The sequence below is a fragment of the Momordica charantia genome (genome assembly GCF_013281855.1).
Source record: "Momordica charantia cultivar OHB3-1 chromosome 8 unlocalized genomic scaffold, Mcharantia_2.0 BLBB01000008.1, whole genome shotgun sequence".
NCBI lineage: Eukaryota > Viridiplantae > Streptophyta > Magnoliopsida > Cucurbitales > Cucurbitaceae > Momordica > Momordica charantia.
Window position 1 is genome coordinate 5480946 of NW_028275166.1, and position 111025 is coordinate 5591970.

The following is a 111025-nucleotide window of genomic DNA, read 5'->3' on the forward strand; positions in this document are numbered from 1 at the left end:
GTGAATAGAGTATTAAACACCTTTTTTTTTTTCGTTTCTAGAGACTACTAGGGTTTCTTTCTTTTGGTCTCATTATTATTATTATTTTTTTTTTACAGTTTTAAAAAATGTCTACTTTAGTCGATGAATGACTTTTTAAACTATTTTGGAACTTCCCCATGTTATTTAGCCACCAAATATACCTTTATCTAATACATTTCTCCAACATTGTGACCATAAATACAGGTTCGTGTTTGCACATACATGAAACTAGTTATGGATTTGTTAAAATTAGCATAATAAATGCAAAGGCCAAGAGATGGTCTTTTTCTTTGTTTTTATTTTTTCAAATTCAGCAACTAAAATTATACTTACAAGTTAAACGATCAAAATAAAATAATTTTGAAAGTTCAATAACAAATATAAGATCTAAATTTAATTTTATTTTTTTTAAAATTCTGATCTCAATTTTATATATAAGAAAAAAATCATTATAATCGTGAGTTTTTTTGTAATGGAAACCTGACCAGGCAAGTCTTTTGTTAGTTTGCCTCTCATAAGTAATTATTTAGAGTCCATGCAATAAGGTCAAGTTAATCTTTAATGGTTTAAAATGGATTTAGATCTTCTGTTGGATGATTAATGGGAAAATCATAGACAATAATTATAGCAATTTTCTTTTATCAGTCAAAATGAACATTATTCTTTATCTTGAGGTGGGGGATTTAAATTCTTAAAGACCCCATATTTATTGTACCACGAGTCCAAAGAAACAGTTATACAACATTCAGAAGAAGTTAGGAAAGAAAGCAAGTATTAAAATAGGATGAAGCATATTGTACATACAAAAATTTTAAAAATTTTGATGCAAAGGGTACCGTTTGAATATGGGACCGCTATTGATTCCAACAAATGAATTAGACAACAGAGGAAAAGAGTTTGAGAGTATATTGTGGAGCTTGGTTTTTAGTGATATACATATTGGGATTGTGTTGTTCTTTCGTATCATTTGTAGCTTTTGAGAGAATTTGTTCTATCCTACATCACAACATTTTGAAACTTCCAATAAAAAACAATATATATTTCTTAAATGATAAATATTTTCAAACGAGCATGGAGATTCAAATCCACTGCTATTAAGACATATTTAGAGATGATTTTGACACATCCAAAACTCATTGTCATTTTCAAAAATCATTCGTATCACTGCCAAACATTACTGTTTAAGAATGAGAGTGCGTGATTCTAACCAATTTCCAAAATATACCCTAATGTTTGACAATGATAAATAAGTAATTTCAAAATTGATTTCAGATGGGTCAAAATCATTTTCAAAACATACCGTTTAAATAGTAATAACATTATTAATCTTTGATTATCTCATACAGTGATACTTATTTTTCCTTTGAAAAAAAACAACTAGTTCCACCAAACAATGACCATGACTTACATTTCAAAAAAAAAAAATACTAAATCTTAATCGAATTCTACACCCTTTTAATTACTTACAAATATTCCATTGTCAACCGGCCTCCAAAGCTTGTATGACAAAGACCATTTTAGTATTCACGTTAAGTGAGGGTGGGAGATTCGAACTCATAACCTCTCTATACACTTATGTAATTGGCTTTAGTACCGGTGTTGTAATTGTAATTATTAATGAGTTAAAGAAGTACATGACTTAGTTATAAATTAGAATACCTATAGGTATTTGGGTTAAAATAGTACCCAAAAAAACAAAAAAACAGAGGTCTGTATCATAACATAAGACTATAAGAGGGGTTGTTAATTTTTTTGAAAAAGGAAGGTTAAAAAAAGAGTTTAATGAAGGAAAGATTAGGGTTTGGGTTGTGTTGGTTTAAGGGGAAAGGAAAGAGGGGGGGAATATGAAAGCAAAGTTACGTCGCATCAAAAGGGGGTATTGAGTAGTACAGCCATTGTCATGGACCATGGTCAAGTGCGTAGAGAGAGAGAGAGAGAAGAAAAAGAGCAATAATGAAGGGGGTGGGTTCTGGGTCCCATTCTGGCAGGGCGTGGGAGAGGGATGAACATGACGTTGTCGGTTGTTTTCTCTATGCCCCCTCCCCCTTCCCAAAATACCCCCCATTGCCCACTCAATTTTCGACAACTATATACTTACTTATTTTCTACTTAATTACTTCCAGTATTTTCCTATTTCAATTAACAATTGCTCACCCATCCCTAACTATTGTTATGTTTGTGTCTACTTAATTGGTATTTTTCTATTTCTATTAATAATAATGCTTAGTTGCTCACCGGTGAATTAAATCTAATCTCTTGCTAACTATTGTTATGTCTCGAACAAGTATGCGGTCAGGTGAATCTAATCCTTGCCAATTATTGTTATATCTCGGACAAGTAAGAGAGGAAGGCATAAAAGAATAGCCAAGTATTATTTTATGAGAAAAAAATTACGTCCTTACCACAATTAAATGTTTGACAACTAAGAGACATAAATGTTAAAATAGATACATTTTATAAAAATTAATAAATTGTCAAATTTTTAACGGTAGTGAGGACACGATTTAGTTTAGAGCCAATTATTTTCCTCTATCTTTTATTAGTGTACTGATAATGTATTTAATAAATAAGTAGATCTCACCAGTCACTACAACAATACTTAAATGCTTACCCATGGTACTCATCTACACGACAATTGCCAAAAAAAAATTTAATAGCTTTATTTTATAAAAAGAATTAGAAAAAACATATAATCTTTCCTGCCTTCGTCTCTCCTCTTTGTCAAAAATTTAATTGTTGTAAAGAATCAAGTATTATTGGATTAAAAATTTTCTAATCAACTAAAATACGCCAAAAGTCAAGATGCAAATATTTTCCTACTCCCCCCTTTCTTTCTCTCTCTATCTCAACTTCGTTATTTCACTGTTTTTATCTTTCCCTGGCTTCTCCATAAGCAACCAAGCTGTCTCTTGTTGGATATGTAGCTGGCCTGTTGGATCCCCTGAAGCAAAAAAAAAAAAAAAAACCCCCTCTCTCTCTATCTCTCAACCCACTTCACAAACCCTAATCTCTCTCTAGAAATTTTATTCATGGTGCTGAAAGCGGGTTTCTGATTCTGACTTGGGGTTTTTTTGTTTAATGGAAAACCCTAGATTGGTCCCATTTTCCCTTTCATATTCCTTGTTTTTGTAGTTTCAGTAATCCCCCCGCTCTCTCTCTCTCTCTCTCTCTCTCTCACTCCTTTTTCATGGGGATTGTGGGAAATAGAGCAAAATTTTAGAAGAGAGCATGCAGAGGAATTTAATTTAATTAGGCGTACCTGTAGAGCGCGTAGCGTGTGCGGAATCTTCGTTTTGAAGATCTGCCGTTCGAGATCTGAAATAGTTTCATCCATCTCTAGTGGTTGCCTTTTTCGAAATTTTAGCCTTATGGATGTAAGAGACCAAGATAAGGAAGTAATAATCCCTGGTGCTTCCGGCGGCGGCGGTGGTTACGGTCATATTTTTGGGGAAACTTCGTCGGAGCGGAGAATCGAGTCGGCGGCGGTTCATAACGGTTCTCATCACCATATCCAAACGGACCACCTCGACGGCGGGGCTACGGGGGAGAATCTTGGCGGCGGCGGCGGTAGATCCAAGGCGCGGGCGGCGGCTACTGGAGTTAGGTATCGCGAATGTTTGAAGAATCACGCGGCGAGCGTTGGGGGGAACATTTACGACGGATGCGGCGAGTTTATGCCGAGCGGGGAAGACGGAACCCTAGAGGCTCTGAAATGCGCGGCCTGCGAATGTCACCGGAACTTCCACCGGAAAGAAATCGACGGCGAGAGCCAATTGAATATCAGTCCTAATTACAGAAGAGGCCTAATGCTGAACCATCTCCAGCTTCCTCCGCCATTGCCCTCTCCTTCCGCCCTCCACGGCCACCACAAATTCTCCATGGCATTGAACCTACATTCCAGCCCTACCGCGCCGATCATAGCTCCGATGAACGTCGCCTTCGCCGGCGGCGGCGGAGGCGGAACCGAATCCTCCAGCGAAGATTTGAACGTCTTCCAGTCCAATGCCGATCAGGTGACGATGCCGCCGTCTTCGTTCTCACTGTCGAAGAAGCGATTCCGGACGAAGTTCACTCAGGAGCAGAAGGATCGGATGCTGGAGTTCGCCGAGAAAGTCGGATGGAGGATTCAGAAGCAAGACGAAGAAGAAGTCGAAAGATTCTGCTCCGAAATCGGAGTGCGACGGCAGGTTCTCAAAGTCTGGATGCACAATAACAAAAACACCATGAAAAAGCACAGCGAAAACCACCAATCTGAACTCGCCGGCGCCGCCCCCGCCCCCGCCCCCGCCGTTACCAATGATTCCTAACCGGAGACGACGACGCCATCATCGCCATCGCCAAGAGGAACAGGTAAGAATCACGTACGTCAAATTAAGGGAATATTGGGACGATTTTATGTCAGAGACCTTCTTGTGATTCTTCATCTTAATTATTAATTTTTAATTAAGCCCTCAATTATTATTTCTGCCTTTTTTTTTTCTATCACCAATCCCGACTTTCACCGTTTTAGTTCCCTTCAATTTCTCCAATTTTTGACTCGTAATTAATGCCTATTCTGTTGGATTGTATGGTGAGAAAAATTTCATGTTCAATAATTCATTTTCTTTGACTATTTAGAAAGAAATGTTTGCAAAAAGTTGTTTTTTATTCTCTTGTATATATTTGTTTTGAAAGAATATAATAAATCTAAGTTAATTATACTATACTAAGATGGTTATGTATAGAAAGAGGAAATAAAACACACGTAACAATAATATTTCTAACAACAGTTTCCAAAACCAAAACTTTTCCATATAAGTTTATGCATCAAATTATTGTTTCTTAGTCTATATTTAACTCAGTCCATTTCTTCCTACTCGCCTCTCTAATGCTTCATAATTAATTAACTAGCTAGGGGGTCATATTTTAGCTCTTAAATTCTGAAAGTTTTTTTACTATGTTTTTTTTTATTTGACTCTGATAAGTCTAGCTATACTGCAATTACTAGTCTTTAAATATTGCTGTAATACTTTAGTTTAACATTGTTGACTCATTTATCTGATATTTAATATTATTCATCAGGTTAAACGTTTGTTAATCAAACTTGAGATATATGCATGTATTATTTATAAAAAACATTGAACAAAACTTTGTCTTTTGACAAGGAAAAATAAAATACATGACTGTGATGTGTGATAAAGAGTGCGAATATATATATATATATATAGAGAGAGAGAGAGAGAGAGAGAGAGAGAGAGAGAGAGTTGAAGGAGAGCTGTTTGGAAAAACTTATAAAATAATAAGATTACTTTCTACTCCATAATTTAGGGAGGAAGAACATTGTGTCATTTCATAGAAGTGAAATGTAAGAGGAGTATTGAGTAGGTTGAATAATAATAAAGACTAAAATGATTACCAAAAAAAAAAAAAGTATAAATAACAAAACATTTCAAATTAGGACGAAAAATATAGAACAAATTATCAAAAGTCTTAATTTTAAAAAGAGCTTGTTAAGTACATTTTGGTTAAAATTATTATTGAAGAAAATGAATATATTTTTCCACGTAAGGGTCCCAAAGGAGAGCTTTGGATTTGGAGCCATGTGTAAGATTGAGTGTGATATATAAAGCTGATTTGACTTGAAGCTTTATTTATTTATGGTTGAAAATAAAGAATGGGTACATGAAAGATAGGGCTATGCTACACAGAGAGAGACAGGAGGGACATGTCCCCCATTTTTAAGAATTTTTAATTTCACTATTAGAAATATAATTGTGTGATCTAAAATATATTTATTTTATGATGTAATATTTTTAAATAAAGTAAAGAAAATGGAAATGTGGATGAACAGAGACTCCATTCTGAGTTTGGTCTAATTGGGAAGTGTGAATGACTTTGCAGATTTTCTTGTTAACTAAAATAGGAATTTGAACAAGACATGAATATGACTAATTTATTTGGGGTATTGGACATGGACTGTGTGGGTCCTTGCGTTGGGTTTATTTCAATAACTCTTTTTAATATAAGGATTTTTCAAATAAGACATATTTGGGACTATGAAGATTAGGAAAGTTAAAAGGGGTTGTTTGTTAATGTTACCATTTTAAAACTTTTTGTTTTTTATTTTTAAATAAAAAATATATAATTATATTTGGTAACTATTTTTTGTTTTTTTCGGTTGGAAAAGAAGGAAACTTTGAAAACCGAACCAGAAACAAGAAATTTGTCCAAAATATTTATACAATTCTTGGAAATGTTTCTTAAAAATGAAAAACAATAAATATAATTAATTTTCAAATGTTTAAGTTTCTCAATTAAACTAGAAACAAAAACAAGAAACCAAAACGTTACTAAACGGCTTTAGTTGTATTTCCATTTTTTCCCTCATTTTCAATTTTAAAAAAACATAAGCATTTGGTAACTATTATTTATTCTTATTTAACCTAATTTGTGAGCCAATTATGTCCTCATAAACCCTTTGTATTAAATGACAATTTTGATTCCTTTGCTTAGTCAAAATTTAACCTGGGTGGTCCATATACTTATTTTATTTTGTCTTTAGAGTGGTCCATATATTTATTACTACACTTATTATTATATATATTTTTTTAAGTTCAACAAAAAAAAAGTGGGAATATTCAAACTTCCGACTTTTGAAAAGATAAATAATGTAACTATCTAACTTATGTTATGCTTGTTATTTTACTTAATATTATATCTTATAAAAATATCAATACAGTATGTGATATTAAGTATCACTTATTTTTCTACAAGACAATTTGGAGTGGAAGGAGGGGTGAGATTCAAATATTTAATTGGTATTATACCAACTAGAGATATAACTAAATTTGATATGATGTCATTTTTCGACTTTTTAATTCGTTATTAAAACTATATAATAGACAAAGGTGTCACATCAACTTTAGTGTTACAACTTTCTTGTGGATAATTATACCAAAGACTATTAATATTTAGAAGAAAAGAAAAGGGGTAAGATAATAATTGAGGCTTTATGGCCTTAAGATTTGAAGCAAAAATTAACATAAATATTTATATGTCTACTGTTAACTTGAAAGAAATTACAAGTTTATCATCTTTTCAATCTTTATCTCTTTTTTTAGTACAACATGTAGGGTGAGTTATTCAATTAGCAACTTCTTAATTAAATATATGTTTCAATTATCGCTGAGGTATGCTCGTTTTGACGTTCTCTTTTTTTTTCTCTCACTATTACAATAAGATAAATAAAACTTGAGAAATTAAACCAAATATTATATGATTGAGTTTAATTCTTAAAAAGAAAAAAATTATATGATTGAGTAACTTTATTTACTTTCTTTTATTCTATTATATTTATTAACTTTCAAAATATCTATTTTAATTTTTAATTTTAAAAAATTAATTATTTTGATTCTCACCTATCATTTACCATTCATTCATTTGACGGTGACATAGTTTGAAAAAAATTATTTGAGCTATATAGGTCGACTAAAGTGGGTATTAAGTAGACTAATAATAAATGATAAAAATATTTTTTTTTCTTCATCGACCAAAATTGATATTTTAAAAATTTATGGATTAAAATAATTCATTTTCAAAATTTTAAGGTAAACTATAACAAACATAAAAGTTTTTTTTATCTACAAAAAGTTTTTGTACAGAATTAAATTTGATCACTACAAAATCAACTATTAAATAACTTCGTCCAAATTTAAAAAAAAGCATGCTCTATCGACTTTTTAAATCCATAATTTTCACATATAATATATTGTTTAATACTTTATCAAGTTTTCAAACCGAAAGCCTATTAAAGATTAAAAATTATAATATTTTTTAAAGTTTAGAATAAATATTAAGATATTTATCTAAATTTAGGGTATAATTTAACGAAATAGAAAATTTATAATAGGCATTGATATATACCCCAATTTCCCTAAAATCTGCGGCCCAACGATGCTAAAAAAGAGTTAAACCTATTAAGTACAAACTTAAAAGAAAATGAAAAGAAAAAATATAAAGAAAATAAAGAATGAGTAAAAACATATGTGAAGTGTTCCCCTGAATTTGATTGAACAGAACATTGCATGGGGTGCGAAAAACAAACTTAATTAAGAAAAATTATAATATATTTAAGTTTAGTTATCGAGATAATCATTAGAGGAATGATGAACTCAACTAACTCCATTCTAGATTTGTTCACCCAACTCATCATTTTATGGCACTAATCTCCAAGATTTTTTTTCTTGAAGATCTCCTTTCGTTTGTATTTAATGAAGAAAAAAAACTATATATATATTCTTTTTTTTTTGAGAAACGAAGAAAATATATATTTAATTCACTAGGTATATAATATTCATATTTTGATTTTAACTTTTAAATCCGGCTTAAATTTGCATAGTTTTAATTTGGTTCATTAATTTAGTATTTATCGTTGTTTTGATTTTAAATATTTCGACTTGGTTCCTATAAATTGATTAAATCTAAAAAGTCATCTGTAAATTGTCTTTTACTTCCCTAAAAAAGTCACAATTTTTTTACTCAGATCCTAAATCCATAGTTATCTAATTAGAAGAGACCAACTAATTGCCACATAAACAAAATGCATCAATATATGGATATGTAATTTATGATATTTGCCTAATCTACGGAGACTTTTTTTTTCTCCAATAACTGTGAGTGTCCCTGACACCTTAAGCGTACCTCAATTAATCTCACGTACAATCGCCTACGCTTACTACATTTGATTACCAAGAAAATTCATTGAATATTAAATCTTAGGTAAGTGACCCACCATTGTTTTAACCAACGGGCCAATCCATAATAATAAAGTGAAAGTGAACCTACACTATCTGAATTAAATTACAAATTTTAGTTTAACATTAAACCAAAATGAGAGGAAAACCAAAATTTTAGTTTAACATTAAACTTTTTGGTATTAAAAAATTTCAATTCAATCTTTAATAATATTGTTAAAAGAAAAAAAAAACGATGATCGAGTCATTTAAAAATGGTATTGTTTATCTAAGATAGTCTATGCATAGCAGCATAATTTCAACGGACTATTTAAGATCCAATAAATTATTATGAGATTAGTAGATATTAAAATTTTTGTATATATTTACAACAAATGTGGTGGGAATTTAAGTTTTGACCTCAAGGTATGTAATTGATATCTTATCTCTTGAACTATGTTTAGATCACTTAAATTTATTGGGTGAAATTTTACAAATTATTAAACTAAATATGGGGTATGTATAATCATGTAAATATTTTAAAACCAACCTCAAATATTAAATCTTCACAATTTAAGCTTGTTTAATTATTAATTATTTTGTGCCAAAACGAACCTAATTCAATGATAATTGATATATATCTACGATCAAGTAGGTATGAATTTGATCCCCACCCTACATGTTTACTTACTGAGAAAATATATATATATATATATATATATATATTAATTATTTTGTCGAAACGAAAGCAAAAACATATAACTCATTCCTTTAAGACTATAACTCCCTCAAGCTTCAAATCTCCTCAACTGCACTAAAAAAATAACTATTTTTATTTAATTTTGACATTCTAGAAGTATTTAAAAATTTTAGCCAAATTTAAGAAAGAAAAAGAAAAACTTATCTTCCTATATTTTTTTTTTACGTTAAATAAGAGAATGAAGTTAGGATTAATTTATCTAAAAAAAAAGAAAGTAAGAATTACTCTTTTTTTTTCTTACTATTGCTATTTGTTTTTAGTTAAGTACGATATAAGGATTAATTTATCTAAAAAAAAAGTAAGAATTACTCTTTTTTTCTTACTATTACTATTTGTTTTTAGTTAAGTACGAGATATATATATTAGAAGCATATAAAAAGAAAATAATAATACAGTTTTTTTAAATATGACATAATATAATTAATATTACCAAAATTAATTACAAAAAAAATTCCAATCAGCTTTTCATTTAACTAACGAAAGGGTACTAAAAAAAATTAAAACTAATGCTAATAAAATTAGTAAAGTTTGTTAATTTTAATAAACAATTTGGGGATGTAGCTCAGATGGTAGAGCGCTCGCTTAGCATGCGAGAGGTATGGGGATCGATACCCCATATCTCCAATATTTTAATTTTTACGTAATCAACGGCTAAGATCTGAGCGTTACATTTACTTCCTCGATCAACGGCCAGAATGTCAAGATTGCTGCCCAACCTATCAAGAAAGGGGGATCCATCCCACCATATTGGCGCCTCCCAGTTCGTAATTTCCCGCCGATTCAATGCGAGCCTGGTTTTTTTATAACTGTTCACATTGAAATTTCTGTTGATTGAGCATTTTATCAACTTGTTATTGTTCGTTTTTCGAATCAGTTCTAAAATTTTCGGTCAGTAATCTGAATCTGATCTCCGTCATAAGGATTTACATGCGGCAACCTCGTCTCTGTATTCGCTGCTCGATAGGTCAGTAAACTCAGTTCCCTGCCTGGTTTGATCATCTTTCACCTTGAAATTTAGTGTTCTTCGACCTTCTTCCTTGGATTTTAATGTTTATTTTTCAACTAATTCGAATTTTAAAGTGTTTTGACGGTCATCCGATTCCACTGATTTTACTAAAGAAGTTACTAATTCTGTGCCTCAAATTCTAATTGACAATTTTGCCGTCGGTATTTTCCTTTCTTCTCCTGTTATTCTGGCGCTGTATACTCTGTTGACCACTTAGTTGATGAAATGCCAGAGTGAAATAATTGAATTTGTCCTTCTGACTTTATACTGATTAGACATTACATTGGCTCGCCTTTAGAATAGGAATATCATTTGTAGCAGTAACCAATAAAGGTAAACATATATATTACATATTATTCTTTCCTTTTTCTTTTTCTTTTTTTAATGATTGGAAAGCGAACGGAACAGTAATCATAAAAGTACACTTAAAAGCAGAATAATCGAGTACAAGAACAAACAGGTTACGTTACAACTTACAATAGTTTAGTTTTACATGCTAGAAAGGACAAACAGGGGTGGGAAAATAGAGAAACACTGACACCAAGCCATATTCTTGTAATCATCGAGAACAGCGCTTCTGCAGCTCTTATTTAGACCATGATCTGTAGTACCTTGCCTTATTGGAGCTTTAGATTCTTCATGAGCCTGCAATTGTCAAGAAGAACAATAAAAAGATTAGTCAGATGTTTCTGAGTGAATATATGGACAATTAGTTCTGCAAGTTTGCAGTGGGATACTTCACGGCGAGTTCTCGGGTCTAGTTGATGTTTAATTAACGCAACCCATGTTAGCTTAACAGTTTTCTTAATTAGTTTTGTGGCCATGTACTGAAGTAGATCCCAATGTTAATGAAGGGATTTATAAATACGTACGTAGATGTCTGAACTCAGAAATACAGGACCATGTGCTCGTAATTTAAAGCATGGGAGATTAGATTTCACGTGGCCTTTGCCTTAAAAAGTAGAAGTGGGAACGCATGAAAATAGAAACATGAGTTTCCGGGGTTTAGTAATTTATGTTCAAAGTCGACAATATTATACCAAGAAATATGCGAGATTCATTGTCCAAGCAAAGATGAATATCTAGCCCTAATTTATGTGGTCTTGATGCAAGAAACATGTTATATGAAGGTCTTGTTCCCCTATGAACTAAATATCAAGTGATCTTGATGACTTTTTGAGAATGAAAGTATTGGGGTTGCAAAGGGGTGCAAACAAACTTTCACATTTGTTAAGGAAAAGAGTGATCCATAGTATATATACGAAGATTAAGAACAATTATCTCTATTACTACGAGATCTTTTAGGTGAATTAAAAAGCAAAGTCAAAAAGATTATGTTCAAAGTGGACAATATCATACAATTGTAGAGGTAATTGGGGTACGAGGATACCGTGAATCGTTATCCTTAATAAAAAGAAAAAAAGACAAAGACAGAGACGTTACCTCTGCTCATGATCACCATTGGATACAGCGGGCTTGTAGTTGGGAAGAGGGACCTTTCCAGATTCTATATGCATGAGATCTTGCACCAATATATCATAATGACATTTTACTTCCTCAGCCGTTTTTCCACCTACAGCCCTGGCCACCTTTTGCCACCGCTCTGGCGTGTCCTCGTGGTATAAAGCCAGAGCATCCTCAAATTTTTTGTTTTGCTTATGCGTCCATGAGGAGCTAGAACTTGTTGCCATTATATTAAGGAAGTTTGGAGAGAATAAGTAGGTGATGATATTGCCAAAAAGCCAAAAAAGCCAAAAAAGCGGAACAGAAAGTATAGCAAGACAAAGACCAGAGAGAGGACTAATTTAAGTCAAGGGTATGGTGTGAATGTGGGCACAAAGTGCTTCTTATATACTCAAGGTGTGGTAGTGGGATTAAGCAAGTTGAAGAATTCTTTATAGGGTGATTCCCTTTGCCTGAGAAAGTGAGTGACCGACCATCGGGTCGTAAAATCTTTTCAGAACACTGTTCTTGTCACTTATAACATCATCACTTCACCAACAATTGGGGGAATTCTTGAGAATTTATTGTGGTGGGGGATTAGATCCAATTCTTAGCCTACGCAATAACACACTTTAAGCCGCTTTTCCATATAAATCTCCACCTTTCCTCTGTCATTTTTTTAAGCTTCCACTCAACTTTCTTAAACTATCACTCAACTTAAAAAGATCGGAGTACTTAAATTAAGATAAATTTGATATTTAATTTTATATTACAGGAATTCAAACATAGAATCTTCCACTATCGTAATTCAACCCAAAAACACAATTAAGGTGGTTTAATAATTTTTTTTATCAATACTTTAATTAGCTACTAGCAATAAGTTAATTGGCTGTTTGCAATAAATTTATCCAAGAATAGTAGGATCATCGCTCTCATTACCTTTTTAGTAGGAAGAAACGGTCAGCACTGGCTGAAGGGATTTTTGCAACATTAACTTGGACGTTGAAATAAGCTTTTAAGATAGCCTATGATATGCCCGCATCGGAACCTTTAGGCTTTAGGAATGGGAACTTTTTAGGGATGTGAAGTTGAGAAATAAAGTATATAAGAATCAGTGTTTGAAATGAGGAAATAGGATGACTAGAATACTGTCGAATTGAACGTGAGATTGTGAGAGGACACATTTGGACATGTTAATAAAACACTAACTTTATGATAAAAGCAACTTTTTGAGTAAATTGTCAAAATAAATGTAACTCAACAGGTATTTTACTGTAACTCAGATGTCGAAAGCTTGATCCTTACTTTATGTACAATAAAGAAAGAAAAACTTTTTACCAGACATGATTAAGAATATTATAATTTAAAGTTAAAATTGAGAATAATATTAAATTATTTAAAAGACGAGAGACTATTTTGTATATCTAGAGTTACCAAACTTCTTAAACTTTTCAGTCCAAATATTAGAGTTTATAAACTAAAATTAGGTTTAAGCTTTTATAAATAATTAGCATGATTATTAAGAAAAATTTCGGACACTGTTCAGTCAAAAAGTCTCTAGATTTCATAATCTTTATATCCTAAAAGATTCTATAAAAATTGGACGCAAAAATATTTAAGTTTAGATGGCAAATTATTTAATTACTCACGCACTCCAAATATTGGGTGGACACTTGATTTAGAACATTAGATTTTGTATAACATTTAAACACAAATTATAGGATTCAATAGCTTATTAGACACAAATCCTAAAAGTTAAGGGGCTCGAATATAGTTTAATATCTTTAGATACCAAAAATTATAACGTCTTATAATGTCTCCTATGTATGTATTAAGGGTGCAGGGTGTACCTGGATGATTTCTCTGGATTGGATATAAGTTATTGATTAGGAACTGTTGTATTGAGTTAAGATTGTGAATTAATACATATATTATATTTTTGACAACTTGCTAGGGGATCTCAGTTTACTCCGACAGGAAGGACCAAGCAATAGAGGGCAATATTCAGGTAAATGTTGTAGCTTTCTCTAAAGATTCTTCCAAATCTATATATCCTTTCCATTTAGAATCCTTATCATCACTAGTAGGCCACACAATCACATTGAATGGCCTCTGGGTGGCTTCCTTCTCAATCCCAAGTGGAAAGGAGTTCCTGATCATCATTCTTTTTTCTTTCCGTGCTTGTGAAACAACGTAATTGTCTGTCTCTTTTGTAAGTTTAGGGGGAAAAAACTTTTGAATTATATATTTGACGTGTTAAATCCCCGTTAAGTTGGATTTTAAAGCTCATTTTTTTTAGTTCGACAACACGTGGAGTTAGGATTTGAATCTTTAACGCTTTAATCGATGATGTTATGTTTTAACCAATTGAGTCCATATCAATACTCTTTTTTAAATGTGGGCTTGAATATTGGTATTATGACTAACATATAAATTATTAATACCAAACGAGAAGGAATCATAGGTAAGACTTCTGAATAACTCATTATTAAATTTAAGGTTTGGTTTGGGTATAGTTTCAATTGGTCTCAATAGTTTTAAAAGCAATTCCAATTTAATCCTTATAGTTTAGGTTTAGTTTCAATTTTATTCTTATCATTTTCAAAAATTTTGATTTGGTTACTATAGTTCAGTGAAATCTCACAATGATAAATACACCCACAGTTTTTATTATGCAATTTTCTTTTTTTGGTTGTCGTCAATTTGGTATGACGCAGAGATGATTATAGGGGTCAAATTGGAACTGAATCGGAATTAAAATTTTAATAGTTAAAAACTTTAAACAGGCAATGTCTTCTTTAACCATTCCTCAAAAGTTTTTTACTGCCACAGCAAAATAGCTACACAAATGACATATGTTGCTTTCGTTGAATTTAGATGGGTACCACATCTATGAGGAACTTAGCATCTGATATCTCTCTCTTTGAATAAGTGGAATCCTTCTTGGCACAATTATAATTTTTGAATCTATATTTTGAAAGAAGAAAATCTTTATGGTGCTCGAATGTTCCAAAGAGGAATAAAAGGCTAATATGATTTTTTAAAACTACCAACCAATGTAAATGGTGAAATTTTTGGCGAGGAATATACACTTTTAAGCATGTTGGGCAATAATTCAATCCATATTGCTCTAATATAATTAATTAATGCAATTTGGTTGCATTTTCTTTGATTTTATTCTGATTAAGTATATATGTTTTATTGTTTTTAACTGGCTACAGTTGGAATATTTGTATGGTTATCCGTGTATGTGCCCTTTTGGTTGATTTGTAAAATATTCTAGCCCATTTTTCTTTCAACATTATTATTACTCTGCCCTTTGTGATCACAGAGAGTTATTTTCCAGAAATTGTGTTTGATAAATATTTCTATTCTTGAAAGCTTACAAAATTCTTATCTAATTTTCTATTTAATTTTCAATGCCCTGCCAGTGCCAGCAAAGGTAGTTGATAGTTTTGTGGCCCTTGCTTCCATCATAGTATTGCTCGTCCATTTTCATAAGCTAACATTTCTTCATGTCAAGGAGTTCTTACGGCCATAATTGTTTGTGTTCTAATGCTTTCTATTTTAATTACCTTTTTTTTCTTTTGGCTTAAGAATTATTTCCACTTTTATTCTGCAGTACTTTCAAAACGTCTATTTTTATCTTTATATTTTCAACTTGATCTATTTATTTTCTTTTTTATCTCATTTAGCATAACATTGAACTCATTACATTTTTTAAGACATATAACTATAATTTTGTATTAAAGATTTTATGTTGTTTATATAGTTTATGTTAAAATTTTACCGAAGGGGACCAAAATTGGTGTTTTGAAAGTAGAAAAATTAAAATGAATAAAAGTAGAAAGTACAAGAATCAAAATATTAAATGTTTTTTTAGTTAAATTATTAGGGAGATATGACACCGAATAATAGTCTTTTGAAGTATAAGTTCTTGTAAGCAACAACAAATAGAAAGTAGGAAAACTTTGTTGAGTGAGCTTCAGGTTACATAGCCTCAAGTTGCAGGGCTGTGGCATGAGAATCTTGGAGCTGCGGTATGAAAATATTACAGCTTAGGTGAATGGTTAAAAGTATGAGGTATTTATCACAAAATGAATATGTATTTTCAAATATATGGTAGATAAATTTTTATAAAACTGGCATAATTCAAATCAAATTCAAATAGTCAAATGTAATATAGAACACATTAGAAAAAATCATACTTATGCTATATTAAAGAGAGAGGGAGAGAAAAGTTGTGGATTATTTTTTAGTATAAAAGATGACCTTGTTGAAAGCTGTGACATTTTGTAGAATAAAGTTAAATTTATATTATGGGGTGGAATTTGTTTAATATTTTTATGTGGTAACAAATTTTTGTTTAAATGTAATTTAATATATATTGAAAGAACTTGTAGCTTGTTGGCTTGGTAAAATAGACCCAAGTTCGAGTCTCGAATCGATACAAATACAAAAAAAAAAAAAATTAATATATACTTTTAAATTTGAAGGGTTTGTTTATGCTTCAATTAAGAAAGAACATTTTTAATTAAAAGAACCAAAACATCATTATTATTTAATTTTAATGAAAATAATGGAATATTTGAAACATAAGTTATGATAGGATTATTGGAAGGTTTAGAAATTTAAAATTGCGAGGATGAATTTGTTTTAAAATAAAGGATTTTAATAATTAAATAAAGTAAATCGTCACCTGTCATATCCTGCTGGAATAGCTCAGTTGGTTAGAGCGTGTGGCTGTTAACCACAAGGTCGGAGGTTCAAGCCCTCCTTCTAGCGATTTTTTTGTTATTCCTTTTTTCCCTCCTTTTTAGTATTAGCGTAATTTTCAACCAATGATGTCCTTTTTGTGTGTCCTTTTTACCCCTTTCCTTTTTCCTCCTCTCTTTCTTTCCACGATTCATATATTTTTCTTAATTTTTTTTCTCCCTAACTTCGTTTATCTCCCATTTTTTCACTTTCCAACCTTTTCGTTTCCTCACTTTTTTTCATCTTTTTTCTAAAACTTGTGTAAATAATTTAAAATTTTTAATCGTGTTTGGAGCATGTTGGTGGCCAAATTACAACATGACACGTAACCATATAAACTCGCTCGAGACAATCGGAAGTGAAAATTTAAGCCAACCATACATACCGACCTGAATGATCGTCGAGTAGATTTCAAATCAAAATGGGAGGTTGGAGAAAAGCTCCGGCTAAGCACCCATGGGACTCGAACTGGAGAGCGGTATCCTCATTTGCCACAAATCCTCGATGCCACAACTGTTGGTGGTAATAACATTGTTAACTTCATGTGAGAATGAAATCATTTAATTTAATTTAATCTAATAAGATCAAATCAAATAAACTTAATAAATTTAAACTTTCTAATAAAATTTAGAAAAACTTGTACATGTCTCCATTTAAATACTTTTTTAAAAAAATTAAATTCAATTATTTTAAATCTAAACAAAATAATAAATATGTTTATTATAACTAAAAAGAACTTATTAATCTCTGAACTAAAAATTTTCCCATCATTTCCCTGTTTGTTTTCTTTCTTATTATACTATCACAATCCCCTGCCACCTTAATTTTTTTTAAGAAAACAGGTTCTCATCATAGAAGAAAAAACCTCCATTAAAATGAACGAAAGTAAACAAATAGCATATTAAAAGAAACACAAGAATTAAAGGTAACTTGCAAAAAGATTAAAAAATACTTTCACTAAAAAATCAAAAGAGAGATTATAAATGTATCTATCAATTTTTTTTCTTTTTTGAACCTTGTTATTAAATTTGAAATAAAAGGAAAATACAACTTATAAGTAATACACTAAGCAAAAATAGAAAATCAACTTGAATTTATCCAAAAATATGTTTATAAAAGACAAATAAAAGTTTATCAACGTGTTAAATATTGTATGAGTGTAAGATGGAGTAGGATGAAATTAGAATTATGTATGTTTTAATTTTAAATCTTTATGCATGTGACGTATTTGGGATTAAAATTTTTTTAACTCAAAAACCTTTTTTCTTTCAAACCAAACACGGAAAGTGATTTTAAAATGATTTCTTAATTCAAGTTCCAAATAAAGGGTTATTTTAACATTTTTTTTATACCAATAAGAATTGTTTCACTCTATTTAACTTATTCTAACAATTATCTCTAAACTTGTCTTGTCTTTTCCTTTTTTTTTTTATAATATTTATTACATCAACTCATACGAGTTGTATACTTTTTCTTTATTTGAAGAAAATTTATTAATTGTAAAAATAAATGAAAAAAGAATAAAATTATAAAACAATTGAGAAAAATATTTTTATTTTTGCCCACACAAACTTAGTTAAGACTAAAAACTCAAAACATATTAGTACTTCTGGTTAAATCTCTCATTCTCATATTTATTATATTATACGAGAGAAATGTGATTATTTTGAGAGTGATTCTCAAACTATGAAGTAAGTTCTACGGATTAAAATTTTATTCAAGAGAAAAATTTGTCCTACATTTTAATAAATACCATTTAAAAAAATAATTTTCATTGCCTTGGACTAAACGAGGCTGAGTTAATTTGATGGATATTTGGAAAAAGAAAGAAAGAAAGAAAAAACTCCTTGGAAGATGAAAAACGAGAGGAAATAGATAATATAGGAAAAACAATATTTAAAATAATTGGGAATATTTTTATTTTTGGTCCAAACGAGGGCGAAGCACATAATTTTGGAGAGGGCGCTTAGAAAATTGAAGCCACCCCACGAATTCAGTCTTCATTGATCGTTGCTTGCCATATACGGCCTCTCTCTTCTCATCCATATACTCTTCTTCCACTTCCTTTTCGGATTTTCGAGGTTTGGTTTCTGTTTCTGCTACCTTCTCAATTCGTTTTCCGAACCCTAGTTCTCCGATTTCTTGATTTTCTTTTACTGAACTCTTGCTATGTTCGTTAGAAGGGATTGATTGATTTCGTTCTGTAAATTCCATTTTTATCGATTTGATTGCGGAGTTTGATTGTTATATGTTTTGGATTTTTTTGAAATCGGTTTGGAATCCGAACTGCCATTTGGTTGCTGGATGTGAAAACGAAGGAAATGAAATGCGAACGGTGGGAAGCAGCAGGAGATCTACAATTCATTTGACTTTCCTTGTTCTTGGCAATAGATTCGATCGACGCGCTTGTTTTGCTCCTGGCCGTACTTAATTGATTGACCTAAAGTCATTCTTTACGATTAGCAGGATATCTAGGGGATAATTTTTTATGGAAGGAGTTGGGGACGACGCGGCCTCAGCAGTAGCACCTCTGGCCAAGTGGAGAAACGATTTTGCCAGAGCATTTCAGTATTACTTGGATCGATCCACTCCTCACCCAGTCCAGAGGTGGTTGGGAACCCTTCTTGTTGCAGCAATTTATGTGTTGCGTGTTTTCTACGTTCAAGGGTTTTATGTTGTTTCATATGGCTTGGGAATCTATATCTTGAATCTCTTGATTGGGTTTCTGTCGCCGAAGGTTGATCCTGAGCTCGATGTTTTAGACGGAGCTTCCTTGCCTACTAAAGGTTCTGATGAGTTTAGGCCCTTCATACGCCGCCTTCCGGAGTTCAAGTTTTGGTATTCCTCTTTGCTTTAGCTAGTTTAGTAATTTTGCTTTCTGCATTTCATTGCGTTTAATTTTGGAAATGGTTTTTGGCTAACTATCATGTAAGTTATGTTCTGGTTTTTTCTAGCAATAATTAAAAGAAGAGTTTATTGCTGAAAACTATTATGCGGTGCTGCATTTGATATTCCTTTCTCGCTCTTGATTTTGAAATGTTGTAAAAGTTATATATATAACTTGCACTCTGAAAAAGATTAATGTGTACTTCTGTAAGGTTCTTCTTGCCAAGTGTAAACATATTGCAAAAACTTGTCATTGCATGGAGATGGGGTGAGTTTGATGTCGGTGGTGAACTCGTTTTCTCTTGTCAAGTGTCAACTTATTTCAGACACTTGCCATTTCATGATCAGGATCGACATTCACTGAATTGTGAAGTATTAGATACTATTAGTGAATTGTGCAGCATTACATACTTTTGGCTTTGATGATTCCGGTGGACTCTTTCACTTTCAATTGTCCAACTTAATGCAAATGATTGTCATTGCTCGAGGTTGGAGTGAAATGTGCAGCATCTGCCACTGGTATCATTTAGTTGAATTCATGACTTAGTGGACTCTTGAGCCTTTTTTTCCTTTCTTTTTTTCCAGGTACGCCATCACCAAAGCTTTTTGTATTGCCTTCTTCATGACCTTCTTCTCACTCTTTGATGTTCCTGTCTTCTGGCCCATTCTTCTTTGCTATTGGATTGTTCTATTTGTCCTGACAATGAAGCGCCAGATCATGCACATGATCAAATACAAATATATTCCTTTCAGCATTGGGAAACAGGTTAGGCAACAAGAGCTTGGTAAATAGTCATGTAACACCCCTCCTGCTCCCAGAGCCAAAAAAAAAACAGAGAGAGACACGCCGCACCTTCAGAGAGAGAACTTGGCCAATAATCATGTAACACCCCTCCTGCTCCCCAGGGCAAAAAATAGAGATTGAAAGTAGCCAAGCCATGTACTCCCACCGCAGGAAAAAGAGAGAGAGAGAGAGAGAGAGAGAGAGTAGGCATGTACTTCTACCCCAGGGTCAAAAAACAGAAAGAGACACCCCACCCAGAAAGAGAACTTGGCCAATATTCATGTTAACGCCCCTCTGCTCCCCATGGCAAAAAAAAGAGATAGAGAGAGAGAGAGAGAGAGAGACTAGCCATGTATCTCTACCCCAGGGCCAAAAAACAGAAAGAGACACCCTCCCCAAAGAGAGAACTTGGCCAATAATTGCCTAAGGGGCTGCCGAATCGGTAAGGGCTTGAGATCTCTTGGTCACAGGTCTCAAGTTCGAACCTTTTGGTGTGCTTAATATCAAAAGTCCTTGATGTCTTCTAGGTTCGGGCCTTGGGTGGGTGCGGGTGCTCCTAGATGTAACTCCCAGTAATAAAAAAAAACTTGGCCAATAATCATGTTAACACCCCTCTTGCTCCCCATGGCAAAAAAAAAAACAGAGAGAGAGAGAAGCCAGTAGCCATGTACTCCCACCGGGGGCAAGAGAAAGAGAGGGGGGGCCGTGTTCGTTCTGTAAAATATTGTAACTTAAACTTTTTTGTTTGCTTTTGTGACAGAGATATACAGGAAAGAGGCCTTCTGCAAGTAGCAGCGGCATTTCAAGAGACTAAGTTCCATCACTCACTCACTCACTCACGCCCCTCTGGTTAGTAGTAGTAGACAGAAGAAGTGTGCAGCATTCCAACTCTTTCTTCAGTTTCCCTAAACGAGCGCAATCCAAACACCGCTTGAAGAACCCAGCTTTTGGTAATATGTGATGTTGTAATAGGTTCTCTCTTTCCCGTCCCGTGTCGATCACAAATTATATTCTATACTTAGTTTTTCTTCTTGTGTTTGTACTGTCTAATCTCTAGGCTCTAATACAATAGAAGGAAGCTGGCTTATAATTTTTTCTACTTTTTTTTTGTATCTTTATTATTATTTTTTATTAATATTCGTTGGCTTCTGATTTTCATTTAACTTTCTTTCTACTCGAAATTGCACCACAAGCTTCTCTGAAATGGCAAGTGGGACTTTACTGAGGTTTCTTTAAGATGATGAAGATTAGAACAGAAGACATGGACATGGCCATGGCCTTTAGGATGCTTATTGTCTGATTTGTTTTTTTTTTTTCGTGGTTAATACAAAGGTGCAGGTGGAATGCCAGATTTTTACAATTTTAATAGAATCCCTAGGATTAAATTAAAATTTTGGATTTCAAGTCTCTATTTCATTTTTAAATTTTTAAAAAAGTTACAATTAAGTCTGACAAATGGATTGCTCAGTTTGGATTATAGACTAATAGTTATATCTTAGTCTTAATTTAAATTTGTTTTACTTGACTGTCCATAGAGCCAGACACAAAATCCCTTTTTAAAGATTGTGTGTGCATGGGAACGTGATTTTGAAAAAAGAGATTTGAGTAAAATTGATTTTCTAAAATTACTATAGCTGTGTGATATCTTAAAAATCAGCTTAAAGTGATTTTAAGATTTTCTAAAATCAATTTTTTAATTTACCAAATATGATTAAAAATCAGTTTAAAGTGATTTTAAGGTTTTCTAAAATCAATTTTTTTAATTTGCCAAAAAATCTTAAAATCAATTTTTTAATTTATCAAATATGATTAATGAAGTGATTTTGACATGAACACTCCTATATACATGTTTGAGAATGATTCTTAAGTAATTTTGAAAAAAAAATAAAAAAATCAGTGATTGAGAATCACTTATGTTTGGGAGTGATGGTAGAATAAGGATTTTGGAAAAAGAGATTTATAATTGATTTATCAAAATCACTATTTAATTGATTTTTAAAAATTAATTTAGAATTATTTTAAACTTCTCAAAAAGATTTTTCAATCGTTAATCAATGGAAAAAAAAATTGATTTTGATAATGGCAAAAAAGTGATTTTGGCATGCCAAACATATTCTAAGATTATATATTGGTTCATTTTTTTCTTCTTTTTTTAGTACAACATAAGGGGTGAAGACTCGAACTCTCAACCCACTAAGCTATACTCTGATTGGCTCGCTCTTTCTTGCAGGATTAGTTATTAAGAAATTATTTTGACTTTCATAAAATAGAGGCAGCTAAGACAAGGAGGGATTGCCCACTGCCTATAATGTCTTAGTTTCTAGTATAATTAATTTTATATTATTTCGTAAGCAACATTTATTTCGTATCTTTTAATTTTCTAGTGTTTTAACGAAAGAATTTTGTGAATAGGTAAGCACTCCCTCAATGGTTCAAGGTTCATTTTATATAATTCTAAATATGATATATCAAATTTGATATTAAATTAGAAATATATAAATAAAAGAACATAGGAGCAATAGTAATATACAAATTTGTTTGGAATTACAACAAAAATATTATAATGTTCAAACATGATATTTTTCGTCATGTTAAACTGTTGATAGTCGTGGAATTAAAATGAGAAAAAAAAACACTAATTTTGTATTAGTGATGGGTTTAAAATAATAAATATCATATATATGAATAATGATGGAGTTGAATCTCTCAACTTCTACCACTTGTACCTAAAACCTCCAAAAACAACCTTCCCAGCCAGTAGTTGTCAACTACTTGACTTCTCTCATAAAAAATAATAATAATAATAATAATAATAATAATAATTAATAATAAATGGTTAAAATAAACATGGCCAGCTAATAGAAGGGGGGATTTCCATTGCCACTACCGACTCCAAAATTCCCTTTGCATTTTGGTTTCTGAAGCAAAAAGATTATTCCTTTAAGGTAAACCAACGGCTGTCTGCTGTGTTCTCCCAACAACAAATGACCCCTCGAGCTTATGTCTTAATCTTCTTCTTCTGGTCTTTCCTCACCATCCTCACTCCCGCCCTCGTCCTTCTCTCCGAAAATTCAAAATCACCGCCCCCGTCTTTCGATTCTCCCGGTAAGGACCCATTTGATTCTATATTTTGTTTCCCATATTTGATATTTTAAGTTTTGACAGTCGTTTCTGATTCTTTTATTCTCTCAAATTTTTACAGTGAAATAATTAATTTTTTTTAATAAACCATATGGCGAGTGTAGATTTGAACCGAAGAGTTGCCTGAAATAATCAAAATTAGTATGTTATATTTAGTTTTTTAAATATTTATTATGTATTTTATAGGTAAAAGAAATGATATAATAATAATTTTATTTATGTTTTAGGAAAAAAAAACTGGAAATGAGACCGAAATCAGATTCTGTTGTTTCTGAATTTTGAATACAATTTCTTCAATAAATGGGAGATGATGTTTGTAGTTTCTAGTGCTTTGTTTCTGATTTTTCTCTGATTATTTTCTGTTTGGCAGATGGGAAAAATGGAGGGATTAATATGAGTAGGAAAGTTGTGGGGTTGACGAGAAAATATGAGATGTTGAAAGTTTTGGCCGAAGAACAGAAAGCGCCGACGGCGATTCCAATCCCGGTCACGGTACCGGTGCCGTCGCCGTCGCCGGCTCCGGCTCCGGACGCTGATTTTCCGGTTCGGAGGTTCATGGCTGGTGCTGGAAAAGTCATCTTGACAACATTAAAGGTCTTGAAAGAAGCGTAAGTTATTTTTAAAATATAAATAAATTACATAATGTTTTTGGAGAAAAAAATATGAATTATTGTGACCCTCCTGGAAAATAAAAGTGTAAGAGGGAAGTTATTTGTAAATATTTGACATTTTTCTTAGTTACAAAATAAGAAAAGAAAAATAATCCTGTTTGGAATTTTTTTTTTAATTTAGTCTGTTATATTCATAAATATGAATTTTAGTGGTCAATGTTATAATGGATTATTTATTAGTGATGGCTCAATTAATAAAATTTAAAATTTTTATTGCTTTGCTAATGCTCAACAATGATTTAATATTTCCTTTTAATTACTCAAGAATTCTACTATTCTTGAACTCAAAAAAAAAAAAAAAAGTTCTACTATTTTATTTATTTATTGGTCAACTACGATTAAAATTTCCTATATATGACAGACATAAAAGATTTGAAAAATCATAGATAGTTCTATCGAAAAGGGAAAAAATATTTAATTATAACTGGTTATTTTATTTGGACTTGAATTATTGTGTCTAAATTTTGGACTTTTCTGAAATACTTATATTGTAAATTTATCAAACTCAAATGGTTTAAATTAGATATTATAAAAAGGTTTAAATTAGGCTATAAATCCAACAGGGTTCAAGTAATTATACATATATTACATATATATATTTTTAGTACTAACATGGGGATGAGAATTCGAATTCTCAACCTTTTGATTTGAGATATATGCCAATTAACACTGAGTTATGTTTACTTTGACCCAACTGGATTTAAATTGTGGAGTAAAGATTCAAATTTTCGATTGAGTAAAGTATTACAATTTCAAACCTTAAAGCTTAGTTATAGTCTACTATGTACTATAGAATTTATTTAGTTTTGATGGTTCAAATCATTAATCTTTAAATGGTTTAAGAAAAAGATGGTAAAAAAATAGTATTTTGAGAATCTATTGACCAATTTTTACATATTTGATTAAAAATAGGAGTTTAAATCATCAATTTCATATTTTACTTTATCAAAATACTACTAAGAACTTCAAGGCAATTATTTTCTAATAATTATTATAGAAAAAAAATAATGTTTCTTATTAATAAATTTCAATTGACTCAATTTAATCCAAATTAATTTTTTTAGTATAACGTGTAGGAGTGGAAAATCGAACTCACAGCGTTTTTATCGAAAATAAATACTTTAACCAATTGAGTTAGGTTCATGTTGACAATTAATTTGATAACTTACAAACTTAATTCACATGTATTCAATTTATTTCACAAAACCAATTCAATACGACCTAACCCAATTCAAAAAATTAAGGTTAAATGTAACTAAAACAAAGTAAATCAAACATTAAAATATATTTTTTTTAGTTAGAACAGTCTTTACCATTTGATCCAATAGCGTTCATTAGGTAGGAAGGATTAAGCTATACTTAGGTTGGAACCTCGATAGTTATTTTTTTTAAATGACGTGATCGACTTGATTGGTCATCAGAGAAGAGGTTCGCTATAAAAATTTCAATTTTGTTAGAAAGAGGTCAGACACGACAAAGGAATTAATTAATTATTTTCTAAGCGAGTACTTAAATTATTCAGTTCCTTCCTTAAAAAAAAAGTTTATTCTGTTCCATACCAACCAGAACTGAACTTGATGATTGTGCGTTTTAAATTAAAAATAATAAAAAAGACAACAAATTTGAAATAGAAAAGGAAGCAATTTGTGTTATTTTAAAAGAACAAACGCCAGTTGTGAAAGAGACTTGTTTTTGCATTTTAAGAATTCAGCCTATTTACAATTAAAAAGAAAAGCTTATAATAATTAATAATATAAAGGCGTTAACAAAAGCAGCAAAAAAAAAAAAAAAAAAGAAATGTGTAAAACGGAAATCACTTTTTTATTTTACAAAAATATCAAAATCTTGAAGCCCAACTCATGGAGAAAAAAACAAAAGTCTAATACAATCTTAATGAACCAAACAAAGGGTAAAGTCTGAATAACAAAAAGATCAAAATTTAAATTTAAATACTTTATCATATTTACAAAATCATAAGATTGTTCCTATATTTACAAATATGATAAATATTTTTTTACTAAACATTACAAATTCTCAATAATATAACTGGGTTTTTAATCTTCACAGCTTAGGCAAAATTGAAAATGATATTTAAATCTTGAAATCTTTTCTTTACTTTAGGTTTAAATGACCCTAGTATTTTTCATTTTTGTTTATTTCCAAGTATGCATTTTTAGCTTTTGTCTAATTTTATCGTTCTACTTTCGAAACATTCACTTCTATATATTTAATGACTATTTTGGTCCGTTTAAGAAAGAAAAATTAATTTTTCATCCGAATCTTTTCTAAGAAGCATTGATGAATCAGAATTTTTATTCAGGAATTTGTTTTGCTAACTATTATATTCAAAATAATCTCAAATTTATATGCTCCTGCTCCGGTGTGCCTAACATAAGATTTTGTTTAAATTAGCTTATTATTTAGTATATAATACAAAATGTTGCAAAGTTAAGAGAGTCCCGACCCCATTCATGTTAAGAAGTCTGATAATAATTTTGTGAAAACTTATCATATAATAAAAAAAAAATTAAATCATAAAAGACAAAAATGAAACGTTTAAAAACAAGTAACACATGTTTAGGTTGGATTAGTAATATAGACAATTTGACAAAATAGAATAACACGTCTATAAAATAGATTTGATCAATAAGTTTCTGTTTAATAAGTTGCTCTAAACAGAAGTCATATTCACATTGCTAAGACATTTGTCTATTCAAAACATTTCGCATCATCTTTAGAGACTAAGCTACGATTTAAAATTTTTTGAAAGTTTTAGAAAAAATTAAAGACTTAAAAGTAGTCTAGAACAAGTTATAAAAAACACAACACAGATGTGGGCACAAAGTCATAATATATGGAATGACAAGATCAGGCAGAAACCAAAGACAAAGAGCAGCCCATGACACTGTCTGCAGCAACGAAAAAGCCATCCAGAAATTTATTACTACACCCCCCACAAAGCAAAGCACAGGAAATTAAAAACACCCCAAATTTTATTTTGCTTCAAACAAATCGAGAGAGATATTGATCAACAGTGGTGTATTTGACATCCGGGTACAGCGCCGAGGCCTCCACCCCGAAGGATGCCTCAATCTCGAAGTTGGTTTGATCTCCCTTCACAAACACAGAGTGGTTCAGACCCAAAATCACATTGATTGGAAGTGGAGCCTCTGCGCCAAAAAATTAGCCAAGTATGTTATTCAAAGGCAAGTCTTCTGTTTGTAGATCAGCCGAGATATTTACTGGATTTGTTTGGACAACTTAAAATAAATCCTTAAACTTTCGATCATAATCCATTTTAGTTTGAATAGAGAGAGAGAGTGACCTTGGATGTCCTTGAGGAGCTGCTCCTCTGGAACGTAAAGCTTTTGTATGGATTTGCCGATTTTGTTCTCCCACAGAGCGACGAGGTCGTTGAAGGAGTAGGTGTTGTTGGGCGGCCTGATGTACACAATCTTGTTCTCAGTTTTTGGGTCGTCCACAGCTTTTATGGTGTAACTCCCGATGTCTTCCTCCAAGTTGAAACTTGCTGTGTGTTTGTGGGATAATCAAATAAACCACTTACAAATGGGAAATTTTCCTCTACAATTGTGTGGCTTAATCAACCTCGTGTTACTTATTCCTTCTCATTTTCTCAAGAGTTGAATGAAGTCTAAAATTTATGCCGGTGACCAATGAATGACGTACTAGTTTTTAATAAGCATACACATCAAATCTAAAGGATTATTAAAAAATATTTATGTTAAAATACTATTTTGACTCGTGTATATCTAGTTTGGTTTCATCCTTTTGGTTCTTGTATGGTCAAGATGTTCATTTTTAGTCTTTCTACTTTTAACTTTTATTTGTCTATCTTGATTTTGGTCTCACTTTTATTTGTCTATCTTGATTTTGGTCTTACTTCCAAAAGATGAGAGTTAGAAAGCATACTCACTTCCTTCTGGAAAAACTGGTGGCCTAATTTCAATTTTTCTACTCTTAAAAAGTTTCCACTTTGGTCCATTTATTTTTAACATGATATTATACTTAATATATTTTTTGACATGATTGGTAGAATTTATGTTAAAATTTTAGTAATTAAGAACAAAAATGATCCCTTTTTAAAATAAAAAGACTAGAAAGAATATTTCAAAAGTATAAAAAAAACATGAATCAAAATAAAAATTTTGAAAGTATACAGAGTAACATGAAGAAAAAGTATAGAGATAAAAATAGTATTTTAACTAAATATGTATCACAAAATAATAATAATAAAATAAGTTATATTTTAATAAAAAATAATATTAGCATACATTTTAGTTAATATATTTATAATTAGTTACAAATAAGGAAAAAATATTTGGCTAATTGTTATATATAAATCGGCAATTCCTTAGTAAAGATGGTTTATTTGGATTGGATTAGAAATTTCAAACCTTTGGGTCGTCCATCGCCAGGAATGATGACTTGGTCTGTGGGAGGAGAGGTGAGCCCCGGCTGCATGAGTGTGGGGAGGAAGTACCCATTGAAACAATTGGAGGACACGTAGGTGTAGGGTATCCCTGCCCTCTCCACTGCCCTCCGGATTTGGGCCTTTATTTCCAATGCTGACTTTGCGGGCTCAACTGCGTGGACTCGATCCACATCCATCCCAAACTCTGAAGGCAAGAATCTCTGTTGTATTACCAAAAGCCCACCAAGCCCATTAAGCCGGTAGATTGGATACGACTTGATTTGTTGAACGAAAAAAGTACTTGATTACATATTTTAATTCTTTCTGTATAATTAATCACTCACTAGATGATCTCATTTGAATCGGTTGGATACAATTTAAGAAGCCAAATTGAAAATCTGGAAATCTTCCTACTTCTTAATTTCTAAGCAAAATTCATGAATAGTAGAAAGAGAGACTGAGAGTAGTACCTTGACATTGCCGGCTTCTTTGATTGCAGCGATGATCTTGACCTGATCCGCCAGTTGAAATTGGCCAACCGTCGAAATCACGACATCCACCTGCTTAATCGCCTTCACCAAACTTTCATGATCATAAAGATCTCCCTGCAACATCGATTCTCCACCGTTAAAAACCAGAGTACTCTCTCGATCGTGATCTCGGAAACAGAACGAACTGAATTGCGAAGATAAGACATCGATTCGAGAGAGATCAATTCAATTAAAACATACAGTAATCAAGTGGACTCCGGAATTCTTGAAATTCTCGACGAGTTTTGCTTTTGCAGGATCCGCGACAGTGCTCTCCCTGATCAGAGCAAAAGTAGGATGGCCGGCCTTGGCGCTCGCTTCCACCACAAACTTTCCGATGTAACCGGTGCCTCCTATGATCAGAACTTTGCTTTTCTCCGCCATTGATATCGATCAATGATGTTCTTTCGCTTCAAAATTACTCCTCGACTAGCTAGATAGGGCGGGAAATTGAAAAGGATTTTTGACTCCGATATCGGCTTTCTATCGAGTAGACGAAGAACCAATATATGGTATTTATTAGCAAAATTTGAACGGATCGAAATTACGTTTGTAGCCTCGGATTTGTTTTTTGAAGAGATGAAAACAAACATTGAAGCTTGCATGGAAAATGCGAAAAGACGAAATTAGCCCCGCATGTTGGTTGTTGGCTCTGGCTCGGAGACTTACTTTGACGGCAAACGGTTGCTTAAGCGGTCATTTTGAATGAAATTTCTATCCGACTTTTCAACAAACTCGACAAACTTTTTTTTCTTTCTTTCTTTTTATTATTTATTTTAATATCTAAGTATAATGTTCGAGAAATTTTTTAATTAAAAGTGTCGATTTATTTTTAATATTTTTAATTATACCTCTTTTAAGTCGGCGAATATTAGATTTGACTAAAATTATCCAGTGAATTGACAAAAAAAAAAAAAAAAAAGAGATGTGTTATTACTAATTAGACTACTTCTGCCAAAATTTTTTCCAACTTCTCATTATAAATCTTAAAAGAGTAATAATAATTTTTTTTAACATTAAATAGTTTAATTCTTCATCTCCATTTATGTCCACTCACTAAGTATCATCTTGCCTTATTTATCAGGCGAGACTAATTGACAATTTTTTAGTACAACATGTATGGGGAGAGTCGAACTCATGACATCTTGATCGCAGATTAGTTCCTAAACTCGATGAGTTATGAGCAAGTTGGAGACATTAATTTACCTTTATTAACTAACTAAAATTAGTTTAATATTGATTTAATGAGTTGGACATGTCTACAGTATTAATTTGGAAATATATGTGTATATGTGTAATGTTTAAGAGGTGGGAGGTTAAACCTCCTACCCACATGTTGAAATTAAAAAAAAAAAAAAAAAAAAAAAACTTACTAGATCTAAAATAACTAGTTGTATCGGAGAAGATTGGCCAATTTAAAATATTATTTTGCTAATTGATAAATAAATGGGAGTAAAATAAAATATATATAGATCCTTTCTTTTTCTAGTTTACTAACATGAAAGAAGAGAATAATGAAACTTTAAAATGAAGGATGACTCAATTAAAATGAATGACGAGTAAAAATATATCATTTTCTTTTACATTCACTCTATAATTTTGAACAACTTATTAGATTAAATTTGCAAACCCTAAATACGCTTTAATTAGAGATGAGATAACAAAACTTTTAAACGAATAGATATTAAATTAAAATGAACGACTAAAAAAATAATTTAGCTTAATTAAAAAAAACTGCAATAAGTTGTTTTCCCACTTGATTTCCTTTTTTTTTTTTTTTTTTTTACTTCCTTTCTTTTAACTAATCTCCAATATAATTAATAAAAGTAAGACAGAAAATAATAGGAGAAAATAAAGCAAGTTCAATAAGTAGCCTAGCATCATTCCTTCTGTTTTTTTCCTTAAATGAAGAAAATTAAATATTGCTTAACGATAAAGAAAACAATTATTGTGAAGTAAAGAATAAGATAGCATGACCATGCCCAATAATCAATTTCCTTTTAGTAGGAGAGAAAAGGGATTGAAAAATGAAAATAATTATGAAAGAAAGTTTTCTTTTGGTATTCTGTCCTTTTTCGTATAATTTTTCAATAAGTAATAAATACATAAATTTTTCTTTTATATTTTACTTTCATTCTTAAAATTCATTTTTTCAGGGGCAGATTAATTCATTTTTTTAGGGGATACATATGCTTTAACTTGCTAAGCTATACTCTGTGACGTTTTTCTAATCCATCATTTAAGGAGAGGAGAGTAGTCAAATTTTTAAAATTCTCTCTAATTTTTGTGCTCTTTTTATTTTCTAAACTTTTAAATATTTTATTTTAGTGTTTGAAATTTGAAAAGATTAACCATTTTAATGTATGCGCATGACAAATTAATATTTAAGTAAAACACCTCATCAATAAATGTGTCTATATGAGGTGTTTGAAATCAAAGGGCAGTAGGTTAAATGTCAAATTTCCTTAGCTAGATTTTGTTAAATAATTAATGAAATGTAATACTCAATGCTTCAAGTACAGGTTATCACATGTAGCAAATCGATAAACCAATATATCAGAAGAACCAATTCCCAATGAGCCAACAATGAAGTAAAAATAACGGATAGAAGAGAGAAAGAAGAACACAGTGATTTGTAGTGGTTCGATCATAAAATTGATCTACATCCACTTTAGTCACTTCACTAAATCAGAATTAATTACTGAGAAAACATTACTGAACTCACCCTCAGCTTTACCAGCACAAAAACACAATGAAAGCTCTTCAATATTCTTCTCTCGGCCTCAGTATGCCTTACCCATACCTAAATAGCACACTCCCAACAAGATTTCTCACTCAACTTTGCTCTCTCTCAAGCTGTAACTTCCTGCTATTTTTTAGGAAGAATGCTTGAAGAAGAAGAGGAATCTACAAATTAAATTTTAGAGTCTTTCTTTTTCTAACCAACTAATCCAAACCATTCAGCTGGTTGACTGGGTTTAGCAAATAAGAGAATGAGGTAGTCAACGAATTACATGAAAAATTAATAATTTTTTATACAAAATTTAAAGAGTAAAAAATAATATTCAAAAGTGTTCGTGAAGAATTTATGAGAAGAGAAATTTGAATCTAATTAACTTGATTTGTATTTATACATGTGTATTACAATCTCTAATATATAAATTTCTCATGGTTTTCTTAAAACAAAATAATAATAAAGAAAAAACAAATCTTCTCATGTTTTTCCCAACTTTTAACTTATTGAAAGATCTTTTATATTTTTAACAGATTTGAGTTTGTTGAAGATCTTTTGAGATCTTTGGCTTGATAGCTTGATGAAGTGTTCAACTTAATTATTGCTTCATGAAATTTAAGCAAAATTTTCGGCTAATAGCTTGTTGAAGTCGGATTGTTATTTGTGAAATTTCTTCAGGTTTTTTTTTTAAGGACCTCAACTCTAAAGAGAGTCTTCAATCTCTTTAAACAATCCTTTATCCTCTGATTTCTTGATGACTTTAACGGATGAGAGACGACATCCTCGAATCTTTTATATCTGATATGAATCTTCTTCTCAAAATTACATGGGTTTGGGTCATATCTTCACGTGAGTTGATTTAATTGGCTAAGTCATGACACAGTTGTGAGAAAGATACAATCAATTTTAAAATTAATTTGAAGACATAAATAAATTTATGATCGGTCTCGATTATAATTTATTAAAAATAATGATAAAAACAAATTGTGCCGGTAGTCTGGTTTGTCCCTTATAAATTATTTATAAACAGACAGCTTTTTATAAAATTAGTTTAGAATATAGGTTTTATTTCGAAATATTAGTTCTTGATTTGTTTTATAATTATAATCAGTTTGTTTTTTAGTAATAATTACTTTATTTAAAAAATAGCTGATTTTAAATATTAATTAAAATATCACTATAACATAATATTTTAGGACAATTGATGATAATAGAGAAGAAAAATATTTTTTAGTATTGGGATTCAAAGTCATGACCTCTTATTAAATATAAATGTCAATTACTACTCAGTTAAGTTCATATTGATTGGAGAAAAATATTAAAAGAAAAAAGAATATAAAAATAATAGAGATATGAAAATTTAGAGAAATAAATTTAGCGAGAGGAAAATATTTTAAGAGGCAAAAGTTAGAGAAAGATTAATTTGTTAGAAAAACAAATGCAAAAAAAAAAATAGATTTTGAAAAATAGAAATGTGTTTAAAAAATTACTTTTAAAAAGAAGTTTACTCACCATTTAAAAGAGAAAAAAGGTTTTTCAAAAGTTGAAAACTCTCAAACAACTCTTAATTTTCCAAATTAAAAATTAAAAACTAAAAATAGAAGAACGAAGGTGGATATGATTTGATATAATTTGAATTATTGGTTTCTTTTGTATCATGTCTGATTAAGATTTGGATATAATTTAGGATATGAATTAGATTTCTAATTCCTTGGTTTAAGTATCTAAATTTATTTGATTAAGATATTAGTTGCTTTAGTTTTCTTCATCCTATTATAAATAAATGGATATGATGGTATGAATTTGAATTTATAAAATTGTATGGATTATTTTACCTATTTTATCTACTACAAAATTTAGCAAATTTATCATATCAGTCTGTGAAAGCACAATAATCACATTATTTTGAGTTCACTGATTTAGAAAAATTATGTTTTTTTGTTTCTGATTTTTTTTTATATTTTTTCTTTACGTTTCTTAAAAATGCATCTAACTTTTTGGCTAAATTTAAAAACTATTATTTTTTATTCACAAATTTTACTTTAGATTATGACAATATATTTAAGAAGTAACACCAAAAAAAGAAAAAAAAATTAATAGAAATGGTGTTTATAAGCCTTTCTTTTAACTCATGAGGAAAAAAAAAACAATAGTTAAGCTGACTAAAATGGGTATAAAAAAACCACCTAAAAACTTCAAGGTTTCATGTTAGTCCACTTAAAAATATAGTCATATCGATTTTTGTCATTAAATTTTAGAAACATGTAATACATTGACCGATAAAAAAATGGTTTTTCAAAAGTTTATAGCCTAAAATATACCTTTTTGGGAGTGATAACGCTTTTTTTATTTTGTTTCTTTTTTCTTATGCAATTTTTTAGAATCACGGGATTTTTTTTATAATGTTATTTTCGGAAATAATTACGAAAATATGCCACTCACCAAACTATTTCAAAAAATAATGTTTTGTGGCGCAGTGATAAGAGACCATTTGGTAAGTTTAATATTACCAACACAGGAAAAAAAAACACCAACATTATCATTCGACCTTGTGACTTTTTACTTACGAGGCAGTCTATTATCCATTGCACAACAACATACATTTTGTTTTAAAACGTTGAGTTATATATATATAATAGGTTTTTTGTTTTTGCCTTAATCAAGCAGGATTTTCGAAATCCCGCCAAACATGTGCCTTATTTTTTAAAAAAAATTTAAAGCGCCACGTTAGCTAGAGACGACCAGCGTTTGCCACTTCAGGTCGTCTCTTGAGGAAGAGACCTGCTATTTCTAAAACATTATTTTTTAAAATAGTTTGGGAAGTGGCATATTTTCGTAATTACTTTCGAAAATAGCATTATTAAAAAAAAACCTTTTAAGTGTTTGCTACTATTCCTATTTTTCATGGTTGTGTAGAAATTCAACATGTTTCATGTTTTCAATTTTTTCAAAATACAAATAAAAATATTATTTTATTAAAAAAATAAATATAATGTAACATTCGCGAATCTTCTTTGAAAAATAAAATGAAAAAATAAATAGAGGAGAAACTAAGGTTGACAAGACCATGACCACGACTAAAATAGGCACTAGTGAGTGGGCCTAGCCGTTCAAAGCTGGGCCCACCAGGCCCATTTACAATTTTCTAAAGCGTGGGTTTACTTTACATGTTTAAATAAAGTCCAACAAATAGACCCCACCTTTACCCCATCCGTTTCCAATTGTGCATCATTACATCTCAGATGCATAAATATATCAAAATAGTCTTTAATCTTTTTATTTATTTAATTACTTTTTACAATATAGTCATTAATATTTTAAAATTTTTAATTTTATCTTTAGTATACTTTTTTATTTTAGTACTATCTTTAATATACTTTAAAGTTTTAATTAAGTTTTCCATAAAAAAATGGGTTAAAATTTGTTAATGGAAAGATAATAGAATTATTAAATTATTATTTTGTTAATATATTTGTGGTCATGCAACTTCAAGAAAAAAAGGGACTTTCTTGATAAGTACCGAGAGTTTGTTTTATATGTCTATCATTCCAGTGGCGTATTCATATGTTTAAATATATCAATAAAACAATAATTTAATGATACATTAACTTTTTGTTAACAAATCTTATTTAACGATTGGGTAGGAAAGACCTAATTCGGAATCTTTTATACATTTGGCTAAATTTGAGAAATTTAAAAATATCAAAAACCAAGTTGATATTACTTAAAGATTAAAAATCAATAGGTATATTTAACCTAAAAAACTACTAATTAAATTTGTAAAGAAACTAAATATAATTGAATAGCATGCCACTAAATGTAATGGTTATAATATTACGGTTATAATATTGCAAGAAAATAAAAAGAGTTGACTTGTAACTTGTAAGAACAATCACAAAAATCTCCGGATACTTTGAGATAAAATTGACATGGTAAATTCTACTCCAGTAAACTGAACTTTATGTGCTTTTTTTTTTTAATATAATATGAAAGGATGAGGATCGAACTCACAATCTCTTGATTGGAGATATATGTCAATTACCACTAAACTATGTTCGTTTTGGTTATGTATGCGCTTTATCATAAGAATACAAATAAAGAGTATGAAAGTTACTTAAGCATGACATAATTGGTCAAAATACATTGCTGTATCTCAAGGTGAGAAATTTGAATCTCTCCGCTCATTATTGAATTAACCAAAAAAAAAAGGAATATGAGAAGGTATAAGCTCAAAATTTTAGTTTCAAAAAGAGACGAGCTCTTCGAGACAAACGCATGTAAGCTAAAAGAAAGAGAGATGATCTCTCTTTAACCAAATAATACTAGAATGTACTAAAAATATTTAATTACAAATTCTCTAAGCTTTATAGATATCTCTATTCTCTAATAAATTTTTGAATTTTAAAATGAGTGTCTAATAGGTTTCTATTAGATTTTACTTATGTATCTATTGAAAATTAAAAGTGTTGATGGTAAATTTTAGAACAAGGCGACGTGGCGATCTAGGTTAGCTGAACTACCTGGTCGAACCAAACTAAAATGAAGTGATTATCTCCTTCCCTGGAATCACTGAAGCGTCAAAACTTAACACTTGTGTGGTGCTTTGCCAAATATATTTTGAATCTTAATTTAGGATTCAGGTCGGAAGAGCAAAGTTGGAGAGTAAGAGATTGGGTGCAACAATTTGCATACCTTTGAGAAGACTTTGACTCCATCATATATAGGAGAGTGATCTGCGGGTACACTTAATTTGGCGAATTCAATCAAATAATCTTTTATATAATTATAAATAATGTGTTGGACACCAAAATTGAAATTAAAATTTTAATAATTAGATGAATATATGCCATCATTGTATTAGCAAAAGAATACATATTTATTTAAAATTGTAATTGAAAGTACTTATTCAATAATAAAACTAGACCATTAAAGGTAAATGGCTCATTGAATGTCATTTATTTTTTCCATCATTAAAGACTTAATCTTCACACGTTTATATCAATGTAAAATTGGAAGATAAATCATATCTAACAAAAGTTCATTTAAAAAAAAAGTGCATAGATCTAGTATAATGAGATAAAATATTCAAGGAAGAGACTCAAATGAGCTCATTACAAATACAAAACACGTAAATAAATTATCAGTCGGTAAATAATAACTAGATTAATTAATAATATTATTATAATTATTTTTTTAGTACAACATGTAGGGGTGGAGATCGAACACACAATTTACTGGTTGGAGATATATGACAATTACTGCTGAGCTATGCTCGTTTTCACATTTATGATTATTATTAATCAATATCTAAATCGATTATATAAATTAATGATGCATAAAGTAAAAACATATTGACTATTATCATTAAATTCAATCAATGATGAACAAAATTCATCTCATATTTATAATTATCTTTTAAAAAATATTATATTCATAATTAAAATTTATTAAAAAAAACCTAGTTAGAAACCTTTCTTTTTTTTGAAATGGACTAATATCATTCCAACTCTCCCTTAATTACCCAAAATTGACAATGGATCGTATTGCTTTGCCATTTACAATTGTCAAGGAAACAAACCAATAAATACCACTCTTCAGTTCACATGCAAAAAAATAAAAATTAAAAAAATCTAAAATCTCAAGCTAATTAATAGAAAAGATATTAATTATCATGGTAAAATAAATAGTATTTTTATCTAAGAATAATAATAATAATAAAATAGTTTCTAGAATGTAATGAAAATACACATTTAAAAATTTGAGACACTTTAATTACCACATAAAAAAAAAGTATATTTATCACATAAAAATAAATGATATGATTATATTGATATACATCGTTACACCATAAAAATTAGTGCAAAAGAAAGAAAGAAATCCCAAAAGTCATACAGCGATTATGGTCCAATTTTTATCCATTTATTTATTTTACTATTATTATCACGGCTTTCAAATTACCACCTCCATATTTAAATTACAATAATAAAAGAAACCACCAAAATGTGACAAAAATTATATTGTCGTGGAGAAGCATGAATCTCAAGAGAGAGAGAGATTATTGTTACAGTTGGGAAAAGAAAAGAAAAGAAAGGAATACGGCGAGAGAGATAATACCAAATATTATAGAACTCCGAGAAGAAGATCAAATTACAAAGAGCCACTACACGTCTGGATTCTGACCATAATTCAGAGCTTCACATCCTAAATTACACACCAAACTGAAATGAAATCAAAATCTTACAATAATTATAATATTATATTTATAATATATGTATGTATGTAATTTAATTTTACATTAATTACTAGTATTTAATTTAACTTCTCTTCTCTCTTTCGTGAGTGCAATCAAAGGTGTGTCAAGCACCGATTCCGTTACTGTGATTCAACTTGAACGAGGCCGCGTAAGCTTTGGCAGCGCCGTCGAGGACCGGCGGTTCATTCAGAAAAGCCGAGTTGCTCCTCGTCCACCTGCACAAAAAACAGAAATTAAACCGCACATGACCTCTGGTTTAATTATTATTATTAATTTCGTTCCTGAATTTCAAACACTAAAATCGACGATCGAGTGGTACACGACTTAAATTTACCAGTCATTTGGCTTCAATTTCTCTAGGTTTTTCCTCTCGAAATCGCTCCGATTCACAAATACTTCTTCCGCCGTGCCGTTCGCAGGCGGAAACGAACTCGATCTTTTGTAATCTATTCCGACCACATCGCGATCAACATGAGGATCCACCGGCATAGAAATCGCTCTGAGATGCTCTTCCTCCAACTTCCTCTTCGATCTCCAGTAAGCTTCGATTTCCTCTTTGGTAAGCGATCGATTCCTCTTGAACTTGACTGAAAATTCGCGGTAATTACACACACGATCAACATCCATCGCGATAAGCAAACAACAATGCGATGAATAGTTCATGAATCGGTTAAAATACGAACAGAAATTCATTTCAAATACCTGATTTAGGATCTTGGACGGGAGAGTTCCATCCGGCCATTAGAGAACCCATCTCTGCTACTGAAGTTTCAGCGCTTCTCAGAAAAGGAGCGAAGGAAGGCTTTTACGTGAAGTTCCTTTCGAACATTAGGCCCTCCTTATATAGCCTTACAAAATGCGTGCTGCGTGTGGGGCCCTTTATCTTTTATTTTATTTATTTTACATTGTTCTTATCTTTTAATATTTATTTATTATATTTTATGGAAATGAGAGTCGGTCTTCTGTCAATTTAATCCAAGAAAGGAAGAGAATAGGTTAAATTTTTGCCACAATTATAAATCATATTCCTTTATGGTCCCTGTTCATTAAATAAAGAGGGATTTACAAATAGAAATTTTTTTAAAAAGTTGTAACCATTTGAATTTCTTTTTTCTCTTTCTTTTTGTTCCTTTTTTTTAATATAAAGTGAAAATTTTAACACTAACTAACACATTACAACTTTTCAAATGATAATAGCATAATTTAAACCTACTTTAAAATTTGAGTAAAATAATTATTAAAACTTCTCCTAAAGTCTATGAATATTTTGTATGATTCAACCTTTTATATATATGAAAAGATTTGTAATTTTAAATTTCCAATTTGTCATTAAAAAAAACCCTCTAGCAGTAATTTCATAATAACTATTTCCATTAAATTTGCTAAGACACAGTTCTATTTCCCTTTTTTTCTATTTAAACCAAATAACATTAAATTAATTGTTTCAAAAGAAAATAAATTAAATTGAGATTATCGTTAAGGGTAAATGTGTAATATAAATTGATTTAAAAGATAAAATTGTACGGCGATGAATTCCTCACTACTCGATAGTACGTGTGGAGAAAATCGGTTGTGTGGTGATTGCCACGTGTACAGAACGTAGGTCCCGTCGAGATTGATGATGCGGCGGGCGTGATTAGGTGGTGTGAGATTCTCTTTTGTTGCGCATCAAAGTTTCGGCGGCAGCCGCTGCTCTTTATTACATTCCAATTTTTTCCAGCCTGTCACCTTCAAAGGGAGGGACAAACTTTTATTTTTTATTTTTTTAAGCATAAATATTTCAATATAGACTCGAACTCCCATCTTTTTTATTAGAAATATATATCTTAATTAATTGAATTATGGATAGATAATTAATGAGAGAGGAGAGTTGAAAGTATAGGATCTAAAAAATTAACAATTATTATAAATGATTGCGTAGGGAAATATTATTCTTGAATTTCTTCTGTTGGGACAGGTAGTCGATATGTCCATATGTCCATATTACTTGTTGCTCAAATTACTTGTTAATTAAGATCATTAGATCTTTGTACGATGCTTGATGGCCAAGCTCACTTACTCTATAAAAGTCCATGCGCGTGGTGACAATCAATGAGAGAAAAACAAGAAAGTCATGCATTTTTTCTCCTATAATCACTTTTCGTATATTATTGTTCCAATAAATTTCACAACAATAATATAATAATTGAACCTACAATAAATAGTATATAATTAGAGATAGATCTTGAATTGTGTCAAACGATTATTAGTGGATAGTCGCATTGTGACTACTTGTGACGACTACCATTAAATAATTTTGTCCGAGAGAGCATCGAAAAGGAAAAATGTTGTAGAGAGAGAATAAAAGTTATCCAAAAACTATGACATAAAATTAAGAACTTATTATTTCAAAGTCAATTATGATTCTCCTTTCTGCCATTGTTAAAGAACTACACTGATGGAAAGTAGAAATTTCTACCCATCCACATTGATAGAATGGGGGAGGGCATCATAGAGGAAGAGTGGGGAGAGTTTTTTTTTTTCTTTTTTTTCCCCAAAAAAGTACCCACCTGCCCAATTAGTAGGGAACTTTATATTATCCTCAAGTTAATCAATCTTGTCACAAAGTTTGAAATTAGTTCCATTAAATTTCTTAGTTTGTAACAAATCTAAACATAATAATTTAGATAGAAAAAGTATATTGATCAATTTATAAATGTTTAAGATCGTAATTGATATAATTACTAGTTTAGGATTCTACAAAGTTTGGATATTTAAAAATATATATATCTATAAATTTTGCAGGTATACACTGATTTAAAAAAAACTATATATATATATATATCCATCCATCCATCGTGTGTGTCTATATATATTTAATTAGTAGGGAAATATTATCCTAAAATTAATAAATCTTTGTCTTTTGTTTGAAATTTGGCTACATCAGAACTGTTAAAGTTAAATAAATGGTGTATATTGATCCACTTATAAAAGTGGTTTTAATTGATTTAATTATTAGATTAGAATTTCATTTTAGTTTTTTTTTTAATTTAGAATTTTAATTGATTAGTCTAAAAAGTTCAAAGGGTATAAATAGATTCTATTCAGGTATATATCAAACACACTACAAAACCATTCTGGTTATTATATATGATCATCCCTCTTGATTATCAATTTGAACAATTAAGTCTATAAAGGTTTTTTTTAGTACAATATATCAAGGAGGAGATTCGAACTCACAATCTCTTGTTGGAAGTATATGTCAATTATCGTTGAACTATACTCGGTTTAACATCCCATAAAGATTATAAAATCATCATAATTAAATTCTATCATTACAAGTAGTTAGCTTTATAAATTTGAAGATATAAATGTAACACTCTCATGGTATGGTTAAGGTTTAGAATGTAGAATTTAAATGGTAATTAGAACTGACATCTTAGCTTGCAATTTAGGCATGATTTTTGCACACTTGTAACTTGAAATTAACAAAATTATAAGAAGATTTATTTGCAATGATTTTATAAGTTTATCGAGGGAAAATAATAGTGAAATTAAAAATTCAAATATGCAATTATAATAACGGCTCATTTTTTATTTTTTATTAGATATCCTATATATGATTAAATTTATATCCTAATCTATTTGGTTCATTGGTAATTTAATTATATTTAAAATGGTAACATATCAACTTATGTTTTTTTGATTTATTGATGATTTAATCATATTACGTCACAACATACTCCTCGCACGATTAAAAATGACATTCAATAATGTATTTGTTCACGATTATTTTGAAAAGGGTTTTTCATGCAAAGGATTCTTCAGGAAGAAAAAAAGTTAATTTTTTTAATCTATTTGAAGTCTAAAACAATATATGTATTTTTTTTTTTTGCTCAAATTTGAAACTGTAAAAGGGAAAAAAAGAACTTGTTGACGTACAAGAAAAGACGTGTGAAAGAGTGAATAGTTCACCAAATTGAAATCCAAAAAGTATGCTTGGTTTATTATCAACATCTCGTGGACCTAAATAGGACAATGTTGACAAATTTGCTTGCCTAGAAATCACTTGTCTTCTCTCCATGTCCCTAAATTTGAAAGTAAACTAAATAAATATACAAACTCGTATACATGCATACTTATCGGATCTATTTATGCAATCCTGTTCTTTTACAAGACATAGGTAGAACGGAAAATTTTCAACCCTAGATACGAATATTAGATAAAACGTTATGATTTAAATTATTATCATCATAAATTTTCAACAAATTAAATCTTTATAATAATAATCACACATCATATCACTAAAAATGTCCTATCATACATATGTTAAATTGATTCCAAACGCTTGATCGTAATTCAAACTCTACTATTCCCACCCATGAAAAATCTCAAGCAGCACATGAGGGCTGAAAAAGACAACAATTACAAAATACCATATTCAAATATCTCCACCCACTAGCTAACCCATATTGCATGCATGGCACTATGAGCAAAATTGGGTGTAGACCAATATAAAAAAATTTCTTGGATATCATTATATACCCTTTCAAGAATTCTAAATTCCAATCATCTGGTTGCATTATACCCAGACAACAACCACACCTAAAATAACTAGATCAAAATGTCCAACCAAAACAGCCCAATTACAAAGAACCCAATATTTGAGGGTTGTTCAAATCTTCTTATTTTCAATGGTTAGTTCTGCAGAGAACTAGAGCAATAAAAGATAGACAAGGAGAACTGTTTCAACCAAAGTCTAATATTGACTAAATAATGAGAAGACTTACAGGTATATAAGTGAGGGACAATATATTCATTGGTCATGAGTACAATATCTTTACATCAATATTAATAAGGTTTCATCTCAAAATCAATTGGCAATGAGAGCAGTAGCTTATGTCTATTATAAATCATTGTTTGTTAGGTCCCTTTTCTTTTCAATGTGGGATGCTTAACACTTTGGAGTGAAATCAAAAGTAAAATTCGAAAAATATCATAGAGTTATATAGAGTACTTAGGATATTGTTGACTTTGACAAGAACTAGAGCCAATAAGGTAGGAAAGAATGATGTAATATTTATTGATTTATTAAGTTTACGTTGGAGTATTGAGATTGAATTGTGAATATATGTATGTAAAAAAAGGGGGGGAATTTAATTTGTTTTAAATTATTTTTGGTTAAGGTTTGGAAGAGAAGGCTCTCTTGAAAGTGGTTGGGAGCGGCCGGAGCCAATCGGCGGCGCCGATGAAGCTCTTGTTGAAGAATGGTGCAGCTTCTTGGCTGGTCATGTTGGTTAATGACCATGGTACCCTTCTGGACGGATTGGCTCCTTTCCCATAACATCTGTATTGCCCATAGTACACCGTGCTGCCCAATTTCACAAGTTTAATTAGTTGATGAATTAACTTTTAATTTTAATTATTTACAAAACTAAAAAAGGAACCTGTGTTTGGATGGGTCTTGCCAGTCATCCCAGCCCTGGGGCAGAATAAGATCAGACATATACGTGTATCCAAACACGACCCTAGAGTAGGCCCCCCACGGCCTTCCCAAAACGGCGGAGTTTATGCCCGTAATCTTGCACCCCATGAAACTGAACCCCGTAGTCTCCGACGGGGACTCCCTCCGTTGGGCCGTGATGGTCCCCACCGCGTCCGACACCGAATGCAGATGGCAATTCTGTAGAAGCCCAAAACAAAAAGAAAGCCCAATAACGTTAAAACTCCATCCCAGCCCAATAGGCCCAACAAGGAGATGAAACGAAATGAACCTCGAAGAGGGAAGCTGCGTTTCCGCAAATGAAATCGGTGGCTCCTTCGATGTAACAGCTCTTGTAGTAATGGCGGCCGATGTCGTCCAGAAGGGTGTCCTGATGCCCCAAAAACCTGCACGCATTGAACGACACCCTGTCTCCGGATACCCGTAGCGCCACCGCTTGCGCACCCGGCCCGAACCCGTTCTTCAATAACCCGACAAACAAAGTCAATCAAATTATTCTTTATATCAATAAATAAATAAATAACATTATCTTTAAATAGAGACTTTTTTAGTGAATTTTCTTAATTTATAAAAAAAAATGAAAATGAATGCATTTTTTTAAAATTTTGTTTATGTAATAACAATACATATGTTATTTCTAAAAAAAAAAACAATACATATGTTATATTCTTATTAATGAGTAAAGTCTAATTTTGACCTAGCAAATTGAAGTGAATAAAAATTTAGGACTATTGGAATTATTTTTCTTTTTTACCTTTAGCTTATCATTTTTTGGTATTAGGCTTATGAAGAAATACTTTTTTTTTCCATTTGTAGTATATTTTAAAAACTAAAAATAATAACTTTCGTTACATGTTCTCAATTTTTGGAATTTTGTTAAGGCGTGAAAGGAGTTTTCAAAAAGTGAAAAATGCCCGGGACAAAGAGGCTGTTAGGAACAAACTTTGTTTTTTAAAATTTAAAATTAAAAATTAAATCATTATAAAATAAGACAAAAACCAAACGATGATAAATAATGTTTTTCGCCTTTGTTTTCTATTTTGAAAATTCTTGCTTTTTACTAAACAAATATGAGAGAAAAAATTAAATCTCCAACCTCTGACAAATATGTTTTAATCAGCTGACGAGGGCTGAAAAATCTTACTCATACGATGACATTTTCTTTTGCCTTGTAATACTTAAAAAGAAGGAACGTTTTAAAAATATTCGTTAAATTAAAGAAAATATATTTATATATTATTTTAATAATTTTTTTTTTGTTATTTTTTGTTTTTATACCTAGAAAGCATCTATTTTAATTTCTATACTTTTAATGAAATGATCAATTTAGTTAAAATTATAAGATCAAAATGAATTTTTTAGATTTAGATTACTAAAATAGAATCTAAACTAAGAAGGTTATAAAAATATAAGATAGAAAATGAACCACTGTAAAAATAGAACAAATTTTTTTTAGAGAGAGAGAGAAAGGGTTGATAAAGAAGATAAATACCGAAAATAAAGTTTAGTAAATGAAGCCATAGAAATCAAAATGTAAGAATTCAAAGAGCCAAAATATTTGAACTAAAAATGTTAGAATTTAAAGAGTCAAAAACAAAACAGAGAAGAAATCCATATTTAAACCTAAAATATACACACACATATATATAACTTAAAAAAAAAAATTCCCGTCTAAAGTAAGAACCTGAATTGTGAGGTATCGTCCGACGAAATCGGAAGCCAAAACGGCGAGAGTTGCAGAATTATAAGTGATTCTGCTATCGTTCCAAGTCACGATCGTATCAACTGCTCTTCTTCCGCTGATCGTGATAAACGGTTTGTTCGCCGGAACGATCACCTTCTCTCTGTAAATCCCCGGCTTCACGGCGATAAACACCTGTTCTACGTTATTAACCGGCACCGCGTCGATTGCGTCTTGAATCTTCGTAAAATTTCCTCTACCGGATTGATCGACGGTGATCAGAATCGCCGCGGTCGCCGCCGCCTTCGTAATCTCCGCCACGAAGACCGCCACGAAAACGCTGATCAGCGCGATCGTCGTAATCCGCGGGAAATCGCTCCGACGAGACATTTCCGAAGGCTCGGTCGAAGAGGAATCGGACGGAGAGGATGCTGATTTGAACGGATTCCGATGCTGCGGTTGAGACGAATTCAGATTAACTGCAGATTTTGATTTCTACGGAAGCTGAAGATTATTGACTGTGACGATGATGAGTTGGAGCGGTTTTATAAGAGATTTTTTGGATGGTAAACGCGTGGAAAATTGACGGAGGTGGAAGGGAGTTGCCGTTGATGGAAGCAGCGGCGCCGGCGGAGTGCGATTTTGAACTTCGCGGCGACGCAATTGGAAGTGGAAGTAAGTGGTTTGAAAAACAGAGAGGGAAGAGTGAGTTCGGGGTATTCAGGAGGAAATTCGTATAATATTTAAGGGTAAAATGGTCAACTGCGTGATTATAGAGAGGTTGAAATTTCACGTGTGACGTACACGATTCCGAGATGATATGAGCCAAGGCAGTGCCATTCCATACCTGGTTTGTTATTCTTTTAACATTATTCGTTTAATTTAATTAAAATTGTAATATTTAAAAATATTTAAACATAGCACAATTTTTTAAAAATGAGAAATGAAAAACAAGGAGCAAATCAATGAAGCACGTAAGAAAATATGGATTGTTTATCTTTTTTAATTATTTTGTTAAGGGGATACACAATAAATCTATTTAATTCCTAAATAGATAATGAGTCTTACACTTGACTCTTGAGACCTATGAGTCAATCCATGATAGTTAGAGTTCATAGATTATTTATTAAAAAAGAATACTTATGTGCATTTATCTTCTACCGATCACCATTAAATTTGTGACAAATATTAGAGAGTGATAAAAATATAGATACTAACACATATAACATAAATACTTTTCTTATTTATATACAAATGGCTAATGGCGGCCACATGAACGGGCAACATGGAGTTAGCTTATATAAAAATTAAGATACTCCTAAACTTTGTTATTTCTAAAAAAAAAAAGCATTTTCAAATTTCCAATGTTATCCTTTAATTAAACATAAAAAAAAAAAAAGTTAACGTGACAACATCTGAAACAATGTAGCAATTGATATGGAAGACTTGTTTGAATTGAGTTTAAAGAGAGAAGCTATCATTTTTTAAAGAAAATTAGGGTAGATTTTAGTAGACAATGAAGAAGCAAGCTCTCTTGAAATTAGAGATAAAATACTTTTTAGAGCAAAAATGGATGGTTAATTATCACGTGGTTTTAGATTCTATCGCATTAACTTTTTATTAAAAATATTAAAAGATGTTTGTTTAGAATATATATTTGAAATATTTATAGATTATTAATAATAGTATTGAAACTTTTGGAAATGAATGGGATATTTTCCAAAGGAAGGAAAATGTTGAAAAGTATTTTTTATAATTTAGTCATAATTTTATTTCCAAATCTTAAATTTCTCCTCATATGGCTAAAAGGACACATGCGTCCTTTCACTTACATGTTTTTCATCTAACATAAGTGGGTAGTATAAATCTACAACATTGCAGAAGTTAAGTATACTTCCCTAAATATTTAGCATGACAAATATTTATAAATTTATTTTCTTACACGTAATTTATTTTATGGCAGTGGCTATATTGAACAGAACTCAACCAATTAATCCTATCTCTTTTTTTATTTATTAAAAAAAAAATCTTCTACATTGCACATTTAGTACGGTAATATAGTTAAATAATTTTGAAGCCTTAGACTTTATAACTTGTAGGTTTATGAAAAGTTTTACTAATGCGTAAAATCATTTATGGATGAATTTGGTTAAAGAAAAACATTTAAAAGTGTATTTTAAATTTTGTGTTTTATTTAATGGATAGAATTAATCCATTAATATGTCTTATAAGAATAGGTGAAAATGAGTTATGCAAGTAGAGATGGTATCTCTTTAACAAGAAAAAAAAAATTGCTATATTTTTCTAATCTCCCATTAAGAAAATGTAAGCATGTTTTTTTAAAATATGGTAATTATCTTTTAACAAAAGAAAAACTCCTTTCCACTTTTAAAAATATATCTTTGAGTGAGATTGGATTCGTTTCTATTTTTAAAATAAGTATTTAAATTAAATTCAACGATTTATTATTTTGTAATAAAATGAACTAGAGCGAGTCATATTTTTTCGAAGTTTAATTTCAAAGTTTGAAATTTTAATTCTAATTAAGTACAACGAGTACATATTCAAACTTTTGATCTTTTGGTTAGAGATACATGTCTTAACTGATCGAGTTAGTCTCATATTTTTTTAGTTTTACTTCCCAACTCAAAAATGACAATTTAATTAAGATATAACAAGAAGGAATTAGTAAAAAATCTAATAAGATTTGAAAACAAAAATTATAGAACCCTTTGGTAATTTTTTGTTTCTTATCTCTCTGTTTTCATTTTTCATTTATTGTTTTTTTTCTCCTTTAATACTTTCTAATAAATAGAACCGGAATTACGTTTGATAGTTTTTTTTTTTTTGATAAACATGATCTATTATTATTTGTGGTTCTCTCAAATTTTAAATTAAAAAAATTAATTTATATATGAAAATTAATTCTTTTTATTAAATATTAAAATCTTTTATACTATATTTATTTTTAAAATATTTTATACTATATTTATTTTTAAAATATTTTATTAAGCATTTATAAGTCGAAAATGATAAAATGATGTCTTATTTATATTTTAGAAAAATTAGAAAATAATCAACATAGGATCTCTTTTTTGACCAAAATGTTGTAAATTCGAATCTCCATCCTCTATATTGTACTAAAAAACAAAATCTTCCAAATTTTCTACACCCACTTTCAAGTACAAAATTAAAACTCAATGGTAGCGTAATTTTGTTGAATTGAACCATAAAATATTTATTAAAAAATATTCTTTGTGGTTAAACTAACTAGAGGACCAGAGGTAACGTAAATTTCTTGAATTGAAACATAAAATATTTATAAAATTAAAAAAAAAAAAAAGTCTCTGTGGTTAAACTAACTAGAGCTAGAGGTGAATGGATTGGATTAAACAAAGAGAGAGAACTGAAAACTAATCGAAATTGATTTGACATTTTATATTTGAGTCAAACAGCAGCAACACCCTGACTTTATGTTTTAATTTAATGATTTTATGTTTCTAATTCTCTTCTTCTTCCTTCTTTTTAAATTATTTTTTGTTTTTGTTTTTCAATGTTGATTTGGTAATCCTTTAATTTCGAGTTTTCTGCCGGCGCCGTTTGCTTGCAATGCTAATTTGGGCCCTTACACTTTGGACTCATTTATGTTGGGCCTGATCCAACCCAATTTATGGCCCAGTAATCTTAAGAACTTGTTTCACGTTTTACGTTTTTTCTTTTTTAAATTAAGTAAAAATGGACTAACGTTTCGTAACAATTTTCTTGTTCTTTCTTCTTTATTGGAAAAAAAAATAAAAATAAATTTAATAACATTTTTTATTTTTCATTCTCTGAATTTTTTAATTAAAAAAATATATTATATTTTCATATTAAATATTCAAAATTTATTTATTCTACATTTTATAAGTAAAACAATAACATTATAAAATATGCCTTAGTTACTATATCCTATCTAAAATGAAAAACGAAAACAATAACGTTATCAAATAAGTCTTAGTTACTATATCCTATCTAAGGTCCAAGGTTCAATCCTCTCACATTTATAACGGTTTCGTTTTTCACTTCTTTTTAAAAATTATGATTGTTTCCCTTCTTCGTAATTTTTTTAATATATTTTTACCTAAACTAAAAAAAAAAGCATTTAATAAGAATAACAAATCCTATTTGCTAAACTTTTTCTTTTTTAATTTTAACATCTATCAGACAGAAATTTGAAAATCAAAAACTTGATTAGACATTTTTTTTTCCTTTCAATTCTGTGTGTAGCCTCCATTTTCCTCAACCAAATTGCTTTGATAATTTGAAATTCATAGACGAACAGTCGCCAGTTGATCAAACATTTTGGAAAGTTTGAAGGTGCTTTTTCATGGAAAATCTGGATTATCACAACCAATCAAAGCTCACATAATTTTTATATATCGCACGCAGGTTTCAAATTCTTCACACACACTCGCACACCGTAAGAAAAAAATTCTTCACACACACATTCTAAAATTTCTTCTCTGTGTTGAATTGAATCATAATTCAATTCTTAGTTCTCGCCATTGTTCTGCAACTTCCGTCACATAATTTCGCCGTCTTTTCCTTTGCAATTACTGTAGCGGCAGCCATGGCGTCGGGGCTTTTCTGGATTTTCGGGCTCAGAATCACTCGATTCCATGAACAGTCCCCTCAGGCATCTTCGTCTTACCGTCGGTTTGTAGGTGAGCCTCTCGGCAGGTTTCGCTATATACTTAGCCTTCTGAGTACTGAGAGACTCTGAAATCTCTTCGGATTTTGTTGGTTCTCGAAAGAATTTCAACCTAGCTCCAGGATTTCTCTCGGTAAATGAGCTATTAGACAGGATTGAGTTATTGATACCTTGTGTATTGTTGTTTATGTATAATCTCAGGGGTGGATCCTCTACTGTTCTTGAATCTTCGGTCGTTTTGTGATTGAAATTTCCTTCGATTTCTGTGGAACTTTTAGGGCTCTGATCTGGATTGCTCTGGTACTCACGGCGGATGTGGATTGAGCTTTCTCTGTTGCCTTTACCGGAGAGTAAGTTCATTGACGTCCCTTTGTTATCGCCGATGAGTGTTATGAAACTCTTTGGATTTTCTTCACCTGAATAGTTTATCTTCAGCTTCGGAAAAGCTTTTGAAATGTCTCCCTCACCCATGAGTTCTTTCTTCTGCGAATCTCTATCCTCTGGTTCTTCATACGGCGACGAGCTTTCAGAAGATGAGATTAATGTGCTTGTAGCAGATGCATTGGTTGCCTTTTCCTTAGTTTCCTCATCTTCTTTTGATTCTGCCTGTGATTCTAGAGAGGGATCTTGGCCATTTTCAATGCTTTGATCGGATCGTGTCGGGTTTTCGGAAGAGTTCTGGTTTGACTGGGGATTGGAAGTGTTCTTAGATGTGAGCTCTTCCTTGATTTGAGGCTGATTTTTTGATGCTTTGGATTTTGGAGACTGCTTTGATTTGGTCTGTGACTGACTTTCCCTGCCTTTTGGTCTTGCTTGTGACGATTTATTTGCGGAATGAGATGTAACTCCATTTGTTGTTTGATCTTCAGTGGCTGCAGAAAATGCAGTATGCTGTAGTGATGTTGATTGGGCAGTAGTCTTTTTCGATGGTTGTTGCTTGGAATTTGCTTGAGATGGCGACCGTGCCGTGGAAGAAGCTTGAGGTCGAAACGCTGACCGTGAAGATGACGAAGGTTGAGAATCAGCTTTTAGTTTTGATTGTTTTGATGTTGGTTTTGGATTTAGATGGTTTCGACTGGATGTTTGAGATGGAGAGGGTGGCACTGAAGAAATTCTGGGTCGAGGAGCTGCAACTGCGGGTGATGAAGGCTTTGAAGCATCCTTAGATGGAGAGGCTTTGCCTGATGCTGGTGACGATGGAGACTTGTTGGAAGCAACTGTAGGGCTCGCTTTCAACAGTGATGGAGACTTCGAAGCGATTCGGGGTTGGTTTTTGGCTCGGGAATATGATGGTGAATGAGAATGAACTTGAGATTCCTTCTTAGACTGAGAAGGTGGCATAGTTTCACAGCTGCTACTAGAGGAGTATTCTGATTTTATCTTAGGAGACTGGACTGGTTGATGCCGAATAGTTGACACAGTATCAGCTGCTGAAGCAGAAGTTTGGGCTTCTTCCTTGTTCTCGGGTGTGCTTCATCTTGTATATATGCCCGCTTTGTAATTGAATCAGCCTTTTATTGGGTGTCTGAGACCAGAGTCGAACTTAATCGTTGAGTCTAAAGGTCGTGTATCTATCCCATTGGATAGAACAAATGGTCGTAGTTAAGCATACAAAGAAAAGAGATTGCTAAGAAAATCAAAAGCGAAATTGTGTGTACGACATATAAGTAAGAAAAAGATAATGCCGGGTTTGTCATGGAAGTTATCCTGTCCTAAAGAATATATAACTTGGTATTTGATACTTTGGAAACATGCTCAACTTTTGGACTAGCTTTTGCCTAAGAGTTCCATCTTCAGCTTTCTTTGCCTTTCTGTTGGACAAAGAATATGGGATGTTCTTGCCTTCTGAAGTAAGATATTTCCTTCTTTATTGAACAACAGCATCGTCCATCCTAGAGTTTCCTTTACTTTTGATTTTCAACTGCATAGAGATGGCATCGAGACAAGGCAAACCTGAACACATTCCCAATTAAACCAAAGACTTCCCATTCTGTTCATGACGGGTATTGCCCGAAAACCTTGCCATTGCCACCCCTAGAGCTCTTTCTTTCTTTGCCTCCCCTCCCAAGAAAAGAAGGAATATCTTTAAAGTGAAATGTAGAAGGAATTTGTTAGGAAGCCTTTGTGCTCAAAAGAAAAGAGAATTTTATTGACATTGGGAAGCTCTGATGGAAGTTTTGAGAATGCAACAGAAAAAATAACTCTTATATCACTTTAGATGGCACAAGAATATATTCCATATTAGATGATATCGATTTGAGAAATGACAATTTTAAGGAGTGGAAATCTTACCAAAAATCTTAACAAATTCAATCTTAACATGAATTGGATCGCTTTTTTTAGTACAACATGTAGAGTGGGGATTGAGATAGGTGTCTTATACTCGTTGGCGGTTGGATCACTTTTAGATGAATAAATGGAAATTAAATAATTTAACACTAATTGTTTTTTTAATAGTTTATTTGCTAATAATTTAACTGTTTTGAAAATAAAACTTTCTTCTTGTTGTTTCAAATTTGCCCCAAGATTCCGAAATATTTTTTTAACTAATGAACCATAAATGCAACCATGCACATTAGGTTTAGTATGAAAAAGTCATATGAGAAATCAATTTGAATCGGCTCAATTGGTTGATATTAGCACTACCCACACTAAGTTATTAAATTCAATCCCCAAACTTCGAACATTTTTTTGTCTATTAGTCCCTTAATATTGTTAAGTTTCTATCTTGAAATTTAAATAATGTTTATATTTAATCCTTTATTAGGGAATGCTAAATATCTATTCAACCGTGCCACGACATCTAAATTCAACTTAAATTTATTTTAATCTATTCTAGCATGAAAATTGAATATCTTATGGTCTACTATTTAGACGAGTGATTCGAAATGACTGTGGAACCTGCAAAAAGGAAAAATCATGCTATAACATTCAAGTCAATAGTAGTCAAACTACGTTCGAGGTCATGGAGATCTTTTATCTCATCCGTTTTCTTCTGACATTTCCTCTCTCGCCACGTGGAGGGATGAGACAGGCAGAACTTAAAAATATAATAAAAATTTAAAACTTTTTCGATTAAATATATTTGATACTAAAAATCAAGAATAAATAAATAAATGAACCTGCTATATTGATTAGTTGGGAAACATAAAGGAAAGGGCTGCATCGTCCCTAAATGGAATCTGGTAACCATGTGAATGCAATGAGATTGGAATAACCAAACGAACTCAACATCAACCATCAAGAACAACTGACAAGGATTTCCCTTCCTTAATTTGATCATTGAAGGAAAGCATGTTCAGTAATCATAATTATAATAACTTAATCAGTTTCGTGACGAGATGAATCACGAATGATGATTTCAATTCAAGACATTCTTGTTAAGCAAAGAAGAAAAGTTAAAGTTGGTTTGGTAATGAGATGAATGATGATTGCAAGTTATTCTTGTTTATTCAACTTCAAATCAGAATGGATTATAGAAGGACGGCGTACCTTGATGTTCATCATCAACGGATCGGAGCTTCCCATCACAGTCCAAGTACAATCCAAGGTCCGTTTCTGCGAATTGAAATTCTTCATACGCTTGTTATTGCAACAGAAGCGATCGAACGAAACGAGATGAAGAATGAATTAATTAACCTTTCGATGAACAGATACAAAATGCAGGGGATGGTGAGAGCAGCACGATGGTGGCGGGAGGCGGTGAAGACGGCGATCTGGCAGAGGACGTGCCGGAGAGAAACGAATGGAACGGAGAAGGTTATTGTGGAAGGAGGTTGGAAAGGTTTGGAGAATATTAGCGTCGCGGAGATCATAGTTTCGAGAAAGCGAGGGGGAGACGAAAGTATTGGCTCCTGGTTGTGGTGCCGAGAGGACGATGCCGCCATTGATGCTGTGCAAAATGTAGCGAGATCAGTTTCGTTGGTTAGGGTTTCAGATTTGGAAAGATGAGGATTTTGATTGTTTGTTTGTTTGTTTGTTGCAGATGGCTAGAAACAACAGTGGATCGTTGGTGGTTATGAAGCCTGAAGGCCAACACATTGCTGGAATCGTCACAGAACGAGGTAATTCAATTCAAACTTCATGATCGCGGATTAAACATCAACATCAATTACTCATTCAAATCTGATCAACTATAAACCCAAACCCAATGTAATTTTGAAATTATTTTAAATAATTTCAATTACACTCCTATCAAACATGAATACAAAGTTGTAAAATAGTAGTAGACTGACTTCCGAAAATAATAAAAAAACCGATAACAACTAGACAATGGACCAAAGCGAACATAACTCAACGATAATTGTAGTAGGGTCAAACGATTGACCCGTGAATAGTCGAGTTGCACACAAGCAGACCCGGACACACGAATATAAAAAAAAAATCATTTATTTTTAGCATAAAATTCATCGAGAACATATTTGAATCAATTTTAAAGGGCAATATTAGAGGTGAACTTTTAAACCATCCAGATATAAAAATTTGGTTGGAGCATTTTGAATAATTTAGCCCCAAAAAATTACATTACAGAACTCATTGTCACACCAAAGAATAACTTGCCATGTCAGGATAAACATCCTAATTACAAAAATTTTAAATATAGGAAACTAATTACTGAAACGGTTAAAAGCAAATGGACTAAAAATGAAATTCAACCAAAAATTTAATGAGCAAATATATATGGAGAAAGGGAGTTGTTTCTCATTTGTGCTCCAATCCATACATATTGTCTTGGTAATGGCTGTTTTCTGATGGATCCTAAGCAGACTACCTGAAGAAAATAATAGCAGATGGGAGATCTCCCATGTACACAAAAGTTGGGGAAATAATGACTCGTGAGGTAATTTTTCTGTCTTCTTTCAGCTACAAAACCAGATTACAAATCGACAGTTTCTCACTCATACATTTTTATTTTTCATGAACAGGACAAACTAGTAACTGTAACGTCTGACACAAACATCCTTAAAGCAATGCAGCTTATGACGGGTAAATACTAAATACACTGTCATTTATATTCTTAAATTACCATAAAAATGGGAGTCAGCTCCTTCTCCAGCTGCATCACACAGCCATCTAAGAGGAGAATAAACCAGTTGAAGCTCTTGGCATTTGCAGAGAATCGCATAAGACATGTTCCTGTGATAGATGGCAAAATAGTTGGCGTGATTTCTATAGTAGATGTTGTCAGAGCTGTGGTAGAGCAGCAAAATGGGGAACTCAAGCGACTAAACGAGTATATAAAGGGAGAATACTATTAAAAATCAAACTAAAGAGGACACGTGATGATTCAGCATTACTGTAACAGAAAGCATGATGCTCTATTCAGAGGCAGATAACAAAACAATGGAGATACCATGTAAAGCAAATAAGAAATGAAATGAAATGAACTTCTTGTCATTAGAGCATATTGCAAAAATCCTGATATTTGCATATATATCTTATGAACAACATGAAAATAGGAAAATGATAGTTTGTTATGCTCAGGCATAGATGACATTGAACATAAAATAGATGAATGTAACAATAGAATACATGACATGTTAGGGGCAGAAACATATAGGAGAAGAAAAACGAAGGTAAATCCAAATAAAACATTAATCTACCTTCTAAATTAAAACACAAAAAAAATATAGTGTGGTTAAAGATGGATGGATAAATAGAGCCAGGGATGGGATGAACCTATATTCGAGTGGGGGAAGAAAACAACAGTCTCACAAAGAAATGCTGAGATGCCGAAGATTCCATCGAACAAAATCTTTCCAGCCACTAGCTTTGTCATCGATTCCTAGTTGATGATAAATATTCACATTTTTGGCAGCATCAATGGGTTGTCGATTCATTTAGGACTGGTGAAGAAATCATCTCAAGGCAGTCTTCTGCCACGAAGAGCTTGAGATGTCCTTAGAGCCATCTGAAGTGGTTCGGATGCAGTAAAACCCTGGGCCTCCATAAGACCCTGCACTCTTTTAGCATCCTGCACAAAGCCACCTGCTATAAGCCCGTTTATGATCCTCCCATAATCACCATGTCCCAACTGCTCCTTTCTAGCTTCCAATACCCCCAGAGCTTGCAGCGCCTTTTTCTCTATCCCAGCCCTTGAGTACATATCACAGAGGCTAATATGAACCTTAAAAGGTAGAGCCTCACCCTGCGCGCCAATCTTGCCTAATATCTGCTCAGCTTCATCAACCAGCTGCAACTTGCCCAACCAATCTATAAGAACCGCATAGGTCGAACCCCCAGGTTCAAACCCATCCTTTTCAAGCTGTAGTAAAAGATTCAAAGCCTTGTCCAACAGATTCTTCTTTTCATAGGCTGCAACCATACTTGCAGTGCACCTGTCATCAGGCCTGTGCCCGATTTTTATCATGTAGTCAAAATTGTTCCTTGCCTGATCAGGATCACCAGCTTGCCCATATGTCTCAACGAGCAATGTACAAGACTCCAAACTTGGTGGGAAGCCAGCAAATTGCATAGTAGCGGAAATTCTTCCAGCGCCACTAATATCACCACGTTGAGAAAATGATCTAAGTATTGCCATGTAAATATCCTTGCTGGGTTTAATGTCCCTTGCTTCCATCTCTCTCATCAGTGATTCGCCCAACTTTGGTTGTCCAGAATTTACAGACACCATTATCATGGAATTGTAAACCTTCTCATCTGGTTGGAAGCCGTGACTCCTCAAGGTCTCAAATGCTTCCTTTGCACGATCAAGATTGCCCACCTTGCTATACATATGAACCAAAACTGTGGCTGTCAAAATGTCTGGTGTGATGCCCTTCTCATTCATCTTCTTAAGGATCCTCTCAGCATCCTCAAGGCGGTTCTCTTTAGCATGGGCATCAACAAGCTTAGAGTAGTCACGGATATTGGTCTGAAAAGACTCTTCACTCAAAACAAGTTCTGCTACCTTCATTCATCATAAGCAACCAATTTTAGTTAGTGACTCACTAATCGCAAATTTATATGTAACAAAAGCTATTAAAAAGTTCAAGAGAATAAAAAGATCTAGATCAACAGCATTACATATATAATAATTTGTTTAAAAAAACATACAATGAAACATTTTGTCGTTCTAACAAGGAGTAGAAAGGTTTCACTGATAAACACCATAATGTATTGTGCCAGCAATCTAAAGAGCAGAAGACGACTTAAAATTTTTTTTCTTTTTATTTGTGAGTGTTTGGACTAGGCTACTAGCTTGCATGCATCACAACCAATCACACGGGACAATCACAGAGAACAACTTATTGCCCATAGAGAACTCAAAACCAAGGAAACCATACATATGGCATTAAAAACAAAAGCAACCATGAAATGAAAAGCAAACAGCTCTTCTAACTATGAATATGTTTGGAGATATTAATAATGTGGGAAACAAATTTCTTTCAGGACATACAAACTTATACAGTTTCACACCATGCAAAGTTCAGTAAGCAATAACAATTAAGAAAAATAACAAGAGGTAAGGCAAAAAATACATCGTAGTTGATAAATGAAAATTTTTTTCCCCTGTTTATATACTAATCTTCCAAGGAAAACAGTGACTTCTAGTAAAACAATTTGGCTATCCCACTGTGACAATGTATTCCAGAGCTTCAAATAAGCACGTATACTTCATCATTACACAAGTACCAGTTATCTGTTTCTGTAATTAAGGATACCGACCTGCAACATAGCTTGATAGGATTGTACATGATTTGCATTGACAACAATGTCTATTTAATGTGTTCCACCGAGCAACAAGGAAAATAGGGTAACTGATAGAAATGTGAAACTGACAAAGTAAAATTGTACAAGACACATGGTAAGAAGGGAAGAGAAGAGAGATGTTTTTACCTTTAAGTATAAGAATCTATTCTTCTCGTTCAATTTATCAAGTAAGGTGATCCAGTCAATCCTAGTGGGTTGAAGAAGCTCCGTCCATTCAGCCAATAATGGAGATGGGTCATCGTTCTCATTTAATGAAAGAATTCTCTCCGTGACCAGTTTGCATTTCCCAGAAATTGGCTTTGGTTCCTGTGGCCATAGTACTTCCTCTGCCTCGTGGATTTTATCTGCAACTTTAGTCCACTTGGGATCAGATAAATCAAGACCATAAATCTTGTACTTTATCTTCCCTCGCCTCTTGGGAAGAGAAACAACCTCGGATTTCTCCTCGGATCCAGCCTCTGCACCACTCGGAGAATCCTTGTTATTACCCTCTACATCATTTTCTTGGGCCTCTTTTTTGAGCTGTTCCAAACTCTCATAAAATTCGCTTTCCTCCATTTTCTCACGGGCCCATTTGAACCTAAATTCTCTCAGCATATCCCCTCGAATACCAACTTCCCCAGCAAACCTACACATTTCCTGAACTTCCTCAGACAGCAGAAAACCCTTCATTTTCTCCTTCTTTGTAGCCTTCTTCATATCCTCCAAGACCATGTTGCTAACTTCGCTTACAGTCTTCCACAAATCCTCACTTAGGTCCCAATCCTCACTATCTGCTGAAGCCCCCAACGTCTGCCCAATGTTCCCCTTTTCCATTTCAGAGACCACTCTCTCCACAATCATCAATAGCATTGCATCAACTGTTTGCTTATCATAGTCCGGAAAAGCTTCAGAGATCTTCCCACGCATTATCCAGACAAACCTGGATAAGAACTCGTTCATTGATCCGTCATCATCCTCAGCATCCGCAGACTCGAGTTTCGGCTCAATTGCTGTGTCGCTCAACTTAGTTACAGTGAAGTGAATGCACCTACTAAAAATTAAACTCGATTTGCAGAGCTCGAGATTTTGGGCATGGATTGAAGAAGAACGACCGTAGTGAGGATCAAGCAAATAAAATGAAGGTGTTGTGGTGAATGTGCGAGTAGCATTGATTCGGATAGCCGACTGGCGATGTAGTAAGCTGCCACTGATTCCTGAAAATTTCTTGAGCGTTTGACGAAGGAGCAGACGCTTTAGGCTCATCGTCGATCCCTTGGGAATAACCGATAGTATACTTTCTCTGTTTCAGTTCTCCGTCGGACTAAGTTTCTCTCCTCTTCTGCATCAAGTGAAACAGAGAATGACGGAAGGGAGAAGAAATGTTAGAAAATTTTTGCCTCTTCGCCGCTAAGACTGAGAGATCGATTAGCGGCCGCCGCCGCCGCTGCCGCTGCCGCTGCGGTTGGAAAATTCCGGTGGGTCGGTCCCCTTCACGTGAAGGAAGACGAGAAAGGAGAGTTAATTGGTTGGCTTGGCTGCAGTTTCAGGGTCCTCCATTTTTACTTCATCAGATCGGTTTTAGGGTTTTAGAAAATTATGGGCTTGGGCTTGGGCTTCTTTAACGGCCTTTTATCTTTTTAATTCAGAAATTAACAAAAAAAAAGGCTATTAAATAAATTTTTGGGTGGAGCTACTATTTTCAAAATATTTGTAAATATGTAATTTTATGAAATAGAGTAAAAATGGTAAAAACTACATTGAAATGAAACATGAATGGTTGCAATTTTACCAAATAATACTAAAAAAACTTTTTAATTAAATTACATCGGACGGATATTCATACATAACGACAATACACCTCTATCTTTTCTAAAAGAAAAAAATAAAAATAACCTACCTTATTACCCTACATTATTAAGATTATGTAACGTAGCTATTCTTAGCTCATACCATGTTTTGAATCTCCTATGTATGTGATCATTACTTGAGCACAATTTAAAAAAAAAATTATCTAAGGATTAATAAGATTCCCAACATAACTAGAGTTGATAAATCACTCTCACTTTCTCTTATTACCTGCCTTGGTAGAAACATGCAATTGTTGGATGAATAAAAAGAGTATGGTAGTGGAATAAGCTATATAAATTTCTAAATAATTAGAAGATGTATCATCTCCTACTTTAAGATATTGTGCAAATAGCTCACAAATGCAATCGTAAAATTTGTCTTGGAGAAGGATTTTGAAACTATTTAGGTAGAATAGTGTCCTTAAAAAGTTCATGACATTTATGGAGCTAGTCTTCTTTTATGAATTATTAGAACTCCGATCAACTCAAATATTTGTTTGAATCCAACTTAAGTTTGGTATTTTTGTTTTACTTGGTTGTATTATCTATTTAGGAAAATGCACAAAACTATATGGTACTGAAAAATGACATATTCTTAATTTACTTGTTTATTTTTTACCCTTGCACTAGGGAAAAAATATGAGCAGTTTTGATATCTTTTAAGTAAATTGCTCAAATTAAAAGTCAATGAGTGTGCATGACAACGCTAAAATTTAAGAAAATTAGAATTATCCAGACTTTAAGAGGCACGATCAAGTATAAATAAATTGGATTCCTCCATAAGCACATAACTAGAAACTAAAAGTTGATGTCACTTGGTTGGATGAGCTACAAAAGAGCATTTTAAGATGGGTGATATCTCATTCCTAATAATTCATTAGAATCAATCACGTGTGACTTATTAGTCTAAATAAGCTATAATTAATTAAGAGAGAATGAGTTCAACTCCCATGATGATACCAAATATTGTAGGAAATAACTTTTGTCGAAGTATTCATTTTTTTTACACTTCGAAATTTTAGAGTCATAACCACTCCTCAACCACCATCGGAAGCTCAACACCTATAAATGAAGTCGCTTGCCTCACTTTTTAGGTATGCGAAACTATATTCTCTCTCAAGTATAGATCATATAAGACTTGAACGTTGTAATGCTAACTCTGTTTTACAAATCCAATATCTGGAGTTCGATATTCGCGATTGAAACTTGATCAAACATATTCCATTACAAATACGAAAAGAATATATAAATTAACTGTGTTTTTTTAAACTTGATATTATTTTTCAAAAAATTATATTAGTCGAAGAGTCATCTAATGTGAACATATTTATATGCCATCATGCAAGGAGATATGTTATATTATTTTATTTTTAATTCATTTTTTGGAATTCAACGACATGAGGTACGTTTAAGTTGACATATTCTATATTTTATTGTTTAAAAAGTGCGAGGAAGGATTTTAACATGAAACTCATAAACAGAGGTTTTTACTCCTTGCTACTCATTCATTTTAGAAGGATTTAGCGTTCATTATTTATTAATCAAGTTTATTATTTATTAATCAATATATTTTACTCGTGGAACAAAATTTTAAAATAAATGTTAACTTGAGCAGAATTCAAATTATCCGGCAAATCATAGGTTTGAGTTTTTTTTCTTTTTTTTTGATTTGCAATTGCAGCACCTGAGGCAAATAAAACGCACCGTTTTGTTAGGTTTATTCCCAATTTGGCCTTCAGTTAGTGGCCGGATATTCTACCCTACTGCGGCAATCCCATTTCCTCGTAGCTCTGCTCTGCCTTCTTCGTTCCATTTCACGCAGACGCAAGAAGAAGCTCAAAAGCTCCCAGTGATTTTGGTTGGCTCCGTTGAGCGCGAGATCGGAGAGGAGGAACAAGAAGAAGAAGATGGGGACTCTGGGGAAAGCCATTTACACCGTTGGATTTTGGATCCGTGAGACGGGACAGGCAATCGATCGCCTTGGCTGTCGCCTCCAAGGGAGATATTTCTTCCAAGAACAGCGTAAGCACTCTACTCTCGGATCTTTCCCCTTAATTTTCACTTCCCCACCCGGATATGTTTCGGTAGTCTTCTTATTCTGACTGGATCAGCTTACGGAAATGCTAATTGATGTTGGGTGAATTTGATTGATTGAACACGAGTGTACGTCGCTGAAAATCAGCTTCTGGGTCGTGCAGTGTTTTTGTTTTTTAATCTCAACGGAATTGAACAGCGACGCGAGGGTTCCCGTAGACTCTTAATTTGTGTGGTGGATGGGGTTTTCGAGTGATGAGTTTACGGACGTGTAACACGAATTCTTTGGGAATTTCTATTAGAATTGTTGATTTTGTGGTATATGAGACAATGCTTCAATGATTTCCAACGAGGGGGTGTCGAATGTGGTCAAACGATAATTACTGGGTATTATGGAATTCTTGATAACAAATGCAGATGTACTTTAGGAAATATAGTTTTAGTGTAATGACTCACTTGGAGCTTTCCAAGTGTAATTATTAATGGCATTGTTTCTGTAACTCATTTGCTGTTAGATTTGCTTAACTTTCTGTTATGTATTGGTTGTTCTGGTTCCCCGATTAGATTATGAGTTCCTCTTCTTTGTTCTATAATCTTAATACTTGATGGCCTAATATGTCTGAGACCTCTCTGCAGTGTCTAGACATCGAACTCTGATGAACATATTTGATAAGGCTCCTGTGGTTGACAAGGACGTATTTGTAGCCCCAAGTGCATCCATTATTGGGGACGTTCAAGTGGGAAGTGGATCATCTATTTGGTATGGATGTGTTTTAAGAGGTAAAACCTATGCGAAAGACTAGTTTACTGTTGTATTATTTCCTAGTTTTTTCTGCAATTAACATGAAGGTTTTTCCAAAAAATTCATGCAGTGACAGTTCATCAATGTTCGATGTGTTGGGTATTTTGGTGATTTGGATAAAATTGAATTTTTACCCTTAAACTTGGCAAGATGAATTAACTTTTACCTTGGAACGGACTTGGTCACTTAGATAAGGGTTGCAAAAACCTTACGGCTTGAGTCATACTCACATTCATGATTCACCTTCTAATTTCAACAAATAGCATTGTAAAAAATTAAAATTTCCCCAAACCCAACAATTTCAACAAAAAAATTAAGCCCTAACAAGTCAATGTATAATATTAAGTCGTAGCAAATCATTGCACAAATCAATTATTGAATAAATCTCCAAAACGCACAAATTTCAACAAAAATACAACCCCAATGCCAACTTTCTTTGAGGCACCATCAATTTCATACTAGTTTTTGTTTATGATCTAATGAGTGAGAATATTTTTTAATGATGTATGGAATCCTAACACAAAGTAGAAATTGTTGTGATGATATTAAAAGCTTAGGTTTAAAATCAACTCACCTCGTCAAACTCGAGGGTAAAAATTTAATTCATTTTTTTTTTCTTTTTAATACAATTTTCTATATATTCTCTTAAGTAGTTATTTGCTACTTTATTCGTAATCTTTCTCTGTATCCATTTACATTTCAATTATCATTGGCTCACTTTCATTCATGCACTCAGAGGTGCATTAAATATCTGTTACTATGGTTTTTCCTGTTAATTATATATCTACCGGCACATGTTTTACATTTACCATACTTTTTACTTGCTAGTTCTTGGCTTACTCTTGCAGTCCATTTTCACCATTATTATTTAATGATGTTTGGATAACTTGGGTCTGTCTGGAAATTACGTTTAAAGTTGGTCTTTTATTTTTAGAAATTAGAATAGTTTTAGATGTAGAAGACTCAGTTCTGTTGGATAACTTTTAAGTAGTTTTTAGTTTAAAAACAACAGAACCAAATCAATATTTTTCTGGTTTCATGTGATTTCTACGTTCATCAAATTTATTATTCATATAAAATTATTTCATTTATGTGAATTATATTTTAAAATTATTATAGAGAAGAAATAAATTAAAATATTAAAATAAAAGATATATTTTCTAACCGTGTTTAAATGAAGAAAACAAATAGAAAACAAATTTAGAAGGTAAATCTACAAACATCTTCGGTGCCTTTTTTTTTTTTAAATATCTGTGAGTGTTTGGGCCATGTGTCCTTGACTATTTTTACGATACACTGGCTGACCCTACTATATTTGGTTGCATAGGAAACTCATAGGATATTAAATTTTTCATGAGACACTGGGTGACCCTACTATATTTGGTTGAATAGGAAACTCATAGGATATTAAATTTTGGGTAGGTGACTACTATAGTACCATCCTCTACCGCCTATTTGGTGTAACAATTTCGTTTTTAATTTTTTAGTTTTAGAAATTAAGGGTCTGTTTGGAATAGTAAAGCTTTAAAATAGTTTTTTGCTTTCAAAAATGAAAAACAAAATTTTGATGTCAAAAACGTGTTTGGTAGCATTAATTATAAAAATAATTTTCATTAAAAAAAAAACAAAATAGTACCTTGTTGTTTCATGTATTTCTCAGCATGTTTTGTAAAATATATTGTTCACATATTATTGTTAATTATTTTTTTAAGTGTAACTTGGTTAAATGTGTTGTATTTTAAACTAATAGAAAATAATAAATGAACTTACAAGAACAGAAGTTATTTTACCTAACATTTTATAAAATTACAATTTATGGAGGAGTTTCAAAATGTTAATCTACAAAACAATTTTAATCAAGTGTACTCAAACAGCTCCAAGCTTGTTTACCAACTTCTTTGTTTAACAATCCACTCTTTAAAACGTGTTGAAATTCTAGCTAAATATTAAAACCTAAAAGAAAAGCTTTATCCTCATCTCTAGTAAGGGGATATTAGAGAGGACCGACTGTGCAAGACAGAGCCCTACACCCTTTGAAAGGTAAACATTCTTCCAATTTTTCAATCTTCCCCAATTTCACTTCTTTCATAGGGCCTTATTTTCGCTTCTTTCTTCAAGATGTTGGGTAAGGTTGTACATGGTGGAAAACTCATTAGAGATTTCATCTGGGGTGGGAAAATGGAGAAGGTGAAAACTGCCTGGTTAATTGGCAAATATTTGTCTACTGTTAGAATGTGGAGGTTTGGGGGTGGGTAATCTTAAAATGAAGAACACTTCTCTTATAATGGCCGAATGGTTGTGGAGATTTTCTCAGGAGAAGGAAGCACTCTGGTACAAAAAAGTTTGTAAATTTGGTTTGCCCAAATTAGGTGGGACAGAAACAGTAGAGCTAGCGGCCCGTGGGTGTGGGAGGAAGAGGATGCTTGGACCACAGAGAATTCCTAATTCAACCTTCCCAAATTTCTCTCCTTCTTGATGTGTCTCATCACTTATGCTACAAACGTCTCCAAGCATGCCTTTTCCTCCATTTGGAGTTTAATTTTGGAAGTCTTGAGTTTAGACTTTAGATTGATGTGTTCGGAAAGATTTGCCCTCTTCCTTAGCTCAATTAATTCAAGGGGTTCCTTCCTAGAGGAAAGGAAAGATGCTTCGGGTGGGATAGTGTGGTGAAGGTGTCTCTTTTGAGGCTTTGACTAGAGAGGAAGTCCCAATTTGTTCAAAGGAAAAAATACCGAACTTTCTGAGCTTTAGGAGCTAGTGAGATTTAGTGGTGCCCTTTGGCGCTGTAAATCAAATATTTTTTGTGCTTATTCTCCTTTTCTGAAAGTTGGAAAAGGCTTTTTTGTAATCTTCTTTAGCTTTTGTAGGTTGGGAGGATGTCTCATTTTCCCTTGTACTACTACTCATTTTTGTAATGAAAAGTAATTTATAAGAAAAAATTGTCTACTTATATTTTTTTTTATTGATTTGAAAAATAAACTTTGCAAACATGTTTTGGATAACAGCTATCCATTTTGCAAGAGGCAAGAGCATAAAATCATTTAAAACACAATCGTCAAACAACTTCAAAGTCTGGAATAATAACAATCACAAGAAAGGATCTCTATTCATTAATCACCTATTAAATCAACATTATAGTAATAGCATGAAACTTGAATTATAGTAGACATTTAATCCATATCACGTTAGCCAGTGACATTACTTTTATATTGAACACTCTGTAAGTTTTGTTCCATAACTCAAATATCTATTTGACTAGGTGATGTGAACAGCATCAGTGTGGGATCTGGAACTAACATACAGGACAACACCCTTGTGCACGTGGCAAAATCTAATCTAAGTGGAAAGGTTTTGCCGACCATCATTGGCGACAATGTCACCGTAGGTTTGTGTATTCTGGCTATGTTATATTGGCTATAGCCTATAATATATTTGTCTTCTGATTCTTTTTGCATGTATGCTGTTGAGCATGCTGAGGTTGCACGTGTTTGAATTTTTCTTACTTAAACAAAGTTTGAACTCGACAGGTCATAGTGCTGTAATACATGGCTGCACTATTGAGGATGAGGCTTTTGTTGGCATGGGTGCAACATTACTTGATGGCGTCGTTGTTGAGAAGAATGCCATGGTAGCTGCTGGAGCTCTTGTGAGGCAGAATACTAAGATCCCCTCTGGAGAGGTACTTGTCAATAAGGTTTTTTTAATTAAAAAAAAAAGATAAGGAAACAGGTAGTTTGTATAAAGAAACGAAGGAAAAGAGAGATACACCTTAAAGGCCAAGGGAGGATAGGTCGCTTGCCAAACAAGGTTACAAAAAGCAACCCCAATCAAAGTTGATCTAAAAATTATTAGAATTACAAATAGACTTGAAGCTATAAGCTAGACACGTTTAAAAATTTTTGTTTGTCATCAAACAGTGTAGCAGTTCTTTCTATCCAAATGAACCACAAAAGAGGCTCAAACAGTATCATTCCAAAGTACTTTAGCCTTGTTGTTTAACCACCAGTCGATAAGTTTTTCATTAGCCACTCTGTGATGTCTAGACAAAAAGCCATCCCAGATGTAGAAATAAGGTGCCACACATTCATGACAAAATCACAATCAAGAAAAAGATGACTTCCTCATTTCCTCATTTCTTGAGCACAAGGCGAAATAGATATATAAGAATTTAGTTTCTGAGCTCTAACATGCGTGTTTAAACTCTTGTAAGCCACAGGCCAAAGGATGAATGTGATTTGCTTTGGGATCTTTGATATTCAAAATAAGTTTAGTGAGATAAGAATTCAATGTTAGGTATTAAGAATCCAATCAGAAAAAAGCTACTCAATCTGTTGGGTCAAATCTTACTGTTTCTATCTTCTCTATTGGGAAAATTCAATTTGTACCTCTCTATCAAAAAGATTCAGTCTTAGATCCCAATCTCGACTGTTGAAATTCCTTACCTCTTTGATAATTGATAAATTCCCCTTTACTCTTTAGTATTGGGTATTGAGCAGATTCTGGAAATACTTGGGCAAATAGGCTTTTAATCGATCCATTTATCTTCCCAACACCTGATTATCTTCCCCTCTTCAAGTTATATAAGATTAACTTGAGAAGAAGCTGTGGACCTCCGCAAAGCTTGTTTGTCATGAATAAATCTCCATAAACTCTCTAGAGAAGGGCTGAGTTTTGCATTTTAATTATCCGACACCAATACTGCTACAGGAAAGAGGGAAAGAGGCCTGTTCCTATTTCTTGTTCTATACTTGAGGATTATGTTTGTGCCAGTAGGAATGACACTACTAAAACCTAAAACGTTGTCAATAAGTTCGATGCACGTAATAAGATGTTTTCTTATTGCCTACTTGATTATTTGACTCTGTAAATTTTGCTCTTAAAACTGTAGTATGCAGCAGATTGGCTGTCTTGAAATTCAGGCTATTGCTGATGATATAACTATTCCACATGCTTCATTGTATTCTCTCTATTTATTTTTTTAAAAAGAGACCATATATTCAACAAATGGAGAGAAAAAAAAACAAGCTAGAGGCCAGGGGTAGAATAGAGGGAACCCTTGCCAATGACATCTGTTACATGAATGCGTTCTCAACGATCTCTTAGTTGGAACAGTCTGTTGTTCTAAACTTGCATTTGAGCATAGACTCAGCCTTATATGTCAGCCTTATGTGGTCACAGATAGTGAGCCTTACCACAATGTTTATTTGCAGGTATGGGGAGGAAATCCTGCAAAATTCCTCCGAAAGCTCACTGATGAAGAGATAGCTTTCATATCTCAGTCTGCTACCAATTACTTGAACCTTGCACAGGTTCACGCAGCTGAAAATGCAAAGCCTTTCGATGAAATCGAGTTTGAGAAAGTGCTTCGCAAGAAGTTCGCTCGCAGGGATGAGGAATATGACTCGATGCTTGGTGTTGTCCGTGAAACACCCCCCGAACTCATCCTTCCCGATAACGTCTTACCCGATAAAGATCCCAAGCCTCTGCAGAAATAAACCCCCTTTATTCAATCTTGAGTTTAGCTGAGGAGTATTTGGCATCACATGCAAAAATACATTGTAAAAGAGTTTGTGTACTTTCACAATAATATCGGATCATCTTCTACGGCAGAATCATGGCTTCCATTTTGGCCGTTGGGACTATTCTTCCGGCAGCTTTTTAGAAATGGTTTTACTGCTCAGGATGAAAACTGACTTCATAAAGTAGAATGTAAGTTTGTTCATCTGTATTTGAAGGTCAAAATTTTCCTTTCCCAATCATTTTGCTGATGTTAAAAAATGACTCCTACAGTGGTGTGGAAGCTGCTGAGGACTGCTATCTACTCTGTTTGTTCAAGTCCTTGGATTCTTTGATCATTTTTACATTATAAATTGGGAGTCTGAATATTTGGTACCAGCCCGAGGCTTTAATTTAATGAGCTTGATCAAGCAGATTACATAAAACACATTTGTGCGAGAAATCATTGATTGATAATAGTATGGATTAATGATTTAAAATAGTTAATATATACTATATATAATTGTGTACTTTTCTCATGTTCAAACCACAAACCAGAATTAGTTAATTACGAGAAATTATATGGTATTAGAGTAGTATCGGAGATAGGTTTAAATCTTATCTTGTTCTCTTGAACTTTTAAGATTATTTTGTTTTGGTTTTCACTGTTTTACTTTAAACACACTGAAACGTGATTTCAAGTGTGTATTAACATTCTAACAATTAGATGAAACGTGAAGGTCTAAAATGAATTAGAGAATAAAAGAGAGATTTAAATTAATAAAATAATTTATCCTAATTATATGTCTAGATCCAATACAAACAAAGAGACCAAATACATGAATAATTTGAGTTGGTCTAAAAGATGAGTTTGATAATTCAGAAAATTTGTGTTAAAACAAACCCACTAAACTTTAGTTTGTCTGGGAATCTCAAGATTATAATAGGAGTGGATGAGATTCTCGTTGAAATCATAAGATTTAAAAAGAAACCCTGAGGCTGGAATCTTAGAAAAGCCAAATATTTTGTATGATATGGCCGTGATTTGAGGTAGCCAATGTCTGAAAAAAAATAGTAATAATAACAAAAGAAAAAGGCTTCTAAGAAAACAAATCCCATTGACCATTGTTGTGTGGTAGTGTTTTCCCCCATTTGGTAATATTCTGTATTGATCTTTTAAGAAAAAAATTAGAACTGATAAAATAATATTTTGAAACAAATTAGACATGGATACAACATCTCTACAATTTTGAAAATATTTAAAAAAAAAAAAAGAAAGATAGAAACATTATAAGCAATGATTTCACGTGGTGCTTATCGGGAGGGAGAGGAGCGCAGGTGTAGGCGTAGGCATGGCTTTTGCCGAAAGCAATTTCCCAAAAAATGTTCCAAGGAGTTGGCGTTGGTGATAATTATTTGCAGACAATAATAAAAATTTTGGATAGGCTTCTTTAATTAGAGTATGGGTGGGGTCGACCTACCACCCATATTTGAGGTGAAAGTTTGAGTGAGTTAAGCTTAAGACTTTGTTGGAATCTAAGAGTATATAAATTATTATTTTTGTTTTATAAAAACGTAGAATACTCTATAATTTCGAGATAATCGGACATCTCTCGCATAGTTTTCTTAAATTAAACACTTATTTCCTATATCTAAGCTTTAAACCCCCTCAAATTTGATTAATGCTTAACATTTTCATACTTAAAAAATCGCTCTTTAGAGAGGTTATTTATGCTCACATGAGCTCCCCCTGCAAAATTTTGAATAATAGGTTAAATCAAACTCTTTTTCCTTTTAAGCTCTAAAAGTGACATCTTTTTCAATTGGATGTTCATCTAAACTTTTTTATTAAATTTTGATACTATATCAATATTTATGAAATTTTATTTTAAGGTCAATTAGCAATGAAAAAAATAGTTTATGTCTATTATAAACTTTTGTATGGTCATATGGTTTACTTGTGGAACAGATCTCAATCTTAAAATTTTAAAATCACAATGATTGAAATTAAACTTAAATTGTGGGACATGATCGGTAATTTAATCAAAAATCTTAAATGGTGGCATGAGCAATAATAGTCACCAATCGGTCAAAAAGAGCGTTGTCCTTGCCTGCTTTCTTAGGCATGGCAGTGCACACCTGTGTAGATCAATAAACAATTGCATTTAATTGTATTTAAATTTCAAGGAAAATAAATGTTATCTTAAAAAACATTTAAGTTTAGGTCGAAGTATATGCTTATTCTATTTTAATACTCTATTATTTTTCAAACATGTTGTTTCGATCTTTAAATCCTATAAAAAAAACTATTTTTTTATAAATTATTTGACATAAATCTTATACGACATGTCTTGTTTTGCTTATTTATATGATTAATAAATATTTACCTAAATAAATATTTGAAATCATATCCTCGAAATCGTTTTTAGTAAATATTATATTTTTTAAAATTAAGATACTTACGAGATGCTTAAATGTTTTAATTTTAGGATTGTTTGAATTTTTTCAAATTTGTCCTATTGTTTTAGAGAGTTTCAATTAACTAACTTATGTTTGTTAACAAATAATAGTTATACTATTTTTGTTAGTGGATATCAATTATTATTGATGGATGATAAGCTCACATGAGACTAGATTAAGTAAATTAATATAAATTCAGGAGAAAAAGTCAAAATTTAATAAATTTGAATGATAAATTAAAAAAAAAATGTTCTCTGGCATAATTTATCATCTAAATTCTGCTAAGTCATTGAATGTTATTTTATGTTAGCTAATTATCAAGATCAACCAACCTTAACATAACATTCTCCCTAATTGAAATTATTTAAAATATGTAACCTACTCGATTAAAACTCGTAACACTTCAACACAAATTAAAAACCTTTTAAATAATATGAATTGGATTAAAAGCCGTTAAAGGAGAAAAATAAAAACATATATCTAGCTTTTTTTTTTTCCTTTTTTGCTTGAATGGGCTGAAGCTTTAACTAAAATCATAACAAAAACCTATTAATTGTATTATGAAACACTCGTCAAAAATTTTATTTTTAATACAACAGATGAAAAATGATTTTTAATAAGTTCTTTTTTTCTTTTTCTTTGGGAAAGGTTTCCAAATTATTATTATTATTTTTAAATAATTTCTTTAAAGTATAATATTCATTTAAAAAATGGCAAAATAAGCGGGCCCCACGACCAGGACAATTATCCGCGGGAAAAAAGAAAAGAAAAGAAAAAGATTCTAAAATCCAGTGGGTTAATGGCGCTATACGGCCCGCCCTGAATCTTTTTGTGGACCACCTACACCTGTCCTTTATTATCTCCATAATTACAAAACTTTTTTTTTTCAATATTATTATTTGGTATCTCAAAAAAAAAAAAATCATTTAGGCTCTATTATTATTTGTTCAATATTGTTGTTGCTAGAAATGTCGGTTCAAGCTGTTTGGTTTATCCCTCTTGTGTATTAGATAACATGCAAAATGCAAGATAAAGTTGATATTCGTGCACGAAATTGTTTGTCCAAACTATTAGGCTTATCCCTCCTGTATATTAGGTAACTTGCAAGATAAAGATAGATGTTCGTGTACGAAAATATCCATCCAAGTCATCTAAGCTTATCCCTCTTGTGTATTTGGTAATCTGTACGACAAAAGTAAGCATTCCTTTGCTTAAGTTGAGAATGAGTGTAGTGTCTTGTAGAAGGGATTCAAACATACTCTCGTAGGAATTACCAATTCCTCTTTTTATAGGTGTACGAGGACGAATTGGTTGATTATGAAGGCCGATATTCCATCTGCAGATTTTGTAGCCAGATCGATGAGTGCTGACTCATTACGGATATGGGTAGGGTGTATGGTGAGTTCAACTTGATTCGTCCCTCATAATAATTGTTATATATATTTTTTTTGTTACATCCATGGTATTTTAAAGGTTTGGATTCGACCGTCAAAATTATTCAATCAAGTTTGTTTTGACAAATTCTCCAAAATTGAGTGAAAAAGGTATAATATTTAACAAAATAAAATTGTTTTTTTTTTATTAGCTGGCATCTTCTTTTACTTCATTCAAGTATGGTGAGATAGATATTCAAAATGTTTAACATAATAGATTATATTTTTTTATTCAATTTTAATGGTGTTCGATATAGGAGTAAAAATTTGAAATAAATATATGATGTCTTTAATTAGTCGATTTAGTTTCAATTTTACGAACTTTTAGTAGTTGGCTAAATATAGATTTGATTTAAGAATTTTAATATCTCAATTTTTTGAAATACTATAGGATAAATTTTTAAAAAAATGATATAGATTTTAATACTAAATTACATATTTAGTTTTTTTATTCACTTTTGTAATGTGTGGAATCTATAATACATATATTTCCATTTATTTTTTACCATTAAATTTAATTGTATTGACGGAATATTCTCAATGGAGCATGTAGCAATTTTATTGAAACCACTCACATTAGAGTATAATTTGAGTTTAACACAATTAATTTCGACACCCCGAAAAATAAATTAACTAATTAAGATATATACTATTGACATTGGATTTGATGGGTTGTTTGAGTTCATGAATTAAAAAAATAAAAAATAAAGTGAGAGGAAGAAATTATTTATTAACCTTTACACGTTTACATAAGTCCAATTTAAACTCCTTTCAAAACAAAAAAAAATCCAATTTAAACTCAAAATTTTAATTTCTTTAATCCTAAATAAACATTGAGAATAATATTCCTCTTCAAATCAGAATTGAAAAAGAATGTTAAAATATAATAATTTAGTCCCTCTATTTTAAAGTTGGTAACAATTTAATCCCTATATAAAAAGTTTTGTTAAGTTTATTATATATAGATCGATAAATGGATGAGAGACTAATTATAAAATTTATTGAAATTTATTGAAAGCACATAAACTAAATTTTGAACTTTTGAAAATACATCGAGTATAATAGAATTTTTTTTTTTAGTACAACATAGGAGAGTAGATGATCAAACTCATAACCTCAGGGTTGGAGTATAATATAATTTCAGTAACAAACAAAAATGATATTTTTATTTTAACCCAAAAAGATTTTACTAACAAATGAAATCAATGAACCAAACAAAAACAAACTAAACCACTCTTAACACCGGCCAACATGAGCAAAATTCAACTATGTAAGATATCAACTTTCGATCAAAAGATGGTGAGTTCGAATCTCCACACCTAGGTGTTCTCTTGAAATAAAAATAAATAAATAAATAAAACAACCCACCCTAAAGTTGAGAAAAATTCCATTTAAATATATAAAGAAAAGGTTCTACTTTTGAACCAAAATTCCAAAAGGGGCATTAGAATGGAGCAAAGTCCTGGAAGTGGTGAGGGGCAATTTGGGGCAAGGGGAGTCATAATTGAGTTGGGTTTTTGGCTCTCCATTCTGTGTGGTGGGAGATTCCGTTCCCGACGGAGGCCTATATAAGGAAGCGGCAGAGCAAATGGGCGAAAGGGGCAGAGAGAAAGGAAAACACAGACACAGACACAGGTGGGCTTTGAGCCACGAAAATGGGAGCCGAGCCTCTGCTTCAGCTTCACACTCACCATGACTCCGAAACCGCCCCTCTTGTTCTTGGTCTCCAACCCGCTGCCCTCGTCGACCACCTTGCCCGCGTCGATTCCTCTCTCCTCGATCGAATTCCCGGCGACCGCGGTGGCTCAATTCCGGTAACCCATCATTCTCTTTTCTTTTATTCGATTCTGGGTTATGGGGTTCCTCGGGTTTCGGATCACTGTTGCGGCTATTGCCCCATTTTCGTGTTGTCGATTGATCTTTTGATTAGGCCCGCCTGTGCTTCTTCAAGTTTACGCTTGGATTTTGAGCGGTTTTTGTTATTTTTGCTTGGCCCTTATAGTGGGGATGACCATTCTCCTGGTTTTATGAGTTATGTGCGTTTTCTTTGATTTGAGAGTCTCTGCGGCCAGCATGTAGGGAAGCAGTTTGGATTTTCCTTTCGTGATTCTGTGTTTCTTCGGGTTATGCTTTCGCCATTTTATTTGTATGCAAGTGCTGCCTTTCGTCTGTTTAATTATGGGATGGCGCGTATACTTGGAGTTTCTTTAGATGCATTGTGTTGATTGCTTTATATATATATATGGGTGTAGGTGGGTATGGAAGAGCTTGAGCATATACTGAGGGACGTGAAATCCTATATTCTTTCCTCGCCCGATGATCTGACTCCGGTCAAAACAATAGCGGGGGGAAGCGTTGCCAACACGATTCGAGGATTGAGTGCAGGGTTTGGAGTCAGCTGTGGAATTATTGGCGCCTGTGGGGATGATGAGCAAGGAAAATTGTTTGTCTGTAACATGAGCTCCAATGGGGTCAATCTCTCAAGATTGAGGATGACTAAAGGTTCCACAGCTCAGGTCTGCTTCACTCCCTTCATGGAGGGGTGTACAAATTTGCATTGTGTGTTTATGTATTTTAACATTCTGAGAATGTATTGTAAATTGTACGGCAGTGTGTTTGCCTGGTTGATGCATTGGGCAATCGCACAATGCGACCCAGTCTCTCGAGCGCAGTCAAAGTTCAGGTATATTATTGTCTTGGTTGTCCGTTTTTGTAAGTGCATGCATTTTGGATATAAGTTGCTCAATTTGGTACTTTGGTATGTTAAACAGATGAACTTCAATAACTTTTTAGGTTGACCCTCTGTTTCTTTTCTCATCTTCTAGGGGAATGAACTGACTAGAGATGACTTCAAGGGCTCTAAGGTTAGCATACTCACATGTTTATCTTCTGGTAACGTGTATGATATATGTCATGCATATAATAAGAAAGTCAGAGTGACCAGAATTGAAAATAGATCGCGAAATATTATTTTCCTAAAGTAACTTTTTCTGTTCTTGATCCTCATAATCACATTTCTGCGTCTTCCTGTCATGTTTTGCTCAGTAACCTAGACTAATTGAAACCTTTTCAATTGCTATAACTCTGTTGAATGAATCAATTATCATTTTAAGGTGGAGCCCTTCCTTGTAGGTGGGCTTTGTCACTGTTTTTGTTTTGGGGCCTTTTCTTTTTTTCCTGTCGACGGGCCGATTCTTTTAAATCTTTTGGACTTAGGAGGGGCTTTTGGTAGACTTATAACTTGGTTGTTGCCATGTCTTTATTGCAGTGGCTTGTAATGAGATATAGTATTTTTAACTTGGAAGTTATTCAAGCGGCTGTAAAGATGGCCAAACAAGAGAAAGTTTTTGTGTCCTTGGATTTGGCCAGTTTTGAGGTATATTCCTTGGCAGACATTTGTGTGCTTTTTGCTTTGAAGAAGAGGCTATTATATCATTTTAATAGAAATGTTTAGAGGTAAATAAAGTAGCTCACATCTCTATATTTGGTCAGATGGTTCGGGATTTTAGATTACCTCTTCTCCAACTGCTGGAGTCTGGGGATATAGACCTTTGCTTTGCCAACGAGGACGAAGCAAAAGAGTTGATAGGGTGATTGCCATTGCTTCGAATCTTATTATTTTCCGAACTTGACTGATTGTAAATCTGATATTTGTGCTACTTCTCTAGGACATTTCAACTCTATTGCAGAACATTGTCCATTAGATGTCATTGATTTTTAATACTGTATGTAACGTTTACAGGGGCGAGAAAGATGCTGATCCTGAAGTTGCACTAGAATTTCTTGCAAAGCACTGTCAATGGGCTGTCGTGACATTAGGCGCCAATGGCTGTATTGCGAAACATGGAAAAGAGGTTAGTGATTTATCTTCCCCTTAAACATAATCGCCTCATGATGATGCTATGTGAAGGGATGCTTTAACCAGATTCCTCATCAAGCTTACATTTGGATGTTTGAACCAAATTATTTCTGCTTAAATTTTCAACTACTTGCACAATAGGATGGGAAAGTTTCTCGTTGCAGGCATTGAGGAATCCTTCTGTTTTGTTCTGCTTTTTTGTTTATTTGTAGTTGTTTGGCCCATAACAACATACAAAATTAAGAGATCAAAGAGTGTGAAACTGAGTGTTTCTGGACTATTAGTTATGAAGTTGTTACATAACTTACCTTGACATATCAGATTGTCCGAGTTCCTGCAATAGGGGAATCAAAGGCGACCGATGCCACTGGAGCAGGCGACTTGTTTGCTAGCGGGTTCTTGTATGGACTAGTGAAGGGATTATCTCTGGAGAAATGCTGCCAGTTGGGATCCTGCAGCGGCGGGTCTGTTATCCGTGCCCTCGGGGGCGAGGTTACCCCCGAAAACTGGCAATGGATGCACAAGCATTTGCAGATCAAAGGGCTTCCTCTCCCAGAGATCCCTCAATGATCAAGCTCCACTGTCCATTTGCATCATTTTTCTCCAATTAACAGGCATCTCTTTTCACAAGCATTTGGGATGGACTTCTTTAAATTTTCCACAGAAAGAGGGAAAGGAAAAAGGTAAGTTATTTGAAGCTAGTTGGAGGACCTCTTTGATAATCTCAGGGTTATGACTTTTATGCTAATTATTACTGTAACTCTTCTTCTCCTCCTTGTCTCCACAAACAAGATGTAAAAATTTGCTTTTTCCATTAGTGTGATTTCTTCTGCTTTCAAGCTTATTTTTGCATTCTATGTGTATATCTTCGTGGATGTAATTGTGCATATAATTGGATTATTTTTATGAATAGCTTAATATTATCTTTAGTAATAAGATAACATTTTATACACTAATATTTCCAAAAAAAAAAATTTAAGCGAATCTTCAACACCAATTAAGATTAAATAATGAAGTGGTGAAGTGACATTTTTATCACTATATTTTAAAGTTGGATTAATGTGCACTAGATAAGCGTTATAATATATCAAGTCACATGTATTTATATTTTATATGTAAATGATAGACTTTATATTACCAGTGATATTATATGTTCTAAAGATGGTACTAAATACCTTTAAAAAAAAAGTTCGAATTGAAGTAATTATGAATCAGGAAGATTATTATTATTATTTTGCCAATATGAGATAATTGACACCCTATGATCAAAGGTTATAAGTTCGATTCTTCCACCCTATTTGTTGTGCTAAATTTTTTTAATTTTTTTAAAGTTTTGGAGGTATCAAATGATGTAATTAATTAAATGGTAATTGTTGGCTTGAACAATGTTTAATGATTAAGTTATTAATAATAGTGTATTGCCTTTGGTCAAAATGTTCTAATTTCTACCTTCTAATCTATAATGTTATATATATGTATATATTTAAAAAAAAAACTAATTGTTATCATGATTTTCCATTGACTAAGCAAACATTGGAATGTTGTAGATGAATCAATTATTTACATTCTATGTTAATTGATTCACAAAAAATTTATAAAGCACTCATTCTATTAAAATAGGCACAGATCCACCCAACCAAAAAAAAAAAAGTGTGAATTTTATATGGCTTTAAGATCTTCTATCATCTAGCGTTGGACTGGTTCACATATTGGAATCAGTCCATCTTCTTTACTGCAAATTTCGCTTCACAGAATTCAATATCATATGCAGCTCAAATTTCATCAACACTAACTTGATTCCATATGTCTCAGAGCCATTATGGATCAGCTTAATGTTCTTCTCCCAATCATAATATAGAAAACATAATCAGTTGTGATAACACATTTTTCAACGGTCTGATACAACTTTCATAAATGTAAAATCGAAATCTGAGGCCACAACAGAGAAGTATCAAAATGTCTGCACTAAAGAACCAAACCTAACAGAAACACCCAGGAAGTGGGGAAGGGGGAGGCGACGTCTGCACGGTGTGGCCTTAGATATCCATCGGGGCCACGCCTTGATCTGGGGCACTGCCTTGGTCTGTCCCTGCAGCTTGTTCAGGGGCGGCAGAATCACCCTGCTCGGCAGCAACATCCTGATCCGCAGCAGGAACATCATCCTCCTTAACAATCTCAAACTCATCAATCAACTTCTGAACAGTTTCCCTATCCAATATATGGAAAGGCTCCCCAACTCCTAAGATCGCAACCGTGCATATGGAGGAAGTCAGTTTTTCTCCTTGCAAGGTTTCTCTGGTAGCGATCAGTGCATCTTTGATCAAGTTGTCTCTAGATGAGTCCTTGAAGTTATCAAATCTCCGTTCCAAGTATGTCTTGGCAGCCTGTGAACGGGATCCTATGGCAAAAGCTTGATATTCGAAGTAGTTCCCACTTGGGCAGTTGTAATAAAGGTGAGCGCCAGACTCATCCAGACCACCTACCAGCAGACCGACTCCATATGGCCGTTTCCACGAGCGCTGGGTGCAGACCTGCAACCAGTGGCCAAGATAATTAGAGAAAGGCATAAGTTTATGAACGTGTGAAATTGGTCTTCCCTATTAAAACAACCATGCCTGGAACCCTGGAAATACAAATAAGAGATAATACCTCAGTAAAGTACCTAGTGTTATTCCTATTTCACCATACCTAATGTCTGTGGCTTTTGCCCCTCCTAGCAAATATGGATAAACTTTCTAGTCAAGGAAAATATTAGAAACCCAGTATTACACCAGGCCAAGAAGGCATGGCTTTTGAAGTTGTTAATTACCTGTCTGGAGTGGATCCTATAGTCTAGGGACAGACATCTAGATGATTCGAGCAAGTATTAATGACACCAACAATTACATCCAATACAACAACATTAGGTATATCCTGAATACTTCAAAATATTATTGTGGGAAGGAATTCACCGAGTTATCAAAAGCAGTTGCACAAAGCAGTTGAAATCTGTCTCCACAGAGAAAGAACAGGGTGAATCGAAATGGTGGTCCACAGAGATCATGATAGGATAACCAACATCAAGTAACCTACATCAGGTGCCGAATAGCAAGGCCATGAGGAAGTTTGATATTATAATCTCCCCTTTGAGGCTTCGATCCATATAGGTTGATGCAACCTAACTTAATGCAGAAAAAAAGTAGGGGTCGGAGGGGGGATAAAATCATTTCTCAGTTTGCCTTCCCAAATGCATTGAAGATTGGTTCCTTGACGCTCTTTCCAACTGGTGGCTGAAAGGAAAAGCAAGAGCCATTTGGAGGTGTGCCATCAGAGTTTTTTTGTGGCTCATCTGGTTAGAAAGAAACTATAGTCTTTCATGACAAAGAAAACTCCATCCATATGAGTACAAGTTCAATTAAAGCTTTTTCTTCAAGCGCTCTTGGTGGGTCACCTGTTCAAGAAGGAAGCTGGAATCGTATGGGTATGACTAATCGGGCTTTCGTCCAGAAAATTTAGCTAGAAAGGAACAACAGGATATTCAACAACGTCTATCTCTTTGATAATGTTCCAGTCACAGCTTTGGTTAGTGTAAATGTTTTTATCTCCCTTTTACTAACTATAGTCTCAACAATGTCCTGGAAGGTCTTTTTATAAGTTTCTTAACCCAAAAAAAATAATAATAATAATAATAAATTTTGTGATTTTATTCATACAGCCTCTAGTTAAGAGTGCCCTTCACATAAATTTGTCTGGTAACTACACAGTATTTTACATTGACCTAGTTTGCAAGGCCTCTACTCTTTGCCTCTAGCCTCTAGCATCTACATTGTTTTGACTTTTTTCTTTACTCTTGTTTTGAATACATGGTCTCTTGTAAAATCAAAAAAGATGGAGATAAATACAGCAAGCAAGGTTTATTCAAGATTAATTTTTTTTCTATGCTATAATACGAGCATTTTGGTATAAATACCAAAATTTTATTCCCTATATTGCTAGCAAAGCTAGGAGTGAGCCGGTAAAAATGAATAGCAAAAGAGGAAAAAAAAAAGGTCAAATAAACAAAAGAACAATTTTTTTTTTTTTTTTGTTCAAGGTAGACCAAAGAACTTGAAGCAGAATCTAACGCTACAAAGGATCTACTAAAACCAAATTCAACACAACGCTACCACAGTGCAACAAAATTCTAGAACTGCAATTTTCTCCAGCTTAAATTTGAAGGCAGAAAATGCTTCATCCTCGTGCCTCTCAACATCCCATCACATATTAATTATTAAACCCGATTCCTCAAACTTTGAGGACCCTTAAGATTATTGATCGAAGACAGTGACAGTGCAAGGAAAATATGTGAGAACTTTCCAAAAGTTGAACCCTAATATGCAACCATGGCCTCAATTATCCAGCTGCATATAATTCTTGTCCACAACTCTTAAGTCCATCAATCACATATGACATATATGTGCATTGGTGATAGCCACATTGTGTCAGAATAATTTCTCTAGTTACCAGCTTCTACTAAAACCTAAACCATTAAGCAGAAATAATTTATAAAGAACAAACTACCAGCAACGCTAGGTGGGTTTTAACTAATTCAACAATTAAAATAAACGCACGAATCAAAGATCTTAAAGTCCTAGTCCGTGTCTACCACTGTACGGTTAAGAATAAACCTAACAAATACAACAACATAGGATAAGTAACAGACATAAAGGCTATAATCTTTGGCTAGATTTAAAGCTCGAAATGCTGTAAATAAGAAGACGCATAGACCTTGTGCCATTCCCCAAGCCAAATGTTCCCTAATCTCGGTTACTGACTAAGGATACTCCGCATGTTAGAGAGCTTAATAAATAAAAAAAGTTTCCCTTCAATTGTCAGGCAGCAACAATTCGTAAGTCCCGCCACTAACCAAACAAATTCAAGCATATGCAAACCCACGGCACAGACAGCTAAAATCAAACAAATGCGTAAGAAATTCAAAGCAGCAGCAAATTGTGAACAGAATGAGGGCATCATTCACGAACCTGAGCCTTATCGGCCAGTTGAACTACAAGACGACCGACGGGAAGCGGGGATTCATAGGTGTAGCTGTAATTGATACACTCAGATCTCATATAGCGGGAAAGAACGCGTCCATCAGCAGTAAGGCCGGAAATGGCGACGCCGATGTGATCATCGACTTTGAAGATCTTCTTCTGGTGCGAGGATAGCTCGGAGTTGGCCTTATTGACGCAGGCTAGAACCACGTGGGTCTTGGATCGGAGGCCAATGGCCGCAGAGCCTTGCTTCACCGCCTCCATCGCGTACTCCACCTGAAACAGCCTCCCGGCGGGGCTCCATGTGGTGACGTCCGTGTCGTACTGATTCCTAAACATTTTTGCTCAACAGAACCGATTCAAGAGTTTCGCAGAGCCACAGTCGCGATCTGTAGTGTGGTAAAGAGAGAGGATTGAGGTGGTATTAATGGAGGATTTAGGGGTTTTCGTCTTCTCCAAGGCAATTTTTGGCGATGGGTTTCCTCAGTTTCTATACTCTGGTGACTTTACTCCTATTATTATTTCGGATTTATTTATTTTCTTCCCCCTTTTTTTTGTTTTTATATTTTTTTAATCTGGTTGAATATCCAACTTATCGGCAGCTGAGAGTGTGAAGTGGACTGGGCCTAGACATGGACTCAAATTGGGCTTTTGATCGAGGTGAGATCTCTTAAGCCCAACCTACATCGGCTTTCGTAGTTACTAATACTGGAAGCCCAATACCCTAGCATATATCTTGAAAAATAGGGTAGTTTTTTTTTTTAATTTATTATTGTTATCCGTGAGTGCACCTCGCCAAATTTTATTAGACAATTGTGTGACCATACTATATTTAGTTGTCAAAGAAAGGCATAGGAAATTAATTCCTCGACTACATTTGGTTTCGGGTAGTTGTCATTATCGATGTACTAATTTTAGTATTCTACCGATACAATTTCGATATGATTTTCTTTTAGTGTATTTGGACATAATATTCTAATTTTTTTTCCCCTTTAATACTCAACCCGTGAATCTATCATTATTTTAAACTATGAATTTCACTTTTTATGTTGGTACTCATATATTTCTATGGAATAAGAGTTGCTCTATGATTTATTCATGTAGCATTGACTAGAGAGTGTTTCAATCAATAACCTTTCTTCTATATACATGATAGGAGAAAGCTGGTCTAAATAAGTTCATGGTTGAAATCCCAAAACCAAGGGGATTAGGAGACTAACTTGGAATTTTGAGAACTGAAGTCAAAGTTTTTAGGAAGAAAGCCTTTGTATATAAAAATGAAAGTTAAGGGTGGAGTAGAGTTTTCCTCACGTTGGAAGAGACTTTAAATATGTAGATGGACGAGCCTCTTTAAGAGTGTACTTATAAAATAAATATTTTGTAGCAAAATACTTCAATAAAATGTTATTAATAACAAATTGTCATCCATGGTTCAATAGATAAGATACTGATTACCTAATTAATATCAATTTTTTTTTTTTTTTTTTGAGAAAACCTTGATGTCAAAGGTTTAATCATTAATTTTTATATTTATAAATAAAACAACATTTAAACAAATTAATAATAAATATCTTTAATGTTTAATTCTAAATTGCTTTTGAAATGTTTATTAGTCAAAGTACTTTGAGGGAAAAAAAAAACCTTGTCTAAGTGATTTTCCAAAAATTATTGTAAGTGGTTTTTGACATTCTCCAACAACATCTTTTTAATAATACAACACATGACAACTTTTAGAGAAAAGTGTTTTTTGGCATAAAAAAAAAGCTTTTAGCAATACCAAAAACATTCTCAAATATATATATATATATATATATTTTTTTTTTTTGAGTGCTCAAATATATTTTTGTTACAACACTAATTTATTTTATTAGTTTTAACTTTGAAAATAATTAATTGACTATAGAAGTTGTTTTAATAAGCTATAGGAGCGTGTATTATAGCATTATTTATAATTCCTTGATTGTAGCGACTTAAAATAAAATACGTAAATAATCTTTGGACGTAAAAAATAGTTTTCTTTTCTTTTCTTTCTTTTTTTTTTTTGGGAAAAGAGAGCAGTTGCAAGGGATAAAGCCAACACAAAAATGGTTGTTTTTAAACTATAAGTCATGGTAACACAATTAGTAAGATATTTACTATTTTTCTGAGACAATGTTAAAAGATTCCACATTACAAATAAAATGAAACTTATGAAAGTTTATAATAGATATGAACTACATCCTCGTTATAATATTATTTAGGATATGATTTAATATGATTTAAGTTTCCTAACTGATTTTGTTACCCTGTAAAACGACTTGAATATTGACAGATAAAAATCTTCACTCTACAATAGAATAATAAAAGGAAAATAAACTCTAAATCATTCTAAATTATGATTTTGAAAAGGATTTATAATTATATCTCAATTTAAGGTATTAAATATCTACATTTTTATGTATCAATAGATTCGACATGAACATAGAAAAAGTCAACAAAATTTAGAAAATTTATTGATTAATTTAAAAAGAAATATAAATCAACATAGATATTTTATTAATACTTTTATCAGACATTTTTATAAAAATTTTGACCTTACATGACGTTTACAAGTTTGCTGCAAACACCATAAATTATAAAAAAAAAAAAGGAAAAAAAAGCACATTAAATTCTTGCAAGTGGCACGTGAGTTGCCATAGGAGAGAGAAACACGATCCGTGTCACTTTGAGGCATCTATCTACTGCGACGTCGTTAAATTATAAACAAAAAAAAAAGTAAATAAAAACCTTCCGTTGCCGGGAATCGAACCCGGGTCTCCTGGGTGAAAGCCAGATATCCTAACCGCTGGACGACATCGGATCATATACTTATTAATGCTCAATAAACTTATTACAACATTAAACTTAATGCCCTCAAATTCAATGTTTCCACAACATCACGCCTGTCCAACAGATAAATTATACTTTGTTTTTATTATTTTTTCCTTTTTGAATTCGAACTTCTAACCAACGTGATTTTGTTATCTGTTTCTAAAATATATCAAATAAGATCACATTTGTCTAATAGACATGCTACAAAAATTATGTAATAGAAAAATGTGAAAGCATATATTTTCTGTAGTACATAAAAATATATTATAGTAAATCAGAAGTAAAAATTTATAGATATAATAATTATTATTTTTTTTAGAAAGATGTAAATTTTTTTAAAAAAAAAAACTCAAAAGACTTCCAATATGTTCATTTTTTATTTTTTTATTTTTAAACAAAAGAAACTTCATTAACCAACCCAAGAGTCATGCTTGATCAAAGTATCAAGCCAATGAGGAATAATTACATCTCAAATGCCACTCTCTTATAAATAGCAAGCTCTATTTGCAATGGAATGAGCACATATATTTGTTGTTCTATCCACCTTAACAAAAGACAAAATGTTTCAACGTTCCTGCATGCACAGGATTTCATTCACCACCCACAAAATTCTGTGAGGTCTTCATTTTCATTATGTAGCAATGATATTACTTTTAAAGAATCTGATTCCACTTGAATCGAGTAGACAACCATGTTCCGGAGATTGCTTCAAATCCTCCAAAATCACCAATGCCTCCAAAATTTTTACGCTATGCTTCTTCTCCACAAAACGACTACTTGCTAGGATGGCCTCGCCACTCGAGTTCGGATATGATCATTTTGTTTTTAGTTTAGGTGTTTGAGAAGTTAATGTTACACTAATTACAATATATTTTTAGTTTATGTGTTTGAGAAGTTAATGTTACATTCATTTCATTTAATACGTTTTCATTTTTATTTGAAACACATTTGAGTTCTTAAGTAACTTCTAAAAACAAAAATATTTTTTTTTTCGTTTTTTAAGTTGACCTAAATTTTTAAAAATATTTCCAAAAGTAGATAAGAATCCTCGTGTTATAGGCTTAATTTTTATAAAAAGAATAATTAAAAATAAAATTAAATAGTTATTAAATAGGCTCGAAAGCCAATCATCCAATTTCACTTTTCTTTTTTATGGTTAACAAATTTATAATTCAACTGAATTAAATCTGAAACAAAAAATTGGAAGAAATTTGTAATTCAACAGGAGGGCTATTGGGTACAGAGTACTCCACTTGAGGAGCCCATGGGCTTCAAATTATGGGCCCCAACAAATCCATTAACCCGACCCGGATTACCCGATTCGCTCAGCTGTGGAAAACTTCTGGATGTTCAGCGAAAGGGAAAAAGGAGGGAAAACAAACCCTAAAGAAACCCTAGGGAGAGCCCATCTTCTTCGTCTTCCTGTTCTTTTGAGCCTCCACAGATTCCATAGAAGTTCTTTCTGGTCATTTCCGAACCATGGTAAACAAGATTTTCCTTATCCTTGCCTTTCGAGTCTTTATAAATGTTATTGTTCCGTTTTCATCACTTCGGTACCGTCTGAAGTGTTAGATAGTTGGCGAAAATCTTTGGTTAATTTCTTTAATTCTTCTGGTCTATAGATTATCGGTTGTTCAAAATTCCCCCCATTTTTCTTTGATTCGTGAATGACATTAAGTTCTTTCGATTGTAATACGATTATCGCAGAGCATCCCAGTTAACCCGAAGCCATTCTTGAACAATTTGACCGGAAAGACTGTGGTGGTGAAACTCAAGTGGGGGATGGAGTACAAAGGTTTTGCTTCTATCTGCCACTTATTTTCCTCATTTTTTCTCTCTTTTACTTCTAGCCTTATGGAATTTTTACTGACTTTCCTTGGATAGGGTTTCTCCCTCTTTTGTAATTTTATATCATCAATGAAATTGTTTCTTATCAATTCTTTTTCCTCTCTTTTTTTACTGACTTTCACTTTCATCTATGTTTTAGGCTTTCTCGTCTCAGTGGACTCGTACATGAACTTACAGGTGTGTTACTACTTACATTGAAATAAATTCAGTGCTTTTCTATCCAGTTGATGCCGATTTTTTTAGTTATTTTTTGCGAGTGTAATAATCTCTCTGTCGTTTTTAAGTCTCCGTATGCTGCAGGAATCTGTAATTTACAAATTAGTGTCTGTAAGATGTTTTTACTCTAATGAATTGACACTATTAGAACTTTAAGAAGGAAACTGAGTGCAATCAACTTTTTACTTGAACCCAAGTTCAAACGTAGCACTGACATGATTCGAAGTTCCTTGTCTCTGAATCCAATTTGATGTGTTCAGTTTGTTTTCTGATTACAGTGAACTTGTTTTGAAAACAGTTTTGGAAACAGAATTTTAGTTTTGTGTTTTCATAACCATTTTTAAGAAACGTGATAGGATGGCAATGATTTGTAAATATTAACATTAGCGTGCACATTGAAATTGAATACAAATCTTAGATTTTGGAAGGAAGAATAAGTTCATTTGTTTGATTAATCCATGGTAGCAAACTAGAAGATAACAAGAAAAAGCTTTTGGTTTTAATAGAATTTTTGTTTCAAAGAGCAGGAACTGCTTTGAAAACTGTTCCCAAATAAATCCAGTATTTTTCAGCGGCTGATTTCACTATGCAACTTTTTGAATGCAGCTTGCCAATACTGAGGAATATATTGACGGACAATTTACTGGGAGTCTAGGAGAAATATTGATCAGGTAAGCTTCTTCCAGTGGTTGCAGATTGCAATATCAAGTGCATCAAAGCTTATTTGTTGGTGGTAATGCATAGGTTCTGTTCATATATAAATAAATGCTCAAGCACAAATATGAGAATGTAACAGAAACACAACATGAAGAATAAGGCCGGGTACACACATTTGGTTTACGAGGGCTAGTGAGAGTGTGTTTGTCATGTATTTTAAAGTGCCAATGGAGGACTAAAAAGTGCTTGAGGACACAGTTGTACAATCTATAGAACAATCCTATAGAATAGATCTTGTTCAAGTTAGGTCGTAAGTAACTAGAAATTAAAAAGAACAGATAAAATGACTTGTTTTTACATAAAGCATTGAATTAGTTTTTATTTTCCCAAAATGCTTACAAAAAACGTGCCTCAGTTCAAAATGTATCCCAAACTCACCCTAAGAACAGATCTGTAGTTTACTAGTTGTTGTATGATTCATGTTAGACACGGTCATGCCCTTAAATTTTGGGCTCTGCTCAACTGATAACTCTTCCACAAGTTCATTAGACACTGACTTATTTTCCTGGTTTTTTCTGGCAGGTGTAATAATGTTCTTTACCTTCGTGGAGTACCGGAGGATGAAGAAATTGAAGATGTGGAGCGTGAGTAGCATGTAAATTTTTAGCAGCTCTGCCATGCCATAGTACCCGTAAAGTATTCAGTTCTCTAGTTAACTGTTTTTCTTTCATCTGCGGCATCAATTGTATCTTGTTGTTATTGATACTATATATGTTATCCTTAGGACAGTAACAATCTCTGCTTGGGTTGATTTCTAACCTCTGCAAAAAAACCATTTGGTTTCCATTGTTGTGGTAAAGGAGATTGACGGGAAACAAAGAGAATTCTTGAATGTATCATCTATTCTTCTTGATAGCTTTGAATTGCTTCAGTTTTATTATATAATATATAGTCGGAACATGTTACGGTTTTGACTGTGATCATAGATGTTCGAGTTAAATAGATATTGTTGGATTTATTTGCAACTTCGTTTTCGGGAATTTAGTGAGGTGATGTAGTATTGATTAGCAGGATTTAAATTTTCATTTCTATGCATTCTTCTCACAAATATGTATAATTTATTTTCCATCCACATTCTTCTCATTCTTATTCACAATTTTCAATTGTATTGGTGTAGATATGTGACACAGATCAATGGGAGTTATGTCTAGGAATATAGTTTCGGTTTATAGTTTTACTTTTGAAAGGTCTACTTTAGTCCTTTAATTTTAATTTTTGTTCATTTAATCTTTCTTCCTTCAAAATGTTCGTTTTAATCCATGTACTTTTAAAACGTATTGTTTTGGTTCTTCATTTTTATCTCATTTCTTTTCATTAAAATTTTATCATGATATTTTACCTATTAAATTTTTTAAAATGTTGCTCTAAATTCATATTAAAGGGTTTATTTTGTGTATAATTACAATAGGTTAAATTGTCACTTTTGACCAAAATGTATGTTTTGAGACATCAAAAATTGAAATGATAAAAAGTTAACAGTATAGAGATTGAAATGAACATTTTGAAATTATAAGGATTAGAATGAAACAAAGTTTGAAGTACGAATCAAATTAGTTTTTGAACTAAATTTTAAAAGTTAATAATTTGGTGGACAGAAACTTAGCTCCACAGACGGATTTCACTTTGACATAATATTTCGGGTAGTTTACATTATATAAAACAGAAAATATACATTTATGAAACTAGTTTAAAGTGATTTGGTTATTCAATTCCACTCATCTGTAGAACAGAAGGTTGTGTGTGTATTTTAGTTCAGAGTGATATTTTCGCTCGAGTTAATATTTGGTAGGGTAGCCTTCATTCTAGTTCCCAACTATTGATAGAATGTGGGATTTATTTCTATAAATGAATTGTTACGTTTTGTCTCGTTTATGGGTGTGTTGTTTTAATTGTGACGACTTTTTTTATGGTGTTTATTAGTAGGTGTCTTTGTATTCCATTTGTTATTTGTTTATGTTTTTAATTATTCCATTTGTGCTTGATCTCACAGTACATCTTTTTTCTTGCAAAATTTAACTTTGCAAAAAAAAAAAAATAATAGATGATAATAATAAATAAATAAATAAGGAATTTTAGTTCATTGACTAGATCTTGACGTTTACCAGGAGGGATTCAGTTTACATTCAACAAACCAAATTTGACCGAGTTTCAACCTCAACCACTCGACCATTTAATTACACAATAATATCTAATTAATTTAAAATTCAAAAATATTTTTAAAATTAAAAATAATGGGTAAAATTACAAGCAAACCAATATAATTTTTGAAATTGAAATCATTATTGGCCTTTATTTTTTTAAATTTGGCTACTAGCGGAAAGTAAATGACATAGATTGAATAGGTTGGATGCAACAAATTAGTAGAACGTACTAGGTGGATCGAATAGAAGTACCTCACATGATATTATTTGAGTTAAAATGTCTTGAGATGAATTTGACCAAAAAGTGACATGACTCAAAAGAACTCTCTTTGTCCAAAAAATTATGGCGTAATTTAAATATCACATGATGTATTTAATTACACACAATAATATCTAATTAATTTAACAAAAATATTTTGAAAATAAAAAATAATTGGTAAAAATTGCGAGCAAACCAATATAATTTTTATAATTGAAATCATTATCATATGTGCGGCCTTTATCTTTTTAAATTTGGCTACTAGTCGACAGGTGAAAAAACAAAGAAAAATAAATGACATACTACATAGATTGAAGAGATTGGATGTAACAAATTAGTAGAACGTATAAATGGGTTGAATAGAATTAACTGACATAGGTCATTGAGTTAAAGTGTCTCGGGATGAATTTGATCCAAAAAGTGACATGACTCAAAAGAACACTCCTATTCAAAAAATTAGGGCGTAATTTAAATATCACATGTTAGGTCTTTGTTGTGAATATTGTTCGTACGCATGTGTTAAAAGAATTACTTTAATTTTTTACTAAAAGGAATGGATTCTTTACTAAGAGGAATGGAAATGGAAGAAGAAATATTAGTATTATTTGAATATTAAATGATGAGAGAGAGGGGCTGAGATTTAATAAAAAGGTGTAAATTCATGGGAATTTGTTTTATTTTGGTTGTGGGTACAATAGTATTCACATGAAATGGCAGGAGGATCTTCAACCAAAATATATATATATATATATATATATATATTGAAAAGTCGGTAAAAACCCTCCTTTACAACCACAATCTCAAACTTTCAATTTGATTATCTAAAAACTCATCAAATTATTATAATTAAACCTTAAATTAAGATTATTAAGATTTTTCACCCTGATTTTTTCTTTTCTTAAATCGAGAGACGAGAAGGTAGCTTACCGAAATCATTTTTTTGTTAATAATCTTCAAATTTTATTGAGTTAGAAAAAGTCGAAAGTTAATAATTCTATAGTCTGAGAGTTTAACTAACATTCTTTATAAAGTTCATGAGTGGTTCCTGTCTAAGGAATTTAGTTACAAAAAGCAAATTTAGAGAGACGATTAATCAAATTGAAAGTTAAAAAACGTGAGCGTAATAAGTATATAGTTCAGGGTAGTTTTTGCAATTTGGAAAAAATAAGAAGAAAAAGGAAAAAAAGAAAAAGTCTGCAGAGACGGCGGTTGTGATGGAAGTCCTCCGTGGAAGCTGGTGGCGTTTGGCGTTTTGCGTGGCGGTTGGGTCAGACTGTCACTGTCAGTGGGGGCCACCTCCATTACCCTTCTTTTCTTTTTCCACCCCATCGCCACGTCACCGTTTTTTCTTTTTTCAAATTTTTGCTTTACATTTATTAATTTCTACTGAAGGACATAATAAAATATCAACGGTCTTTTCTTAGTTAAAAAATTGCGAGGATAGGACGGTATTATACCTTACAATAAAAATATTTTAAATTATACTTTTGATTTTATTATTAATTATAATAGTAAAATGTTGACGTGACATATTGATTCAACTTATGATAATTTGATATGATGTGCCATACCAGAGTAGATTGTCGAAATAATAAAAGGAGGGTAGCCAACGAAATCTATTTAAAGTACATTATATTCATTTGTCAAACTTTTATTTGTTTTCATTTGCTTATTTTAACTTATTTCATCCAAGTGATCTATTATCTTGTATTGTATTGAGTCAAAACTTCAATTTTTTTTTTATAACGTCAATATTTAACTAATAGTTCTGACATAATTTATTATATAATCATAATTGAAATCTAAGATGTCATTTGAAATTTTTAAATTTGAGGGACCAAGTATATACCATTACAAAAATTGATGGATTAAACTAAGTATATTCTATTATATTTTAACTTTTATAATTATGGTGAAAATTCATTTCTATTTCTATTAGTTAAGTTTCTTTTTTTTTTTAAATTAAATTTAACATGAATCTCGGTTAGAACTTTATGTAAAATTGAGAGATTAAAATAAAATATTTCAAAAAAATAATAGAACAAAATAAAGAGTGAAAATAGTTAAAATATGATCTAAACATGTGATTCATCACCCAACACAACAACTTAATTTTTGTTTTACAAATTAAGAATAGTAAATAAGACGTAATAGTACTGAGACTAGTCTTGAAGAGTTATACTAGAAAAAGAGTCTTAAAATAGGTGTAATTTAATCATTTAATATAGATGCTGAAGTGTCTAATGCCACGCTATATTAAAGATTAGTCAAAGGAAAGCAGTTTAAAGACGTATTGAACTAATAATATACTTTTTCCCAATGCTTTATTATTATTATTATTATTATTATTTCGCAAGGGTTAAGTTTATTGCAAGAGACCGAGGAGCAAAATTTAATAGTTAAGATATTTTGCTATTGGTTGGAAGTTTAATCCCTCGTTCTTACATCTGATAAAAAAAAATATATTGCAAGAAAAAAGATGAATCTCAAACTCTGAAATAATCAAGATACAGATAGAATAAAGAGACATATCAATTAAAGCTATAAGAATATAAACAAAAAATCAACAAAGCAACTTAAGCAACCAGCAAAAAAAAAACCACATATTTATAAATAAGACAAAATAAAACAACTGAAGCGAGAAAATTATAAATTCTAAGCAAACCTCATCATTAGTCGAGAGCTAGAACAAAAGCTATCCCGTCAGTAATAATACGAGCATAAGCATCACTCTAAATCAGATGTAAAGTAATCAAGGTCAAACGAGAAACACTCTATATATCTTGAAAATACGTACGCCTAACGTCATTTAGATAGTAGGTAATTTATTACCAACTTTAAATAGCTAGATATATAAATTTGAATTTCTACTCCATCCTAATGCAATATTAAAAAAGGCACAATAACTTATTAAGTAATCCATTTAATAAATTTTGGTATAATTAAAATTGACTGTAAAATGATAATTTATAGCTATTGAAGTTGCCTCAGAAATGAAGATGAAAAAAATGGACGAATGATAATGACAATAACAAAATGAACAATTTGTGAAATAAAAGAATAATCTTATTATTTCTTCTCTTCTTCTTTTTTTTTTTTTATGAAAGATGTCTCAAAACTATTTAACAAGGTTCTATTTTGCTTTTTAACTATACAAAAAGTTGCAATTTTCATCTTCAACTATATAAGTTGTTTGTTGTTATTAAATCCTTAAACTATATATTAACATTTTATAGAGTTATTATGAAGGGTGATTTCGAAATAATAGAAAATTTGAAAGGTCTGTTACGAAATAATTATAGTTTAGGAGCAATAATATTAGCTTTGTTTTGTATTTAGACCAAATAAAATTTAGTGTAGTATTATTATTTGGTTAAATTATATTCTCGTCATTGTATTTTACCATCTGTCTCAAGTCTATCATTTCCCTTTTAAAATCTTGATTTTAGTACCTTTGTTTTAAGATGAATTTGAGAATACTTTGAAATAACAAAAGACATTTTTAGCCATAAAAAGTATTTTCAAAATTTTTATAGTGGTGGGTTAGATAACCAAAAGTAATTATTGGAATCTTAAAAATGCTTACAATTGTTGTTAAGAGAGAAGCATAAAAAAATATTTCTTTTTCAAAGATGTCCAAAATTTACCATTTGAAAACATACCTTAGAAGTTGTAGATGCATAAATTTAGAGATTCCGTCAAATTCGTACCAATCTTCAAGAATAAAAGGGATCGACGATACCTGTAAAACAGAATAGCATTAAAGACCGGTGTGACTCTTGCCACACAGGCTCCGATGCTTAAGTCAAATCGGAATAGTTGAGTATAAAGTTTGGGGTGTTGTGAACATATCTTTAGGGTTTAGCTTACTCTCCTATTTATAGAGATTGAATCGTAATTACTCACTGATTTGCATAACTTGAATCCTATTCCCTTTAGGATTTATATAAGTTAAATCCTAATGCACTCAGGACATCTAGACGGAGTGGGCCTCATGCTTGCTTCGGGTCCGTTCGTTTCATTGTGGGCTTAAGATCGAATCGAGAGTCAATGCGGGATGGCTCGAGATGAGTCGTTAGGGTTCTCGGTCGGGGAACCGAGAATTGCTCGACGCTGAGACCTTGGGGCCAGCTTGGGTCGCCAGGTGCCGACCTCATTTCCTGGTTTGTGCCCACTTTTTGGCTTTCTTCCGATCTCATGTTGCCTAGCTGGATCTCGCTTATTTCCTTATAACAAAAGTGATTTTAAAAGGCACTCTAGGTGTTGGCATAGTGGCAAGAGATTTGAGTGTCAACACCCAAGATCCAAATAAGAACCCTCCTGGAAGTAAAAAAGAAAAATAATAATAATAATAAATAAATTGATTTGTAAGAGAATCATTTAATTGATTTTTAAAAAAGCATTTAGAATAAGTGTTCACTTCAATTGAAGTGTCTTAAAAATCATTTAAAACTCACTCTAGTAGTTAAATGTTACTAATAGCATAACACAAGTTGTTTGGGGAAGAGAATACCCTGGACACGTGGAGGACCCCTATTGGTGCTCCAAGATGACTCATGAGTCATGCCCAGCTCGGACGGCCGAGATCACCACCACTAGCGTTGACAGATGCTAAGTATGAGGGCCGAGGTGAACCTGGCCGAGGTCCGACCTACCGGGAAGCTCGGTGGGGGCCGATGTGAGCTACTGTCAGCGGCGTGATTATCGGGTATAACCGTCGGTCCCGAGATTACCGGGTGTAACCGACGGTCCCGAGATTACCGAGTGTAACCGTTGCGAGATTAGCGGGACTACCACCCATAAGTAGAGGACTTCACTCCACGATCAGGTACGATGATTTCTGACCTCGAACTAAACTGGGAATCCGACCTATACTGATTTGATCGTCGGAGTGCTCACCTTTTTGTGCAGGTCCGCCCAAGTATTCAGATCGGTCCGGAGGCCGAGTTCGAGCTGCAATCTGATATACACTACTGTGCATATCCTTGCATAAACACAAGTGAAAGACTTAATTTCGATAAAAATAATATACTTAAGGAATAAATTATTAGGTCAATATTTTGAGTTTGATCTCGCACGAGTTTTACTAAAAAAACTCTTCAATGGATAATTTCAATAATGTCATTAATGTAAAAATTCAAAATTTCTTAGATTAATCAATAATATAATTTATCATTATCTTTACTATATTTAATTATGAGATACTTGAAAATTATTTTTAGACTTGCTTGTCTTTTATATGATTTTATAAGTTGTAATGATACATTATACTCAATTTATTTCACTATTTTTAAAAAATTTTCAAATTATTTATTTTAAAATATAATCGTCCTCAAATAAAATTTAAAAATTTAAGAATATATGTTAAGATATGCCATTAAACTTTAACCCTATAATTAATAATTTTAAGAATATAAAATTATGTTAAAATACTGTGCAATGCAAGTTTGTTAAAATATTAACCAATTCGCGATCTGAAGTTAACTTAACTAAGGCATGTAATGTCTACTAAAAGATCATTGGGTAAAAGATCAAATTAAAGACGTGTTGATTTGTTATATGTTATAAGAATCAATCTCTTTGTCTTTTCATTATCATCTAAATTAATTGATGATATAATCCAACCTTATTAATTGTTATTCTTATGCTTATGTTCTTCCTATCCTTTTCATAGGTGGGGCCTAATTAAATCTTTGTTTCTTTTTTTCTTTTAATACAGCGAGGGGTGAGGAAATTTGAACTTATTATTTATTGGTCAGAGACATGTCAATTACGTTATACAATAAAAAAATATTTGTTATATGTATGAATTTTTTTTTTAATTTTTTCGAAACAAATACCAAACTAAGATCGAGTAAGACCATATGAAATGCCGCCAACACTCTCCTTACGGGTTCATCCTCACAAGGATTAAGAAGTGTAAATGAAAACAGTATGATATTTTTCATTTTCTTCTTTCATTGAGATGTGTAAAGCTACAACGTTGACTTAATATCTTTCATGCAATAATTTAGATTATTTTGATTTCTATGTTTTCCCCTTCGGAAGAAAAAACAAGAAATCAAATCAATTACATAAATCAAAATTGCTAAAAATAAATGGATATGTTCTTCAAGTCTCAAAATCTAAACCAAAATGAAGTGTATCCAAAACATTCAAACTTAGATCTGACTTTATTGAAAACTAAAATGGAAATGATGTACAATTTTTAAAACACCACTCAATACTTGGGAAACGCGATTAAAATTTTCTTAAGGACTTTGCGGTTTGAATGTTGGAGAATGAGTAATTGCGTGCCACGTATTGTAAGAAGTCTTGTGCGTATTTCGAATTAATAGAGTTTAGAGCACTAGTGTCGATCTGACAATACTGGAGACCTAACGGTGATGAGGAAATGTCGATAAGCAAGATTAAGCAGAACTATTTTTCAACTCTCTCGACTCATACCATGAGTACTGGATTCTCGCTGTCATTTTGCAGAACGTACATTGTGATTAATCAATTACTCTTACCGTTCTACATCTATAGATATCAGAGATAACTCTCTTCTAAGAAATGTACAAGTTTGATTGCAAATCATATACCTTATAATTCGCCTAAATTAACTTAAGCATCAAAATGCTTATTACATATGTTTTTACGAATCGCCCAAGCAATTAAATTTGAGTTAAATTATCTAATAATACAACTTATTAAAAGAGATGAAATATGTGTTCTTCTTGACCCACTCACAAGTGCAAACATTATTCCAAGTCGACTTCCGAGCAAAGATACAAAATTTGCAGCGAACAATGAAGAAACGAGTAGCAAATCAAGTAAATATACAACTTCTTAACCTTTCAGAATTACCAAATAACATATTCCAAGAAAATCACATACTCATCACAGGGTATGAAGCAGTGCGGTGAATTTTGGGACAAACAAGATTGATTTTGAATAGTTCAATTTTTTGATTTGTGAATTAAAACGACATTTTTATCCATGTCTGTTTTGGTCCATTGACATTTTCAAAACTTTTTGTGGAAAATGAATATTAGAGTAAGAATCGGGGGAGACTTTTTAGGTTGCCATTTCCTTTATCTTTAAGCTTTTTCATCATTTTGCTTCGGCTTCATTTATTTTTCCTATTTGTTTTTGTTTTAAACTTAAATGTAACATCATTTAAAATAAATATGTCAGCAAATACTACTTAATTTGCCAAATTTTCATGTCAGCTTTCCATGTAACACTAACAAGAGTTTGACTCTACGTGTATTTTAGAACCATTCTTTAAAGATCGATAATAGATTGTTAGTTCTTGAAATTTAAAAGATCCAAATAGAATATTATCCCTTAAACTTGGGAATAAAAACATATTTTATCTTTTTTTTTTAATTATGTTCAAATAAGTTTTTAAATTAAAATATATATATAAAAAATGTAAAGTTTAAACCTATTGAACTTTATTAATTGTTTTATTAGTAACTAAAATAGAAATAGTAGAGAGACGGGGAAGCCAAAAAGGAAAGGGACGGAGGCGCTTGAGGATGCCGTGACGCCGTCACACGAGCGAGCCAGAACCAGAACCAGTCGCGGTGGTTGGGCCGAGCCTTGGCCCACGTGGCTAGGCCTCAACCAATCCTGTTTCTCCACTTAACCAACCTACTAAACACAAAATAATCCAACTTAATTAATCACTTTCACTCATAATTAAACTTATTTTATTACCAATTTAATCTCACACCGTACGATTCAAATCCCCCCTCTATATAAACAGGCAACGATGCGTGCTCCTGCCCTCAAAATTCAATTTCCCCTTTCAAAATTCGACTCCACCGACGGCGGATTTACCCCTTTCTCTGCAGCAATATTTCTTTTCCGGCAAAATCCTTCACCCTCCCGACAATGGTTTTGAATGGATTCGATTCCGTCAAGGCCATTCCCATGGGGAATTTCACTCGCCGCCGGAAGCTCAAGTGGTTATTTGAATTATCTGTGTTCTTGTTCCTCATTTCTCGCCGCTCCACTTGGTTTTCCTTCGCCGTCCCGGTCCTCCGCCACTTTTTCCGGCAGCTCGTGGCTGTGCTCAACAGCCACATCTTCGTCTTCATGTTCTTTAACGTGATGCTCTTCGTCGTCTACTCTCTCTCCGGCTTGACGGAGACCAAGCCCGCCTCGAACAGGAGTGATGCCGCGCATTCTCACGGAAACGCCACCGGAGAGTCGCCGGAGAGTTTGGTGGCTCCGAGTGACGATTCCATCGCCGAGATATTGGTCGTCGCCGAGAAGAATGTTGTGACGTCGCCGGTGGACGGAGTTGCAATCGCTGCAACTCCGGCGGCGGAGCTTCCGACGGAACAGATGCCGTTCCCGTCACCCTCGCCGCCGCCGATCCCTCCCGCTCCGAATTCGACCTCCGTGACCGAGGCGGCGGAGGAGATCATTCCGGAGACGAAACAGTACCGGAGAACGGAATCGGAGAGATTTGCGGAGCGCCGGGAGGAGAACAAATTCCGGCGATCGAAGACGGAGATTCGCCGGGAATCTAGCGAAGAACCGGCGAGATTTGTGCGATCAGTGCACGAGATGGACATCGAGGATTTTAATCGTACGGTGGAGAGCTTCATCGCCGAACAGAAATTGCACATCGGCAGGTGGATTTCCGATTAAGAGCCGGTAGACCAGAAAAAATGCGACGGTTCCGGTGGGCGTGAGTTGCTCCGACAAGTGAACAGAAGAATCTGAAAAAGGACGTTACAGAAACAGAGACAGAACGGAAAAAAAGGTTTCGATTGTTTCTCTTTCTACTACATGCCCCTGCTTTGTCGGAATTGTAATAATTCATTCTCTGTGTCTACAAATTTACCAATTCGGAATCCCAATTCGAGAATTAGGAAATTTTCCCGGAAAATTGGATTTTCTTTTCGAATTTTCCTCTATCGGACAGAGGAATTGGAAGAGCAATGTTGTCTGTTTGAAGCTCTCTCTTTCTGTTTGTCTGTAAATATCAATTTGTGTCAGAAAAAATATTTCAGATATAATGGAACTCGCTGTCCAAATCCTAACGAATATTCTTCATTTTTGTTGAAATTTCCACATATTTCAAATCAAATAATCTTTATTTTATAATAAATGTTGTTGGGGACTTGGCAGATTTTATTGGGGTCGAAATCGAGGAAGAAATTATAGTGTAGCAAAATTCTGTTAAAATGGATATGTCAGCCGACACAAATCATTATATTTGGAAATAAATATGGTATCAAATCAAATATACTGTCGTTAATTAATCAACCTAATTCGATATAATCTAGTGAAGATTTGAAAGGGGTTGAGTGCCCAAAATAACTTTTTCAATAAAATATGGTATTTCTTATTTTATGTGGTTGGTTTAGTAGGTTAATTTTAGTCTTAAATTTTTAATTTAATCGAATTTGAAATTAACTTATTTTTAAAATTGAATTATAAATTTGTCTTTAAACAAATAAATTAATCGCATGAAATTCATCCAACAAAACAGTCTAAATAGATACCCAATAAAACGTAGCTATAAAATTGAGCAAATATACAAATATTATATTAAAAAAAAAAGTTTGATAACTATAACTTCAGATCTCTAAAAATACATTTTTCTAAAATAATGAGCCAATTCGGCAAATTAGTTTCGTAAATGATTTAAATTTAGGTTTTAATTCGTCTAATTTAATATTATCTCATTCGACCTTAAAAGTTAAAGCAAAGGGAAAATATACCAAATGGTTTTAGCTTTTAATGTGTCAGATAATTTTTAATTTGGTCTTCTTCTTTTTTAAACTTCTCAATTTCACATTTAATGTATTTAAAATTTTCAATTCTCATCCCAAGTCGTGGCCACCACATATTATACTAAAAAAAACTTTCAATTAAGTCATTCCATTATAAATTTATTAACAAAAAAGTCAATCTATCAATAAATTATTGTTTTATTTAGATGTGCTATTCAAGTACTATTTAGATACATGAAACCCAACTCGCTCTAAGCAAATCTGATCCACCTATAAAAGAATATGTTTTCAAATATGTCAACAAAACAACAATTTAATGATATTCTATCTTTATACTAACCGTTTTTAACATAATTTTTTATAGATTAAATAATTATAAGATGAAAATTTTAAAAAAGATTAAGGATTAAATTGAAATCTACATAAAAAACATTAATGTTTGATTAGGAATCTGACAAAGTCTGCGAAGCTCTGCTCGAAGTGGTGTTGGCTCAATTGGTGAGCTGATGAGTTCACAAATAGGACACCTGCAAAAAAGAAAACACTATACGCTCAAGTAAGTGAATGATCGATCCATATCTGAAGGAGTGTTTTTGATCGACGTAGTTAATAGATTAGTCTGCGTATGAGATATTAGGTCAACTCAGTTTACTCTTGAGGGGCACGAATTAAGAATTAGTTCAGCTTAGTCTTGTAAGCGAAATCCGAGTTTACACAAATGAATCTTTATGCTTGACTCATCATTCTTATCAAGGATTGTCACGTGGTCAGTAGAAATCACTTTCCCCCTGATAATTAGGATTAGCAAAAATAAAATAAAGTGGTATTAATTAATTAAATAAACCTGAGACGGCAAAATGGGGAGGTGGAGAGGCAGTGATAATGAAGTGGTTTTGGTTTTAATTGCGAAGAAAAGAAATTTCAGAGAAGACTGTCACAATCCACAATCGCCGTTGAAGTTTCTCCTTGATATTATTATTTATTATTACTTTAATTAGACCTTTTAACCACTTTTTCTTTTCTCCATTCAATGTTATCCATGCGTTGAAGTTTCTACATTAGTTTGGATTTTGGAAGAACAACACACTCACAGAATGATGTTAATTGGAATTTGGTAACATTTATTACAATATTAAAGAAACTGGTTCTAAATTAATAATATGTATTCAATTAACAGAATAATGAAATGATTCACTTAATCAGGAGCAAATAATTAGAATAAGAGAAAATTAAATGTTGATCCCGCTAGTTTGAAGAAACGGCATAATTTTCAGCATTTAATCTAACTGCTGTTTTCTTTTTCTAAAATAATAATAATAATAAGAAAAGTATGTTTTGTATTTTTTTTTTGGACAAAAATTAAGTGAAGATTGAGTTTTTTTTCTTAACACTCGAATTGAAAATTGTATTTTAACTTAGTTTTAGTTTTTTTATTTGTTTTGAATAAATTAGTTTTAGTTTTACGAGTTGAACTAACCTAAATTAAATGTAGAAGCAACATGAGACAATTATTGTTTAGTCCTTTCTTCTTTTATAAATATTTTACTTTTGTGACTCGTAGTAAAAAATAATAATAATAATAATAATAATAAGAAAGTACTTTAAATTTTTTTAAAAAAATTAGTTAAAAAGTTTAAGGTTGACACGTATATTAATGAAAAATCTCTCTCGATGACAATTCACATTACCATAATTTTTATAAATATTTTCAAATATAAGAACAATTTGTAAATATGGTAATTTTAATCAAATTATTCGTATACTTATTTAGATAATTTTACGTCATATCACTCATGTATCTCTATAAATCTATCATGGATCACATCTTTACTCATAAATGTTTGAAAGTTATTTTAGTCTTTTTAATGAGTGAGTTTCGGCAGAGTTGTTCTTTTTTTTTTCTTTCTTCTTTTGCCATATTTACCAATAATCTAGAATACTATTTGTTATATTTGCAATTAATTATTAGACTTATTTTACCATATATGCAAGTGTCCTATATTAATGTAAGATAAATTGAGGAAAAAACTCCTCTTTTGTTCTTAATTGATTCACAAATTTCAAAATCTTAACCATTTAAACTTTTGGAAATCCTAAAATTATATTGTTTAAAATGATTGATGTTGTTATATATCCTCCTTCACGACTTCAAAAATTGAAATTTTAAAATATTGAAAATTTAAAAGAAGCGTTAAAATTTAGAGTCTAAAATGGTATTTATATATCTCTAATGAAATAAATAAAAAGAAGATTGGGCATTTGGTGTAAATATGGGAAAGGTTTGGGGAAAAACCAAAATTGCAATAATTAATAACGTTTCAAGTTTCACGACTAATCTCACAGACCAACATGCATAAAGAAAAATACAATTTCTTTATGGTAATTTAAATTAAAAAGGGTTGAATTAAATAAAATGGTAGTCGGCGGTGTGGGGATTAGAGAATTAGAATAAACCTAAAGGATTAAATAAAATATTATGAGAAAATCTTGTTGGGATTAGAAGAGTGTGTCCATATCATAATTACATTCACTAACTTATGTGCCAAGTGGGGTTTCTCCTACAAACTTTTTCCCCCCTAAATAATTGATCTGTGGTATGATGAAGTTGTCGAACAAATATTTTTTGTCCAAAAAAAAATCTCTGGTCGGAGAGACTTCGAATTAATATTGATATCAATGAAAACATCGAATAACTTTTATCATAAAAATGTTGACAGGATGTAATTGTGACTAAATTTACTTTTTGAAAGCTTGTCAGAAACATATACATATCTATTTTTAGCCGGTTTAAATCTAATTAGTGAATAAGATACATTTTGTTTCATTTAAAAGATCAATAGTTCAATTCTTCACTTTTTAAGTCCATCTATACTTCGCATGAATGGTTAGACACCAAACAATCTTTCTTTCTTTTTTTTTTTTGCTAAAAATTGTTTTATTTTCCTAAAAGAAACGAAAAATCTCAAAATATATATATATAGATATATAACTATAATTGACACCATTGAAGTTTTGAGAGATACTTTATACTCCTCCTTTTGCACCTACGATCACTTCTCAAACAATATTAATACTAATTTTGACATGCACCTATGTTTTTGTTGATCATTGAAAATTTTGATAATTCTTTATTTTTTTAATATATAGAAAAAATATCTCATTTTCATGAATTTTTCTTTCTTACCTATAAAAAAATGTTGAACAAACCACTAAACATCTAAATATGTTGTTTTTAATCCTCTAAATATATATTTTTTTATTTTTCATCCTCGTTAACCTTGAGTCACACGACACATCTAACATCAAATTGGTCCATAGAAGTGTCACGCCAATTTTTCGTTACATTTTTAAACACCAAGTATTAACCACAAGGACCATGGATATTAATAAACAAAATATATATTAAATTGACACAGCTGTTAAAAGTACAAATAACCTATTTTTCAAAAAAGAAAAAAGTAAAAATAACCTAACCCTTAAAAAACATATCTAGAGCAACCTAAGAGGCCCATCTCTTAATTTATTAATTAAATCATCATGTGTTCCTACCCATGAAATAATATTATTAGCTATGTGCATAACATCAATTTTCAATTTATTTTTTTAAGATGCTAAAATATCCTAACTCAATTCGTTAAGAAATAAAATAAATCTTTTACAAAGTTGGAGGTTCAAAAATTTCCATTCCATAAACTCTCGTAGGTAATTCATTGGTCCAAAGAAACTAGAGTAAATAGAAAAAAAATAGAGATAATGAATTTAAAGTACATGATGATCACCTACCTAGAAATTAATTTCTATGTATTTTTAATGATTATTTCGTAAGATCAGTCGAGTTGCGTGCAAAGTGGTCCGAAGATTTATGATATCAATTAAAGCGAATTAAAGCGAAAAGGAAAACCTCATTCCTACATTATTGATGGATTTTTTTAAAGAAAATCTTAGTACAACTTTGTTGACTTTTGATGCTTCATTTTTTGTCTGGATTCAAGAGAGTTGGAAATTCAAGTCAATTTCAATCATGATAAATTCAAAAGGAAAAGGTGTTTGAGTGTTGAATTATAAATTAAATCCAGCTGCACTCTTGCCTTATTAAGCAGGAACATTAACAAAAAAAAAAAAAAAATCATACTATGCTGGATGATGCTTGATTTTTTAGGTCTAAGTTCAATGCTTATGTTTATTTCTAAAAAAAATTCACAAAAAAAAATTATTACAAAAATACTTTTGAAAAATAGCCAAAATTTGGAAGCTAAAAAAATGATGATAAACAATGTGCTAAATTGAAAAAAAAATGGTATAATATTTGTCAAATAATTATACAACATACCTTTGGTAATTAAATTGCATAATACATATTATTTAATATTAAATTTAACCTGATCTCTTCATGATCCGCCCTTACCTCTATTCGAAATTGAGATAGAAAGATATAATAAATTATTTATTTTACAATTTGTAATTAAAAATGATATTCCTTTAATTTTACACTTTAATAAAATCATTTGACGGAGTAAATATTTTGTGGAGGTAAACGATGACAGTATCTTGAGAATAAACAACGCAAAAGGATATCGAACTAACTCTACTACTAAATTTGAGTGAATTAAAATTTTTGATTCAAATTTGTTTTTTTGTTAAGGATCTTACATTGAAAAGAGAATGGATCTAACAATGGTTTATGATAGACATAGATTACTCATTTCATTGTCAATTGATTTTGAGATGGAACCTCATGAATGTTGATATGGTATCAGAGTTCAAAAGTTCAAACGAGCTTAGATGGACCACCTAAATCTTGATATTCCTCGAGACTGCACCATTTTAAAGCCCAAAATTCCCAAATTTCTAGCCATCCGAATAGGAAACACCCACTTTATTTTTTTTTTTGCTACCAAACAAAATATCAAGCAATGGAAACACCCTTTTACTTCCACCCAAGTTGCATAGTGACAAAGTTCATAGGAAAGCTGTCTTATTATTATTATTATTTTCTTTTCTTTTTTCCCTTTCTTAATAAACGAAAGCTTTTATAAATAAATATTTTGGTTGGTAATGTCAACATCCTTGAAGCAGTGAGCTGATTGATGAATGATTGAATTAATAAAGAAAAAAAAAAGATGTATTTTTAAATCATCTCTGCAACTAGAAATCTGAATAAATCTCCTAAGAAGACCCATTCTTTTTTTTCTTCCAAAACATTGTCGTTTTAATTGTACTTTTTTTTTCCTAGTCAGAAAGATTGAACTTTTAATAGACGGTTCGCAGTTTGAGAGGGACACCCATTATTGATGTAGACCTGACCATATAATTAAAGTTAAGTAGAGATCATAAATTATAATTGGATTTTTTTTAGTACAACATGTTGGGAAGAAGATTCGAACTCACAATCTCTTAATTGTAGGTATATGCCAATTATCGCTATGCTCGTTTTGACTCTAATTAGAAGTTTTATTTCTCTATGTTTGAATAAAATTATTAAATTTTATTCTATAATAAGATGAGAATGATATATCTTTAATTTTGTGAATATTGTATCATAATGTATGCATAGGATGGGAAGGAAGAGCTGGATCTAATAGATGAAATATAAACATTTGGGCCACAGATATATAAGATGTGAATATATTATATTGGTTATATATGAAAAAAAAATGAATGAGAGTCCAGATCTTGTTTAACTATGCACCTCAAATAATTTGGAATATTGAATGACTATCTTATTTAATTATCATAAATTTTATTTTTCTTTTTTCTTTTTTGTTGTCTCAAAAATAACATAGGTTAAACTTTTCTCAATGTCCTTTACATTACATTTGAGTTTAATTTTGATTTGGATATGTTATTTTTGTAAAATTTTAAATTTTATACTATGATTCAAAATACATATTTATTTTTTGTTTTTTTAGCATTATTATGCCTGAGTTGAATAGGTCAAGTTTAAACTTATTTATATTGTGCTCCAATATTTAACAATTTTGGTAGAAATGGATCCAAGAATAATGCACTTAATCATGTTTTTATAAAAGGTTTAGAAGTTCAATTTTCTCCACCTCTAAATGGAGAAAAAAAAGACGTATACTTTCTTACTGCATGGAAATGACTTTCGCTAATTAGCATACACATTTTGAAAAAAATAAAGAATGATACTCGAGAATCAATTTTTCCTTTATCTCCTAATTACTCAATTAAGTACCAACCTTTTTTTAGTACAACAACATATATATATATATATATATATATATATAGGTGAGAATTCGAACACATGACTTTTTGATCGAAGATGCATGTCTTAATCAGTTGAGCAAAACTTAGATTAACAGTACTAATTACCTAATTAAACTGAGAAGAACAAACGCCAAAACCTTTTAATGGTGCAACAAATCTAAGACACAATTTTACAATTTATAGACAAACAATTACCACATGCACATATTATTAATGATTAAACTAGTAAATACACGATGATTCCCTTATATTGTTTGCTTGAATTTCACTCTTTAAGTGTTTTTTTTTTTAGAAAAAAAAAGGTGTAATAAATCAAAAAGATTATATTAATAGTGACCTATTGTAGTTGTAGGTATGGAACACAATTATTAGAGCTGCAAAGTCCAAAAACAAGCTCATGATTGGCAAAACCGTCGTCGTTTTCTCCAAGCTTTCCGACAGCTTTCGAATAACCTTGGGAATTGAAATGGCTAAAGAAATCATTTTGTCTTTTTTTTTTATATATATTTAATTTCTTTTTCTTCTTCTTGGGATTTGAGTTGTGAGGGAAGAACCACCCACAATCCCACATTATCCCTTGGGTTGCATTGGGGTGGAATTAAAAATGGTGTTTTGGAGGGCTTTTGTGTCCATTTGTGGTTAGGTTGAAAAAAGAAAATGAATATAAAATGTAATTTATAATATATTAGAAAAAGTTTGCAAAAGAAAAAAAAACCCTCAATTGCAGTAGTACCTAACTTTCAATTTGAATAATCGTCTTCTAAATCTTCTGGATGTAACAAAATTGTTGTAATCAAAATCAAACCTTACCATTTTATCCCCATTAATGGCAGGACGTGGTAGTGACAATTCTGTAAGTTCCATGATATATTGACAATTATTTCTTCCAATGATCAATAAAATATTTCTATGTTTATCAAAAAATAAAATAAAATATTTCTATAATTTGAAACAGGTTCAAAAGTCTACAATTAATTTTTCTAAAAGATTAATTAATATAATATTTTTATACACACACTTGACTTGAGAGACGTGCAATTTTCAACTTTCTAAATTAATTAGATAAATTATTATTATACATCATGTCAATAATAAGTTGTTGAGACATAATTAAAATGATTTCATATAATTTCACATAGTATTTGGTTCTTGCCAGGCATTATTTAATTATAATAAGATTCGAAAGCGAGAAAATTATTAAAATTAAAAAAAAAAAGGAAGTTTAAATTGCATTATTGGGGGCTATACGGCGTCGTCTAGGATCCAATATGTGTGACGACGATTGGACAACCGCTCTTTAGTTTTGAAAAGAGAGCCCACTTCTCAATGCTAGAGTCCGAGTCCATCACCTTCCATCTGCGCAATTTAATTAATTAACATTATTTTCGTTTCTTTAATTTTAATTTGGTTAATACAATTTTTAAAACGTTTATTATTATTATTTTTTTAGTAGAACAGGTAGGGGTGCAATCTCTTGGTTTGAAATATATGTCAATTACCGTTGAGTTATGCTCGTTTTGGCTTAAAACGTTTATTTTGATTCTATACATTAATTTTAATTAGGTTAATATAACTTTTAAAATGTTTATTTTGATTTTATACCTTCAAATTTTGTTCATTTTAGTTTCTATACTTTTAAAATATCGATTTTGGTTACTGTAATCTAAAAAAAAATATCATTTTTGTCTATGTTTGTAAAATTTCAACATAAATTTTATATATACGGGAAACTTGTTAACACAAATTTATAGCTACATTTCGTGAAATTTTGTGAATGAAATGTCGTGCAAAAATTGTAATTGAAAGAAATGAGATTAAAATGAAATTTAAGGGATCGAAATGTTGTTTTTACGTAAACAAAAACAAATTTTTTAGAAATACATAGACTAAAATAAACAAAAATTGAAAGTTGAAACTAGGTAGACGAAATTAAAACACTTCACTAAATTATGAAATATTATTTTTTAATTTATAAAAGTATACACATTGCCTTATATATACACACACACAGAAAGAGAAGCTTTGGTGAATGATCGAATAACAAAGCAAAAACTAAGGGCTCTTAACTAACGAGTTGAAATTGATTAACTAATACTCTTAACACTAAAATATATATTTTAAAAGTATATGAATCAAATGAAAATGAAAAGATCAAAATAGTTCCTTTTTAAAAGTACGGAGACTAAAACAAACAAAACAAGTATTTCAAAGAAACAAAATAAACAAAAGATTGAAAGTAGAAAGGATCAACATGGATGTTTAAAAATTACATGGACTAAAATGAAAAAGAAAAAAATTGAAAGGGTTTAGGTTAAAAATACATGAATCAAAATAAAGCAACGTCGGGAAATACAGTGAGAAAGTAGAATTTAAGCCATAAATATAAATGCAAAGTGTGTAATTGGTGAGTCACCTGTAAGAAGTAACCAAGCGGTGAAGGAAGACGAGCATCATGGCTTTGGCCATGTTCATCCCCAGGCACTGCCTCCCTCCCATTCCAAAAGCTAGGAAACTATACGCCTTTCCCTCTTCCTGCGCCAATTTTATTTTCTTTTTAAAATCAATTCTAAATTTTAATCAAATTCCATAAACAAACAAATATATAAAATTAAAATTTATTATTCTTACATCAAATCTGTAAGGGTTGAACTTTGCAGGATCATTGTAAACACAAGGATCTGTGTGTAGTGATCTTACATCGATGTTGACGTTCCACCCTTTCTTGATTTTATAACCTGTCTCCAAACACCATTTTAACATTTTTTTTCCATAATAATTTATTTTTATTTTATGTTTCTAAAAAATTCTTTATACATATTTTATCAATGTTGACATTCCACCCTAACTTTTTTTTTTTTTTGTATTTTTCAAAATATTACTGAGATTTAGAGAGAACAAAACTTTTTTTTGTTAGGCTATTTTTGGTTCTTTTTCTTCTGAATTTGGTTTATTTTGATTTATCTACTATAAAAATTGTTATTTTGTTATCTATACTTTCTAAATCTTGTTGATGGACCAATTTGGTCTCTATTTACAAAATTTTAGCACAAATTTTATATACAATGAAACAGTTTTAATACAATTTTACGACTATTCAAGAAATTTAGTGAGTGAAGTAAAACCGAAATAAATAAAAATGAATTGGTCAAAATGGTCACTTTTTAAATATATAAAGACAAAAATGGATGTTTCAAATGTACATTGACTGAAATAAACTAAAATTGAAAGTACATGAACCAAAATACACATTTTTGAAAGTACGTGTACCACAATAAACCAAAGTCGAAATTACCGAGACAAAAAGAGTATTAATTTTTTTTAGTTTTTTAGAAAATAAAGTATGAAACAATAGTATAAATGACTATTTGAATAAACGAATCCTAAATCATTCTTAAAAAGAAAAAAAGAAAAAAAAAGTGAGAGGAGAGAGTGAAATTGCCTTGAATGTGAGAGTCTTGGAGGACTAGTCTTGGGAACCATGGCACAACAGATGCTAACCTCAAGGATTCTTTTACTATCTGATTATCATGTATAAAATGGGACCATTACTTTTCAAAGAAAAAAAAAAACATTATTTTCAATATATCAAAATATAGAGAACTAAATATACCAAATAGTTCCCTAATATTTGAGGTAATTCTCAATTGGTATCTTTCAAAATTTTCAATTAGATTCTCAATTGGATTTTTCTATTCAACTGATTGAATTTTATTTATCATATGGTATATGAGAACCATGTTCATTTATCCAATATATATGTAAACGTAATAGTAATAAATTTTACTGGATTAAAAATTTAATTGAAAATTATTTAAAAGGGAGCGTTGGATATATTTAGCCAATTACCTTAGCAGCATAAGACATGTTTCCAAGATCCTCCAACGTAAGGATACTCGAAGAAGCTCGTTTACCCAATATTTCTAATTGTTCCTCCTGTTTCAATTAAAAATAATAATAATAATAATCCATCTTTAAATTACTATTCTCCAGTATTTTATTTTTTAAGATATATTTTTCCTTTTAGTTCAGAGGCTTAAATGGGTTAAAAAATGTATAACACAAAAGCAAAAGATTTTAAATGAGTCCAATCGATTAAATTTATGGTAACTCATTACTTAACCTTTGAATGAGATGATATGATTTTTTTGTGTTTGATTATTTTAATAGGCTTACTCTTAAATTTTGAAGGACATCTTGATTCTCATCTAAGAACTTGACCATCCAAGTGATGGCACTCGCCGTGGTATCCTGGCCAGCGATCAACATCGTCAAAATGTTATCTACAATCTCTGCATCCGACAGCGTGCCTCCGCCCTCCTCCTCCTTCAATAGTCGTTGTAGGAAATCCTCGTGTTGGGCTTTAGATCTCCGTCTCTCCCGAATCACCTTTTCGAGCACTTCTATAATTCTTTCTCTTGCCTAAAATTATATTTACTGCTATAACCAATCAATTAAGCTTTTGAATTTAGTGATGATCAATGGAGTGGATATAACCTTGAGGCCGTTGTGGAATCTTGTCCCGGGAAACCGCCATGGGAAGGCGAGCATTGCCTCACATACATGAGCCACCTCCTTCTGCAGTACCTCTAATTCGTTTTCGCTCTCTAAGCTCATCAGCATCTTGCACATTGCCTTGCAGGTTATCTTCACAGTCACAAAATTATTGTCAATATATATCAAAACTAAAAGAAAAAAGTTAAGGTTTTTACTTTTTGATTCCTAAATTTTTAAGACCTTGATATATATATATATATATATATTTTTTTTTTTGTTTAATGGTTATGAAACTTTAGCTTATATATTATATCAGGTTAGTCAATTTTAACATTTTTCATGAAAAATGTGGATTGAATTAAAATTTTGAAAACAACATATTGACTAAATTGAAAAATGAGCACATATTTAGAGTAAGGTTAAAAAAAGAAAATAAAAATGAATTTACCTTGAGCGCTTGGTTGAGGAGGAGAATGGTAGATCCAGTTTCCCAAGTCCGAAGCGCGTAAAGGATTTGTTGATCGAACTGCGGGACGAAGGACGCCAAAAAAGTGGCGGAGAATAAATTGGTGAGACGGGCGCGCAAGAATTTGTGGTACTCATGCGAAGCACAGAGCAAACTCCGGCCGCCGAGTAGGGCGGCGATCGAGCTTATGTACTTCTTGGTGAACTTCCCTCCGCCGTCGCTCAGTATCAGCTTCGCGGATTCGGTGCTCGAAACGAACACATGCGTCCCTCCGAAAATCCGCGTCTTAAAACACCGTCCGTATCTATAAAGTTTTACAAATATGGAGAATAAGCCATTTAGATTGTGTTTGGAAATGACGGTAGAAGGAGATCAAATCTAATATAAAATGTGTTCATTCATAGTTATTTTGGAGGCAACTTTATCATTTAAATATAAATACATAAAGAATGGGTATGGATGTTTATGTTTACCGGAGGCAGCGGATTCGGACGAAATCGTAAACGCCGTTGGTGGTATTAATGGCAGCCATGAACTGGAGCGTCTCTCCGACGAGAGGCAATCCGGTGGTTCCGGGAGGAGAATGAGAAGGGCAGGTGCTCCTGTTGGGTCGTGATCGGAGGAGGAAGAGAAGGGCGGCGCCGAGGCAGCAAAAGCAGAGGGCGGAGAGGCAGGGCATGATTCGGATTCGTAGAAAGCAATGCGCAGTTGTTTGGTATTATATAGATAGAGAAAAGAGAAGTGAAATGGCCGACACAAGTGGAATGGAGCGATGGAGATAGAGATAATGGAGCCACCAACAAATGTTTCTTCACTATTTAGCTGAGGGAAGCAACCAAAAACAACAACAATATTTGAGCTACTGCTTTTTAGAGGTGGAATCTTTTAATTTGACTTGAAACGATGTATCTAGCCATGAACGGGTTGAAGAACGAAGAGAGCTCTAATAGACCATATGTGGCAAAATACTTGTGACTTGTGGCAGAACGTAGAAAAAGACTATTAAGTGCCGAGTACTTAGAGTATTTTCCAAGGGAGGAGTAATGAGGGTGGATTTGATCAATAGTTGACTGTTCTCTCCATAAATATCTTTTTTTTTTTTTTATATTTATAAATATCTTTTTTGTTTGGTAAAGTTAACATCGAGTTTGCTATAATTTGTGTTTGTGAAAAAATTAGCATCGTGGTTTGGTCATTGGTGATAATTTGAAATAAAGGGGGCTTTTACTGTACTAATTATTATTATTTTAATTTGAAAAAAGGGATTGATAATAAAACAACTCGGTCTTCTTTTTTTGTGTGTTTTTAACGACTAATATTAACTTAAAAGTTGTGGTCAAATATGCCCTTAATTTGTGTAGAAACAATAAATAAATAAATGATATGATATGATGCCAAACAAAAATTATTAAGACTTTTTTTTTAAGACAAAAATTGTCGGAAGAAGT

The 111025-nt window shown here is 32.0% G+C and overlaps 15 protein-coding genes and 3 non-coding genes across 21 annotated transcripts; 9 read left to right on the forward strand and 9 right to left on the reverse strand.

Moving 5' to 3' along the window:
• The first annotated feature begins 2721 nt into the window (after positions 1-2721).
• On the forward strand, positions 2722-4486 carry HB33 (homeobox protein 33). Its single transcript, XM_088128087.1, has one exon. It carries the CDS (start codon positions 3390-3392, stop codon positions 4326-4328), a length of 939 nt encoding a protein of 312 aa, XP_087984213.1. The 5' UTR covers positions 2722-3389; the 3' UTR covers positions 4329-4486.
• A 5557-nt stretch (positions 4487-10043) lies between these two features.
• TRNAA-AGC (transfer RNA alanine (anticodon AGC)) lies at positions 10044-10116 on the forward strand. The gene has a single exon. It is a non-coding gene; the product is annotated as a tRNA-Ala (tRNA).
• LOC111013955 (protein RADIALIS-like 6) lies at positions 10073-12302 on the reverse strand. Its single transcript, XM_022288515.2, has 2 exons — positions 11942-12302; positions 10073-11143 (listed from the first exon to the last, which is right to left on the reverse strand). Exons 1-2 carry the CDS (start codon positions 12187-12189, stop codon positions 11116-11118), a joined length of 276 nt encoding a protein of 91 aa, XP_022144207.1. The 5' UTR covers positions 12190-12302; the 3' UTR covers positions 10073-11115.
• Positions 12303-16652: 4350 nt separating this feature from the next.
• On the forward strand, positions 16653-16726 carry TRNAN-GUU (transfer RNA asparagine (anticodon GUU)). Its single transcript has one exon. It is a non-coding gene; the product is annotated as a tRNA-Asn (tRNA).
• Positions 16727-18611: 1885 nt separating this feature from the next.
• Positions 18612-21529, forward strand: LOC111013953 (protein RER1B). Of its 2 annotated transcripts, none has more exons than XM_022288512.2 (4): positions 18612-18777; positions 19015-19534; positions 20168-20348; positions 21127-21529. In XM_022288512.2, exons 2-4 carry the CDS (start codon positions 19185-19187, stop codon positions 21178-21180), a joined length of 585 nt encoding a protein of 194 aa, XP_022144204.1. In that variant the 5' UTR covers positions 18612-18777; positions 19015-19184; the 3' UTR covers positions 21181-21529. The 2 variants fall into 2 exon arrangements, with proteins under 2 accessions (XP_022144204.1, XP_022144203.1); XM_022288511.2 differs by having other exon boundaries at positions 18613-18777; positions 19163-19534.
• A 1708-nt stretch (positions 21530-23237) lies between these two features.
• On the forward strand, positions 23238-24282 carry LOC111013954 (uncharacterized). The gene is made up of 2 exons (XM_022288514.2): positions 23238-23471; positions 23878-24282. The coding sequence occupies exons 1-2, from the start codon at positions 23351-23353 to the stop codon at positions 24117-24119; spliced, it is 363 nt and encodes a 120-aa protein (XP_022144206.1). The 5' UTR covers positions 23238-23350; the 3' UTR covers positions 24120-24282.
• A 2730-nt stretch (positions 24283-27012) lies between these two features.
• On the reverse strand, positions 27013-29637 carry LOC111013952 (eugenol synthase 2). The gene is made up of 5 exons (XM_022288510.2): positions 29342-29637; positions 29081-29215; positions 28594-28831; positions 27504-27707; positions 27013-27348 (listed from the first exon to the last, which is right to left on the reverse strand). The coding sequence occupies exons 1-5, from the start codon at positions 29522-29524 to the stop codon at positions 27182-27184; spliced, it is 927 nt and encodes a 308-aa protein (XP_022144202.1). The 5' UTR covers positions 29525-29637; the 3' UTR covers positions 27013-27181.
• Positions 29638-37975: 8338 nt separating this feature from the next.
• LOC111014033 (uncharacterized) lies at positions 37976-38955 on the reverse strand. Of its 2 annotated transcripts, XR_015792984.1 has the most exons (4): positions 38830-38955; positions 38462-38714; positions 38169-38342; positions 37976-38075 (listed from the first exon to the last, which is right to left on the reverse strand). XR_015792984.1 is itself a non-coding variant. In XM_022288630.2 (3 exons), the coding sequence occupies exons 1-3, from the start codon at positions 38879-38881 to the stop codon at positions 38231-38233; spliced, it is 417 nt and encodes a 138-aa protein (XP_022144322.1). In that variant the 5' UTR covers positions 38882-38955; the 3' UTR covers positions 37976-38230. The 2 variants fall into 2 exon arrangements, 1 of the variants encoding a protein (XP_022144322.1); XM_022288630.2 differs by having other exon boundaries at positions 37976-38342.
• Positions 38956-42901: 3946 nt separating this feature from the next.
• On the reverse strand, positions 42902-46070 carry LOC111013943 (putative pectinesterase 11). Its single transcript, XM_022288498.2, has 4 exons — positions 45294-46070; positions 43881-44069; positions 43554-43789; positions 42902-43477 (listed from the first exon to the last, which is right to left on the reverse strand). Exons 1-4 carry the CDS (start codon positions 45678-45680, stop codon positions 43288-43290), a joined length of 1002 nt encoding a protein of 333 aa, XP_022144190.1. The 5' UTR covers positions 45681-46070; the 3' UTR covers positions 42902-43287.
• A 3600-nt stretch (positions 46071-49670) lies between these two features.
• LOC111013918 (oxidoreductases, acting on NADH or NADPH) lies at positions 49671-53761 on the reverse strand. Of its 2 annotated transcripts, none has more exons than XM_022288467.2 (3): positions 53620-53761; positions 53473-53538; positions 49671-52063 (listed from the first exon to the last, which is right to left on the reverse strand). In XM_022288467.2, the coding sequence occupies exon 3, from the start codon at positions 51319-51321 to the stop codon at positions 49852-49854; it is 1470 nt and encodes a 489-aa protein (XP_022144159.1). In that variant the 5' UTR covers positions 51322-52063; positions 53473-53538; positions 53620-53761; the 3' UTR covers positions 49671-49851. The 2 variants fall into 2 exon arrangements, 1 of the variants encoding a protein (XP_022144159.1); XR_015792791.1 differs by lacking the exon at positions 49671-52063 and adding an exon at positions 53086-53249.
• LOC111013947 (CBS domain-containing protein CBSX3, mitochondrial) lies at positions 53195-55380 on the forward strand. The gene is made up of 5 exons (XM_022288503.2): positions 53195-53883; positions 53966-54044; positions 54747-54820; positions 54906-54966; positions 55096-55380. The coding sequence occupies exons 1-5, from the start codon at positions 53401-53403 to the stop codon at positions 55236-55238; spliced, it is 840 nt and encodes a 279-aa protein (XP_022144195.2). The 5' UTR covers positions 53195-53400; the 3' UTR covers positions 55239-55380.
• Positions 54660-59235, reverse strand: NFD5 (pentatricopeptide (PPR) repeat-containing protein). Its single transcript, XM_022288502.2, has 3 exons — positions 57820-59235; positions 55660-56890; positions 54660-55116 (listed from the first exon to the last, which is right to left on the reverse strand). The coding sequence occupies exons 1-2, from the start codon at positions 58936-58938 to the stop codon at positions 55844-55846; spliced, it is 2166 nt and encodes a 721-aa protein (XP_022144194.1). The 5' UTR covers positions 58939-59235; the 3' UTR covers positions 54660-55116; positions 55660-55843.
• Positions 59236-61268: 2033 nt separating this feature from the next.
• On the forward strand, positions 61269-68253 carry LOC111013980 (gamma carbonic anhydrase 1). The gene is made up of 5 exons (XM_022288557.2): positions 61269-61544; positions 62193-62336; positions 65618-65743; positions 65886-66037; positions 67569-68253. Exons 1-5 carry the CDS (start codon positions 61430-61432, stop codon positions 67851-67853), a joined length of 822 nt encoding a protein of 273 aa, XP_022144249.1. The 5' UTR covers positions 61269-61429; the 3' UTR covers positions 67854-68253.
• Positions 68254-73286: 5033 nt separating this feature from the next.
• LOC111014039 (pfkB-like carbohydrate kinase family protein) lies at positions 73287-76458 on the forward strand. The gene is made up of 8 exons (XM_022288640.2): positions 73287-73561; positions 74000-74263; positions 74359-74430; positions 74573-74611; positions 75016-75123; positions 75240-75337; positions 75490-75601; positions 75928-76458. Exons 1-8 carry the CDS (start codon positions 73403-73405, stop codon positions 76174-76176), a joined length of 1101 nt encoding a protein of 366 aa, XP_022144332.1. The 5' UTR covers positions 73287-73402; the 3' UTR covers positions 76177-76458.
• Positions 76459-77351: 893 nt separating this feature from the next.
• LOC111013999 (proteasome subunit alpha type-1-A) lies at positions 77352-81143 on the reverse strand. The gene is made up of 2 exons (XM_022288585.2): positions 80607-81143; positions 77352-78137 (listed from the first exon to the last, which is right to left on the reverse strand). Exons 1-2 carry the CDS (start codon positions 80955-80957, stop codon positions 77643-77645), a joined length of 846 nt encoding a protein of 281 aa, XP_022144277.1. The 5' UTR covers positions 80958-81143; the 3' UTR covers positions 77352-77642.
• Positions 81144-83385: 2242 nt separating this feature from the next.
• On the reverse strand, positions 83386-83457 carry TRNAE-UUC (transfer RNA glutamic acid (anticodon UUC)). Its single transcript has one exon. It is a non-coding gene; the product is annotated as a tRNA-Glu (tRNA).
• A 1331-nt stretch (positions 83458-84788) lies between these two features.
• Positions 84789-87160, forward strand: RUXF (small nuclear ribonucleoprotein F). The gene is made up of 5 exons (XM_022288466.2): positions 84789-84950; positions 85176-85263; positions 85456-85493; positions 86139-86203; positions 86772-87160. Exons 1-5 carry the CDS (start codon positions 84948-84950, stop codon positions 86839-86841), a joined length of 264 nt encoding a protein of 87 aa, XP_022144158.1. The 5' UTR covers positions 84789-84947; the 3' UTR covers positions 86842-87160.
• An 18564-nt stretch (positions 87161-105724) lies between these two features.
• CYP722A1 (cytochrome P450, family 722, subfamily A, polypeptide 1) lies at positions 105725-110367 on the reverse strand. The gene is made up of 9 exons (XM_022288452.2): positions 110051-110367; positions 109560-109881; positions 109112-109261; positions 108791-109036; positions 108464-108550; positions 108057-108135; positions 107246-107352; positions 107031-107149; positions 105725-105973 (listed from the first exon to the last, which is right to left on the reverse strand). Exons 1-9 carry the CDS (start codon positions 110254-110256, stop codon positions 105874-105876), a joined length of 1416 nt encoding a protein of 471 aa, XP_022144144.1. The 5' UTR covers positions 110257-110367; the 3' UTR covers positions 105725-105873.
• Between the last annotated feature and the right edge of the window lie 658 nt (positions 110368-111025).

Bases quoted from the DNA above. Each gene is read 5' to 3' on its own strand.
- LOC111013943 (XM_022288498.2), bottom strand. From the start codon at position 45,680: ATGTCTCGTCGGAGCGATTTCCCGCGGATTACGACGATCGCGCTGATC. The intron at 44,070-45,293 runs GTTCTTACTTTA...GGGTTATTGAAG, and splicing joins GACGATACCTCACAATTCAG to AACGGGTTCGGGCCGGGTGC. The intron at 43,478-43,553 runs GTTCCTTTTTTA...GAAATTGGGCAG, and splicing joins CAAGACCCATCCAAACACAG to CACGGTGTACTATGGGCAAT.
- LOC111013954 (XM_022288514.2), top strand. From the start codon at position 23,351: ATGACCCCTCGAGCTTATGTCTTAATCTTCTTCTTCTGGTCTTTCCTC. The intron at 23,472-23,877 runs GTAAGGACCCAT...TCTGTTTGGCAG, and splicing joins CCCGTCTTTCGATTCTCCCG to ATGGGAAAAATGGAGGGATT.
- LOC111013955 (XM_022288515.2), bottom strand. From the start codon at position 12,189: ATGGCAACAAGTTCTAGCTCCTCATGGACGCATAAGCAAAACAAAAAA. The intron at 11,144-11,941 runs GTAACGTCTCTG...TGACAATTGCAG, and splicing joins AATGGTGATCATGAGCAGAG to GCTCATGAAGAATCTAAAGC.
- LOC111013952 (XM_022288510.2), bottom strand. From the start codon at position 29,524: ATGGCGGAGAAAAGCAAAGTTCTGATCATAGGAGGCACCGGTTACATC. The intron at 28,832-29,080 runs GTACTACTCTCA...GTAATACAACAG, and splicing joins AAGAAGCCGGCAATGTCAAG to AGATTCTTGCCTTCAGAGTT. The intron at 27,708-28,593 runs GTTTGAAATTTC...ACAAACACACAG, and splicing joins TGGCGATGGACGACCCAAAG to CAAGTTTCAACTTGGAGGAA.
- HB33 (XM_088128087.1), top strand. From the start codon at position 3,390: ATGGATGTAAGAGACCAAGATAAGGAAGTAATAATCCCTGGTGCTTCC.
- LOC111013918 (XM_022288467.2), bottom strand. From the start codon at position 51,321: ATGCCACCTTCTCAGTCTAAGAAGGAATCTCAAGTTCATTCTCATTCA.
- CYP722A1 (XM_022288452.2), bottom strand. From the start codon at position 110,256: ATGCCCTGCCTCTCCGCCCTCTGCTTTTGCTGCCTCGGCGCCGCCCTT. The intron at 109,882-110,050 runs GTAAACATAAAC...AAAACTTTATAG, and splicing joins GTCCGAATCCGCTGCCTCCG to ATACGGACGGTGTTTTAAGA. The intron at 108,136-108,463 runs GTAATTGGCTAA...CATGATAATCAG, and splicing joins ACATGTCTTATGCTGCTAAG to ATAGTAAAAGAATCCTTGAG.
- RUXF (XM_022288466.2), top strand. The intron at 85,264-85,455 runs GTTTTGCTTCTA...TCTATGTTTTAG, and splicing joins GTGGGGGATGGAGTACAAAG to GCTTTCTCGTCTCAGTGGAC. The intron at 85,494-86,138 runs GTGTGTTACTAC...TTTTGAATGCAG, and splicing joins ACTCGTACATGAACTTACAG to CTTGCCAATACTGAGGAATA.
- LOC111013953 (XM_022288512.2), top strand. From the start codon at position 19,185: ATGGAAGGAGTTGGGGACGACGCGGCCTCAGCAGTAGCACCTCTGGCC. The intron at 19,535-20,167 runs GTATTCCTCTTT...CTTTTTTTCCAG, and splicing joins CTTCCGGAGTTCAAGTTTTG to GTACGCCATCACCAAAGCTT. The intron at 20,349-21,126 runs GTTAGGCAACAA...CTTTTGTGACAG, and splicing joins CTTTCAGCATTGGGAAACAG to AGATATACAGGAAAGAGGCC.
- LOC111013999 (XM_022288585.2), bottom strand. From the start codon at position 80,957: ATGTTTAGGAATCAGTACGACACGGACGTCACCACATGGAGCCCCGCC. The intron at 78,138-80,606 runs GTTCGTGAATGA...CACTGGTTGCAG, and splicing joins AACTGGCCGATAAGGCTCAG to GTCTGCACCCAGCGCTCGTG.
- LOC111013980 (XM_022288557.2), top strand. From the start codon at position 61,430: ATGGGGACTCTGGGGAAAGCCATTTACACCGTTGGATTTTGGATCCGT. The intron at 61,545-62,192 runs GTAAGCACTCTA...ACCTCTCTGCAG, and splicing joins ATATTTCTTCCAAGAACAGC to TGTCTAGACATCGAACTCTG. The intron at 62,337-65,617 runs GTAAAACCTATG...CTATTTGACTAG, and splicing joins GTATGGATGTGTTTTAAGAG to GTGATGTGAACAGCATCAGT.
- LOC111013947 (XM_022288503.2), top strand. From the start codon at position 53,401: ATGAATGATGATTGCAAGTTATTCTTGTTTATTCAACTTCAAATCAGA. The intron at 54,821-54,905 runs GTAATTTTTCTG...TTTCATGAACAG, and splicing joins GGGAAATAATGACTCGTGAG to GACAAACTAGTAACTGTAAC. The intron at 54,967-55,095 runs GTAAATACTAAA...TGGCATTTGCAG, and splicing joins AGCAATGCAGCTTATGACGG to AGAATCGCATAAGACATGTT.
- NFD5 (XM_022288502.2), bottom strand. From the start codon at position 58,938: ATGAGCCTAAAGCGTCTGCTCCTTCGTCAAACGCTCAAGAAATTTTCA. The intron at 56,891-57,819 runs GTAAAAACATCT...TGATGAATGAAG, and splicing joins ATAGATTCTTATACTTAAAG to GTAGCAGAACTTGTTTTGAG.
- LOC111014033 (XM_022288630.2), bottom strand. From the start codon at position 38,881: ATGGGTTCTCTAATGGCCGGATGGAACTCTCCCGTCCAAGATCCTAAA. The intron at 38,715-38,829 runs GTATTTGAAATG...GCGAATTTTCAG, and splicing joins CGTCCAAGATCCTAAATCAG to TCAAGTTCAAGAGGAATCGA. The intron at 38,343-38,461 runs GTAAATTTAAGT...TTTTTTGTGCAG, and splicing joins AAATTGAAGCCAAATGACTG to GTGGACGAGGAGCAACTCGG.
- LOC111014039 (XM_022288640.2), top strand. From the start codon at position 73,403: ATGGGAGCCGAGCCTCTGCTTCAGCTTCACACTCACCATGACTCCGAA. The intron at 75,338-75,489 runs GTGATTGCCATT...TAACGTTTACAG, and splicing joins GAAGCAAAAGAGTTGATAGG to GGGCGAGAAAGATGCTGATC. The intron at 75,602-75,927 runs GTTAGTGATTTA...TTGACATATCAG, and splicing joins TTGCGAAACATGGAAAAGAG to ATTGTCCGAGTTCCTGCAAT.